The sequence below is a fragment of the Rhea pennata genome, chromosome 8, assembly GCF_028389875.1.
Source record: "Rhea pennata isolate bPtePen1 chromosome 8, bPtePen1.pri, whole genome shotgun sequence".
Classification (NCBI taxonomy): Eukaryota; Metazoa; Chordata; class Aves; order Rheiformes; family Rheidae; genus Rhea; species Rhea pennata.
The window spans coordinates 21,222,386-21,353,458 of record NC_084670.1 but is presented as its reverse complement, the minus strand read 5'-3'; the positions used below and the strand labels follow the sequence as shown (position 1 = coordinate 21,353,458).

Below are 131,073 nucleotides of genomic sequence, written 5' to 3'. Positions count from 1 at the left end.
CTCCTGCTGCTATAAAGCTCTGTCTTCTAATGCCCTTTCTTTGGTTCCTAGATGTAGGCCACAGCTTTAAAGTAGCATATTACTGTGACTCTTGTCTTCCCTGTTGTCTTTTATGCTGCAATGTTTGGTAAAGAATCATAATTTTGCATGTTTTGTATGAGTCATGCTAGGGTCATTCTTCTAAGTTTGTGGCTTTAAACACCACCTGCAAACACATCTGTATATAGTCTTTTGCAAACATCTGCTGTGCTTTCTGGCTATGAGTCTGTTTTAGCTTGGAAACCACTTTGGAAGCCAGATTTAGGACCAGGCTAAGAGTGGTTTCATGGCTTTTGGAGAAGCTGGCTCATGGATGGCTTGTGTGGAAAATGGAAAAGGGAGTTTATGTACAACATAACAGATATACTTTTCATATGATTCAGATAATGGTATATCCTAAGTTACTTGCATATGTCTGGTTTCAGGATCTTTGTTACAGGCATGAAGGCATGAAAGTGTTAGAATTTGAATCAATACCATTTAAAGTAACTTTGTGTGGAAACCAATAGGCCACAAATCCCAATATTTATGAGGTGATCCTCTACTATAGAGATTTTTGCATGTATTTGGACAAGTTAGTTACATGATGTTTAATTAGCTGGTTGTATTTGGTGCATTAGCTGGGGCAGAGGCTGAGCACAGAAATTGAAAGGATGCAGTTAACAGTAGTACCCATTGGCCTAAGTCAAAATGCAGAAATTCCATCACGAATCGCATTTGCCTGCAGTCTCTATTAAATACCATGTCGGAAAAGTGCTGATGTACATCTGACATTTTGAGGAGTACTGCTACTATGGTTTGTCTTGATTCAGTCCTTTCTGACCGCTGCACATGTGAAATTAATCCTGCCATTTCCAAGACTTTCATGTCATTCTTTCAAGCTTGAATAACCTTCCTTTCAAAAATATTTTTCTTAAAGTAGTGTGTATAAACACAGTGTTATTCAGTACATTTTAATGAAAAAGTGTGTGCTTCAAATTCAGTGAACAAGACAAACTTTATACATGGCTTTGAAAGGGAAACTTAGCAACTGAATGGTAAAAATATAAGATGGTAATTTATTCACAGGAATTAACAGAAAAAGTGTCTAAAATACTGAAATATGTATTTTCAGGGTGTTCTTAAATATTATGAATTCACAGGAGGGAAAATCTCTTTATTTTTGCTAATATTGAATTCCAGCAATAACTTTTCCATGAGAACATTCATTATTTTTGGAAGTGTGGAATTACAGTGCTGTTGTTTGTTGGGGCACAAATCAGGTGGCCTCAAGACTGAAGGAAAACTCTTACTCTCCACCATTAAATACTGATTTTCAGTGTTAGTTATTAAACGCATGTCAGTAGAACTTACCATATATGTGTATATATACATATAAATGTATATGTATATATGAACTTATGAGGTCTATAAGGCTTAGATACAAAGCAAGAGTGGAATGACAGCATGTCATCTAGAAATGACTGCAATTCCACAATAGCACTCAGAACATATTAATATTAACAAATTATACTTTTTAGCACCAGAGAACTCTATCACCAGAGAGCTAACAGAAAAGGGAAAAATAATCAACTGGTTTTATTTTATCATTAGTTGTTATTATTTTCCATTGGACATATTTTGATTATTATTATTTGTTTTTTATGAAATGGCTGTATATTACTCTTTTCCCCTGGACATATTTTACATGAAAAAAATTCTACATTAGCAGGCAGCAGAAAAACTCATGAACAATATATGTTATGCAGGAATAGCTACAAAATGAAAATATAACTCACTGCCACTGCATGTAAACCAGTCTATCATTTATTAGACTAAAAGTAAAACAATCAATCATTGAATAAGTTGAGTTGAAATAGCTTAGTTGTAAAAACTAGTTGAATATTCCCCAAGGGAACATCCCTTCTAAAGCAAATACATGGGCAAAGGTATAAAATACTATATACATTAATTTTGTATCTTGGTTATGTAATGTGAGGCTGAAGAGCAGTCAGTTGGATTTCAATCCTTTTTTAATTGTGCTTTGAATGCTATTAAAATCAGTTGTTGCTAAATTAAATGTGGTAAAGTTTATTACCAGAGGGAATGTAGGCACAAGCAGTCAACAGTTGTTCACCATAAAAAAGGAACGGTTATTAAGTAATTATTCATTACTGTCATCCTCCTGAAGTCAACTTTAAGTGAGAGGCTTTAGAGACTCGTACACTTGGCATGCTTTCTATCCATGTTAAGCAGAGAAGTCTAGTATTTCACATTCAGTGTCAAGGTTTTTATGACTATTCATCTAAAATACTGATTTAGCTTATCATGGTAAATGATCATGTCATAATTTAATGTATTTATCCTAAAAATATTCCTATTTTGTAGCTGAGAAACTGAAATATAAAAGTCAAAGACCTTAACAAGACTTTAGCTTTGCTCGAATGAATCTTTTGGTTAGAAGTACCTGTTATAATTCTGCCAGAAAGAGCATAGTATTGATTAGTTATATTGACAGAAAAAATATTTTTATGGATTCTCATTTGGAAAATAGGAATACATTATTCTAGTGATGAGACTTTTTTCCAGTATAAATCACAACTGCCTTAAGGCTCCTGAAGTACAAAATGCTTCTCTTTCCTCATCATAGTTACAGAAGCAAACTTTGTAATCTGTGCTGTGGCAATTTGCCTTGAGTGGAACTGAGAGCTGAACTAGAATCTTCTGAGTCTTGCCAGCGCATTAAACCACTGCACCAAACTTCCGTTTCTTCCTGTGCCAAAAGCTAGGGCAAAGAATAATAAAACACAGTGAATGAATTAGCTTAATAACTGAAGGAAAATTCTCATAAGTGATGGTGTCTAATAATGGGAATATATCCGTCATGTAATAACAGGATGATTTGTCTTGGTACAGTTCTTCATTTCCCCCAAGTGGAATATTTTAAACACGTTCAAGCCATTACAACTTTTGACTGAATTTTAGGGATTGTAATTGTTAGGTGTAACTTGCACAAAAAATTGAGATGTGTGCTTATCACTTGAGTAATGTAGCCATACTCTGCTTCCAGGTGTGCCTCTACTATATGTACTTGAGAGTTAAATAGGTGCCATTTTGTATGATTGTGCTCATTCAATAACTTGTTTTTAAACAACTATTGAATTACTAACAATTAGTTCCTTTACAGTAAATAGACTGCTTTAGTAAACAAGTATTTCTACACATACTTGGGAGCATGTGTATATTAGACTATATAATTTACAAGCTGTCAACTCTGTGTTTGGATTCAATCTGTATCTTCTAGTACATACCTACAAAAGTCTGCTCTTACTGCTGATTTTTCAGATAGCATTTGGGAGTAGGCAGTTATTGCTGATGATCCTGGATTCATCCCCCACACGTAACTGTGCTGCTGCTGGTTATGTTTGCAGAATATGTAGAAAATACAAGCTGGTTTTGTGATAGCACAAGTAGAAGTGGAGGCTGTGTGTTTGGTTGATCTGTTTGTGGCTCACTGCGCAGTGTAGCAGTGAGTTCTTGCTTGTATGGCTACTCCAGTAATCTCCAATGGACAGTATAAAAAGAAAGGGGGAAGAGCAGGGAATTAGATGTATCTAGTGATTTAACGAATGATTCTAGCATCATGATCTTCCATTTAGCACCTAGCTTTCCCTAACCGGTTGTTTCTTAATTTACATTACATTCCTAGATACAGTCTAGGAAGGAAGTGGGCACATATAACTTATGGGGAAGTCAGGGCTAAATGTGTTACCTAACATAAGCTGAAGTAGCCTGAAGTACCTCTGCTTTGTTGCCTGCAACAATTCTCTGTGGAAGGATTCAGCAATGCTGAATAGTTCAACTCATCATCATTTCATTAAGTTATAAATCTTGCCAGAGTGAAGGCAGATTCTGTTGAAAATAGCCATAGCTTCTGCAGGCCTATGCCTGCCCTGCTCTCTCTCTGTGTTGTGGGCTGGCTGGTGGAGAGTTCTCCTGCTGACCTTGTATCTGCAGAATGTCCCTTAGCATGCTGACATTTCTCCAAAGAGACATCTTTGTGGCTTATGTATAACCAAATAACTGTAAGAAAGCCCAAAATGGGCAACGAAGGCTATACTCATGTAACTTGAGAGGAGTTCGTCTTTAGTCTCCATTTTGTAGATGTATATGCAGAATTCAACACCTGCATTGATCACACAGGACCGGCATCATTTCATTGAGTTGTAAATTTTCCCTAAGTGGAAGAATTGAAGGCAGATTCTGTTGATGATATGATCTATTCTTTCTGGAAAAGCAATAAACTGAGTTGTCTATATAGAAAGCCAGCACTGTATAAATGTAGACATAGATGCAGATATACATTGCCAAAAGAATATGTGTTACACAGAGCACGCAAAAAAACTCACAGGCCTAAGCCATTGCTTTTCACATCACATATTTGAGTTGTGAGAGAATAAACCTTGTACAGAAATAGAATAAACCCAGTATAGAAATAAAAGCATTATGAGGCATCTGCTGACTCCATGTGCCTCCATACAATGTGGTACATGCGAAACTGTAAATCATTGTACAGAGGTTTCTTATCCAAACTCAAGTTCATTTGTTTATTGTTTGTGCAGTTAAATTTCTGTATGTTTGTTTCAGCCTATAGCCTGACTATATGCCTTTGAGTGATTTTTTTTTGTTTGTTTGTTTAATTAAGACAAATATCTCTGAATACAAAGGTGAAAATAGGAATCCTACTCCACAGGCATAAAAAACTAGACATTTTTTTTCCCAGGCAAACTCAAGTGTCTCAATAGTTTTAATAAATCAATTTTGGTTACTTTAATTATCCTGTAAATAATTCCATTCACTTTACTTTACTAATTTAGTAATATGAATTGATGTGTTATTTTCCTCATTTTTTCTAAGATCCAGCGAGCTGTGTGTAGATTATAGTCCTACTAATTCATGTTTTCTCCATAAATTCTTCAATGATTTACTCATTTAAATAGGCTTGAAATTTACACCCAACTTGTTCCACAGCTAAAGATTAGCAGCTTAGATATTTTAATGCCCCAGCAACTCTGAATAAATCAACTTTCCCAAGTTCTCTATGGTCTAATGATTAAAGAATAGCTTAGTGTTACATTAAATCACATTGACTTAGTGTTTCTTAACCTGGTAGAATATCTCAAAATGTCATTACTACCTCAAGATCTTAGAAGAAGATATTTTCTGACTTGTACATGTGAAGAGTGGCCCAGCAGAGACTCTCCACAACATCTGAATTATTTTGGGTGGATAGGAGGGATGGGTAATCTGTTTAGCTCTAAAAATTCAGCAGCCATGCTGAGAGAGTTCCAGCCTGAGGCTAGGCTTTATGAATTAGGTTTTAAGATCTACAAGAGAAAATAAGCTCCTTTTACGCAATATGGAAGAAAATAAGGAAACATCTTCCGTAGACAGACAGACAGACCTTTTTATTGAATAAGTCCATTGTCAGCTTATTGTGGAGCAAGGAACTGTGCAGTGCCGGAAGCAACAGATCACTGTAGGTGAAGAGAGCCCATAGTGATTTGCTTTGATGAAAAACTCATATTGAGCTTAAAGATTATTTCATCCAAACAATTGTAAAGCCACAATAAGCAACTCATTCCTTATTTGAAATATTACTTTAGATTCCCTCCATACCCCCCAAGCATTTTACATACTACGATCTCAAATTAGTTTGCATCTAATTAGACATCAGAAATTGTTTAAAATCACTATTCCCTTCTGTGAACAAATGGATATCATCTTTCCCCAATTTTTAGCAGAATTGCACTGAAATATAATTATTTATATCCTTAATCTAACTCAAATTAAAAAGCAAATTGTTAGATTTTTGAAAGAAGCAAAAGCCTTCACAAATACTTTCTTAATTCTAAATCAATCCAGTCCATATATACAATAGTGTAGTTTTCTGAGTGGTTTTCCTCCTTCATCTCTCCCAAGAGCCAATTTATGTTGATTGAGGGATTTGTTTGTTTAGAATTTAAAAGGCTTTGATATCAAAACATCTATATCAGCACTTACTTGGTAGGAAGGAATTTTCTTGAATTTTTTATTACTATTTGTCTTCCTACTCTGGCAAAAAGCTTTCCAGATACAAATTCCTATGACAGATAAATAGAGAACTGTGACCAATAACAAATTACATGCCTAAAAAGAGGGAAAATATATTAAGGAGGTTAATATTTTCATTATTGCTTAATACTGTTCTTTGAGCTCATCTCTCTAATAACAGTAATTTATTTCTATTTTTTTTTCTGCTTCTTATACAGCTCTTTGGCTACAGAAAAGATTGCCATTTTTTATACAAAATTCTACATTTAATTGATAATACTCAAGTAAGAGCCTGGGAGTGTTTCGCTTCATTCCCATTGGGGTTAAGTCCAAATAGTCAGTGTTAGAAGATAATAAGGGATGCAAATTTCACTGGAGAAGTAGTAGTAGGGCAAGTAAACAGTAAAACTTTCGTATTTATATGCATGCCACTTGATGAATGTGCAGATGATGTTATCATTTGGATACCAGATGGAAATTGTTTATGACTCGTTGACATGATCAGCTAGTTTATTTATGGTGCAAAAGCAAAATTAAAAGCAATGATTGCACCTGTCATCATAACTAAACAGGTTAAAACATTATATTTTTAATCACAGTGGTGTCAAGATTATGACCAGTGTTAAGTGAATAGAAGGTAATACCTTCCTAGAGATTAAAGCATTTCCATTAATTTATTAATGAGCTGGTGGGTGAGCCAGTGAATATTGTTTTGTCTTGGAACACGGATATAAGGTTTGGAAATTTGAGGAAGATACTTAAAAATGATGTGATGCCCCATAAGCAGGTATCATGATAATATGGGCCCTTTGCTTGCTACCTTTCTGTATGTTCTTTTATTTTATACTCCCCATATATTTCTACATCTCTCTTCCATATCATTTTCTCATTTTCTTTGCCATTTCACTGTCCCAGTTCTATCACTCCCTTTTTCTACATACCTTGTTCACCTTTCTACACATCTTGTTCACTTCCTGCTACATAGTTTCTTACTTTTCTTGCGCATTCCCTCATCCTCACCTCCTTATACTTTTCTCTCATTCGGCTTTCTTACAATCTTCCCTTTAATCTTCTCGCCCTCTTTTATTTACCTTCTCCAAGTCTATCTCCAAACTCCCTCTCCTTTTCTCCATAGTGCTTCTCTTCTTTGCTTTTGTCTGACATACTGTCTTTTCCCTGTTATGCTGTCTTTTGAGTGATGCTAGTCAACCAGGCTTGCTTAGGGCAATTAGTTAATTCAAACAGCAAGTGGAAACCAGATGACTAAGCTCTGAAGTGAAGAGCAATACTATACCCGTCTCTTTATTTGTGTCTCTGCCCTGTACTCATTTTACCCCTTTAAATATTAACTACACCACAGTTGCTGCCTGCTAACGTGACACGGTTTTCCATTTTTGCAGGAGGAAGTAGAGCTGAGGAGCTGTCCAAGGTAAGGCTGGCTGCCTGGTCTTGTCCTGTCCTGTCCTGTCTCACCCCTACAGTATCTTTGCTCTGAGCTTTTCAAGAAACTGTCTGTGGACATAGCCAGGAAGCTTCTCATTTCCCTTGTTCTAGTAACTCCACTGCAATCTATGGGGAGGGTGCCTGTTGATCTGCGACTAGTTGGTAGAATGCAGAATAACAATCTTGAAGGCATTAGAGTCTGTAGGTTTTTGCAGTGCAGAAAGGTCAGACATCACTTTAGGTGGAGAAGATGAGCACAGTAGAAAGCAGGATCTCTTGTTGCAAAGTTTGGCAGAAGGAACATGCAGTTTCTACAAGGAGATGGAATTACAGATAGTTTGCAAGGATCCTGCTTCCCTAACCACTTGCCTAGCTAGAGTTCTCAGATATGCAAATATATTTTTTTCTATATCTAATTCATCCCATCCAGTTTGATTGTTTACAGTGTTTGGAAAAAATCATTTAATATGTGCTTCTGTTCATTGCTATTAATATTACGAGCTAACTAACCTAAGCACTCTCTACCAGTCTGTTGATGTAGGTTTTCATTTAGAATATATGTTATGCATATCTGGTGTAGAGCAACGAAGTTGATGTGAGGGGCATTGACAGGTACAAAGAATCAACCTCTACCTGCCCTTACTCCAAATAATACTGTGTTTTTTATGGACATTCTCAACTAAGTAATCATATTTCTTGCCTAGAATATTTTAATTTTCTGTTTTAGGAAGTAACATCTCTGCATGGAGGATTAGAGAAAGTTTTTCTATTTTTTTAGTTTGCATAGTATCTGAAAATTCTTTGTGTGTAGTCTGTTTATTTCTTTAGTGACTCAGTTTTCCCAGTTGTTTGTGCGACTTTTTCTGAGGTCAGTTAAGGATTGTTCTTGAAACCAGAAAAATGTGATTATAAAAATCAGCAAAATATCCTCCAAAAACCAGAAGGATGGCATTGACACGGTGCATAAAATTGCCCTTGTTTCTTCCACTAACTTTGTCCCATGACAGTTTTTTGGATATCTCATCAGCTTTCTGTGCTGCAGTTCACACTTTTGTAAAATGGGAATAACATCCTTTTCAGTCTCAAGAGATGGTACAAGGTTATGTAAACCATAATTAAATTCAGTACTGAGAGATCATTAGCAGAAAGGCTCTCGTTGTAATTCTGATCTTTGAAGATGTTGAGTGTGTACAATTTCTAACAATGTTAGTGGGAGTTGGAAATTTTAAGGAACTTCAAAAGAGGCTTGAGATGAATTCATGTAAAAAAACACCAATGATCCTTGCTTCTCTGTACAGCTTGATTACAGACTGAGTCATCTTCCCAGAGGAGCTACTGGGGACCCTGCACTGTCTCTAAAATTTTTAGAATCAGGCATGATAACAGAGGTTCATGCCCCTTCTTCCAGTCGCTTTGTCACAAAAGGCAGCACAATAATTGTTAGCCACTTCTGCCTCTACAGAAAAATATCCATATCATATGGGAAGTTCCTCAGGAAATAGAGAACCTAAGGTTGTACCTTCAGTTTTCCATAACTAGTAATTCTCCTAACATGATGATGCTTTTTTAATGACACAAAGGGAAGTTTTTCATATATAGGCATTTCACAGCAAGCAATAAATATGTGTTATTACCAATGCTGTATCACAAATTTTCCTTTTAAATATAGTGCATGAATTCTATGTAAATGCAATAACTTTATCATCTTTGACTATTCTTAAATTCTAGACCACGTTCCCCAATCTTTTTTGGGTCCCCAAGTAATTTTATGTAATGTAACATGGGAAAAAGAAGAGATTAGGGTTGGTAAATTGCTGACATTATTTTTTAAATGTGGTAGCTCTTCTTCCAATTTGTTCCCATTATGCAAATGTGGTGAAAGCACACACAGCAGTTTCACAAGAAACTTTAGCTATATAATGGCCAGATGTCATGGAAATCAGTTATGAGTAAGATCAGATTTTGTATGAAAAGAAAATCCTCTTTCCTGATGCAGGTGGCATCAGACATGGCAACCAATCCGTATGCAAAGCTAAGCAATGACCACATGGCTGGACAAGGAAGTATGCTGCAGTTCCCATCCTCCTCACCCCAATTTGTACCATTCAACCAATCTGATTTTACATTTTTCTTGAGAGCTGCTGAAAATGCAGTGTGTAGGTACTGGAAAAGTCCCATGCTCTGTGAAAGATTTACATATGGTTTTACACTGGATGAAGCAAATAGCTCAAGTGCCAAATACAGTACCCAGCTAGGGTACATACTTTTCAAGTGGTACAGTGACTACTGAGCCATCTCATGGAGAATTTCTCAGTTTTCTACCTGTAAAACTTCTTTTCATATTCTCCCCCCTTTAAATAGTAGACACCATATAGCACCCACTACACATTTTCCTAGCTGTCTCATGTCCTCAAGGTGGATTCCTTAGGTGGTTGTGTAGATGCTCTACAGTTCTGCATATGGGTTAGGCACTCTTTCCACAGTTGGTCTCTACTTAGGACTAGGACCACTTGAGTCCTATAACCAGGAAATGAGAATAGGACTAGACTTGTCACTGCTTGCTCTTAAAAAGCTGTCTGTATTATATACCCTCTACTTGCCATTTATGTTATACAGACTGGAATTCACAGTCTGACTGGTGTTGCTAACGTAAGAATCATACAGCCTTGAATCATTTTGGTATTACTAGAAATCCCTGCTTGCAGCTATCCAACCAAATGTGCTTAAAAGAACGAGTGCATTGTAGATGGGAATGTGGTTAAACCAGCAATTGCAAAGTTGCTTAGCTTTGCTGCAATGCTTATTTCCCGTATTTTGTTCTTTCATCCAAAAATGATATGTTGCTTTTTAGCCATGGAGTATTGTATATGAGTTTGATGTGTTTGGGTTATTTTACTTATAAGGCAGTAAGCACTGTGTGGAATACAGCCATAACTTTTATGTTATGGGAAATGAAAGCATAAGTGGATTTAATCTGCTAGACTGTATATCATGTTATATTTCTCATTTTTATTTAGTACAGCTATGCTCAGACTACAAATTCAGACCTTTGCTTGTGAACATGTACATAAATTAGTAAGTCAAGCTATTTGGTTACTTTGGACATAACCAGAGGCAGAAGGCTCAAACGCGGTTCATATCCTCTTGTTTAAAGAGAAAAATGCAAAGTTAAGGAAAATATTCCTCTGTGGGTTTTTTCTTCAGAAGCTCTGTGGGCTCTGGGGATGAAAGACAGGAAAATCTCCATGTGATGGCCCTTTTCTTTCCACCCTCTTCATACCTGGAATATGTCCGCTGTCTAGTACAGGTCTGATGATCTCATATTTTGTGTTCCTTTTCCCTCATGCTGAGTGAGCCATGCTCCCACAACACAACACAAGATTAAGGAAATAGCAGAGAGCACACTAATCCTTTAAACACTCAAGCCCTCCGTGACTACCTTCACTTACACAAAGATCTGGATTCGTACATACATTGGGAAAGGCAATTTTGAACCAAAAACTCCAGAAAAAATTGTTTATAATTTATAATTTAATTTCTTTCTCTAAAAAAATCTCTTGTCAGAATCAGAATCGGTAAGGTTGGAAGGGACCTCTGGAGATCATCTAGTCCAACCCCCCTGCTCAAGCAGGATCACCTAGAGCACGTTAGACAGGGTTGTATCCAGGCAGGCTTTGAATATTTGCAGAGAAGGAGACTCCACAACCTCTCTGGGTAACCTGTTCCAGTGCTCCGTCACTCTCACAGTGAAGAAATTCCTCCTCACCTTCAGGCAGAACTTCCTGTGGTTTATTTTTTGCCATTGCCTCTTGACCTGTCACACGGGATAACTGAAAAGAGTTTAGCCCCATCCCCTTGACATCCTCCCTTCAGATACTTATGGTCATATGAAGAAATCAGAAATGGGTATTTTGGTAGAGGACTTTCTGTGATAGAGTAGGAGAATACTCACAACATGGTGAGGATGGACAGCTGATTAAAATTCTGACAAGTTTCAGTTAGTACTTTTTGTTCTTAAAAGACATTCAGAAATAAAAAAGGCCTTAATATGAAGACGGGTACATATTTTTAGAGGAGAGATCCCTACTTGTTTTAGTATAGAATGTCCTTTGGAAATGAAGAAGAATAAAAGAAGATATTCATGGAATCTATTTCTTTCTCTTCCGGCTTAGGAGTCCCACACTGACGAACAGAATTTGAAGTGAAAGGATGCTTTGGGATGTTAACTACTGGGAAACTGATCTTATTTAATAGTAGTATTGCTGAGAAAATCCTTCCAAATCCTTATTCCTCTGGACTTTGTGTGCTCTGGACCTTGAAATATCTGAGTTGGCTCAGTCAAAACTAAAGATCTCTAATTCCTTGTAGTTGCTACTCTGCAGAAAGTGTGATACATGCTTACATGCAATTCAGGATTTGGAAAAAAAAGCAAGGGGGGACAGTAACAACATGCTCAAGGGCTCTGCAAAACTAAACAGAGGGTTCTGGTGGAATTCTCCTCCAAGCAGTAGTAATTACTAGGGACGTGAGCGAATCCCTGGCATATGTATGTGCCTAGGGTTAAGGTAAGAAAAAGGGTCTTAGAAAAAGGCAAAGGCAGGAGATAGAGTAAGACTGCTCAAATGAGGTTGACAAAGGAGACTGAAAATAGTGTCTGTAATTCACTTCCCGTTGTGATTCAAAAGGGGCTGTGAAGGCGAAATGAAGCCAAGCATTGCTTAAACTGAAAGTGTGGCAGGAATCCCAGGGGAGATCTCAGCCTGGTGTTAGGGTAATGACAAGGTATATATTTCGAAGAACAGGGCAAAGACAGAGCCCAGCTAGGATAACAACTCTAAATGAGCTGCTGAAGTAAACTAGGTGCTGCTATTGAAATTATCCTCCCAGAATATGTTGAAGCCCTTTAGGCTAGAGGTCAGATTCATGAAAAAAACAAATGCAAGAGGCAGCACCAGTGTTGTGAAGGGACTGCAAAGGGGAAATTAGGCTGTTGGAATTGTATGCCAAGTGTCACTTTCTTTGGGTCCTTAGAGGGGTTTAGGGTTAAAGGTAGATTGGGTTTTTGGAGGAAGAGATAGCAAAGAGCAAATCAGAGACAAGTATTGAAAAGAGGCTGCCAAGTGAAGGTGAGGGCTGCTGTTGGAATTGTGCTTCAGGTGTTACTTAGTCTGGTCTTGAGGATCCCTGGCCTGAGCGTTAACTCACTGAAGGATTATGGTTGCGAGCCACAGAAGGGCAAGAGCTTTGTGAAAAGCAATGTGAAATAGAGGATGCCAAAGGCCACTGCAGGGTGCTGCTGGAATTGACCTCTGTGAGAGTAGAAGAGTCCTCAGCCTGAATTTTGATTCAGAGTTAGATTCAGGTTAGAGCTATAGAACCATTAACAGTTCAATAATGTTATTCAATAATGGCTGCAAAAGAAAATTAAGGGTTGTTGTTGGGATTTGTCTTCAAGATAATACTGTCTGGAGGCTTAGAGTAGTCTGTATCTTAAATGTGTGTATGGGGTTAGGGTATGGGGTAGGAGAATTAATTTCCTAAGAAGTGAAGTGAGCAGCTACATTACAAATGGAATTGAATTTGTGGCTGCCAAAGTAGCTCGGGCTAGCTACTTCTGAATATTCTGAATCATATGTACCCTGGAGAAATATGACTCCAACGTCCTGGATTCAATCTCTCTACTCTTAGGAACACAGAATAGCAGATCATCAGACCTGTAGTAGATGGCAGACACATTCCAGGCATGAAGAGGGTGGAGAGAAAAGGGCCATCACGTGGGGATTCTTCTCTCTATACCTGGAGGTGCAGAGTTAATGAAAGGATTAAGTTTTCTTAGAAGAGAACCCATAGATGTACATAAAAAGTGGGATTCAAAAAGGGGTGCCAAAGAATTTTTTTTTCCCGATACTCCCCTCTGAGCAGGCCTTTACTGACTGGAAGACCTGAAGTCTCTCAGATCTTATACACAGGCTAGAGTTACACTTGGGATAAGGGTGATGATTTGGAGAAAGACATCATCAGGATAACAACGAGGGTAAGGGTAAGGACTGCTGCTAGAATTCACTTCCAAACAGTATTTAGTGTTGGGAACAGAATTGGTTCTGGGCTAAATTTGTAAATTCAGAAATGCATCCTGCTTTGTGGAAGGATGAGGAATAAGATGCAAAAATGATCTTTGTCCATTTGACTGGCAGTCATTGTTACTCCTTAATATTTTTTCCTTAAAAATATATTCTTATTTTTCTAGTGGAAATAAAATTCTGTTAGCTGGTGAGATGGCTTAGGAATTAATGAGGAAAGATAAAAGGCTATAAAGCAAACTCCAAAACTACTATATGAAACAAAAACAAGTCCATGTCAGGTTTCTCTGCTGCATCTATCTCCGTGATCTGGGCAGTTGCCATTCTTAAAAAAAAAAACAAAAACCAAAAACCCTTATGTCTTTTGTCTTTAGTTGCTATTCACTGAATAGGTGATTCACTGAAACCTGCTAGTGAAGTATGAAATCTAAGCTAGCCCAGCTAGCTTGGAGGGAACCAGGTGATGAACTGCTCCTGATTTTAAACAAAATCTCAATAAAAGTCACAGGATGTCCGTGGTCCCAGTAAGGTTTCTGTCAGGTGCTCCCAGCAGGCCTTCTACCCTGATGGAGAGAGGTGCTATTAGCAAGTCTGTGAGCAGATCTTTGATGTATCTGCTCTACCAGTCCTGCTTCACTTATGCTGACATCTTCAAGACACTTGAAACTTGTCTAGCCTTAGGACAAACAAAATATTCAGGCTTTTCAAGCATAAGGGTTGCTTCTGCTGCACTACATCCTTTCTCTATGCTTGCTGGCCTCCGTTACTCCTCCTGCTTCAGAATTGAAGTTCTAAGCAGGTGACAAAGGCTGCTACAAAGGACTGGCTAGGCAGAGTGCAGAGATAGGATGCTAGGGTAGCACAGGAATGCAGAATGGGCTTCAGGCGCGTCAGTGGTCTTGTTATTGCTTTGCTTCCTCTCAGAAAGAGACATAAGCCCAAATTTTTGAAGTTCTTACAGTCAAAGGGGAAAAATTCCTTCCACATCTGTGTGGCCTACTTACAATGAAAAGTTTTGATTTTCAATCAAAATACACTCCTGAAGTACATAGAATGCCCCAAATCTCAAATTATATTCTTATTTTTTTACCCCTTTGCATTATCTGTACCGGTGTACCTCCTGTGGGGGGTGAGGGTGGGGGCTGAAACCTTGTTGTAGTGAAGAGCTTTTGGTGAATCCAGAGGCAGAGAAAGGATTATTTAGCTCAGAACTGGCTGCTAGATGTCTCCAAATATAGGTGAATACCTGCCACACAGAAGCAAAGACTTAAGGTGCCATGTGGCTTGTAGATGCAAGTTGTGTAGGTTTTTTCCTTTTGGTGGCTCCTCCTACCACAAAATCTGATGCTAACAAGTTATTTTTTGTAAAAAAAAAAACAAAAAAAAACCCCAAAAAACCCCAAAACAAACAAAAACCCCCCTATTTTTGAGTTATTTATTGCTAGTTAATCTAACCCTAGAAAGAAGAGTTACAACAAGATATGGAACAGAGAACTGCAGATTTTTGTCATATCTGATATAATGTGGAATGCATTAAATTTAGTATGCTGAAGTGGGAGAAGGATGGAGAAACAAAAAGGAAGTATGCATAGTGTTTTCACCTCTGCCGTCTCCCATCTCCTTTAAATAACTGAGTCCTTTCCTCAGTGAGCCATCGCCTACAATTAAAATTCTGCAGATTGTATTAGTCACTCATTTATACCTGGCAACATCAATATCTTCAGTTTATACTGAGCTGTCCCCTATGCTGTGCTGTTTGTCTTCTGCTGGTTCGTGAGAGAGTTATTCGTGCATGCTAGACCCAAACCCTCTATACAATGTGCCAAGCAGGGCGTATGTGGAAATGCAGGTGACTGCTCAGCTGTGCTGTCTGCTGGGTCTGACTTGTCTTGGCTCCCAGCTGCTCTTGCTTAGCTGTGTTACAACTTTCTAATGGCTAAATGCACCCAGCAGGGCAAAAATGAAGCTCATGACCCCAGGTGTTTGGCCTTGCTCCTTTGACCAGTTGCATTAAACTGCCTGTATTGAGATGACAGAGATTTCAGTGAGATGCCTAAGAGAAATCCTTTCCTTTCCCATCTTCAGTGGATGACCCTACCTCCAGAATGATCCTGTTTTCAGGGCATTATGCTGTGTTTAGGGCCAGGAGACACTAATGATATTTAGCAAAAGAGCCACAACCTCTTTGAAAATGTGGTGCTGAGTGAATGATCGTGCTGATCAGAAACAGCAACAGAGTTTGGCTCCTTCATGTCTTCTCAGGAGTTGGAAAGAAGTAAAGGAAGTACAGAAACTGCTCAATACCTCAAAGAGGTGATCCACTGAGCAAAAATGTCTCTTTTAACACAATGACTTTTCAGACTAGGATTGCGTGCAAGAAGTAAAAACCCACATCCAATTGAAATAAATGAGAAGGCTCTCACTGCCTTCGGTCAAACTACAATTTAAAGTATTTCATGGCGACCTGCATTCCTTTGTCTCTCTAAGGAAATAGCTTACTGAAACGAATCTGATCCTTTCTTTTAATCTGAAAAAAAGGATACAAGAGGAAGAAAAGTCAAATTACTAATCCATTAAGCTTTGTATTCTTTTGTTATTCATACCTGTCTGAAGTTGCAGAGATTAAAAAAAAAAAAAAAAACAAGTCTTTCTGAAATTTGTATTCATCTTTCAGAACACGAAAATTTTCTGTAGTAATGTTGATGTTTCTTGTCCCCCATATGGCTTACCTTGTTTCAGTACCATACAATATAATGTCAGATCATTACTATAGTATGTATCTTGGTGATGTATCTTTGTGGGAAAGAAAAACTCAAGAGTGCTGTAGCCAGGAGTAAATTATTCTATCTCTGCACAAATGAAGGAAAATGTCGTCATAGTCCAGGCATTATGCATTACACATGCATAATGTATGTATTTTTTCCTTCCGTTTTCTCTGTCAAGTCTGATTATGAGGAAGCTGAAAAAATAATGGACAACTGGAAATTGCTAGAATGTGTTGCTATTGAATGTTTTGAATATTAGTAAATGCTATCTGATAGCATTAGTTATGCTATCAGGTGGAGAACAGCTGCGTTCTTAACCAGGAAATAGAGTATGTATAGCCTGATTCTGCCTTCACTTTTATTTTAAGCCAGTTAAACTAGTATTAAGACTGAAGTCAATAGATCTAATGAATCTTTCAAAATGTCTTCTTGGTAGGAACTACTTAAAAATAACTGACTTATATGCAGAAAACATTTTAACTAAATACTGCTCACAGGTGTTTTAGAGAAGCTCTTTTTGTTTTCATAGGATCTGGGAACACAGTTAGTTATTCTGTTTCTCCATACTAATGCATTACAGAGGTTATAAATTCAGCAAATTTGTAGAGCTCCACTGCGTGAAGAAGCTGGCTTAGTATAGTTATAATACAGCAGGTCTATTCAGAACACTTTACAGAAATAAAATATGCAGTCCCTTAAAATATATATTTTAGACGTGTTTATTGTATATATAAGTAAATGATGTATTTTGAATTAAGTTGTGTCATACTAATTTTAAAATTTGTCATAGAACCAGGGCCATATAAGGTTCTAACAAGTAATTCTTTAGCCACAACTTCTTAGATCAGATGTTATTGTTCTTAAGAATTGCATATAGTCACTTCAGTAAATTACATCTATTCCTCAAAACAATCAATTATATTAAAAAAAAAATAAAAAAGTTTTGAGCCCTTTTTCTAACTTTATGAAGATTGCTCACCAGGGTACAAAATAAACCTAATATCCTTTCTAGAAAGGAAACAATCTCAGAGTTTCAATTTGTGGTGTAAAGCTATGGTTACTTGAGCTTTCCAAACTATTTGAAGATATATAATTGGAGTGGTAACAGCAAAAAAACCAACCAAGCAAGCAAAAAAACAAAGCAGCTGAAGTAAGTAATTTTACTGGCTTGAATGCTCAGGAAAAGCTGCAGTTTCCCAGCCCTAGACCTTTATTGACTAAATTAGTCCTGACTTAGCATGGCACAGATTTCTCAGAACATTCTGCCTGCTTGCCCCAAACTTGAGATCTGGAGAAACTGAGACAAAGAGCCTGAAGATACAGCACCAAAGACCAATAAGAACTTCAAAATATGAAGAGCTTGTCCTTTTAGAGTTATCTTTACCTTCCACTATCAGAGTTTTCTGTCTCATACTTGAAAAGGCAAGGTTATCCAGAACACCAGTTCTTAGGGGAGATGTGCTATGGTGAAAGTGCATGAGGTTACATGCAGAATAACTGCATTTTGTCATTTAAATGAAATCTTTTTATGCTGGAAAGATTAAAAATTGAAGTTATGGAGTGTTCTGCAGTCAAGTGATTTTTTTTCTTTTTATCCTATCAACTCAGCAGTGCAGTGATCTGTAGTTAATCGAAATAGTTTATATAAGGAAAAAAGCATTGAAAATAAAGCTGTAGTAAGCCTTCTTCAAAGAAAAAGAGAGGAGTCATTTTGCTATCTCCCCAATGAGCTGGGTAGTATGTAAGCTGCATTGTCCTTGCGTGCTTCTTGGGATTGTGATCTGTCCGCTCTTTCAGTCTTTGTAGGATGGTATGCACAGGTCTTCTTTATAGTAGCCTATGGTATTCATAGGCTACTTCCCTTAGTCCTGTATTCTTCCAGGACACATGGAGGCAAGAGATGGTGCCCAGAGTTTGGGCAGAGATTAATTCTGTCTAAGTTTAGGTACTCAGTCCTAGTCCATGGAGAGAGACGGAGAGAGAGAGAGAGGCATGTCCAGAGTGTCATTTAAGTTTTAGGCAGACTGGATAAGGTTACTCCCTGAGGAACTGTTCATGTTCTGCTGAATCTGGGGGAGTTGGGAGCTCCTAGCTGAGGTACTTCAGTTAGATAACTAAACTTGAGTGGGATGAATCCAGGTCTTGGTATATATTTTCTCCCTCTGGTTATGTCAGGGAAAATCCAGCTTTTAGGGTATCAGATTAATCTGTAAAGAACGTATCTTACTTTTGTGGCATTAAAATAAGACCCACTGTGAGTTGCAATCTTTAATATGTATCTTCACTTAATGTCATGCCAAATTATATGGTAGTGAACATGAAACCACAACCTCATATTTCACAGAATGGAGCCTTCCTTGTTATAGCAGCTTGTGTTTGTACAAGAGTCTGTCTTCACTCCTGTTGCAGGAAAAACACCAGTAATGATTTCCATGGCTCAGCCAGTTGTCTTTGCTTCATCATGATAACTGGTAAATTTAGCTCAATACAAAGGCAGTCATCTTGGTTTTTATTTAATTTGAACTTTATGGTATTTTCAGATGTCTGAAAGGCTTTCATTCCTGCAAGTGAAAGAGAACTGAAGTAGAGTCAAAACTATTTTAAAACTAAATTCACAGGAGCAACCAGTAATACTAATATGACTTGGGTGTGTTAGTTAGGTGCTATCCTATCTATCCCACTACCTCATTCCACTATCACTATAAAATATGTGCATCATATTAGAGAGAGTCTTTCACAACCCACTTGTATCCAGTGTGCTGTCAAAGTTTGTAAAACCTATGGGAATAATGAATGCATAGAGTTCTTTCCTTGTGCTCTCTCTTCTCTAAAGCCTGGAGTTCATTCCTATGTGGAGTATTGTAGGGAAGAAGGCAACCCGAGTATTTAAAGATTAAAAGATCCTATTCTGCATGGGTCAAAATAAAGCAGAAGAAATGGCACTCATCTTACCAAAGTAATGTAGTCTGAATTTACAAGAGATGTAATGCTTGAGCCAGAGCTCCTCTGTGAAATGTGGTATTACATTTCTTGCTTGTAAAGTAAAGCTGTAATGGTCCTTTGTATAATGGCATCAGCAAAATCAAATTCATTCTGACACACGTGAGCTGCTCTAAGCTATGTTATCATCCAAGTCCCTTCTCTTCCAGGCCTCTAAAGGGTTGGAGATCAGTAGCTTGAATATCCCTATAGCAGAAAAAGGGCTCCCAGATGCTTCTTTAAGCTATTTAACCCTCACAGAAAGACAGAAAATAGTGAGATTATATGGGAGAATCTTGCTCAAATAATTTTGTTCTCCATAGACTACACTCAGATAAAGAACCTTATGATAAATCACTAGGGCTTAAGCTTCCTGCCCTTTCTCAGTAAGAGCTAGTTATTTTAATTGCAGTCTAACATTAAACTCTCAGGTACTAAATCCAGCATTCCACGATGCAGGCTTTCTGTGCAGAAGTACATTCACTCTGTAATCTAATATGCTTTCCAATATAATACTAAATTTTTTTCTCAGTAATAGGATAATGAACACCTTTAAAATGGCTAATTCAGTCCTGAAAGATATTTTGTATATAAATAAAAAAAAAAGAAAATTTTGACTCCTGTTATCACAGAAAAAAAAAAAACAAATCCAAGAGGAAAATCTGCATAATATTGCATTCTGTCTTTTTAGTACCTCTAGTCCTTAGCTCTAAAATGAGCTCTAAAAGGCACATTTTGTATTTCAAATTGCTGGTGTAATAAAAAATAGGTATTTTTATTGAAATAACATACTTTCTTCTTATAGTGCTACAGTATTTTAGGATAGGACAGTCTGAAGTCCTGGACATCCTATCTTATAAAAAGTCATTTTGACTATATTCAGTGAAAAACTCATTTGTGTGTGCATAACTCAGTATATACCCTTTTCATGACCTATTCCATATCACCCTTTTTCTTAATTAAAATCAGTCAGAGAAAGGTAGGAAAGCACATCTTAAGAATGTGTTTCAAATCTTCCTATTTTAATTTAAATAAATTTCTTGGAATGAACTTTCAGGCAGAAGAGTGGGAAATCCATGTTTATGCTAGGTTAGGAATATACAAAACTTGCTTTGTGCTGTGCCCTTAATTCGCTCCCATTCAAAGTCTGCTTTTTCCCCTTTGTGGATTTTCTTCTTTCACATCTTTTGTATTTAGCAAGAAAATATATAGCAATTGTCTTCTAACAGTAGTCCAAAAGGAAAACAAGATTCGTAGGCCAATTCGTTCAAATAAGCCCACTCCTTTGCAATTTTGCCTTGCTTCATGTGTATGAAGCCACATGCATGTTTGCACCCTTACAATTAGTCTGCTTGTTGGCCACTTCTCAATAAAAACGTGGGTGTATCAGGAGAGGGAGGGAAAAGATGAAGAGAGAATCCTTTCTACTGTACAATCAACGACTATGCAAATAATGTATCTACTGCTTACTGAGTGCATTTATAGCACTTAGCACAAAGAAGTTTTGATCTTTTTTGGAACCTCTAAATATGACTGTAATAAAAAAGAAATAGATAATAATTATTTGCCTTATCCTCTAGACACATATATTGCAAAGCACTATAGGGATGGGATGTGCACTCTGAATATTCTTGTGAAAAGGATTTAATTTAGAATAAGACTTTATCAACTTGCAGTGGCATACTTCAGGAGCAACTCCACCACAATGAAGGGATTAATCTTAGCACAAGCTCAAAATCAAGGCAATCCAGTTGCTTTTGTAGTTTTAAGTTAAGCTTGATTAAATAACTGTTTCAAATATTTATACTTTATGCTGATATTATCAAGACTGGAAAGATGGTTCTGCTCTTCCTTGCTTAAGCTCAGTCTCATTTACATTTGACTCCTTTGGTGTTTGTTCTATAACCTAGAAAGCACTAGATAAAGGAGAAGACCAAAGGCAGTGACTGACATCCAGGCATGGAGTTTAAGGAACATCTTAAATTAATGAGAGAGAGAAAAGTATTTCACTCTGCTCACTCTAGCAGAACAACTTACAATATGTCACTAATATAGAGTGCACGGACACGTGAACCCAGGCATGCTTCCTGCTCTGCTGTCTGTTTTTTTCTATGTGGTAGATATTTCACAGAAACTGAAAGCACTTGAACCGTTTTATTTCAGTCCCTGCAGCTCCTCAGTGCAATAACACAGATATTTTTTTGTACTAGGCATGATTGTGATTTCCTAACAATGGTATGAACAGAAAACATGTAGTCTATTTTTTCTGCTTTCAAGTCAGCAAATATTTTATCCTTAATTTTGAGATAGAGGTTTGTATTTCCTAGAACCAGACAGACTCTGCATTCCCTGCTTGTATTTGCATTGGCTGCAGCACCCTTCCCCACACAGGGAGTAGTGAGCACTTGCCTGTTTGCAGGGCTGGAGCCCCCTGGTGAGCAATGAATTCTTGCAAATGCAGTGCAGACATTGGTCTCTGTGTATTAGTCTGTACCTTTTTGTGGCATTTCAAACTTTCCTTCATTTTTCTTATTTTCTTTCCACGGTGTTAGAACAGGTCATCAGTATTTTTACCCAGCCTCTCCTCTACTAGTAAAATACAGAGCTCTAGCAGAATGACAATATAGGATTGTACTACAGCAAGATCTGGTCACTTTGATGCTTATTTGAACCTCACCACAGCATATTTTTAATGCCTGCTCTGTGCAAGAGGCATGGGGTCAGTGCTTCAACTCAGCAGGAGCTGCAGGGCCCCAGTGCTTCCCAGGCTTAGTTCAAATGTGGCTTTCACGGTTAAGGATGATTTAACACTTAGGAAAAAAACTTGTGCCCTACTCGCAAATTTCCTGAGCTACTGGCCTGAGTATTTTTCCTCTCCAGAAAATCAGTAGATGTTATTTGTATTGTATATTACCAGCAGACACAGGCCTGTTCTTCCTGCTTGCTGAGCTAAAAGAAGCCCTGCAAGCCCAAGAGCATCCTGCCATGCGAGCCTGGCCACAGCTCTGGTTTGGAGCCAAACCCCGGCCAAGTAAGCCATCCCCATGCATAAACACGTGTGGAAATCCTTGGGGGAGGTGCTGGTATAGATCGCGCCGGCTGGAGCGAGCCGTTGCCGTGTGGACGCGGCTCTGCCGCGCGGGGGCGCTCCCGCGGCGCCGCGCCTCCGCCCGGGCCGCTCCCGGCGCGCTCCCGGCTGCTCCCGGCTGCTCGCGGCGCGGCGCGAGGCGGCGGCGGTGGCTGTGACCGCTGTGTGTGTCCCGCCCCAGGCGGGCCGGCCCCAGGCCGTGCTCAGCCCCAGGGTGCCGTCCTCCGGTGGCCTAAAGCCGGATTAGTGGGCAGTCGGCATGTGCGGGGGCTGGAGTAATGCAGAGTTTCAGATCCGATTCTAATGGTGTAATCCAAATGACCGAGTAGAAAATGTGTTATGTGAGATAGAAATATTTTGTCTTTTAAAGGTGGTTGATCTGTAAAAAGCTATCAGCAATGACTTGCGTTGTTTCTTCCTTGGTTATGAAAGACTTTCAGTCATGTGTGCATAATACTATTTCAGCTGACACTGATAATTACTGTCTGAATTTTTCACCACTCTAACAAAATGCATTTTGAAATTCAAAGGCTAATATGTGTCAAACCTGTTCACTCAAAAACAATGCATTTTTTGTCCGTAAACCTATGTAAGGTTGAAGCCATCACAGAGTCTTTTATTTTTATCCTATTATTTCTCTTAATTCTTCCAGCAGATGTATGCAGATGACTGCAGCGAGCAATATTTTTTCTTTTCAAGAGCCCCCTTGTGGACAAATATGTTCTTCCAACTGAGGGGTTCCAGGATGTGGCTGAATAGTCACTCTGGCATTCTTCACCTGAGAGCGCTAATGACTCTTCCTTTACTTTCCTCTAAAAAAATAGTACTTACTGAAGCAAAAGTAGCAGAATCCTGTGTCATTTGACTTAAAGTTTTAGCATCGTATTTTCCTTCAACAAAAGTATTTTATTTCAATAAAAACATGCAAGTTAGTTTATTTACATGAATACCTAGTACATATGGAAACTTCATAATGTCTGGTGTTACTTTGCACCTGATTCTGTTAATGTTGAATTAACAGACTAACTAATAGCATAAAGACTAACTAATGCTGATAAGGATAGCAGTGCTTTTAAATATTTTTTAATTATCTAAATTATCTTCTGTCTGAAAGAAATGAACCAAAGAGATTGAAATATGCAATGAAATGCTTTTTAATGCATTAGGGAATAGAATATATTATAAGAACTCATATAGATGAATAAGTTGATTAATATTTATAAAGACTAGTTATAGCTAAAGATTGCTCTGCTGAGCATAGAGTGATATGCACCCTTGCAGTATCTTCAGAAATCTTTAGTGTATGGAACACAAAATAGGCTTTACCTTTAACTTTTTGAAAGCTGGCACATGTGTATTTGTATGGCTTGCAAAATGCTTTTTGTATATAATGAGTGATGGATTGCTATGTAAATAAGGAGACAAAGCATCACACAGCTGTAGCAAAACTAGATGCAACTCCATGGGAAAAATAGAATCTGATTTCTAAGAGGCGTTCATGTAACAGAATGAATCTGTGCAAAGCTTACAGGATGTAAACAGTACTGCTTTTATTGATGTTCAGGGCTTAATGAGTAGGAAAGAAAGTGTACTGCAAGGCAATATGTGGGATTTAAAAGTAAAGTATTCTGTATTTGCACTTTTTTTAATAGGCTTTTCTTCTAATACATAGTTCCAAGCTCACAAGGAATTTGTGGATGTTGACAGAAGGTATTTTCTGCAGTAGAACTGTTGCATTCAATTTATGAGGGATATGATGCTTTTACATGTTGAACTTTATATATATTTGCTGGCATGTGCTTTGCATGCCCAGCAGTACCAAGAATGTTTATGGTTTGGGGCATAAACTGATCACCTGATCATATAGGGAAGAAATTCATCCTCCAATGAAAAAGTGAATTACTGGGATTTAATAGTTTCTGAAACAGCAGTTGTTATTCAGAAGAGATATAAAGCTAAATGGATCTTCGATCTTTTCCAGAAGGGTGCTTCTGATGTTCCTAAATTGCTATAGATAGCTAAAATAGGAAGAAATGTTGCAAATACTGGTTCAGATAGAACTTGCCTCCATTTCACAAAAAGTTCCACAGAAGGCAGTTGGCAAAATCATAAAAGGAGGAGGAGTTGGTTCAGAGAATTCTTTTTTATAAAGATGAAAAATAATAAATTAAACTTCAGTAATATTTATCAGGAAAAGATAAGGCATATTTCACTCCAGAGGCATCAAAAAAAACCCTTTCACATTTTTTTTTTGTGTGAAAATAGAAAATAAAAAACAATGCCATTAAATGCACTGGTGACTTAGCGATTACCATTGCACTTCTGCTGAAGGCCGTAATTTGTACTGCTGTAGCAATTGACAGCTATAATGACGTACTTCCTAATAAAATCCTTCACTCTAAGCTAGGTACCCAGGTACCTCATACAATATGTGGGGATAGTTGGGAACCTTTGAAGGGGACCTCACAAGCCAGTTTGAAGGCAAGTAGCTTAAACTAGTTACTGAACTAATTTTGTGTGACTGAAATAATTATCAATAAAGTTACCAAAGGTAGACCATACAAGTATATTCCTTCTGGTCAGAATAGAGGAGCATTTTTATACTAGAAATAATGGGCTGTACATCCAACACGAAGATGTACCGTTACTATAGTCCTAGAGTGCACATAATCTAGCACTTCTGAGATAATGACAGCCAGTAAGGTGAGGATTTTCTCTCCCAGGTGAATGTTAAAATAACCACTTTTCTAAAATTTTTTTATAGAAATTCTCATCAGAAACCACACTAAGAGGTCTTAGAAGGAATAAGTTCCAGTAAACAAATGAATCGCATATCATTTACATTTTTCACTAAGCTATATACCACTCACACATACACTAACCATCCATGTCACATGAAATACTCATGTGTCTCCCCACTATTTATACCTCTGCCTGTCGCACTCACATGTGTAATACTGATCCTTCCAGATTCATCCACCATGATCATGCATAGAATGTTCTTCCTATAGGGTGGGGCCAAACTAGGAAATAACATAGGGGAGAGCTCACAGCTCAGAAGTCTGAGAAACAGAGGTATCTATGTGGCCATGTAAGTACAAAAAGAAAGGAAAGATACCTGGGAACATTAGGAGATGTAAATATAGATAACGGTAATGGATAAAAGTACAACAGACAGGCATTAGCTTCTTTTTCAAATTTAGAATTACATAGTAATCTATTGTATTATTACCTAGTAATCTATCATGTAACAAAATAATCTTGGAATTTTCTGTAAACTCTAGAGTTTCCTATCCATTTTCCTTAGTTTCTGGTGGAAAAGGTTTTCAATCATAAAACTGAGGGGTGCTGAATTTCTGTAAAATGTCGGTAGCTTGGAGACTGAAACAGGTTTCATTCCTTGTAGTAATGCCTACTTCAAAAATATGGCTGTAAAATTTTATAGAATTTGCTTTCTAATCCCCCCCCATAAATATTTGTACAATACTATGTATGTTATACTGGGAAAGAAACAACCTTGGCAATGATTTATTTTCTAATTGTTGTATTTGCTAAAATAGATGTTACTGGTGGTGGTCTTTTCTGTCTATCTTTGCAAGCAATTCAGAAAAGTCAAGCACGAATGAACCTTATTGTAGGAGTTACAACATTCAGTTGTTTACTTTCTGCTGTGTATCAACACTGAGGATTCTTTTATATATATTAGAAATATTGAGAAAACCTGATTATTCTTCGAAATCCTCACATAAAAATCTGGGAACCTTAGAATAATTTAAAGAAAGTGATTATAAAAAGAAGAAGTGAGATGTGTCTTTGTAGAGACTATGAGGCGGTAGTGGCATGACATGTGACAGGCTGGTGTGAGATTAGCTAAAGGCATGCTCAGCCATTTGGTTGGACCAGTGGCATCAGCTGTACTTAATCCGGTATGAATGGATTTAAGTTTCCATTCCTTTGTCTGTTTTAGTCCTATGAAGTGTTCAAAATGAGATGTTAAGTGACAGTGGACCTCCTGGCAGTTCGAAGAAGTATACCAGAAAATTTTTCCACAAAAGCAACAGGTTGGAGTGGACATAGACAATACTATAGACTATAGTTTTTCATGGTGGTACTTTTATATGTGCATTTAGGTGCTTCTGAATTCTTGTTTGAACTACTATTCCCAAAGAAACCTGAGTTTAAATCACTTTGTATCAAAAGACTCTAGCTAGTCATGGATTTTTAAAAAAGTTCTCTTGAGATAGAGTGCTCAAATTTAGCAGAGCAACTCTCTGTCTAGTCTACTATTAATATTGGCCTTTGCAGGAAATATGAGACATAAGCAAATTTTCAGTACAAAGGGGGTTAAGAGTGCTCATAAATTCGTTCACACTTGTAAGTGAAGGCAGGCTTTTTGCCAGGGTTCTGTGGGTGAAGAGTAATGGTTTAATCCATTCTGTTACATCCTTCTCTGTACTTTATAGTCTTTCTTAAGCTTATACCTACCTAAAAATTCCTTTCAGATTTACTGAATGTTAAAGATCCGCCTGATCTGTGTATTAATTTCTACTTTCTACCTATTTATCAGGTGATTCTGCAGTGTTTATATTTTGAAACTGACATAATTTACAGAATAGATATCTGCTGTTTTTTAAATTATATGACAGAATATACAATGATTTTGTGTTACACTTTTTGGAATGCTTTATAAAGGCATTCAAAGAGAGAAAGTAGTGTGACTTATATTGTTTCAGATCTCAAAAATATCTCAGTCAAATTAATATGACTTTTATCTATATAATTCTCATCCATTCTTGTTTGTCTCCTATATTGTCTTAGTCTCCAGAGAGTCTGAAAGCCTCTCAGGAGATTAATAGGCCGTATAATTAGTTTTTTTCAGAACCCATAATACCTGTTCTTTCTGCCTCATTCTTTCCTTCAAGTGAGAACTGCATATGATAGGCACTAGATAGAGGAAAGAGCCTATGCACACACATGCGGCCCTGTATTTATCCTGGAGCTGGCAGTCTCACAGACTGTACAACTAGGAGCAAGAGGTAACAAGAGTGGTGGTGGACATGCATTCTCCTGGCACTTCTTTCATAGCATTGGCCTTTATTGGATAGAAGCTCTAGTTCCTTCAGTGAAAAATTGTATCCTTGTGGTAGAAGAGTCTGTAGTGGCCCTGTCTTTATCCCCAAGACTTACAGCAGACTTTGAAAATTTAGACCTATGTGACTCAGTGTTTGGGGGAAAACAGTGGAAAGCTTTGCAATGGAGAAGAGCAGAACAGCTGATGTACTTGCTTTAGTCTACATTGACAGAGCTATGCCCTATACGGGTTAGAGCTACATAAAGCCTGAAGGTTTCATGACATAAAAGTTATACAGAGAAGTTTAAATGGATGAGAATATCTACCCTCTGCAAATTGATAGGAAGAGACCTGCGGCTAGAGCTAGGAAGTATCACAAGAGTCAATTGTTCTGTTATCCTACAAAAGCACTGTTAAATTCACTGTTTGTAGAAGTAACAAGCAGGAGTGCAGGGCACCTTAAGCTAGCACTTCACTAATTAGTAAGTCTATTGGCACCAATGTTAGCAGTTTGAAAGGCATTTTTTTAAATTATAAATTATATCTCAAGAAATTATATCACCAAGTGTTTGAAATTATGCACAAAAATATACCAATTGTGCAAATATAACGTATCCCAAAAGTAAAGTTACAGAAAATAGCAGGATGTTGAGATTTGTTATTCTGCACATTAGTTAGTGTGGAAAGTCCAATTCACTTCAACAGAAGAAGGACCAGACCTTTTTCTTTTTTTTTTTAGCTTGGAAGAAGTTAGGAATGGCAAAAATAAATCCTTATCAAGAGCCATAAAGTTCTCTCTAGAATACTTCAGATATAACTGAAGTTAAACTTCCAATGTCAGTGTGAGATTCCAGTGTCGGATATTCAGTGTCTGTTCTATTGCTGCTTACCTTGAAAAAAAAATCTATTTGCGCTATGGTCCTTTTCAAGCTATGCTGCAAAATGTTAATCTGCCTTTCCATCTCTCTCTTGTACTGTTTTTATTGCAGTAGCATCTGGGCCTCAAGAAGAGACACTGTGTTAAGGTTAGGTAAAAGAAGAAAAAACTAGGAGATGTTTGTGACTGTCTGGGACAGCAGTGTTCATCTGCACCATTTTTTACTGTGTGGTGCTTACCATTTATGCATTTTTCTCAAGTTAATCAGAAGCCATATAGGAACATAAATCATAGCTGCAGCTTAACTGTATATAGATCATGGCTTAATTCATAGTTGAAAAACTTTTGAAAAGGTCAGTTTTCAATACAGTATGTGGTAAATTATGAACTGTGTGCTTAGTTACACGAAAGTCATTTGGGGTTGCATCTGTCTTCTCCCACTTGGTTATTCTTCCAGCTTTCAGTGGTTCATTCAGATGAGTATGGGTCATTGCACATTTTCAAGTACTGCCATTGTCCCGGTGTTTTTTGTTAACTAAGCTAAGTGCTTCTAACTGGTGTCTCCAGTGAAGTATTTGTCCTTGTAAGTATGGACAATATCATCATGTAAGCCTAAAACTTTTGGGTTTTCCCTTATTCATTGATACTGATTTTAAGTTACAACCCCCCCTTATGGCAATGACTGTCTTATCTGGACAGCAGCTAACACTTCTGGAGTGCTGTTGAAATATTAATGAATATTACTAATTCAGCAACTTCATTACAAGCTTCAGCAGAGCCACATGGCACTGCAACATTCATTGTCATGGAGAAACTTGCACAGTACATAAGACATTAGCAAGATGCTTTCCAACAGGTCTCAACCAGTTGAAAAGCTTTTGACCTAAACTTGACTTGAGCTTGAAAATCTGCTGACTGTGAAAGAAGAGCATGCAATCCTTTGAAAAGGAGGAAAGAGGTGTTTTTAATAAGGTAAGATGTTCCAGTAGCAATGCTTTAACTCTCTTTTGATCTGTTTTAGATTATTTGATAGTAGTGGTAGGGTGAATGAGCCTGTTTTTGATAGAGAGTCTTCGTCTTCATATGTATAGTATATGCTTGTTACTTTCCGTAGGAAAAGATTGTATTGTGGAAATTGAACAGCAATTAAAATTATGCAAATCATCTCATAAACAAAAACTAGCACACTGTTGGTGAAAAAATATGTTACTTGTTCTAACTGTTAGAAATAGTCTTTTCTCAGCACATTTCTTACGGAAAAAGAAAAGCGTTCCAGTTTAAACAGTAGATTAGCTTTACTCTCTTCCAGAGCGTATGAACTTTATTTCTCAATTATGAACTACACATGTATTCCAGGACATCCTTTTAAGCTGCATTGTCATTTCACTCACAAAAAAAAAGGGAATAAACTGCAGAGAAATGAATTGTCCTAGAAGTCTCTGTGGATGGCCCTGTAACTTCCAGAAAGCCTTCTGACTTGTCGATCTTCTCTTGTTTTCTGTGTGTGGAGTGGAAATTAAGTCTTTCTTCTAGGTCTTTGTCTGCAGAAGAGTTGTGGAGTGAAGGTTTGCTGACCACTGTGTCCCCATCTGCCTGCTCATAGGATAAAGTATTCAAATAGTCAGTTGCCCGTACAGAGATGTCAAAATTCTTATTCCCTTGCTCGGTTACAAAGGTTTGTTTCACGTTTCAATCTCAGTCTTGAAGAACAGGCACAATGCATTACAACAAAAGGCCATTGAGTCTGTCTCTCATTTCTGACTGTGACCATAAAAGGACACTTAAGGAAGAAATAAAATAAATAGAAGGTGTATCTGAATGATCCTTTCCCTGGAATGATGTCCTGAATTTAATGACTTATAATCTGGAAGTTGCATCTGGATCATCATGTTTAAAAGCTGATCATGTCCTCTGTGAATGAGTCTCAACTCTTTGTGAGCCCTTTCATATCTTCAGCTTCCACAAGAATATAAAAATTCCAACAACCTTTCTGCAACAGTATTTCCTCTTAAGTTTCTTCTTCTTAACTCTTAGTGCTTCATTTCTTAATGCTATAGTAGCAAGATGAGGAAAGGCCAGAGTGTGCCTATGCTGAAGGTAAGCTTTCTCTGAAGAGAAAGTAACCCTGTATTTTCTAGTAAATGCCTTGAGGTAAGAGCACTTAGATGGACATTTTCTGCAAAGCAACTGATCTTGCAACAGAATTCCAACCAGACAGTGGTGTGCTCACACAGCCTCAATGCTACTCAGTAGTCCTGCTTTTACAATCTGATTTTGATTCAGCTAGAATGTTTTTCATCCACAAAAGCTCTTCTTATTTCTTTATAGTCTGTCGTGTCTTTACCGTGAAATGGCATGTCACTATATTTCCCTTTCTTGGCCAATAGGTTCTTTTCAATGCTGGTATCCTAGTCACATCTGCTATTTCAACACGCCTCTAGAGGGAAGCTTCCCTCTTCTCCTTTGTGCAAATACATTTCAGATGTTACTTACTGTCTTTTTTTTAAAGCACGATTTTCTTAGCTGTATCACTGACTCACTTGATGCTCTCTTTAATGTTATCTTTTGTGTGCGCTTTTATAAGTCCTCCATTCAGAAAGAATCCTCTGTCCATGAACAAATTGGTCAAGCAGCCTAAAATTTCCCTTCTAAGGTTAGGCCTTGAGCCATCTGCCAGTCATTTTTAATCTTGTCTTTCGTAGATGTTTCTTTTCTTGGGACCAGAAGAATTCCATTAAAGATCCACATAAACCACTGTCTTTCCCAACTGGCAGAGAAATCTGATCCTTTTATTGGTGGAATTTTGCAATGACATTTTCCACCATGAAGTTGGATTAGTAGATTCCTCCCTTCTCCATGAAGAATTTTTATAATCCAGGACAACATATATTCTTACTCTTGCTGCACTGCATATATTTCTTTCCTGAAGATTACCTCTGATAACTTTCCCAGTGGCTCTTCTTATTGAAGAATCCCTGGTCACCTGTGTCTGCTTTTTGTGTTATAAATGTGCATTTTCTGTTTTCTTTCATCTGTTATTTCTTTATCAATATTTTTCCTTTTCTGATCTCTGTCACGATTTTGTATATATTGGTTGTCCCTATAATGCAATCTCTTCTTATTTGTATATGCTTTTCTCTTTTCTTGCAGAGCTAGCTGCTATTCTGTGCCCCCATAGTCTCTTTTTGCCTTTTCTTCCCTTTGTTTCTCCACAGTGCTCTTTCAAGCAACTGTCTCTTCTTCTGCCTTGTCTTCATAGCATGAAAGGTCATGTTCCTTACCTAGATTTCTGTATTTCAGATTCTTACTGTCTTCACTTACAATTCTCAAGTTGTCCATGGTGTCTTTTATTCTTTCCTCTGTCATGTCCTTAAATCCCCTTTGAAAACTTGATTCCATGTACCCATGGCAACAGTTACTTCAGATTCTGTGACCAAAGCAAGCACTGGATTAATTCTGTGTTGCTTTTCCTGTTTATCAAATCACACAGAAATGAGGAAGCTGATTTTCCTATCAGATGACTCATAACTCTCCACAGCTTTTTCTTAGAGCTGCGTGAACAACTCCTAAGGAACAATTCATTTAGTGAATGTAACCCTTTTCTTTTTTCCAGTTATTGTCAAACAGAATCTGTCAGATTTCTACAAATTCTTTCACAAATAGGAATGGTATACCAAATGTTTCATATGAATAGATTTCAGCCTTTGAGTTGCCCATATATCCGTACATCTGGGAGTATCCTTAACTGATATTGCAGCAGTGTAACAGGCTATCAAGTGATGTGATATCTACTATTCCCAGCATCTTCTTTATAAAAGACTTATCCTTTTTGCCCTGAGATGGGCATAATTTCTGTTTTGACCTGTAACAATTATAGTTCTGAAATGGAATTTATGGATTTTACTCTGTATACTTATGAGTTCATATAAGTTAAGTAGAACTTAAAGTTAGCTGGAGTTAAATTCCATTTGAAATTCCCCAAATGGTCTTTTTTTTTTTTTTAATTATTCATCAAGTGCACTATTACCAGGTCTCATGTTCCTCCACCATAATTGTTCTTCCAGATTCATTAATTTTGATTTTAAAATTGAAATATATGCTTCTCAAAGCAGTTTCCTAAAGAGTACTTCTCTATGAGCTGCTAGCATGAAACATTGGGTAGGCTGAAGATGGCAGAGCTAGCACCATCTCTTGAATACCTACTCCCAAACTTTGTGCCTTTCCATGAAAGATTCATAGTGGTATGAAAGTCCTGGCCAATGCAATAGTGCCAGCCATTAGAGTGCACGCTTGGGTTACTCTTGGCAGAGAAGGAAGGTTGTACCAGAGAAGGATTTCTACGGATTCTGGAATAAGAATGGGATTTCTATCTAGGAGTAAAATTGAAGGATATACCATCACACTGAGAAAGTAAGGAGTCCACTGGAAAGTAAATATCGAACAATTGGTTAGGATGTATTCAGCTTTGAGATAGTCTTCCCAGAAACTTTTAGAAGAGGAAGCCAGCAAAGGGCAACACTTATCTGGGACCGTGAGGAAGGAAGTAGGATAAACTAACTTTGTTAGCTGCCATCTGTTACTCCCACAGATACTGCTGCCTTGTGCATGTGTGGGGTGATTGAAAGCATGTAAAACAACGCAGTAGGTTCAGTCTGAGGGGATGGCTTTGCAAACCCTTGGCAAAGGCTGCAAGCATCCCTCAGTCAGTAAGAACAGCTTGCTCCAGTTGGGGTTTGTAGAAGTGCAGCTGTGAGAGCTAGGTAGTAAGAGCTATTGACAAGCTAGTCGCAACTTATGACTGAATGCTAAATAGATTCAGAACATCAACTAGCATGTTTGGGAAACCACATAGATGTTACATATGTAGCATGCATTTTATGAACTGTAAAATTAGGAGCGAATGCACAAATTGCTATGATGAATGGAAGAGTGCTTAACATTTAAACAAGGAAGTAGGTGTGTACAAGGTTGGTTGATCTTGTGAAATAAGATGCTGATATGGTTTCTCACATTAGTAATACTAGAAAGGAGCTGCTTATCTGATTATCTAGAGAGCAGAGAAGACCAGTGCTTTTAGCAGAAGACTCTCCTACGAATAAGATCCATCTGGCAACAGATGGTCAAGATGCAAGTATTCTACTTCTGAATCACAGTCTGAGATGCCATATTTAGAAAATGAATCTTTCAAAGATAGCTCCATGGTACAAAACTGTGTGTCATGATCCTTACATATGCATACTGAGGTATTTTCTGTTTACTTTGGCCTTTCGTTATAGTGTGGCTATATACTCCTGTATACATATTTTCGTTTAGTAGATAGCAAATCCTGCAGTTCACACCATCCTTTCAGATGTACCCCAGTTGCTTGATTAAGAAGTACATAATTTTATCACTGGAAAATGCAAACACAGCATAGAGATCCTATTTCATTTTTATTCATGAAATCTGTGGATTTATTTGAGGAGTCTGTGGGATTTAGCATATGTACTTAGGAGGCTAGTGGGGGTGGTGTTTTGGTATCAAGCAGGGCCAAGACATAGAGCTAGTCAACTCAACTCATACACCTTCATATATGGGTCTATGCTTAAATTTTCCATGTGAAGAAAAATCACCTTTTTTCTTTTGTTTACGATATTTACTGTGATATTTTTAGTCAAAAGAGATTAAGAAGAGGAAAGTTAGGTAACTGAGATCTTTACAATTATGTGATCAAAGTTCAAGTCAGTTAACTCCAACATTTCCCTGTTTTAATGAAGTATGAGGATGATTATCTAGTTTATATTCTTTGAAGTTTAATTGTGGCTTTTTATACATATTATTTTGCATAAATTAGGAATTATGCAAAAGCTAGAAATCGTCAGTGAATTTTATCTCTTCAGAAATAATACCAAGCTTTTGTGTTACATGAGGTGAAAGGGACAGCGTTGATTTTGCCAGAAGGAAGTAGAACAAATAGGCATAATCTAAAGAAATAGTGTGTAGAGGTTTACACACACTGTCCCTGTCAAAAATTGTCTTAATGAGTAACGTTTGAAAATCAAATTGTTGCAGCTGCATAGAGACTCTCACACTGGTGACAGGGTGTACCTCTTAGATTTGCTGAAAGAAGAATCATACCACTCTCAAATATAATTGTATCACATCATTTTTGGCAATACAGAATTTGCTTAGATGATCACATTAGGGAAGTACTTAGTATATTTTAAGATACAGTTTAAATATTAATCAAAGGCTGGGAAGAAAACCAGTACTATATGAGCACCCAGCTTCCCATAAATCACCCTCAAGAATTCTGCAGATCAGCAGTTCAAAACAACTTGAAATGCAGCCATTATTAAAAACAAATATTTTTGATATACCTTTGACCACAATGACTTCTGCTGCTTGTTTGTATACACTTCTGGTGACCATTAGAACAATTGAGTTTTTTTGGCAAAAATATTCAGAAATAGAAAATTTCAGTCTGGCATGTGAAGTAAATTAATTCAAGCTGGAATTGTTTGAGGCTTGTCAAACCTTGTAACTGAAACAATAATGAATGATTTTTACATCTATTCAAAACTAATCAACATAACTCAAATTTTGGACATTTGTTCATAATGAGAATAAAAAAATCAGGATGAAAATGTCAATACTGAATATATTTGGGGAAATCATAGTGTGGCGTCACTTATCCTGTTACTATATTATTCTAGTAAGACTAATACTGAGACCTCATTGATATACAGAAAGCACATTCATCAACTGAGAAGTTTTATCAGCAGGTTTTTCACATCTGGTCCCAAATGAGGTTATGTGACAGATAGATAAATGTCCAGCACTTGAAGTGGGCTGACTGCCTGTCCATCGTTCGTAATGACTGTGATTGGCCAGTCACGTAGTTAGAATAAACTATGCGTAAATGCCCCTGCAGATTCTGTGTGGCGAACTGAAAAGTGCATAGAAAAACTATGGCTGGCCATAAAGGACTTGAAGGACACTAAAGATATACTTGACTGAGCACTGGATGAGGCAATGAGTGGTGTGACATAGGGCACTTATCATATGTAGGTTTGTACGGTCATGCATGCATCAAGCCAGTTTGACTCACCCACTACCTCTGTAGCACTACCAGCCTCAACTGTGAGGGATTCTCAGCAGCAGTAATTGTAATTTCATCAATCTACAGCTATTAAAAAAAAATTAAATTCACAGAGTTATATTTTATTTGTGAATTATTTGTTCAGAACTTCCCTTTAGGAAGTTTTGTTTATACTGGCTTTGAAACAGACCCAATGTTGCTACGCTGTTGCATGACCTGTCTCATTCATTTTTCAGTGGGCAAGTAATATACAGAGAGCTGCAGCCCAGTTTGTCTTGCACGGTAAATCTGTGACTGCAGAGCAAGCTGCAGACTAAGACACAGTATGCTTAAGAAGTTCCGCATTTTTGAATACTTTTATTCTAAAACAGAGAGAAAGACAAAGACAATAAGCTGTTCCAAGAGTTACCCTGGACAGTTATGCTGTAGTAACTATTTCTGTGAGTGTCACTCTGCAGATTCCCGCAATCAGCTGCCTGACTGATGTGTCTCTGTATGTATCTTCTAAGTGGCAAGTACTGCCTGTTATTACTGTAGAAGGTCATCGTCACATCTGTATCTGATGGGATTTCATTGCAGTACTAGGACTTTGCTCCTTCACCCCAGTGGGGTATTTTTTTTTAATAGAATTAAGATCTGCCTTGATTTCACAAAAGAAGACATTCTATGAAATTCTTTTACTGGTTAATCCCATATTAATTTGCCTCCTTGCAAAGCAAGTGCATTCTCCCCTCATCATCTTAACATAAAAAATGACCTTGTTATTTCTGATAATGCCGTTTGTTGGGCAAGACCTAATCCTGTCACTACAAGTGTAATCCACTAAATCCCCTTCTGGCTGATAACACTTTTTACTACTTGAACTCTTGTGGAAGATTTTGTTTCAGTTATTGACAGGCTTCCAGGTCATCCTAACGTTAATCTTTAGATAATGAATAATATAAGAAAGCAAGGGCTGTAGTTTCTCTGGTTCCTCACTTTTGTCTTTCATGGTAGTAAGATTGGCTCTCAATACTGTTTCAGCTCTTTGTTTTGCATTTTTAAGAAACTCATTCTATTTAAATTCAAGACAGGAGAGCACCATTTAGCTGTCAGCATCATTACAAATGTACACTTAGCAGAAGCCAGCAAATGATGAGTAGACAAGAGACATTTATACAACGTGGGGAAACCACTGGGAAAGATGGTATGATGGTTTAAGTTTTACTGTCACCAACCTGCTGATAACATTCTCCTCTACATCTTGGTTATTCTTGACCTAGATGCTGCTGTCCCTAGGAAATCACTGAGGGCCTGGCAGATGCTGCAAGAACCTTCTAGGCTATGGATCAATGCAGATGAGATAGATGTGAGGTGGAAAAATGTTTGGAGGAAGTGGCAAAGTGAGCAACTGCCCTGGGCTTCAGGGGGAAAGAGCATCCAAAGTTCATTACTAAAATTCACCAGTTAGGAGCACCCCTGAATTGGCAGGTTGCAAAAACTATCAAGAATGTTTTTTTCTGCTCTCATGAAGGAGTTTGGTAATGGTTCACTCATGTGGACCTCAGCAGCTGATGGCAACCTGCTCTTGCACTGTTCAGGTTTCATTGGCTTCACATTTTGTTTTTGGATATACTTGAAAATATTGACTTTGATTAATATGGTGTGTGTTCAAATTATCTCAAAAAGTAATTTCTTCATTGAGCATCTTGACCATCAGTATGAGCTATGTTACTTATGTTACTTTTTTGTGTTACATAGATGAGATTGATGGAAAAACATTCCTACTGGTAGACATTTGGCTCTCATGTATTTATTTTTTTACTTTGGCAGAGCTTGAGCCTGAAAAGACAATTGCTCATATTTTTTCATTTTACAGTGTTTTCATAGGGAAAACTGATTTGGAAAAAAGTCACATATTTGTCCAAGTGCAAGCTCTCCAGCATTTTATTATTGAAAAAGGTATAGCCATTACTATATAAAATTCTCCTTTTCTATCACTTACATCTGAAGATCAGTTATTTGATATTCTGCAGTTTGATATTCAGTTTGCATTAGAAGCTAGGTCCATCTCTATTCTGTTAGTTATTCAGTGTGCTCAGTGTGCTGTTCATATGTAGAGCTGGAGTTAGCTTCCTATTACTTTGTATGTCCTTTACCCTTACATCCTAGTATCAGCACTAACATCAGCTTCAAGGAAAAGAGGCATTTAATTACCATACCACCAAAGCTTAAAATGTAATAGAAACCATTTTGGAGGAAGAGGATGAATAGTCTGAAAATCTGGAAAACTTGAATTACTCTACTGAGTTCTACAGATTGTTCTGACTGCACACTTCAGTATTTGCACCATAAATGAGTCTCTAAACAGGAGATGCTTGAAATGTAGTACAGATTACTAGAAGATATTTCTCTGATGCAAATTTAGATCTTATAAGACTTCTTTTTGATATAAGAACAAAGACTTGCCCTATTTGTGAAAGCCTGAGCAGTTTTTGAAAGCAGCTATATGTATATGTATATGTTTGTGTGCAACAGAGAGTATGTATATGTTTGTGTGCAACGGAGAGGTAGAACTACAGGTAAAAAGAAAAAAGTAAAAATCTTCACTAACTATTTTTCTGTGAGTAGAGTATCAGCTACTGTAAAAATAAGTGTTTTGTTCACCCCAATGAACTCCAACAGTGACAGGAGCTATGGAACTTAAGTTATGAAATTCAAGTTTGTCCTGTAATTGTAGCTGTGTAGATGAATATCATGGTTGAGCCTTTTTTGCCTATATAGTTAAGTCCACTGGCTGGTCCAGGAAGTCTTAGTTTGGTCACTTACAGAGACAAAGTAATGAACAATTTGAAACAATGAACTAACTGGAGAAAAGGTGGTTAACTGAACTCTTGGCCACCTTCACAATTAATTATTTGGCTAACTAGTCTAGGAGCTGTCTGGCTGGGGATTTTGGACTGTCTTGAAGATTTCTCCCAGAAGCTCCTGCTGTGCTTAGACCAATTTGTATGTCTCAATATGTTGATTAACATCACAGGTGACAAATTAGGCAGTTCCCCCTGGAAAATTGCTCCAACTGTACATAGATAAGATTCTCTTAAGTTGTCAGTAGAAACTGTTCCTGCAGATGCAGAAGTGGTCACATAGGGCAGTCTTTTGTACATAGCTAAGAGTTAGGAGATGTTTTATAGGCAGTTTAAGATAATCAGCTGTGATGGATCATGCATGTGCTGAAGTGGTCAGGTAGGACCATGGCCTAGCCGGGTTATAAGTATTCAACAGTAGTTTGGAAGTCTCACCCAATCCAGCTGAAGACATCTTTGCAAAGAACCCTGCAAAGGTGACTCTAATCACCATCCAAACAGTGATCAACTGTCCTGTTTGATTCCCTGCACAAGCATTACCCTATGGCAAGATCCCAGTAAGTAAGTGGTTTTTTTAACACTTTATCCATGAGAGTCTGTACAACTCAACTGAGCAAGGACATTGGGTAAGCTTGTTCCTTTTTTAGCATTTGTGCTATCATTTGTCTGTGAAGAGCAATGAGAAAGATTAAAGTTGCCAATTTATCAACTCCTGTGGCAGAAAATCTAAATTGATGTTTGCCTGTAAATTGATAATCGCCTGTGGGAATCAGAAAAAAGTCAGTGCTCTTCAGGTTTAATCAGCATTATCATAGTCCTGGAAATTGAAAAGGTGCTCCAAGAAATGGCCTCTTATGGTCAGAAGACTTGCCATGTCTTTCTTGTCCTCCTGGTTTCTCTAGCTACATCCATAACTTTGTGTTAGATCAGAATTCAGCCCAACACTTTCAGCCCAAAATTCATGATCATCTTTATTACCTTCAGTCTAAGTGATTTTCTGAGTCCAGTCTGGAGCAAGCCAGCAGGCACTAGTCAAGCCATTGAATCTCTTCACTTCAGCTCTGCCACTGTAGGCAATAGGGGCACAATGGGATAAATGATTTGTCTTTAAGGATTCAGGCTCCTCTGCCAAGGACAGTAAGGATGGTAGACATGTGCGTGTTAGACATGAGCTGCTGATCCACTTGTTTCCTATGCAGTGTCCTTGGCTGTGCTACCTTCTAAGCATTGCTCAGTGTGCCCCAAAATTCTGTACTTGAAAATTTTCTCTTAGACTATAACAGTAAAAGGAGACTACAAAGCTTTCTCTAAAAAATATTGCTGAATATTACTGTGATAAAAGAGACAAGGCGTTAACGATAGTGTTTGGTTCAGTAACATCAGTAACCACTAATCCCCATTGCTCTTCTATAAAGACCTAAGCTTCCTCAGTTTTAGCTTGTTATTCCATAGTAGTCCCTAGGTGACTAGTTTTCTTTCCTGCCTGCTCTCTGTTTTCCTGCCCTTACACTCATATCTCTCTGTATGTCAAAATGTGGTGAGGTTTCCTACTCATAAACATTTAAAAAGCGTGTACAAATTGCCTTTTATCAAAAGAAATAGGAGACAGCAGATTTACACTGCCAAGTACTATTTATGAAACTGAAAAATAGATAAAGTAGCACAAATCAAACATGACACTGAACACTGTGAAGCATTTTCATTTCAGTTTTTCAGTTATTGTCTCCAAATGTAATAAAAAGCTTTCTTTTCTATTTTAAACACTTCTGCAGCAAGAGCTCTGGGCGGTTAGAAAAAGCAGCATGCCTTCTTTCAGATGAGACAGTCTCAGTGTGTGGAATACCCCCTGCTTTTGAGTTATCATTCCGAATGTTGCTACCAGTTATTTTCCTGATAGCTGATCATGGTATCTTTTAGAACTGGCTTCTAAAATACCAGTTAGAAGGTCAGGAATATAGATATAACCTTTGTGAAACAAAACAACTAGTGAGGGGGCAGAAGGGGAAGAGAAGACAGCTACAGTCCTTCTCTGGTAAATTTAAGTGACAGTGGATGTTGAACAGTGTTTTTTATCACACTGGCCAGATTGCAGAGGAAAAAGAAAACACATGCTGTAGATTTCATTTGACCCCCATACTAAAACAAACTTGAAGCCTAAATATATCTAAGATGAATTCTAATAGAAATGTAAATGGACATAGATGTTCCTATAATCTGATCTGGCAGCTATGGTGCATGGCTTCCCAGCTGCTCAGAGTTCAGCTCAGCAGCTTGAGAAGCGTCTCCGTGCTCTGTTTGTGGGTCGCACAAACCGTGTAACTTGTTTTAGTTTGATTGCTGTCCACCTATTCACTGGGACTCTATTTCTGCCTGAAATTGTGGTATAAAGTGAGGTAATTAAAGCTTGTTGGAATGATGTTCACGTATGCTATAAAAGGCCAATAAAAGGCTTTATTTAGCTTTTATAGTATATTTATAGACACATGCACAAACACAGACATACAGAGACATATACATATATACAAAATGAGAAAGTGCTTGCTTTGGACTTGGAAGCAAAAATACAGGGTGACCAGGAATTGCTAAAGAACTCCTACAATAGAACTCCTGCAATAGAACTCCTGCAATAGGAAAGCCTATAGAAACTGGTGTAGCTTGGGTTGCCACCAGCAGGGTGAGGTTAGAAGGGGTTCCTGGAACTTGTGCTTATTCTCATCTTATAGTACTGCCTTTTCTTCCCACTAGTGGAGGATTTTTCTTGTTTCTCTGCATAAAATCGAGGTAGGTTTCAGACCTGCAGACTTCAAGCACTCATGCTTTATGTTCACAGAGCACATAGAGCACATTTTCCCTCTTTACTAAGAGGTGTTTGTCAGTATCTTAGAGAAAAGTATCTTCGCTCTTTTTCTTCATTAGTAAGTCATCATCTTCCCCATTCTCTATTGCCTCTGTAAAGACCTCCTAGATTTGGCACTTAAAGGGTTTCTGTGATGAGGATTTGTTTTCTTCATAACACAGTGACCTTGTTTTTTGTTTTCTTGATAAATTTAACATTCCCCAGACACATTCTCTGTTTACCTTCTGGCAAGGTGCTACATTTTTACCACACTGGGGAGTATAAATACTATACATGACTCCAGCGAGTTGTGTTTGTGTTTTAGTAAATTTTATTAGTTCAGAGCTTATCTTTATCTCTCCTGAATTATTGATAAGTATTTTGTCTTTGGCGTAGGTGAACCTCATCCATAAGTGGAAAGACAAAATCGAATGTGTCGTTTGTATTTCTAACTCAATTCCAAACTATAGGGAAACCTATGATGGAATAAAAATGTTGTAATTATGGTGTTTTAGATCTGTTTGGCTCTTGTATAACAAGCTTTGTAAGATAGGTAGCAGCAGGCTAACAAATTACTTCAAACTGGCTTTTATTGGAAAAGGGACATGCCAGAAGACAGTCATACAAATGGCAACTGTGGAGAATATGGTTGGGAACATAGTGGGGAGATTAGGGGACTCTCTTTCGACTGAGAATATCTCTGTTCTCAACATTTTGTGGCTGTGCCAGAAATACTGTGATATTAAGTAAAGCACTTGAAATCATATTCAAGCTGTGAGCCTAAGTATTTCCTCTTCTGTTTCTAAGTAACACTGGAAGTGTCTTTGTGCTAGGCATCTTTTTTATATTAAAATTTTTTTAGAGTTGCCTGCAGCTCGTTGCTGATGTCACATCCGAAGAGGAGACATTCCTGTGAACCTGAAGGACTGGAAGCAATAAGCATGTCTATTAATCACCTACAAGACTGGTTTCCAGGTAAAAAGCAGGGCAGTGACTGCTTTTTGTTAGAAAATTGTGTTGTTTTGGCTGTGGTCTTGCTTCTATGCCCTCTGTATAATAGTTCAAAGTAAAAAAAAAAAAAAATCATCCTAGAAACACGATTGCAACTCTCTCATGCTGAGGAGAGATACTGAGGCTCCTTACAAGCTGAATGGAGTGTGCTGTGCACCTCCAAATGGGATTAGAAACAGTGAGCATGGTGGTGAGAACTACATAAATTGATGATGTTCAGCCAACAGCTGCCAAGAGTGAGATTCAGCTTGTAACAAGCCTTTTCTCAGAGGTGCGGTGAGGTGCTTCCACTCAAATTCCATTGTCCAGAGCTGCTCATGGAATTGTGTGCCGGCAGTCTTTCTCTCAAAAACAGAGCACAAATATGAAAGTGACTCCCAAGTATAGTTGTGAGGCAGATTGATGGTGACATATAGCTGAGGTGGACTTGTGTGGAGACTGATCCTGTAGGCTTCTGTTAGACATACTCCCAGTACAGTAGCTGGAGATGGGCAGACTGGCTAATGCATACTATGGGGTATTGCCAGAATAACTTTCATAGGCTACCTAGTAACTAGTTACAGGAGAAGACTTTATATTACTGAAACAGAACCAGTTCTTTATGTAGAGCTTTTTCTAGGGACATCTGTAGCATTTTAGTTATGCCCTTCTGGATGCTTCATTCAGGATCACTCATCTTCCTCCAAACTCATAGCAACAACCTCTGGAGAGGCTATTACAGATATAGTGTTTGTTCATCCTATAGTATGGGTTCATAAGGGATGTCCTAGGCTTCAGCCAGTGTTTGTCTCCATGCTATGAAAAAGGAAGTTCTGGAACACACCTCAGGCTCTGCGGTTCATCCCCATTTTAGTGCATGAAGAGAGCTTCAGGCGTTGGCACACACCCAGCTGCAGTACTTAGGAGGCCCTAACAACAACATCTCTCTCCTTTGATGCTGTGCTGGAGAAAAGGAATCGTAGGCCCTTCTCATTCCCAGGGTAATTTCTGAAGAGCAGCCATGTATTAGTGCTTAATGCACAGAGCTTGTTTTCTTTTCCTCAATGTACTGTAAGCCTTAATAAATAATAAATAATAGCTATGTTGGTGTCTTTTTAATGAGCTGAGCCTATAGTCCCAATGTGCAGTAGCTGTGCCTGCATATCTCCATATGCAATATTAACGGTTATATTATATAACTATGTAACAGTTTCAGAGGAGTCAAAGGGATTTTTGCCTGAGTGAGAATTTGATTCCATTGGAATGTGAACAGCAGAGGTTGGCCCTGGATACGTACAAGTAAATCGATCAATCATGGAGCTATCATTTTCTTATCAAAATAATCATATGCTCTTCATACGCTCAGCCTTTAACAGTTAGAGAGATGTTTCAAGAACATATGCCATGCTCTTGGCCCGAAGAAGCATTTTCGTGTTTCGCTGCTTTGAATAAATGCAAACTGATTGCATATAGCCATGGCTGTGTTTGATAGTTCCAAAGGCTGTTCAAAAAAAGCCCAGAATGACAAGATCCCAATCAAAAAGATGATAGCTTCCAGGGAGGCCTAGCTGGAACATGCAGAAGTCTCACTGAACGTCTAGGCACCACACTTCTATAACTCACTCAGAAGGGGAGGGAGGCGCAGTGTCAGATTCCCCCAGCCACCTTTCTGAGGGGACAAGGGCCGTCCAGGATGCTGTCTGCGTTGCTGGTAGCCGGGCTGCATACACACATAGCAGGATTTGTTTTTCTGATGTTGCTTGGAAGCATATGGGAAGATACGAGAAAAGAAGAAACTGGAAAACAGGAAGACAGGGACAAGAGAGAGTAAAAAGAAATGAGTGATTAGATAGAAAGGAAGAACAGGAAGGGACACAGTTGAGAAAAACAGAGGAGGGCTAAGGGACTGTTTTACCAGGCTTTAGGAAAAGGCTAGAGAGAAAGCTAGAAGTACCTGGGAATAAGAATTGGCACAGAATTCCTTAAAGACAAAGCTGTTGGAGTAGCCCCCTCCAAAGCTATTACTACTGCCAAGCAGTTGTTTATGACCATGCTCACATGGCTCAAACTCTAGTAGTGAGCAAGTAAATAAATATTGTTATAAAGCATGGTTGTGTATATATATGTAAAGCAATGAAAAAGCTGATGTGGAATATAAGGCTTAGTGAATGAAGAGGCCTCGTTTTAAGGCTTGAATATCACTTCAGTAGGTGGGAAGAGCATTTTTGCATAACAGTGAATTAAAATTAGCTAGCGGGGTAGGTGAATGCGAAAATATTTATTAACTACTGTCTAGGAGTAAGAATTGAAGCAGGCCGTGACTTTGCAACACTAATTTTTCCAAATGTTTAGGGGGTAGATAAGCACATGTTGTTCAAATTTTTCAATTTAATTAAGGAGTAAGAAATCATTAAGGAGCAGAAGACTTCCGAATCTGAAAAAACCCTGAAGAAGGGTTATTGGTGTTAAAATGGGGTCTATCCCCATTTCTCTGAGGTAGTCCTACCGTTAGCCTGACTATTAGTGCTTGAGCCTATACACTCTCTAATACTATTCCTCTTAAGCTAGGGAAATCAGGAATGGTCTGCCAACTTATTGGCTGAATGGTAGAGGGTTAAAAAAAATTGAAGATAATATAAATGCTAGACAGAGGTAGAGTGGATTCTGTTAATCTCTGTAGGTGTAGGTTTTTAAATAGTGTTTTATATTTTATTTGCTCTTACGTTAACCTCATTTAAGGTAATTACAAGTTAACAGGCCAACAGGGTTGCCCTATTCCTGTGGGTAAGGCAGTCCTCAAAGTCCTAAGAGTGGCTTGCCATTCAATATATTGCTCCAGGATCTCCAAGAGGCATACTCCAGAGTGTGTCTGAAAAGAGCTAATAGAAAAGAGTGTTCCAGTGGCTTCTGTTACCGAGAAAGCTTATGCAGAGAGCATACTTGAACTTCATGGGTCCTGTGAGAACTTATGGTGAGATTAAAACAAAGATGAAAAATGGGAGATGAGTTTTAAGAAAAATAAATGTTTTAAAATATGTATTTTTTTACGGAAGAAGAGAGGAGGCAGGCTTTTCTCCTGCTCACATGAGCATAAACCTGTGGCCATTCCACTAATGACCAAAATATACATCTGGATTCACAGGCTTATAACTGATAGCATATTCTGCCCAGCATTTGGAAACAATTTTTTTTAATTCTTGAGGATGCTTACTCCCCTGGAGAATGTAGTTGATTTGCTATTGCTGTCATGGGCTGATTCCTAGGATCATCACATTGGTGATGCATTGGTTTCTCCTGGTCTCTTTCTGTAGCACAAATTAGTAGTGTGGACTTTTCTTTCAGGGGATTGCAGCTTTTTTGTTTTTTTAAGAACAGAGCTTAATTTTCTTACAGGGTGCCTTTCTTACAAGGTGCCTTTTGGTTTTGCAGCTACAGTGTTGAGAACAAATATTCTGTGAGTTCTTCAGAATAAGATATTACAGTATGATGATTACAAGAGACTTGACTTCACAGCTTGGTAGTTCTTTCTACCCATTGCACTCAGTGTACCCATGCTTCTGTAGAAGATACTAACATCTGGTAGGTTCAGTTTTTATTTCTACAAAACTTTTGTGCCTCTGCTAATGCCTCTTTAGGAGAGTCCTTAAGTATAAATTTTAAGTACATGCTTAAGATTCTTTGAAGTCAGTGGCTCTGCTGGAAAGAGCTAAAGGATTCGTTTTGAATCCAAACACGTCAAAATATACAGGAATATTATTAAAACAATTTTAAGTGCAAATCTTTATATAGGTACTGTATTTGGAACAATAATGGCTGGAATCAATTTAACAAAACAATCAAATATAAATTAACTTGAGTTATATAAATAACTCAAGCCTTTTATAGTCTACTCTGGGCACTTTATTTTCAATAATGCCAACTCCTTACAGATGGACATAAAGTACTTTTTTTTTTCTTCACAGGTGAATATGATTTCAAACAGCAGGCATCAGTCTCAGACAAACTATTTGACGTTGTTACGTTTCATATTAGTTGAGGTAAGAAAACACTGTAGATGCATTGCTAAGTTACTTGGGTGTTTTTTAAGAAAATGCTCTCAGCATTTACAGATTTATATTTACCAATATACTTGTATTTATCCTAATATGAAGTGTTATCTGCTATAAGGCAATCACCTTTTGTGACTGTGAATAAAATTTCAGTCCTTGTAACTATAATTTTTTATTTTAGTCTTTGCATGAGATGGAGTGAAGGTGGGTACTTAAACCTGAACTTTCATTTTAAGTGCATTAAATGTTCTGAAGTGCCAGAATCCAAGAGTAAAATACTTCTGAGCTGGACACATATAGATACTGGTGGTTAAATCTTGCTAATAATGCTCCATAAAAATTTAGAATTCTTTTCGTTTGTTAGTCCTAAAGCAGTTTACAGTTGAGGGTATCATCCTTTTCATTTTAAAGATCTGGAACAGTGGAGCAGAAAACTTCTTTAATTGTTCAAGGTGAGTCAGTGTTAGGAACAGGAAACATTTTGAAATGGTCAATATTGAGAAACGTTAGCTCCATATAAGTAGATTATTTTGCTTTTGATTTACTTCTGAGACTAGTCGCACTGTAATTACCGAGGTCTATGAAGAGTTCCTTTTATTCGTTCTGATACTTGTAGATCACCTTCGTAGCTTAAATGACACCAGTTCAGTCTGCCCTGCAGTGGAGCTGTAGCAGCCATTCAGCATAGATCTGTTCAGCTCTATTTGAGCTGGCTTTAAAGTAGATGTTTTCAGCCTCACCATGAGCTCAGCAGAACTGGCTGCTTGGGAGGGTTTGGAGTGCCTGGTGGCCTTGCTGTAACCCCACTGTTAAGTTGAACTAACATTATTAAAGCTAGCTTATAGATCCAGAGGTGCAGGATGAAGCACAACCGTAACGGTGTGTATGGCTGGGAGTATGCTTAATGTGCCTGGGTGTGTGAGGGAGGCAATTACAGCGCCTTAGTTGCTGCGGTAATCCTGTGCTAGCTTTTAGATTTAAGTGCACTACATTGCTGTCGCAGCAAGGTCTATAATGTGGAAATGTCCCATTTTCTGCTACCATAACAGGTGCAGGCTGACTTCTGGGGTATGGACAAAACTGTATTATAACAAATATATTATTAATATATATTATTAATATATAAAAAGCATGTTATTATATAACAATACATTTCTTGTGGAACATTGGATTCTGTGGAGTGCAGTTCAAAGTAGAAATTCTTTGGATAAACACTACTTAAGCTGTGGGAGAATGAGGGATTTACATTCAGTTTCTTGCTCCATGACAGATTTCCTGTGCTGTGTTGAAAACACCTAGGGAAAGAATTAGGCATTCTAATGCCTGGATTTTAGCTAACCTGTTTGGTTGCATCTAATTGGGTCTTGGTGGTCTCAGTGGTGTTTAATAGTGAACTGTAGAAGTAAAAGTTGAGGAACATTAAGATTCTTTTGTGGATCTAGCTCCTAAAATCTCTGTGTCTTCGTTCCCATCTCCTTACCCTGCAATGGCATTGGGAATTGAATGCTCTGGTTGCTGTGGGACCCTCAGATTTTCTATGATGCATCTAGAGACGTCTGAAAAATGAAGAGAGGATATCATAAATTGAGGGAAGACATAGTGACATGCCAAGAGAAAGTCGGCCATGGTATAAACATTAGGACTTAAGTGACCCTTCATGAATAAGTTTTTTTCCTTCACAGAGTCTTTCTTCTTTGTCTTTGAAATTGCTATGCTCTTATCAGCACGTTTTAGAAGTTGCTTCCAAGTGGATAGAAAATTGCTTCATTATCTGGTATTATTTCTGTCACATCATTTCAAGTAGTTTTGTAACTTGACAATTTATGTTCACTCTTTTCAAGTAGTGTTTATGATCTGCTGTGACACAAATCACTGCAGAACTGCTGGCTTTTCTTGCTTGTGCTATGTCATCCTGTGACAGCATCAAGATGCACGATCTCCGTAATGTCAGTTCTAATGGCAATTGAGGATCCAAAAATCTGATGATGTCCTCATACTACTGTATAGGTTTATGTCATGGAATTCGCTAGGGAGAGAGTATGTGAGGTTGTGGTGGTGATTGTCAGTTGATGGTGACTGTCTGTCTGTGGATACCTGGCATCTCAGCAAAATTTGTATAACTGAACTATCCGCCAGAGAGAGAGTTTATCTGCAAAAGTCGAGTAATAACTAACTAGCAGTGTGCAGCTTCATCAGCCTGTATTTCAAGAGTTTGCTTTGCATGGAACACAGTTAGAAAAAAGTCCCCTTTCCTGTCAGCCTTTGTTTATTTGGGTATTAGAGCATCTGAGCAGACAAATGCAATAACAGGAAATGAAATAGGACTGTACATAAGTCCTAGCTTGCTTCTCAGAGAAATGTGTCAGAGATCCTGTTGTACTTCATACCAATGATGTCCTGGGAGCACTTCCTCCTGAATTCAGCAGCAGCTGGGATGTCAAAGCTCAGCAGGAGCCAGTCAGGCATTCCGTGCTGGGAGCTACGCTGGTGCAGCAAAGCGTATGTCTGCACATCTGAAGCTATATAAAGGTCAGTACCTCAGCCCTTGAAGAAGTGAGGGTGCTGGCTGGAGACTAGGACTGCAGGGAATAGCTACGTACATGTTAGTCGGGTTCTATTTCATTCTTTTCAGAAAAATATGACTTTCTCATGAGTAGCCTTTAGATTAGGAGCAAAAGAAAAGGAGATCAGTGATTTATATTAGGGGAATGCTAGGAGTAGGTCATCTCTTCCAACAAGGCAGAACAGAGGTGTGGTATTTTATGTTATTTTTTTGACTTCTTACAGGTTGCCTCCAAGCATAGGCTCAACTTTGCTTTGCAATGGTGTGGCATCAGGAGATAATTTGGTTACTAAATATGATCCTGGATGACACTTAGCAATACCTTGGTTATGCACTCTACAGAGCTCTTTATGCAATTTATTTTCCATTGAATTGTGAATGTTCTCATAGCTGAGCATCAAGATGACTCAGACAATTTACAGCTGATTCAACAGTAGGAGGTCAATCTTAGCTTTTCTTTTATGCTTTGGGTTCTCAGAAATTATTTTCTGCCCAAGAAGGGCATTATTTATAAACTCTCTCTTGTATATTTTTAACAGCCTATAATTCTCCTGCTTTCCTGCTTTCCTGCTTTCCTGCTTTTAGTACCTAAGTAGCTTGTTGATGATCCTAAAAACTGGCCAGTAAGGAATTCAACATAGAATGCAGAAACCAGTTACAAGTGAATGAATCAGCTGCAATTTTATGAAATTATGATATGATATGATATCAAATATGATATTGGAATGCCAACAAGGAAGTAGCAAAAAATGTTTCACACCCTGAGAAATCTCCCATCAAAAACCAGCCTTCAAAGTCACCACTTGTCAAGCAATTTATATTTTACTTGGGTATTTATTGCCACTTGAAGACTTGTAATACCCTTTAGGTGTTGACTTAGATGCCTGATAACTTTTTTCTTCAGTGCCAAGTAAAACAGCACATGAAAGGGAAGTGCAATATTAAAATAGTGTACAGATTTGTTTCTAATAATATTTTTATGTAATGTCTCTTCTCCAAGACTTAGCTCTTATATTCTGCATAGCCACTTGAAATAAGGTGTTGGAGCCTGCAAAACAGAATTGTGTGTGAGAAGTACATTGTGGTAGGAATTACAGACAATGCAAAGATTATGATAGTAGTTCTACCCATTAATAATAATAACAAAAAATATTCAGTGGGTTTTTGATGATGTAAAGAAATGCAAACTGTTTTAAAGCGCTGCAGGGCTTTAAATAGCATACATTAATGCAGAATATCAGGGCAGAATCCAGTATGCACAGTATTTGATGCAATCGAGGTTATGTAGAGACTTCATGGGAATAATAAAATTGTAGGTGAAAACCCCACTTAGAAAGTATCCCCCATGGCTTTTAGTGACTTTGGCTGTCCTTGGCTTGTTCTCTGGGTGGAAAGCTGTTTCTTCAGTTATAGGTAGCTCTTTTACTCATTTTGATTTATGAAGAGTATGTTTTTGATCTTTGTGTGGATTTCTTGGAGCATCTGAATTGGAAGAAGTGATTGTTTTTTCACGTCTGGCATCCCATTAACTACTTCTAGTTTATGAGTTCAGATATAGACATAGTCCCAACAGGTGACACAGTGAAGTGGCTTTTGGGCAATACATAAGTTTTGAAGGACAAAATGAATTGCTCAGGCACGTATTCTCATTAAATTTTTCCGGAGTGTTATAGAGATTCATTACAAAACAGGTGTCAGGATTGACTGTCCTCTGATCAACCAAAAAAATAAAAAAAAGTGTCCTTTTAAAATTTTGCTGAATTTGATATATGGATTATTTGACAAAGTGTACCTAGGGAATTACATCTCTGAAATCTGTGTGTTGCTCTCCTGTTCCAATAGATCCTTCTTTTCCTTTGTGAAAATGGAAGAGTTTGTCTGCTCTGAACTTGAATCTTATATATGTTAGTGCCAAAATTGATTAGCCTATATTGTCTGCTGAATTGTTCATTTAATCTACTTCTGAAGAGAAAAACCTTAATTGAAAAGTATTCTTTCACAATCCTTTTCTATTACTAATTTGTTTATTTTAGTAACATTTTACAATGAAAAATGTATGTATGTGCAGCAATACATATTTGGTCCATCATTGTTAACAGGAATAACCCACTGTTGGAGGCAGTCTGCAGGGAGGCTGTGGCTGGAGGCTGTGGCTATCTATGTGGTATTTTAATTTCAAGAACAGCAGCACATTTTATTTGACAATGACCTGAAAAAATAAACTTGCAAGCACATCTAAGAGGTTGAAAAATGTTCAGGGAGAGTTGCACTGAGAGCAGTGCAACTGTGAAAGAACTGATGCTGATGAAAAGCACTAATTGTGCTAATGAAACTTTTTAATATCTTCTACTGACAAGGCAAGCACTGGAAGGCTGCTCCTTCTGTGAAATGGATGAAGCACAGTCATTCAATAACTGTTCTTTATTTTATAATGTAATCTTCCCAAGCAGTTTCTCAGCTTGGCTCTCATAAACCAGAAACACCATAGTAAGCAATTTCGCTGCTACAGGTAATTGTTTAAGTTGTTAAGGACTTGCACAGCAGAGAACCAGGTGCAAATAAATGTCCTGCTTTGAAGAGCTGTGTTAGTCACCCCAGGCAGTGTAGAAATGAGCCAGCTGCTCATTTCTACAGCTGAGGTTTGTCCTCATCTGCTGGTAAAGAAAGCAACTGGCCTGGTCAATAGCATGGAGCAGGTACTATTTCTCCTCCTTCTGTTAATGCCTTTTTTTACTTACAGAAAATAGATTTGAGCAGAAGAAAACAGTAAATGGGGATGTCAAGGACAGTAAACTAAAAAACCATGAATCAATTTTTATATAATTGCATTGAAATCTCTCTCTCTCTTTTTTTTTTTTTTTTTTTTCCCCATGACAATAAGAAGTGCAGGGAACAGAAATTTCCCTGCATCCAGTGAATGCATTGCCGTTTACCTTGTCTGCTGGTTATCCTAGAAACAAGGAGAGCAACAGGAGTCCTGTACCTGTTGCATATGAACAAGGTCTTTGAACCTTTGTCTGTGGGATATTTTTAGTATATTTAGGGATATGTTTAGACAATGGAAGACAACAAAAGTCATTTTTAAGAGCCATCCCAATCGATTTATAAGCTTTATTACTCTGTATTTCTTTAAAACACTTACACACACAACATTTCTCCTTCTGAGATTTTGTCTATGTTTAGAGGAAGAGTATATGACAAAAGCTCCTCCGTGTCTCTGTTTTCATTACTCTTGTTTCTGAGCTGCTAGATGCAAAGTTGTTGCAAGACAGTTAAGATATGAAATAGGAAGTGCATGAATATAACCTCTGTGGATGATATGCATTTGTTAGAAATACCATGTACAGTGTATTATGTATGAATTGGCTTATTAGTGACTTTGGTTGTGTAACTAATGTCAAGGTCAACTGGTACAAATCTGAGATTGTCCCCATTTCTGTGGGTTTGTTTTGTTTAGTAGGTTTTTTTTGCTAAATGAAATTTCCTGATGTTCCTAATGGAATTAAATTCTGGACATTAGCATGCCTAATAAGCTAAATAATTTGCTTAAATCCAATTTGGATACTGTCCTAGTTACTATAGACACAGTATGCAGCATGTTGGATATTGGCATTACTTTATGAAGAAAAAGTTAATGTCGTAAAATTGTGTGTCCTAAGAAGGTTGTTATCTTTTTAGCAACTGCCCACTTCATTTCCCAAAGGTTAAGTTTCATGCAGGCTTAGTGAGAATCTGATTCTGTAGCCCTTATGTTCTGTACTCAGATCTCCTACTGATTTTAATTTCTCTAAAATAACAGAATTCTTTTTGGGGAGGGGGGAGGTGAAAGACCAAGCACTAATATTTTAATGTCTCTTGTATCTGAGATAGTTGTACTTCTTATTTACAGCTCTGCTACACAGCATTCAGTTCAAAGTGAAGGAGTGAAGGAATCTTAGCTACTTTTTTAAGAACAAAATTGTTTCTGGCAAGGTGGGCTGTGCAAAAGCTGCATAATGCTTTGAGGCCATCACAGCAAAGTCACTAGTTGATCATAAGAGAAAAGAGATCTTAGTTCTGACAGATAGCAATTAATCTCCTCCAGAAAGGAATTCTGAAGACATTCCTATTCCTGGATCCTTTGCAAACAATAGGGCGTCCTTTGCCCTCTGACACTTGCTGGGCCTAGAATCTCTCTTACATGGAAAGCCAGACTGACTGTGTGTACTCAAGCTCTTGCTTCTTCCATTCCCTGTGCTCTCATGCCACTGCATTGTTACCTGGCTGAGCTCTTCAACTGCTACCTTTTAATCCCTTTGCTGTGGAAGAGCTTACAGAATTCCCCACTTACTGCATTTTCCCACAAGAAACCTGTAACTTTTGATGTTTTTGCCTACTTTCTAATCTACTTTCTAAATCTACTTTTGGACAAATCTCTCTCCTCACTTCTCTTCTTTCAATGATTTTTGCTGAATGATCTCTTGCCACTTCTCTCTTTAATACAGTCTATCTGGAGTTAAACTGATTAGCTAGATGAAGAAGGCATCTAATGAGGATTTCTGAAGCAGGGACCAAAGCAGAGTGTGTGTATTTTATTACATAATAATTTGACGGTGTGCCCTATTATAGCAGTGATTCTCATCATCTGCTCTAATAAATTCATTACCCATTAGCCTAAAGATTTATTAAACACAGATTATTTTTAAATGAAAAGCAATCTCAAATAAGTTAATTTAGTTAAGAGCTTGAAAGCTTTGGATATTTATAATTCATGATACCAAATGATAGCAAGTTACCCCAAAATATCTTCAAAAGCTTGTTCATTCATCGTTCTGTTATTACCCTGGCTCTTTAACTTTCCATTTGGTTCTTGCAGTTCAGGATTAACTTTTCAGCAAAGTCTGTTATTCTGTCTTTCAGAAGTGACTTTTCTATTCTTAAAAGGTTATTTTCTTCCATGCTGCCGTCCTGAGCTTCTACTAAAGCTTGACAGTGTGTTTTTTCGTGAAAGTTGATTATGGTGAGAAATGATGTTCAAGTCAAAGAGATATTCTGTTTTGTTTAAGACCAATCTTGTGATAAACTTTATATAACAGCTTAATGGAGTGTATAAATGTGTGTGTGTACATACATACATACATACATACATACATATATATATATAAATATGTATATGGGGGAGGGGGTTGTGTTTCTATGGGCATATAGATAAGTATAGGACTGTCCCTTTATAAAGGGGAAAACCAAGCAATGTCTTTATTGCTACCTGTGTAGGTAGGTAAGCATATGACTACTTTCTACCAATTCACTGATTCTGAGGAAAAATGGCTTTCTGATGTTAGTTGCGATAATTAAATGAATTATAATAATTGCAGTGAGTCACTATTAGAATGGATTATGGGAATTAAGCTAAAGGCTGTGTATCACAGTAAATCAGAACTAATTCACAAAATAGTACAAATATTTAGATTTGAAGGTATTCCAAGGACAGAGATACTGTGATAGGAGGAAAGTGCCTCGATAATGATGGATGGAAATGGATGCCTCCTGCAAAAGACTGTTCTGTAGGCATCCAGTAATTCAGAGAAATGCACTTCAGTCTGAGCAGGCTTAATGCCTCAAACAAAGGTTGTCTGTTTAGTCCTTTTCTGGGCTTAGCATTATAAACCACAAACAATATTTTAGAGGTGGCATTCTAAGAAAGGTGAGCTTCTCAAGTTGCAGAGGCTTCTGTCTTGCAATGGGAACAAAAAGTCTGGGTTTCTGAAGCAAACTAGTGTAGGGGATTCCTGTGAGGTGTGCCTTCACTGGCCTGGTGATGGCGTCATGCACAGCGTTAGCTCAGGGTTGTAGAAATGCTTTGTAGCTTTCTGGCAGTCTTTGTAGCTGCCATTAGACTTCAGCTTTTCCTCCTCTTTGAGTCTGGTGTTTTATCTGAATGCTCATGAACAAGCTACAAAAGAAAGGGCATTTTCCAGAGTGTGTGTGTGTATGTGTGACAACAGGAATGTAATGAAGTAGTCTTGATGTTGAATGAAAACACACCATATCCATGTTTCTTCTGGTTCTGTGGATGGTGCATCCTGAGGGCTAAACCAGGGTACAGAACAGCTTTGTTCTGGCTGATGAGTATCATGAATTAGATGTCAAGGATTTTTAATAATCAGAATTTTCAAAGTAATCTAAAGAAAATCATTAGCTTTATTTCTAGCTTTATTAAACAATTACATGATAGCAATGAATGCTTTCTGCAATTCTGTTCTATTGACTAGTAAATGTGGAGTTGGGGGAGATGTTTGGTTTTTTTAGGGGGAAAGAGGGTCTCCATTGAAACACTGGCTAAAGATATCCTGAACTTGCTCTTTCTATGCTTCTCCTATCTTAATTTTATGAAGTAAATGAAAAACCTGAGAATGGGATTTCAGATAAAATGTTAATGAGAAAAGTCTGGTATAATTTGTAAGAACATAAGGAGTTCTACCACACAACTGTGTTTCAACTTACCCAGCAGAAGCTGTTATAAAGAATGTATTGGACTCTTGCCAGAATGAGCTGCATACATCTAATGATAACTAGAGCTGGAAATATGCAGCGATGATAGTGCATAATTTGATATTAGCCTATTTGTCTTTTTCTTTTGAGGGAAAGTTAGTAAGTAAGTGGGCTAATTTAATCTTATGCACATACTTGTATTTGAAAGTGTCTTTGGAGTCTTGTGTACCTTACTTGTTCACGATAAAATTCTTATGGGCCAAGTTCTGTTACAGTGAGAGATAACTACACAAGTTTTAAATTTGTGTTTGCCCTGAATTGATGAATTCTCAGTGTCAAAAAGCAGATCTCTCAGACTCCCATGCTAACATGGCAGTCTAACCTCTTTTAAATGGTTCTAGATGGTTTTACATTTCCCCTCCTCAGTATTTCAGAATATATCATTCCCCAGTCATGGAATTAGCAAAAGATGAGGATGGCAAGTGTGCAAAGCTAAAAATAAAAATTACATTTCACTTTAAATATAGAATTTTAAAAGTCCAAACGATTGGTTCAGAGAATGGCTTCCACACAAGTTTTACTGCAAATGAACAAGGTCTTATTTAGTCAAAGCAAGTTTATCTCTCTGGTAAATGCATGGGCTGCTCACAGATCTTTGAGCAATGTGCTTACAGTGTGTATAAAGCTACAGGGGAGAATTCAGTAATATGTAAAGGCAGTTTTTTGAATTGGGTCTGTGAAACTTTCAGGCATTATACAAATGTTTGAACCAATTTTGGGTTATGTATAAAATCTAGCTGTACAGATACATACAGTACTGCATAGGCAGGTCAGGATGATTTTTCCACTTGAATACTGCACCATGAGTAAGCTAATGCTTGTGTCAGCTGCTGACTCAATATTCTGCTGCATCAGTATTCCAAGGTATTACTGACTACCTCTGAGATTTTTTTTTAATTCATCAAAAAAAATGATAAGAAAGATTATGTTCTGGGTGCATACCAGAAGTTTGCAACCAGGAAGTTTGTTCTTAATTCCTGAGGTTACTCATACAATTTTTATCAAACCAATTATACCAAAGATTGTCAAATTTGCAGTCAATTTATATTATACTGTAGTTATTGAAAATATGTCTACCAGTGATGATACTTTATAACTGCAGTAATAATTTTCTAATTGGTAGGCTTTTTTTTTCTAAGTTTATCTTAGGTCAGATTAAATAATCATTACTTGTGCTTTCAAATATCAGTGTTTGTTTTACATTGACAGAATTGTGTTCTGTATTTTTTATTTTGAAATGACAGTGGTAGATATGATAATACAGGCTTTAGTGCTAAAAATGTACAACCATTAGATATGTAGTGTCCTTCTGGTATCCCAAATTTGTTTTTCTCACCTATGAAGAACTTGAATGCAATAATTCTTTTCATTTCTTGAATTTGAAGATAGCAAACAGTTTATGAAAATTAATTATTGATGTGAACACTGACAAGGCAACTAATGTGCTGTGACTGCGGCTCATTGTATCAAACTCAATCATTTCATTGTTGCCTTGTCCTCCTCCTCATTTGTTTCATCTCCATCTGCTTGTTTTCTCATATACTTGGACTGCATTATATGAGGTGCCCAAGCTTATTGGGGCAAAATGTTGTCTTCTATGGATGTAGTGTCTATCCATGCAGATTCTTTACGTAAGACTACAATACAGATACTATATTGGTGCTAATATTGCTACTAACTTGCCTTTTTTCTCTCTGTGTGACTCATGAAAGGTACAATTCCTATTTTGGAACTAGTTCAGTGATGTGCGAGTAAAAGTTAAGAGTAAAAATGATCACATCTCACTACAGTCCTTTAAAAGACGGGTGGTAGCCTAAACTAGTCATCAAAGCTTGTTTCATTGTTGAAAAGAGGTTTCATCAGAGCTTGATATGTCTCTGAGTGGCATGAATGACACTCAAGAATATGATTCATCCTGCCCTAATGTAATACAGCTTAGTCACCTACTGGAGTTATCTCTCTATGTGAACTACATAATAAGCCTATATGAAAAGCTTAGATTAGTTGCCTAACTTGTCTGAATCCTACTGCAGATATTTTGGGCAAGACCCTGTTTCTGATTCTCTGTTGGGCTCCACATACTAAAAAAATATTTTTTTTGCATTGTGGTGATCATATAAGCATAAGTTTTAGCACCAGACTTTAGAATTTAAATTACTGCTGGATGAAATATATCTTTGAATAGTTAAAAATGTCCTTTTAGTTATCTCTTAACAATACGTGTTATCAAATACAGAGGTTACCACCGTATATTGGCAGAGTAAAGTTTTCATCAGAGAACAAGGTATTATATATAACTATCTTTTTGTAATTAACAGAAAATAATTTGAATATCCTGTTCTAGTCCTTGACAGAAACTTCCTCACATCAAAGAAACTTCTTGTAGTTTAGCAAAAATTGATGTCACTGATGGTTTGAGCTGATTAGAGAATGAAGTCTGGAATAACAAGATCACTGAAGTTTCACATAGCTGAACCAATGGGGCTGTGTGGTTGGAAACATGCAGGATGTCTGCCTGAGGTCTACCTGATGAGAGTCAGCTTAATCTCCTCTTGCACTCCCCTCAAGCTGCTGTTAAGGATCAGATAATTGTAACTTACATGGGGCATAAGCTCTGTTTCTGACAAATTTTTCTTTCAGTGCAGATGCCACCTTGCTTCCCCAATTAGTCTGTTGTCAATGTTCTTCTAAAGTTGATATACCAAGTCCTCTTTCCTGCTGTTTGCCAGACTAGGGGATTCTTCCTGTTTTGCTTCCTGGCTAGAGTCAGGAGGTGTCTAATGATTTTATTTCATTACATCTGTCCCCTGCTACTATGCTATCAACACAGATGCAATATTCCCTTCAGAATAGGCTGGTTTAACATAACCTGGAGATGTAACAGGGAAACAGCCATGGGGTTGGCAGATGCTATCACTCTGATAAAGTGTGAAAGAAGTAAAAAGGTAAAAACAGTGAGATGTTTTGATACCAATGTTTGCTGTTCCTCCCATATCCAAGGAGAAACTGTCTACATTAAATTGGAAGTCTTTGAAACTGGAGTCACTGGGATTATTTCAAATTGTACCAGCATAGCTAAGAAAGGAATTCGGACCAGAACAATGCAAAAGTATGCCTGCATTCTGCTTACAACCATAGTGGACTAGCTGCAGCTACAATAACAGATTAGCCATAGAAAGATAGAGCTGGAGAGAATTTTAAGAAATCATCTTGGCCATCTTCCTTTCCCAAATGAGGCTCAAATACCTCTTTGTCCTTGTAGATGTATCCCTATACTGCTGTTAGTTCTCCAATTTCTCCATCACTCCATTGTGCTATTTAATCATCCCTACAATTAAGTTTGGATTAGACACTGGGAAAAGCTTTTTCCATGCATTTGAAACTAACTGCTATTACACTTATCCCACATAAACACTAAGAACAGAGTACTGCTTTCCTCGTTACAGCAACCTTTAATGTACAGTATTTGAAAGCTATTGTGTTCCTCCTCAGTCTTCTTTCTACAGACTAGACTAGCAACATACATTCTTTTAACTTCTTCTTTAGAATTCTGACTATTCTTGCCTTTTTGGATTGCTAGATTGTACTTCTATAAATAAAAATTTGTTTCTTTAGTGCCTTTGCCATAGCAATCTTTTGTAAATAGAAAATACACATCACACAAAAGTGATGGTGTAAAGCACATGAAAGGTCAATGGATTTGTTTTAGAATTGGAAACACGTCCCTGCTATGAAGGTCATGATTTCAAAGTATTGCAAGACAATGCAGCTAAAGTTTCTATGTCTTTGTCTAGAACTTTGCTCTATACTATGTCTCTTGAGCTGATAATTCACTTAAGATTAGGTAGCAAATGAAAAGAACAAGAAAAATCTTTGAGGACTATCAGGGGAACTCCTGCTCTGAGATCAATGGAACTGTTCCCAAGAAAGGTGCTTTAAAACAAGTCTGTCTGTCATCTAAGTTTCAGCTGATGGTTTTACCAATAGCCTTCTGAAACAAAAATTGCCTGTTCTCGGCTTTCTCTGCCATTCTGCTGTCATTGCGTATCACTAATATAAATCAGCAGGGAATACTATCATTGCAGAATACACTTAGCTGACTGCATAAGTCACTGGGGATTGTATTCTTATGCTTCTATTTGTTTTTTTAAAATAAATTTAATAAATATTTGCATATTTAACTGTGCAGCCAATAAATATCACATCCATTATAATCAGAAGTATAACTCTAGTTTTTCTGCTTCAGCCAACTGCATATTCATGAGATGAAGCCATTGGTGTACAGACAATGCTTATAAAGTATGTCTGCAAAAATGGGAATTAACTTGTGAGTAGAAAAGAAAACAAGTATTTGTCATTATTGCTTTTTTACTTTTCATTAATTCCCTAAGCATCCTGGGGAGCTCAGACCTGCCTTCACAGTGCTTTCCTACGCATTTTTAAACTTCATTGCTATAACGAAGTTTCCTATGCAGTAGAGCAGTCAACAGTTGTGAAGAGAACAGTAGTAAGCAGCAAGTACGTGTATGTTTTTCAACAAGTCAGACAGAGGCTAGTCCAGATTTTGACTTAACTTTATCTGTAGATAGAATCCAAGTCTTTTGTAGTACTTTAAACCAATCATTTTTCAATATGCAAATAAACCAGCATGTCATTAAAAATAACAATGATAACAAAAGAACCAGAAATCTTCCTCAGTGTTTTTTATGCATTATTAGTGTCTTTGGGAATGTGGTAGTGGCTGTGCAATACTGCCAGAAATAACAAACTGCATCTAGCAACGTATATAGATACAGAAGAAATGAATGTTAATGCCTCTTTCTAGTTGCTAATCACATGGACGGAGCAGTTTGTACCATCCCGAGATATCTTCAGCGCAGAACCACTCTGTCCCCCATGTACCCTATTCTATATGCCTTGCACCAAACAAATCTCTATTTTGTGTTAACAAATCACAAACAAAATCTACATTGGATTGCGTCATCCAGACTATGCATGAGTATGAGCAGGTGCAGAAGTCTGATACTATCCCTTATAAAAGGAAATACTCTATTGCGCATCTTGCACTTTAGGAGAGGATGCAGGTAATAACAAAGGCAGACCATAGTTGAGAAGTAGGCATCAAGTAACTTCAAACAGGTTTCACCAATCCTGACAAAGACCGTCTGCAGAACTTTCAAATGCTTCTCCTAGTCAAATATGCCAACAGGTGAATGTTGGGGAGAGAAAGGAATTGTATTCAGTATGTACAAATTCATAATTAGTAAAATTCATAATTTTACTAATGTTGGCAAGATTTGTCCTAAGGGGAAAAACCCTCCAAAATGGGAGGAGGAAGGGACAGAGAGAGCATGACTGTGTACGAGCAGGCCGTACCTGTGTAAGACTAAATACAGAGTTCATCATTATTTTCAAACAGTCATAACCATACAGATTTTTAAATGAAAAAAAATGTTGAATTTTTCATATACTTTGTTCTTAAAAGTTTTTGGGGATCTGGTCTTCTACTCTATAGTTGAGCCCCTTCATGTTCATTACGGTTACCTGACTACTTTCTTGTCTAATGATCTTTGTTCTAAAAGTTGGAGTTTGGAAAAGAGAATGAGCCTCATTGGACATGAAAGTCCTCCTAGTATGAAGCTCCTGGATTAAAAATATATATACATCTGTCTTTTGATAAAATAAGCACAGTTGCCTACTTAATTCTTCTGCAAAGCATCAAGTTGACAATCAATAAATATGCCTACATAACACCGTGATTTTTGAATGAAAAACAGAGCATGACATTTTCATGTTTTAGTTTCTTTCATCAGTGATCTGAGTCTTCTGTCAATGAAGTTGACTTTAAAACTCCTCTTTGACTTAAAGCCTGTATTTTCTGGTCCACTGTGGTATTTGTAGCATGGGGCACTAGATTCAGCCAAATAACAGAAGTGAATATTACATCTAAAAATTTTACTCCAGTCTGGTGCACACCATGTATTTAAATGTCTGAAAGCTACATATTAGTGCCTGTGTAGTGTCACTCTTGTAAAGTAAAAGAAAAGCATGAAGAAAGCCTCTGTTCATTGTAATGTCTCTTAGTAATTCCTTCAGTAGTCTTATGTTTCATTTAATGGCAGTTAGATACACTTGCTATCCTTTGTATATCAGTCAAAAGGACAGAGCATTCTTGGGTATGTACTGCCAGAAATGTTAGTGATTTTGTTCAATCTTAAGACGCAAAGGCCAAGGAGTGTATCTTATTGTTGTTTGCCCCTATCTCATGGGATGGTGTAGAGAAGAGGGAGACAGATTGTTCTCTTCAGGTGCCCAGTGTTACTAAAAGAGGATGAGAACCCAAGCTGAAATGCAGGAAATTCTGAACAATAATGATAAGGTTAAAGAAGGGTTATGGAATCTCCATCCTTCGAAATATTTAAAACTTGACTGGACATGGTCCTGAGCAACCTGATCTGACTGTACCTGCTTTGAGCAGGAGGTTGTACTACATGACCTTTGGAGATCCTTTCCAAAATATATGATTCTTTGATTTTGACGGGACCTTAAAAAAAGTTTTCTAAAACAGGACATTTTCTGTCCTGTAATTCCTATATGCAGTAGCTTTTTTGGTATAAGTGGAAGTTGACTTGTAACAGATACCAGAATGCAGGAGTATTTTATTAGCTAAATATTGAGAAAAGGTTTGCGCTTGCTCCAATACAAATTTTTGAAAGAAGTATACCAGATTTATTGTGATATTTGTAACCTCAATGTGGGACATTCTGAATTAGTAGAAATATAAGAGCAGAAATATAATAGCACAACAGTGTACCAAAGGTACTTATATTAATCCTTAGGTACTACCAGTATTTCTCTTGGGCATCTACTCAAATACATCTGAAGAACCTAGTCTGGTGCTCATCACAGTCCGACTATTGACTTTGGTGTCTGGATCCAGCCTTAAATCCCTAACAGTGTGGGTATTTGTAGACAATACACAGGATGAAATGAAATGAGACTTTATGTAGACATTAACAGATATTAGAGCCTGCACTGAAGAAAAGGGAAAACTTTATGCTAGGCAGAATTCACCACAAGGTGTCTCATGTGTCTCTACATATTCTTCACAAGGCACGGAGCTGTCAGTTAAATCTGCTGGATGCAATGCAATTGCCATATTTTTGATTCTTCTGGAGAGTAGCTTAAGAACACATAAAAATGGACTAGATTTGGAATCCAGACATGAAGAATGTGTTCTTTCAAGGGCTGATTAAGTGCATATAGACTAACATCACTGAATATGAACAAAACTCTCCAGAAAGAGGAGGAAAACAGACAAGAGGAATGATTGCATGTTGTTAAGACAGGGCTATCAAATCTAGTTTGCAATTTCAAGAAGTCATTATTAGCAATGTAAGTGGAATCTTTAAGACCAATGTGTCCCACTAAAGACTGTTTGCCAGGTATATCACATGTTGGTGTTGGGGAGACTACTTTTAGGTAACTTATCTATTTGTCTGTTGGCTTTTGGAGCATAGACGACAGCCTATACAGAGATAAATCTGTACAATATTTGGCACATTTGTTTTATGTTTAAGTTCCTATATTTTATTATATGAAACTTGTTTGGATTCATGTACGTATGACTTCTCCCAGCACTGGAGCAAACACTCCTCTTATTTTTGGGATGCTGCTTGGAAGATGATAGCTTCATGTCTAGCTATGCATTTTGTTTATAGTTGTTAAATGAAAGATTTCCACACTAATTGCTTTATTAGGTATGCATATATCACAGAGAATATATTTCCATTTTAAGGCCTCTAGCACTATGGCAAATCGTGTTGATCCGTTTGCCTGCCCTGACCAGTCTGTGTCGGGGGGCCCGAGGGCTTGGGGACAGGCACCGCCGGCAGTGAGCGGCCGGGGCGCGCCACTGAGCCCCGCGCCGGGGCAGCACTGTGCCGCTGCGGGAGCTCGCTGCGCGCCGGCGGGGATGGCGGGACACGCACCCAAGGCGCCCGCCGCATCCTGCGGAGCGAGGGGAAGGAGGGGGGAAGCGCTCGCTTGGTAATCACGGACCGGGGCCGCGCCGGGGGCGGGCCCCCGCCGCCGCCTCCCCGCTCCGGGCAACTTTAGGATTCGCTTTCGCAGCCGCCGCTGAACCCTCCGCCGCCCCGCTGCTCCCGGCCCGGCCCGGCCCGGCCCGGCCCGGCCCGGCCGGGCTCGGAGTCCCGCTCGGTTGCGGCTCCCCGGGCGGGGCGAGGCGAGGCGGGGCGAGGCGGGGCGAAGCCGCCCTCGCTCGCCGCCGCCGCCGCGCTCCGCCCGCCCGCTGCACGAGCCGGCGGCCGCGCTGGGACCGGTGCCGGAGCGGCGGGCCGGGCCCCCGCTGCCCTACCCTGCCCTGCCCTGCGCCCCCGGCTCGCCTGAGCCGCCTGCCCGCGCTCTCGGCCGCCGCCGCCTCGCGCGGTGGATGCCGCCGGGGAGCGGGCGGAGCGCGCCGCTGGGGACGGGGGCTGCCACGGCCGCCACAGCCCGCGTACATGCGAGTGCCCTCGCCGCTCACCAGCATGCTTTACTTCCAGATGGTGATCATGGCAGGGACCGTGATGCTGGCTTATTATTTCGAGTACACGGACACCTTCACGGTCAACGTGCAGGGCTTCTTCTGCTACGAGGGCGCCTACCGCAAGCCCTACCCGGGCCCAGAGGACAGCAGCGCCGTGCCCCCGGTGCTCCTCTACTCGCTGACAGCAGGCGTGCCTGTGCTGGTGGTAAGCTGGAGCCGCCCGCGCCGCCGGCCCGCTGCCGCTCTGGCAACTTGTTGGGCTGAGCCGGGCCGGGCCGAGCCGGGCCGCGACTCGCCGCGGGCCCCGACCGAGCGGCGCCGCCGGCAGGGAGGCTTGGGGGGGCCCGGCCAACGGGGACCCTCCGTGCCGCCGGCGCTGCGGGGCAGTGGGCGGTTCGGCCCCGGCGGAGCTGCAGGCCGGCCCGCGGGCCCGCGGCGGGCAGCGCTCTCGGCCCCGGCCCACCTCGCGTATCTGAAGTTTATTTTTAGCACCCATTTATGTAACTGCCTGTTTCTAAATTGCCAGCCCAGTTCGACTCTGCATGGTGAAAATATCTTTTTATATTTTGAGATGTGCGTTGGCTGCAGGTGGATGGGCTACCTGAGGGAAACCTAGCTGTTAAGAACTACATACTAATATTTCACTAGTACTAATTAGAGAAAACCCCTGTCACTTTTTTTTTTTTTTTTTTTTTTTTTTTTTTGAAAGTAAACTGATTCAAATGAAAGGAATAAGGAGCAATTGTGCTTGGCTTTGTCGTCTCCATATGTCACAGTTATTGATGTGTGTGCAAACTAAACCTGTGTGTCTGTAATTACTATGATCTTCTATCAATCAGGTTAAAATAGATGCATCTAAAATGAGATTTATTTCATTGGTTTTCCTTGTTTTGGGGAAAAAAAAATATGAAGGAAAAGCAATGAAGCATCTGCCACTCAAGTCACTGAATGCATTACTTGTAATATCAGATAACAAGGTCATTAGCATCATTTAATAATCCCTGACCATATTGTGCAGGAAAGACTAAGAGGACATGAGACAGGAGTATTTAACCATTAGGGATGGATTATATATAGGCACACTAGGCACACACATAGTTATACATACAGAATCTATTTATAAAGAATTTTCTGTTAATCAGCTGTCAGCATTAAAATAAAAAAGGTCTTTAAGAAGAAATGTCTTAAGATAGTAATTATTAATTCCACAGATTCATTCCTCTTCAGGAAATTATAAAAAGTATGAGCATAGAGAGATTCATCAAGCTGATACTGTGTTAATCCAAGACATAATTCCCGTGTGCATTGTAGTACCATGAGGTTCAGATGGTATTCAGCACAAAACCTTATGGTCAGACTTAGTGTTAGTATTTAAGACACTGTGCTATATTGAGATAATTATAGTAGATTTGATCTGTTTTTCTGGGGATTGAACTACATCCTTTGTCAAAACATGTTGTATAGGCTTTTGGTTTGTTTTTCTTTTTTGTTTTAATATCAGTTAGTTGACTTATCTAGATTTATCTGTTTATTTGCTCATTTGAACCCTCAAAAGCCTTTGAAATTTTGAAGTTTTTTTTTTTGTGGTTTTCCATTCTTTGTGTCGTGTTTGTTTTGCTTTTAATTATGTATTTTTTGTTTGCTTAGGAAGTTATAAAGGTGAAGATGCAGTCTGCATAAAAATCAGCATCTCTTTTCCTAATGTATGTCAGCAGAATGGTTTGGTAGTTTCTGTTCGTTTCCTGGCTGCTGGATATTTATATCAGAGACATCACCAACACATTTTGTCTTGGCAGTCTTGTAATTAGCCTAGGCAAAAAGCTAATGATGGAATTTGATGACTATTTAACTGTCCTTCCTCTCCCAATCACCAGTGTCTGAGGAAAATGAGGTGCATTGGTTGGTTAGAGCATTGCAGTTTTTTTGGTTTAAATGGAAGGCTTCAGCCTCTGGGAATGTCAATCGAGTGATTTCAACAGCACTGTATTCATCTGATCATTAGCATTATTAAATAAAGGCAACGTTTTTCAGGCTTTAGACAAAATTCTGTTCTGATTCTTCTTGGACAAACCTCAGGTACCCCATGCTAAGTTCAGGAGGAATCTCTTGCCCGGTTATGCATGATATGGAAGTTGACTTCACTTGATTCTTTTCAGTGAAAGTAATAAAGGTAATATTTTCTTAATTAAATCTACTTGTATGCCTTCAACAGTAGTGTAACTCCATTCCCAAGACTTCACAGGGATGAATTTAAGTTTATTGTACTCTTTCTATTGTCTTATTTTGTCTACGAAATTTTGAATATAGATACTCTTTGTAATCTTTGTATTTTGTATAAATGAAGTATAAAGATGATTTGTGTAACAGCTCTATCTGTATAAATGTACAAATGTAGGCCTGTGCAGAAAATGGATTTCTATGAATGAATATGTTCATCTTTTTCAAAATTTCTGTTGTCATGGAAAATAATTTATTACATACTATGATTTTAAGAGTTTTTTTCCCAATTTACCTCTCTCTTTTTTTGCTGTAGTATTATGTTAGTCCAAAGTTTCCAAATAGCTGCAGTTTTGTATAATACTGTTTGATTTTTGCTTTCTTTTAGCTTGGCAAGCGAGGTTGATGTTCTTTATGGATTTTTGAGATGGAACATTAGATAATCTTTCTTAGTGTTCAGGCTAACCTCTTTGGACACGTGAGCCTTGTTGTATTCTCCATACCTGTTTCAAGATAACCCAGGTTCTCTTAATATGACTGAGAGAGCAGCTCCATTGCATTCAATTTTGTTGAAGTTGCCCTAAAATCAGAGAATAAATGGGTTTTCTCAGTGACTTTTCTCTTCCCACATGCCTGCTATTCCAAAGCTGAAAAAGTAAAGCACCTGTAGCTGGATCCATCTTGATGAGCGTGTAATCCGTGATGAGTGTTTTGCTGGTGTGCGGCTGTCACACAGCTATCCCATCCAAAACTCTTGTGTCACATTAGAACTCTAGTAACAGGCTTGGGTGTTAAGCCATGCGATAGAGCTGAGGGCCTGGTCACAGGGTAGAAACACACATGTGCTGAGAGTTAAACGATGAACTGGGTCATTTGACAGGGAGGTATCTATGTGTAGAACCTGTGGCACTATACTGATTAACCCAAAAGTTTCCTTGGAAATGGTACTTTCTAATAATACATCCAGCAGCTGTAGTGCAACATTGCTGCTACTTTCCCATTTTTGAGTCCTTCCCTTTCTGCTTCACATCTGCCTCCAGGACAGATACAGCTGACTTGTCAGATTATAGGTCCTCAGGGGTTGGATCTAGGAAATGGAGTCCCAGGGCAGGAGCAGAGTTTGGTTACTGTACTATAAATGCTTGACTAGCAGGTGCTTTGGTAGGCAAGGTGCAACTGGAGCTGAAGGAAGAAGTTTCATACTCTGCACTGGAACTTGGTGGGTTTGTATATCTGCAGTCTTTTATCAAGTATTTCAGATATCTTATAGGTCATATAGCAGCTAGTAAGAACTTAAGTTTGTGCCCTGTTCACTTTAATGGTGAGCAATTTATTGTCCATAGATAGACATGTCTGTTTGAAGTCTCTAACTTCATAGGTGAAACAACTGTAGAAAACAGCGTGTAGAGGAATTCAACTGTTTCTGTAGGGTGAAGAAAAGAGCTTATTCCTTTCCTTCTCACCAGCTGTTTTCCTATTTTTATGCAAGTTTACAGCACCGGTTTTCAATCTATGTTCTGTGCATTACCTCTAAAGGGAATATGCAATATTCCTGATCTGTTAAACCCACTGGAGGATTTGTAGAGGTCCTGCACGTGTTTTTTATTTTTTTTTAAACCCTTCAGCTCAATCAGCTCAACCCAATGTTACATTGTTACATGTTACATTATTATTTGTGGGAGGTCTCTGAAGTCATGCCTGTAGGCATGGATAAAGTAATGTCTTGAGTGAGTAGATGTATTTGCATCAGGAGTGTTAGGCAGACTAACAGTGAAGTGTTTTGCAAAATGCAGATGAGATTGAAATTGCAGTTAGAAGAATGTAAAGGGCTTAAGTATGCAGTTACGAGATGAAAGAATGAGACTCCCACAGATGGAGTATTCTCCATGTGCTTGGTTCTTCGCCTTCCTGACTCAGGGCTGAAAGAGTAGTGCTAGCTGTGCAATCCCTTGCTTTTACTGTTGAAGCAATAATATCCAGAATCCCCTTGTATATTGAAGAACTCATGATACCTTTCTTTAATCTTTAAGTCAGATGTGAAGGTAACAAGAAATATGCTCTTGATTTGAGTCTATTCAAATGTATGAAAAGAAGCATAAAAGTGATATTTTAGAGCTCAGTGCTATTTAAGCCATTTTTCAAAATGCCAGTTTTTGCTCAGTGGGCTGATTGCTTTTTTAGACTTGTTATGACAGATGTAGCTCGGGAAATATACGTCAGTCTAATCGTTTAGCTTCCAGTAGAAATGATTTGTAGAACTGTGAGGCTAGTTTCTCATGTTTTCAGAATCTATAAAATGACCTGTTCTGCATTATTTCTTTTTGGTAGATCTTAATAATTTTGTCCTCTGTAAAATACTATTAACTGAGCTAAAGGATTCTTTTAATGAGTCCGCACACTCATATAGATTGTTTAAAGTGACAGAACTGTTTTAAGCAAATAATCTATGTAAAACTCAGTGATTATTGGACCTATGATGTACACTGACTTCTTTATAAAAGCTAGGAGGAGATAATGACATATTTTCATTAAGAAGTATAAACAGTTTTATTATGCTAATGTTGTTTGTTTTTTTTTATTTCCAAGTAGCAAGCAGATGATTACAGTACTTATTCATAGAACATACGCTGTTCTATTTGCCTAGGCAAATTCCTAGCATATTCGTATTTCTCTGTAAACCAATTAAAGACTAATTTGTGTTTTAGCATAATCTTCTTAATATCATAATTGAAAAAAAAATGTCGTTCAGACATTACGGATTGTATTTTATTGTTTTTAGTAGTCTGGATGGGTCTTTTTGCTGGCTTGTCCCAAACAAGGAATGGGTGTAAAAAATAAGGCATTTTGCCTCCAACTTAGCTATACTCAATAATTTTTTTCCTTACGGATCTTTTGAGGAAGAAATTCTGGAATCTGGCAAAAAATTGTTAAGTGGCAAACAACATTTTTTTGTGAATTTACTGCTTCGTAAACCTCATGTTTTACGAAGAACTGAGATCAGTGAATAACAAGAAAGGAAAGCTACCTTTTGATGAATTAGCACAGATTTCATAAGTCTGTCCATCTTCAGTGATTTTGCTTCTCTCTAAGTAGTTCCAGGTCTGAGCACTGTAGAGTAATTGTAGAATGTGCAAAGACCTGAAGTAAATGCACTGCTTGTTTCTAGCACATAGGTATAGCTGATATGTTTGGGCATGTTCCTATCTCATTATTTTCCTTTTTGGAGCTAGCAGTCCCTATTTTTCTTCTGCCACCTGTGAGTCCATGTTTTGTTGCATCAGGACTGACCTGACTACAGATCAGGCTAGTTTTTAAAATGTTCTCATCAGAGTAGCTTTAGTTTGTCTGTAGTTCACTTAGAAACCATTTTACTGTGGTATAACTTAGTGTTGTACATGAGGTGCTGGAGTGCCATCCGTTTGTGATGCATGAAAATATTCCCTGTCAGCTATTTGTTAGAATTTAAGAACACAGTTTAGAATTCAAATTCTGAAAATAAACTATTTTTGGAACTGTCCTCTGTGAAAGTACTGTGCCAGAAATCAGCTCTTTTATTATTTTTTTAGCTGCAGTATTTGAACATCTCCAATGCTGTATCTTTATTATTGGAAATAATAAGGATAATGCAACAAAAGATTAGAATTATACATTCAGCCCTATATGAATGGGGCAGACCAAGTCTGTCCCCCTGAAATCAAATGGAAATGATTTTACTTGCCTAAGGAACAGCTTTTTCCTTCTTGATGTATGACCTCATTCAGTGGTCCTGGAATGTCTTTGATTAGCGAAAGCTAATTATAAATGTCCTTTTTTTGTTGGCGTGTTTGACAGTTGTTAAGACTTTGCATGAAGAAGCAATTGCTACAACACTTTATCTATTCTGTGATCATATTGTTTCTGAAGGGTCCTTTCATTCTCAGTCTTCATAGTTTTGTTTCAGCCTGCATGCACTGTTTTCTCTATCAGTTTTCTTCCATTCTTATATTCGTGGAGATGGGGAGAGCACGTTAAAAAAATGATGTGTAAAACAAGCTTTTTTTTTTTTTTTTTTTTTTTTTTTTTTTTTTAGCACAAATGTTGGGGGCTTCATAAAGTCACTTTTTTTTAGGTGGGGGGATGTTGACAGTAGCTGATAAGCTAAGGGGTGGTTTATATCATGTTTTTCCTTTGTGAAGGGATAATTGCATTGCATTGCAATTTGACTTAAGAATAAAACATAAATCTCACTGCTAAAGTCTGCAGTAGCTTTATGTACCAGATGTCAGTATTGGCCTGTTAGGACACATACCAAGACAAATACATGGTTTGATAGTCTGATGCTGTTTTTATCCCAGCATAAAACCACTAATCCAACAGAGCTGTAACCAGGAGAAATAATAAAGATTCAGAATCATTGTAGTGCGTTTTTTTTTGAAATCCTTCTTTGGTGTCTGTCCTCTCTCCTGCTGTGCTATGATAGTTTACATTAACAAAAAAATGCTTTCAAAGCTGTATTTTTACTACCAATAGAATTTATAGTTTTGACTGTGCTTGCTATGCATGCTACTTACAAGTACAAAAAAATCTCGGGACCATATGTTTCATCACTTGATGGGCTATCTGGATGTAAAGTGGCAAGCAGATGTGAACAAGGTGGACAGGATTTTGTTTGCAGCAGCTGAATATCTGTTTGTCCTATAAATGATGCACTTACGTTCAAGTGAGAGATTGTTAATCCAACTGATCCTGTACCATATGATTAGGGAATTTGAATGCATTGTTTGTAATCTAAAATAGTAAGCTTGAAGTAGTAATCTGTTTCTACATGAAGCAATTCTTGGTCACTGTGCATCGTACAGGATTGAGAAGATGGGTGTTCATATGATGCATAATAAATAACAGCAAAAATAGAATTGTAAGAAGTTTTAGCTATGTTTTCATCCTTAAAAGCAGTATGATGTTTAAAAACCTTTGCAATGCTCTTACAGCTTCTCTCAGATGCATTGAAGTGGGTGACATCCCAGCTTTCGTCATAAATGATTCTTATTTAGCTAAGGTGTAATACCTCATAGGTTACAAATAAAAAGTCTAGCTGAGATGGATATACCCCACACATCTCCGTTATTCAGAAAACTCCAGTACTCAGAATATCCCCTGTGAATATGAAAATGACCCCCTGGTCATTTTTATTCACATGTAACATAGTGAATGTGGCATTGGAGAGGGACTAAGAAGACTGAAGTTATAACACTTGCTATCTCTAATCTCCAGTGTGGCTTTGTTCAGGTCACTTCACCTCATCTGCAGGTGGGATTATATTTTCTATGTAAAACACTAGGAAAGCTGCAATAGAAAAATTACCTGCTATATTAAGATTTTCTAAAATCTGCTATCTACTAATCTAATAACTTGTTCAACACTATTTCAAAATTAAGTCTTGATCCTGGATGCTATTTTGTGGGTAGGATACACCATATATCTATAAAACTATGCTTATACTGGACACAAAATCAGTTGGCTGTGAATTCCATTTCTACTTACTGTTCTGGACAACACCCCCTGTAATTTTGTATGTATTGTGTTAATACAGCATAATTATGCATTTTATAATTATTATGTGTTATAGCTAGTCATTTTAATTAATGCACATATATATAATAATTACTGTACAATTATTTATAAATGCAATATAATTCTCTGTTTTAAGGATTTTCTTCTTTATGAATAGTATTTTTTCTTTTATTGGATTCTGTGGATATTATTTCTTGCCTCTCACCCATATAGGGTTAAGGAGTATGAATGAAAATATTAATTCCTAAACTAATTAGTTTTGTAAAAAGCTGGCAAGAACAAAAGTCAGCCCAACAGTGTCCTGCTGTTCTGACTCTTTTTTTTTTTTTTCCTCTACATAACATTCTGAAACACTCTTTAAGTTGTTTTAGGCTGGTAGGTTTTGTGCTGTCTCTAAAAGGCATCTGAGTCATACATTCTGTCACTCAAACTCTGAATAACATTATGAGTGGGTTTTTTTGTCAGTTTGTAGTTTGTCTCCTTTTAAATCAAGAATTAAATATCAGAATCAGTAACTGGAACTCAGCTTCCAAATATAGTTATTTTGGATAGTAATAGGGTGACCTGTCCATAGTAATTTAGGGCATTCAGACATGACTGAATTAGTTCTGCTTAAAGAATTGTTAATCACAGGCCAGCTGAGCTGCAGTAACTGACCACATGCCAACGTGGAGCATGTAGAGAACACAAGGTAAACTATTTTAGCTTAACCTCCTTTAATGAAGACTTAGACTAATATATGCTACTTTTCTAAGTTTTATGGAGGGGCTACATAAGCTGTCCGTTATATCGGCTTTGCTGACAAATGGGAATTCAGTCAAATTGCTACCAGCTAATGTCTGAAGTCTGACCTCCTAGTTCACAGAAGACCGTATCTCTGCACTTAAGTTCATCTTTCTGTAGAGCAACATTTGGACATGCCCAAGTTTCAGCGAATACATAGTAGTTTGATCATAGGTAAATAAAGCTTAGTGTGTAGAGCATCTCCTGTTTCTGCCTCTCCCACTGCTGTTGTGGATGCCCTTGGACCCATCAGGGTGTATCTGTATTCTGCTGTGAGGCTGGGATCAAGGCTGCGGCCACTGTGCATTTAAATTGCACGGATGTGAGTCTGGGTGGCCGAGAGGCCCTGAGGGGAGCTTGTGATGTGTCACCATGTAGGCCACATGTGATGTGATGAGGACAGCCTGTCTGTTCTTGTGGTCCTATTTGCCCCTGTGGCTGAAGTCAGCGGTTCAGTCAGTCATAGGGATACTTTTTACAGCATTTAGCAAAGGCAGATGTAGACAGACTGACCTTGGGCTATGTGGGTAGTACAGGGACACCTGCAGCTGACAGAAGGAGTGTACGGAGCTAGGGTGCGAGCTGTATCAGCCTTTGTCTTGATAAAGGGATCTGGCCCTCAAAGCCGGAGGGAGATCTAGCCTCTACTTCCTAGCTGTCAATTGCTAATAAGGAAACTAGACTTCTTTGTAAAGCACTCTGGAATCTATGCATGAAAAGAATTGTCCAAGAGCTAGGTATGTATGTATTAATTCTCTTGATATTGATGAGATTTGATCACATGCTTTAGTGCTATCTGTAGTAGCAGAACTTTCTTGAGGAGCAATATATGTGAATGAATGTGTTGCTGATGGTATCATTTTGTGGAACCACATTCATTTTTAGACTCAATATTGCAGTTGTATTCAGTATTTCTTTTGTTTATGACTTGACCATTTGTTGCATGATAAGATCCACTGTAGAAGAAATGATAAAGCAGAGACTATTTCTTTTAAAAAGATATTTACATCTGTGAGTATGTATGCACAACATGCAGCCAGAAAATAGTCACTTTTAGATGATTGATTTGTGTCCATAGTTTAGTTCACATGGATGTTTAACCTTGAATGAAGATAGACAAAAAAGTAATGCCTGAAAGAATTAGTTTACGACACCAAACTACCTGAAAAAGTTATGATATCATTCAATGTATGAAAGCACCTTTCAACACAGCATACTTTGAACTTCTCTTTCTAGCAAGAACTTAAGTTGCTCAAATAATGAGAGAATAGGTACAATACAGATTAAAACCACAGTACATGTACATAAATTTACATAACAATTATATATTTTATCTAATACCCCTTTATTGTCTTCACAGAGAAGACCAAATGCAAGCTCATATAAAGTTTGCCTTGAAGATAGTCAATGTCAAAACTTAAAAAAATCTAACATTCTTAAATAGATTCATTCATGTCTTCATTAAAACACTTTTCTCACCAGTTGAGCTTTTCTGAAGATGTTTGATGAAGCCAGCAACATCTGCTTACTATTACCTTACAGTTGTATACGAAGGAGGTAATCCATGTTAAGGTAAACCAGTGTGCTCTACTGTATAAGAAGGTATGGGCACATATCGAGGAAAAGTAGTTATGCTTGTTTAGGCCTATAGACTTTACAATTAGTTTTCAGAGTACTGTTGCATGCCTAAAAGAGCTGTTTTTGTGCTCTGCTGTCTTCACGGCAAAGTATACAATCTCCCCTCTGTCTCATAGGCATTTCCTGTACTAGGAATTTTTTGCTAAAATTTCCCACTCTTTCTGCTCCCATCTCAGCTCATTGGCTGCTGTGCTAATGAGGGCACTTGGGACTTCCTCTTTATTCAAGCACTACATTGTGTGAATTCCTAAACAGGGTCAGACAACATAGTGTTGCCAGCTGCACATCTGCAGCCATCTGGATTTGTGGCAGGAGCACTAAAATAGACATTGTGTAGCAGAATTGAAAGAGTGGCAAGAGTGCTGCAAATCATATTTGTAAAAAAAAAAATCTCCATATTTTTTATACAGTATATAGAATCATGAAGTGTTTTTTGCATACATATATAGCAAATAAAGACAAATGTGATATGCTAGTACTATGTACTGTTCTGTAGAAAAGCTCACTGCTAATTCACTACCATTAACTTATAACAAGCGAAAAGTAATCATTAAAACCTCTGATACTCATTTCATAAACAATTCTCAGCTCCCATTTCTCTGCCTTCATTAAAATTCTGTTTCTAATAAACATCACTTCAGTGTATTCATTTATTATATTAATGTTCTCAAGTTAAAACTTGAAAGACTGAGGAAAGAAGTGTAGGTGAATAGTCATGCATCATTCTGTGTCTGTGCTTATTAGTTGTTGCTTTGGGGATGCCTGAATGAGAGACGTCTGATTTCTTTTTCTCCATGATTCTTTCTCAGTGGTCAGCATCTCTTGTGACTGTTTTTGGAGTAATGGCATGGCATGGCTCTACCTGAAGTCAGTGAAGCTGCAGAAATTATCTTTGCTAGAACCACAATTTCGTTTGTTTTGACTGTGTGTCACCAAAGTGTCAGTAAGAGTTCCAGTCCCTGTTTTTCCTTCAAAGCTTCCTCATACATTACAAATGTGTATTAATACTGTTGGGGTTTTTTGCTTACTAGTTTTTCTGTAATGGTTTACTGCAGTAGTCGTAGTAGTTTTATCCTGAACATAGGTAATGTGCAGAAGAGTAAATATGCACAAGTAAATAGGATGTGAGACAGCTCAGAATAAAGTCATGGTTCTTGAGCAAATACTTCCCATACAGTGGCTTTTAAAGTGTGTCTTTAAGTCATTTTTAATGACATATGGATTCTTTGCATTAATTTCTGACAATGTAAAGCGTATAAAGTATTACTTAAGAAGAACAACTTTAAGGTAATATACTCAAAAGTGGCCTTTATAATTTTGGACTGTTCTTTCTAGTTTATTTAACCTGTTAAACTTCCTTTCAAAACATCTCATACTAGTCCCCTGTAAAATTGGCATAGCTTCCTACCTTTATTTTATCATCTTTTTGGGAGAGCATTCATAGCTAACGTCCATCTCCTCACCTTGTCTAAAGTATTGCTCTTGATCTAGAATGTTGTGGTTTTACACAACCAATCCAGCCCTCTTTACCTTTGATTTCAACTGGAAAAAAGATAATGATCTTAATGTACTTGATTGGCTAGCAACTACACTGTAGCCTTAAGATACTTGTGAAGGAACAGACATATATATAGAGGCCATTATAGTTAGAGTGAGGCTAGTTATGTACTTTCAAGGAAAACTTTTACTGTAAAGGTTAAAAAAAAATTAATAAAGTGTAGGGGTTTGTTTTATTGAGCTACATGTTCAAACATTTTATCTTTGTAGGCCAAACAGTAATTGACAGTAACAAACTGTCAGTGTACTTATAATGATAAAATATTTGGTCCTTCAGTTTCAATTGTTTGGTGACTGTGGTTTTTCAGTAGAAGTGGGTTTCCTTGAACTAATCCAAGGAATAACATGTCTGCAAAATATAGCTGACCTTGAGTAGAAATGAAGTATAAGCAAGACTGTGTGAAAACCAGGAAATTCAGATATTCTGCTTCCTCTGAGTGTCTAAGAACAGTTGGCTTTGGACATGTACTGACTGTAGTACTACTAGTTTGTGATCAGGTTCTTTGAGATGTCTATTGTGTGACCACTTTTTGTCCAAACAGTGATGAATGATAGCCTACTTTGAATTTTGCAATTAAACCTTCATCCTGAGTAGGAAAGTGTAGTTGTACAGCTCACTTAGGGTTTAAAGTATACAGCAGTAAAGTAAATAATAGCCATTTAAAATAATTCTTGGTATGGGTATCTTAAACACTGGTGTTGAGCTTATCAAGGAATAATGTTTTTGATAGGCATAGAAGGCTTAAGAAACTAATCTTCGTCAATATACAGAACAAAATACTGTGTTTTCTAGATCAGTTAAAAAAATGTGCAAAGGTGCTTACCAAGGCCAGAACATAAGGAATCACAATCTTAATTACATGTATTACTTGTGTCAAATGTAAGACTTAATTGATACAGCCAGGTGTAGGGTTTAATATCATCACATTGCAATGATACTGTATTAAATTCATCTTCTAACAAAGAATATAAATGGTAGGGCTTTGAACATACTTGGTTCTCCTTCTCAAATTTGTGAATATTTTAAAGTTCTATGCTATACACCTGAAAAAAGGAAAACTTTTATGTAAAGTTGTTTTTCAAAATTCTTAGTGAAGTAATTACATATAACAACAGCTCTAGCTTTTTCAAGTATCGTTCAAAGGTCTACAGACTAAAATTAATTGATTCATGATCGTAATAGAACCCTTCTTCCTTCCTGGGTCTGTTTGTGGAAGGAAGTGTGGGGCTTAGAAACTTTGCATGATACGTTTTTTTAATTGGAAAATACCATTTTGTCATCCTAAACTTTCACATGTAAATTTCAGTGGCAGCCTCATTCTTGCAAAAAGAAAATGAAGAATTAAAAACCTTTATGAATGTCCTATTTAGATAATCCTCGAAGATTTTCGGTTTGAAGTAACTTTACCTTTTGAAATGCAGATTGTTTTCTTCTTTTACTTACTTTTGTAAATCAATTCTGAATTGATTCTTTTTTTCTCCATCTTAATATTTTCAGTTCAAAATTATTAGTTTTTTTTGGATTTTGATGATTTTCTATGAATTAGCCTGTTTTCTTTCTTTGGGGGGGGGTATTTTTTTAATTAGAAAAGCTTTGTTACATGGGAAGACCCATTTTCACCTAAGTCTGTTATTTTTTTACCTCTTGGAATATGTCCATGAATAAAATTTGTCGCAGTAATATGAAACTTGGTGAGGAGTTAGGTAATTTTGGAGACAGGTGCCAGACACCTGTTTGGCCCCCAGGCTGCCACATGAGCATACCTGAACTAGCCCTCCTAGTGTCCTGGCCATTTCTAATCCTCTAGAGAGCTGCACTACAGAGCTGCAGGACACTTCATCTCACAGTGATCTGAAAGGTTTAGCAGACACAAGGATGGAATATAATGCCAGCCACGCTGGGTAAAGGGGGCTGAAGGCAGAGCAAGTGTTCCTGTCAAAAAGAACCTTTCCAGGGCTGGCTAGTCCCCTCTGCTTCTGTAACTGAGCATGACCACGTATGCTGGAAGCTAGGAGTTGCCTTCTGGCCCTTTGCAGTGCGGGCACAAGGCAGTTGCTTTTATTACGCTCAGAAGAACAGAGTTCTGGTAACTGCATCTTAAAATGATCTTCCATGGAACTGAACTTTGCTTATCTGTTGTATGGTTCCAGTATTGGTAGCAGTGTGCTATGCAGAGACTTTATCTGTTAGATTGTGCAAGCATTCTGTAGAGGAGAAGCTATTTACATGCCTGATCAATAGCCCAGCCTAAAAATAAAAAGGTTTTTAGACACTTTATTTAAAAATATTTCACTTTTGTCTGTCATATGATAAAGTAATGAATGAAAATAATTCGGTGACTGAGAGTGAGTGACAAAGTTGGTCAGTTCTATTCTGTTGTGTACTAACAAGGTTCCCTGAAAGCTCTCTGGTTGTAAATGCTTGGTTAATATGCACTTCTCACTTCCAAGTAGCAGTCAAATTTCTATAAAATGAGCAACTTTTGCTGTTATTATATGGTGACTATGTGTACAATGTGTCATAAAGAGCAGTAAAGAATATTTGTCCCAATCAGAAGTAACATCAATGTTTAATGCAGATAATATTTGACTATTAGATATAAAATTTTGTACCAGTATTTTTCTTTTAGAAGTGGTCATGACCAAATAAATATCAAGAACCATATTAAAATTTTGATATTAATTTTCTCAAAAAAATAAGAGAAAGAGTATATATTTTCAAAAACAACATTTTCTGAAAAAGAAGAACCCAAAACCCTACTGAGTTCCCCCCCCAACACACACACATCTTTTCACTTTCACAAGCTACTGTGCAGTATGGTGCTATTTCTTCATGCTGAATGAATGGGCTGTTTTGTATTTAATCAATAGCAGACAGATTTATCTAAGGTTTTGGGTTTTTTTCCCCTCAAAACTTCTGGTCATTTTTTACTACAGAAGAAGTGCTTGGAAATAAAGCAGGGCATTTGCTGTCAGTTTAAGCAAGCAAGAAGCAATGAGTACAAGAAAAACACAAAGAAAATGGCCTCAAGGGAAAGTTCTGCATAATGAACTTGAAATTGCTACTGCTGGATATACTGTTACTGCTTTTCCTGCCTGAGCTGTCACCTCACACAGCAATTTTAGTTTAAAGGAGACAGTGGAGCTTGTCTACAGCATCACTAAGGACCAAAGTTTATGCTGCTAGATTTTCTAACCTCTGTGATCACTCTGCTTCTAACCTCTAATATCGCTATGCTCTATGGTATATTGATGAGATTTTTAAAGAGGAAATAGGCCAGAAATAGTCCATAGTCTTGCCTTCTGTTAAAAAGATAAAGAACTGAAACAACAAAGCATGTGGAAGCCATGTTTTTGGTAGAAATGTACCTCACATTGTAAAGTGGGAAACTTACAATGGAAACCAGTGTGTGTGTGTGGGGGGGGGGGGGAATGCAGCACAAGACTTATAACTGCTTATCATCTATATGCCTATTACAGAAGTCTTTGCTAAGATTTTTTGGCTTAGGTTGGCAGCTTCCTTTTCTGTCTCATAAGGAAGTATGAGCAAGTTCATTCCGAAGAAAAAAAAACAAGAGCTGTGGACTGAGAGAGACATTCATTCTCTAAATGGAGGATCCCTTGTCATGTAATTTCTTGGAGGTGGTCTCACTGAAGTCTTGGTTAGGATTTGGATTAGAGAGAAATGCAGTGAATGACAAAGAGAAATGAGAAATTTCAATGTACAGTATAAAGAGTTTAACATGAAAATTTAGCAGTCTTTCTAATGCACTGACTGCTTTTTGATATTACTCATCTATCTGAGCAGTTGCTGTAGCTACAGCATAACCTTGAGAAACGGCAGAGTGGTAATCATGTATCCTACCATGTGTCCTGGCCTCTATGAAATACTCCATGAAAGTTTATACAATCTAATGTAAAGTTAACAGGAAAGAACTATGAATGTGTACATAGAAATATCTTACCTAATCCAAAGTAGAGATTATCAACCTTAAGTTTCAGGACTTTATTGCTTTGTATTTAAATATATTAATACACCCCTAGAAATCTTGTCATTTAAATGAATGTTTAATCCCAACTTGAGTCGTGGGGTTTTTAAGGAAGTTATGTCATCTATTAGAGGTAGTCCATAAAATAAATCTTATTAGTATTTCAGAGGTGCTGATCTAAGGTCATTCATTTAAATAGGTGCTGGCTGCTGTAAACCATGTGTGACACTAGAGGAAGTTTATTGAGTCAGTATACTGGAAAATCAACAAGGTCAGAGCTGCTCTAGCTCCAATATTTTGAATGAGTCAGGTTTGACATTTCAAGTTGAAAAAGAGCTCAGAATTTAGAACCATGTTAAGAATATCCTGGATGAATGATTTTGGGAAGGATAAGTTAGCTGAGATTTCTAGATTGACATGCAGTGCTGAAACTAGGAATGGTTTACCTGGATTTAAAAAGACTAAAGATTGCTTCAGTAGATGACTAATGTAGCAAAAATCTGATATAATTTGGGGGGAGAGAATCAGCGTAGGGAATGTGTATTGTAAGTATTCTGGGCAATAAATAAAAAAGGAGACTTGCACTCTGTCTTTAGTAAATATATTACTAATACAAAACCCACATGAGAATAAATCAACTAATAAGTTATACAGGAGCTAAGAGGTGAAACAGGAAGAAAGAATAATTTTAGATCTCACCCCTCCCAAACTGGATACCTGTCTGTTGTATGGACTGTCACATCACAGAACGGATATGATTGCCATGGAGATAGTTACGTGAACTTTTCCTGTGATTTTTATTTTGCTGTTACTTTTCTACTTGATTCTTATTTTCCATACTTCCATAAAAAGAAAAGATAGTCTGAATGCTATTTATGAAGCATGTAATATTACATATAGTATCTGTGTCAAGGGCAATTTGTATTGTTTTGATTAAGAGACTAAGGGCCTTCTTTGCAGCTTCAAAGAAAAGCTGTAACATGAACATTGCCTGTCAGATCTTAGGCTGATGCTTGTAGGACAGTCATTCTTCTCTTGCTCCTTATTGTAATGGTTATATACATTGCATTTTCATCTAAGGACTGTGAAAATTATTATATTTGTGTTCTTTGGTACACTTAAAAGCCTGCACTCTGTACGTTACTGCTCAGGTGAAAATCGTTTGTTCTTTTCCTTGTACTTCCCATGCTCTAATTCCATGCTGAAAGGTTTTCTTAGCCTTTGGGGAGGATGGTCTCTGTGTTTAACAACTGTTAAAATATCTATGAGCTGGGAATTTTAATACATATTATTCTCCAGGAGATCTATGTAGTGATCTAAAGTAGGATTGATCTATTAGGCAGAATAAGCTAACACTTAATAGCCTCACTTATTTTTCATAGTGAAGTACATTTCTGTACAGGAGCTTCTGTTCATGTACTTTGACCAAAAAGTTATGTTCTCAGAGCTTTCAGGTTCTGCATTGGAATCCTTCACTCTTAATTTTGAAGTATTAATTTTTTTTTCCTGAGATAATCCAAGAAATCCACAAATAAATCTATTGCTTTAAATGTCATTTGATGACTGGTTGCAGCTCACATATGCTCTGCAAGGTGCAATGACAGTCCTTGTGGTATAAGGAATACAGAAATTGTTACCTCTGGGCACGCAAATCATAGCAAAGGGCAGGAGGGAGGTTGCCATTCCTTTCCATTTGCTGCCATTCACTGTAGAGCAGAAGATTGCTGGAAAGGTGCTGGAAAGAAGAAGGAGAAGTAATTGCTTGCTTAGGGAAACAGAATCTCTCCTGAGACCTACTGAGATAGAAAAGGAATATTTTTTCTTCCTCTTTTGAAACATCAATAGGATGATTTGTGAGATGATACGTGCTTGTGCAGAAAGATAGAGGAAGGGAGAACAGCTTATCTTAGCTATACTGAGCAGTACAGAAAAATACAGAATCTGTATGTATTGCCAAATTGCAGCAGTATTCTGTTAAGGAAAGCAACAGAAGCATAGAAATGAGTGCCTGTTGCGCGCAATGGCTGTCCCGCTCACATTGCTTCCAAGGGTAGAGTACTAGGCCTAGTGTTTCAAATGTTTAGCTGAGTTCTGCATCGTTTTGACCCTTGCTTATAAATACCTGCTATCGGAGTGTTTTAGGTCTGTTAAGAGCTTGAATACTGCTCCTTGCTAGTCTGGAAGCAGTGAGTTTTCTTCATCCAGGTCATCACTGGAGATGGGAAATGTAGGAAGGAAAAATTGTTGCCAGGAGCCAGGGTCCACATACCGCTGGTGAAGACCAGGTGGTTAAAGAGAAGATCTTCTGTACTATATTGAGATTTGGGATAATTAAACATTTCTCCCATTTGCTAACCTAGCTCCCTGCAAACCAAAAGGAAGAACCTATATTCATGCGATCAACATATTCAGATACTCTGCTCAAAGCTGGAGAGTTCAGCTTGCAGGGACGTTTTCTGTTTGTGTTCTTGCAAGGAGTTAGGCAGTGTATCTCACAGATGCTTTCCTGGGGCTGGATTCTGCTCTGTCCTGTAGTTTGGAAATCTACAATAATTCTGCTGAAATCTATTGGATTTGGCAACAAAGCAGTTAAAAGCAGAATCTGACTATGTTCAAATTGCTTAGTCCTAGACATTTCATTATTCCAAAGGAAAGAAGGGAGTTACTATGACTCACAGTAAAGATTTTAGTGTTTCAATTCTCACCTTTATGAATCATACTAGATTTTTTTTTCTTTTATGAGAGCTGTAGGAGTTATTGCTTTGAGTTCTCCTTATCATTTTCATAATTTTGATGAACTTGGATTCAAGGTTGAATTACATTTTATATACGTACTGGTCATTTGTTAATTATAAATGAAGGAATTGTACTTCTGGATGCTGGAAATTTGCCTTACAACAAAGTAGAAAGAGAAGATACTTGTTAGCTCAGGTACTGAAATTTCAGTTTCATCTAGAAAAGCCACAAGGGTCTGAAGCCAGGTTAAAGTAATGGATGATTGTTTCTGTGACAAACTGAATTTTGCTTGTTACACACTTGCCACCTCCGAGTTATTTTTGTTATTTGTCTCACAATACTTATGAAAGCCCTTGCCTCTGTGTGTGTCACAGAGTCATCTGTGTAGATCTAAGAATAACTAAGTAAAGTCATTAATTGCATTCTTCCTGATGACAAAGAAACTGTGTTTATGAGTCGTTGCCACAAAGTTTTGTTTAATCAGATTTTTTGCAAACAGTGCTGTGTGTAAAATTGTTCAGATCTATTGTGATATATGAAAAGGCTTATTCTGTTATGTCAAAAATTTAGAAAAACTTAGGCAATGAATCAGACTTGACAGCTTTGTTTATTGTATTAGGAGGTAGTATTAAGACTTTAGTTTGCTCGTCGTCTTTACTGTTTATGAAAGTGTGGTGTACCTGTGAATAAGTGTTATTGCTCTTCAAACAGAAGAGAGGAAGCACCTTGCCGTCAGTCCCACAGTGAATCAAAATTTGACCCTTCTACTCTACTCTTTTTGATCATAGTTATTACACCTGCAGTACTGAGGGAGCTGGTGGATGTTGTTGCCAGGCTGCTCTCCATCATCTTTGAAAAGTAATGGAGAACTGGAGAGGTGCCTGAGGATTGGAAGAAAGCCAGTGTCACTCCAGCCTTCAAAAAGGGCAAGAAGGAGGACCTAGGCAACTATAGGCTGGTCAGCCTCACCTCCATCCCTGGAAAGGGAATAGAACAGCTCATTCTGAATGTCTTCTCCAGGCATATGGAGGAAAAGAAGGTGATCAAGAGTAGCCAGCACGGATTCACCAAGGGGAGATCCTGCTTAACCAATCTGATAGCCTTCTTTGACAGCAAGACTGGCTGGGTAGATGAGGGGAGAGCAGTGGACATTGTGTACCTTGACTTCAGCAAGGCTTCTGACACTGTCTCCCATAACATCCTCCTAGACAAGCTGAGGAAGTGTGGGTTAGATGAGTGGACAGTGAGGTGGATTGAGAACTGGCTGAAAGGCAGAGCTCAGAGGGTCGTCATCAGTGGCGTGGAGTCCAGTTGGAAGCCTGTGGCTACTGGTGTCCCCAGGGCTCAGTACTGGGTCCCATCCTGTTCAACTTTTTCATCAATGACCTGGATGAGGGGACTGGCAAACCAATCCTTTGATATGAATAGGAGCTGTGCTGCAAATATTTCCTCTGTGGCCCAAAATTTAGAACACATCCCTGTGAGTTGTTGAGTATCAGTGAAAGCCAGTAAAAGACTGTTCAGCACCTTACAGGTTGGGGCCTTTAGTTTTGGTGCTTTGGTCCACATCCTGTGTGCTATGTAATTCATTGTTCTTGAGTTAACAGAATGCTCACTTTTTTCCTTCATGCTGAAAACTGTTATGTTCTATTGATCCCAAGTCCTGGCTGTCGAAATTTGTTCTGTTTTAATTCAAATAAAGTAAAAAAGCCATATGACACATTTCCCTCATGAGAAGATTAAAATACAGAACTTGGTTCACTTATATTGGCTTTTGTGTTGATTTGATTTTACTTCCTTAAGACAAGGTAACCATCTCTATATTATTGGTATATTTTACTTACAGTAATCTGATAAACCTTTTCTCTCCCCTCCTTTTTTTTTTTTTTATCTCCCTAAGATTATCGTTGGAGAAACTGCAGTGTTTTGTCTACAGTTGGCTACAAAGGACTTTGAAAACCAAGAAAAAACAATATTAACTGGAGACTGTTGTTATATAAATCCACTAGTTCGCAGAACCATCAGATTCCTTGGTATGAGTAAAGTTAATGCTTCCATTTTTTGAACAATATGAACAATTAATTCTGTGTTAAGTTTGACCCGAGGAAAATATTCAGATACCCATATGGCATTTCTTGTGTAATCCTAACTCAGATGCCGTGATTTCTCTCCTTTTGGGTAGCAGATTAAGCTTCTGGGAAGTTGCAGATTGCAGATCTAATTAGTTGCGGAAACAGCAGTAAAAATAGGAATAACTGGGACCACAATGGGGGAACAAGGTCAGCAGGGCTGGAGTAGGATGAAATGGAGAAATATCCTTATGCCATGTCAATAGTCAATATATTTTGTTAATTATGCACTCAGCTAATAGCCAAAGTTGAACACATTGGGACTTAAATGCGTATTTTAAGCCAAGTCCCATTTAAGCATTTTCCTAACCTAGAGCTTGTGTTATGATCTGTAATAGGTAACTGTGTATCTTTGCTTTACTGAAGTCAACTGTGAACTCCCCACTGACTTTAGTAGATCTCAGATGTCATCCTTTCTGCGTAGCTCATTATAAATACATTTTGGAGGGAGAAATACCCCAAGGTCTATTGATTTATTCTCAAGTGCTTCTTTTTAATAGGGTTGCCAGAGAAGGGCTAAAATTTATCCACTGTTTGCTTCTCAGTCTTGGTTGTATCTAAGAGAAACAGCTGGAGGAATGAAGCCTTGGGGCAGCTAATCTTGTTGAGTGCTCCTGGAGCAGGGAAAGGGAGAGAGCATACACCTGTATCTGTATTTACAGCCTGAGTATTTGTGAGACAATTGTGTTTGCCTTCTGAGAGTGCGATTGTAACCGGTTAGTGAATTTATGGCTGCTGTTACATGGGAGTGCTGAAAGTCACAAAGAGCGAGACTGTGTCTTGCAGGGATCTCGCGGAGGTGAGGGACGATGCTGAGAAGCTCCTACTGCTCTGATTAGTCCGTGCAGGGCCTGTTTATAATCACTCCCTGCATTTACTTCCCACTTAGTGAACCCTCCATGCTCACAGAAGGAAATACAAATTGGGAAGGAGGGAAGGGCTGAACCAGTCCTACACTGGTTGACCAGATGAGGCATCACTATGCATTATGCTCACAGAAGCTGATGTGACCATGTATTTTAGGGCAGTGCACAGCCCCAGGGTTTGCTGAAAGGGTGCTCCTGTGCAGTGACTTGGCTTGGCACAATCCATTGCTCACTAGTGTCTAGCAGTTCAAGATGAATTAACATTAGGGTGACTCTGCTGACTGGTTAGAATCCCAGAAATCACTCTGGGTCACCTAGCTTTGCTGAGGAAAAAAACTGACCTTTAGAAACACACATGGTTCTGTGGCAGTCTTCTCTGCTGTGGTGTGTGTCCTTTAATATAGGCATCCTCATGGTGCCCATAGAATTGGAAGCTGTCAGAACCTGCACTATATTCGCAGTGAATTGAAGTATGGGAAGACTAAAATGATTTCTCTGTGGAAATGCAAAGAATCTGCAGCTCACCTGGAATTTGAACACACATCTGCTGGCTTAGCCTCCCAGTCAGGGGGCTAAGTATTTGCCCCCGAAGTGTTTGCATTTCCTTCTAGTGCTGGCTTTCCACTCCCAAAAGGATAAACAGATACCTCAGAATAGTAGACTTACGTATTTTCCTTTCAGTAATCAGATACATGTATTTCCATGGTAATGAATGAGTACACATGCCTAATGCTTTTCTGATATGCCTGATAAAAAAAAAAAAAAAAAAAAAAAAAGAAAGAAACCTTTTAACATAAGCAGTTCTCAAATATATACATCTTTACCTCACTGTGTTGATATTGTGGTTAACATACCATGCATAGAGATGTGCCCAGTGATAGGCAAGTGAAGACAATTCGTGCATGGCTTTATTAAATTATTCATCACTTCAGCCTCCTTACAGCTGAGAGGAAAAAGAAAACATTTGTCCAGTATGTGTAATAGCTTTCCAAGTTACTTATCTGTCAAGGCCTGACTTCTCTGGTACTTAAGCAGATTTGTGCGGTGAAGAAGCTGCCTCTGTCATTTCTCTGTTTAGCAAACATGGGCAAAGGTTTGGTGCCAGTTTGGCTAGCTACCCTAAAAAGTTGGGTAGATACATGGCTGGATGTATGGTACAGAGCTAGATCCAAGGGGACCTAGGAGAATGGGCTACTTGCACAGGACATGAGCATGCTCCTCCTAATGACGGAGAAAGATCAGCTCTGTGGGCATGTTGCAGTATTGCTAGTGGGATTGTGTAGGAGTGTACCATCTCCAACATGAGCTAGAATCTTCAGGGTCCCATCTTGCCCTCATGGTTATGTTCTTAAATGGATGGAGCTGTTTTATTACTGTGGTAAATACTGAAATACATCATTATACAGTGAAATTGTCAGGATTTTTAACTCTTTTTTTTCCCTCTTCTTTAGGAATTTATGCATTTGGACTGTTTGCTACAGACATCTTTGTAAATGCTGGACAAGTAGTAACAGGGAATCTCGCACCGCATTTTCTTGCACTTTGTAAACCCAACTATACAGCACTTGGATGTAAACAGTATACACAGTTCATCAGTAGCATACATGCCTGTACTGGAAACCCAGATCTTATCTTGAAAGCAAGAAAGACATTCCCATCCAAAGAAGCAGCACTAAGCGTATATGCAGCTATGTATCTGGCTGTAAGTATGTTGTACTATTTAACATCACACTTTTTTTGAGTGCACATTGCTTAGAATATGGGGGGGAGGAAGGAACGTGGGGAAGGTAAGACAACTGTTAATTGGTTATATCCGTGTGAATCTTTTATGGATTATTGTGAGGCCTTTGAGAATTTGATTCATTGCACTAAATTATTCTGCCAAATACAAATGTAATGGTCTTCTGAATCTTGAAAGCTAAGGAGGCTTTTAGGGCAATATTGAGAGAGGACAGTTTTTCCAAAGAGGCTTACAAATTTAGTATAACCAGGTTCTTGATTTATTTCTTGATTTTCAGAGAATGAAAGAGGAGTGTGTGTTGGGTAGTAGGGAGTAAGGATGGGGATTGTCCGTGATGGCGAGTCATCCCTTTCAGTGTTTTAGTGTAGTACAAATTAGTAGAATTGCAAATGGCTCTGTTTGGTGGGGTGAAGCAGAAGAGAAGGTGTATGTAATTGTTTCATCTCCACATGTTTCCTGAGCATCTGTGCATATCGATAAATACCAGAGTTGCTATCTATAGGCTACCTCAGTCCTCATGCAAAATCAGCTTGGCTCTCCTTTTGCAAGGAAGTGGGCAACATGACAGCACAACCCTTCTTCCTTCTCTCCTCTCTGATACGAGGAGATGAGAAGGGCTGAGATAAAAACTGCTGTTTACTAGCCTGCATCGAATCTGTTTCTGAGGCTATTCAGAAGTACTGGAAGGCAAGTGACAGGAGAGTAGTCACTTAAGTAACTCAGTGTAATATTCCCTGGCTTAGTTTGGAGCACACATTTTTCCATTCTTAAGCAGCAGCACATTTTGTTCTAGTAAAGTTGTCCCCAGGGACACCCCTGTGGGGAACCTCCTATATTAGTTCTGTTTGTGATTTGGATTCTGTGTAGACCACTGAATGAGGCCAAGGTTTCCCTCATAGTATCTGTGGGAAACAAGGCAAATGTGTACCTCTGTGACCATTACTGGTGTCATCCCTTAGATCTCCTCAGTATTTGAGTACTATTTGAGTACTATTTGAGTAGTAGCTTTAATATATAGATACATACATATATACACATGTATTTATGTATGTATATGTGTGCTTGTGTATGTGTATATGCTTTGAGCGTATGTATTTAATAAGCTGACTTTTAATTCTTTTAATTAAAGAATTAAAGAATTCTTAATTCTCTGCTGGCAAAGATCCCAAGCCCATCCACCAATGTGTCACTTCCAGTGTGCCAGCTCCATGCCTCTAGATAAGATTTTAGCACCAGTTGCTTAAAATCAGCAGCACTGACAGTAACATTTACCAAAAGCTCCTTTGAGCAATGTCTGCTTAAGACATGTGGATCATCAAATAGTACAGAAAAGTGTTATCTGCAAATAAGAGATGAGCAATAAAATTCTATACTAACTTCAGGCAAGTGTAAGATTCTTGATAGTACTGTCTTTTGGGGGGGGAAATATCTAAGGCTTTGCTTCACTGAAACATACCTCTAAATTTGGCCCAAGCTATTTTAGAAAATATTCAGCTTTCTTCATTTTAATTGCTCCTATTTTTCTCATCCATCTGTAAAGTTGTATTTCCACTGTTAGCATGAGTCACAGTAACTGAAGGAAACAAGCTGTTCAGCCACTGCAGAGCAGATTGGAAAACAGTACTAATATACTTTTAAAACAAAAGAGTAAATACTATGAAGTTCTAATATCTAATATTAGTGGCTTTTGATATGGTTAAGAGTGCTTTAAGCAAATCATCTGTGGTCATTATACAGTTAGCAACATCAAAGATGAAAACCAATGTGATGTATTTCATGACTTTATAATTTTTAACTGTATCATTATGTGAGAACAGTATCATTGTTTACCTAAAGCACTGTAGACTGCCGACAGGATTTCTGACCTTTTGTTGTAGGCTGCATGATATGAAAATGAATTGCTATGATGTATCAATTTAGATTCTAGCCTGCAAATTTACACCCTTGGCACAATATTGTCCGAGTCCTTTTTGAAAATCCTGTTGCATTGTTGAAGCTAAAAATGCCGTTTACTACACACTGAGGAAAGAAATGCAGTGTTCCAATATTTGGGGTCATGTCCTTACATTGTCATGATGTTTGTCAGGAAAGTTGGCCCCAAGTAACAATTTTCTCATGGCAGTTCACTGGAGTAGAAGATTTAAACAGTAGCCTAGTCTTGTGTGAGCCATAATACAAAAGTTATTGAGAGCATGGACATAATGAGCTGCATATATTACCCAGCTAGTATGAGCATATCGTGTTTGAACAGTGGCCTTCAGTGGCTGAGTTCATGAGCATATCATCTCTGATGCAAAGTGTGCTTTCTTTTTGTTAAACAGAAATATTTGGGACAGAGGGAAGGATTGTTACAGAATCTTCCCTGAACATTTCAGCCAGCTGTGCACCAAATGCTTTTTTTTTTAAAAAAAAAAAAAAAAAAAAAAAAAGGAAAGGAAAGATAAAAAAGCTTAAAGATATAAACAAGCGACAAGCTGATTCAGAATCCTTGGTCTGTGAGTGGGCGAAGTAAACAAAGTCAGACTTGTGTGATTTCACCAATCAGCCCACTTCAAAACAGAACCATCCTTTAGCAAATGGTTCCCCTGTGCTTGCTGTTTCAGTGCAGCCATGCACCAATCACCTAACATTGGCACATATTGTCTTGTTAACAATAGCATCTTTTTTTTCTATCTAAATTCTTTAGTAGTCTTTCTTCACTTTTTTTCTCCCTTCTCTTGAGAGTGGGTGGCTGCTATGGTAACTCTGAATTTCCCTCCTGCTGAAAGCACAGTCTTTTTCAAACAATTGTATTGCTAATATTCGGACCTCTCTGTAGTTACTTGCCTCCACTGCTTCCTCTCAATATCTATCAAGAAAAACTTTGCAACTGAAATGTTGAATGGCAGCACTACGGTTACCCTGCTCCAAACATGGACTGTTGCAAGGATTGCAACAGTTGCATCTTTCTAAGGCTTTTAGGTTTATTTGTCTCTAGTGTAAATAGAATCTTCAAAATGAACCACCATAAATCTATTTCAAAATCTCTGCTGCTACCTGGATTTCACCTTAGCAGTCTGATCAACTCCTCTTATATCTTTCTTTGCTAGAGTTGGGATAATGAGTTGACTGCATCAGTATTCACTTATTATCAGCCTTGCAATTCACTTAACCCTTTCTCAGCTGGAGCAATATCTGTTAAGATAGACAGGTTTTTAAGGCAAACACTCCAAATTTATTAAATGAAATATAATTGCATCAGCAGCATTTTGATATGCATAAACTAACACTACGTGTACAGTTAGAGGTATATTTTGAAGTAGTCAGCTGTGCACATACATTTCCCCACGCACACACAACTGAGACACAGGAATGAAAAGTCAAAAGTCTATTTTTGGTAGGATTTCAAAGTGATATATGACGCTTTACTCAGTCTGTTTTCCATGAGCTTACACAGGAGCTTTGTGACTAACAGTTGTCCTTTGGTGCTGCAAAACTAGAGAATTGATCATTACTAGATGAAGGTTAAGGACAAATTTTATTTCTTTTTATAAAATTTTGCTTTCTTTTTGTTTTATTCTTACTGCATCAGGCAAAAGCAGTGGACACCTTATCATGGTATAGGATAGTGTTTGAACTTGGTGTTATCAGATACTTTTCAAACTTGCTTTGAATTTGTAATGACAGAGGAGCAGGTCTAAATCTTGATGACTGAGGAAGTGCTTGGGTCAGTAGACTGACTGCTGTTGTTACCTTTTGCTGTGGACTCTTAGCCACACCTGTGGCCTCAGGCTGTCCTAGCAGATAAAGCTGACCATTCTTTCCTCTCTGCAGAGCTCATTATGTCCATTGAGCTCTTGATCTGCTGTTCCACAAGGATCCTTCTTACAACATTCTGTTATGTCATCCTGGCTGCTTAATGTGTTCATTGGTCACTGGGAAGGACAGTAAGGCGGTCTGGGTCACAGTGCTGTCAGCATGATAATGGTACTCTGCTCAGTGTTACTCCTTGATCTGGTTTTTAGGTGTAGGTCTCATCTCGCCTGTGAAGATCTGCGTTTTCCTGAAGTGCTTGTTTATTTGACGGACTATAGAGCATGTTCAAGAGAAGCAGTGGTAGTAGGATCGCTTTACTTCGTTGTTGTCTGGGGTTTTTTTGTTAATAACTTGAACAATGAAAGGATTCCTTTAGCTGCTTTTAGGGGCAGTGTTAACAAAGCGGGATTTCTTTTCAGCATCTGGCACAGCAAGCAAAAGTCTCCTTTGATGCTGATCTTACAGTATGCATCATATTCTTACTTCATATATTAGGTTTATTAGTTACTTTCAGGCTGGATAGTAGACTAACATTTCAATTTGATCCAGGGATTTATCTAAAGACCTCTGGAGATTTTGTGTCGGTCGGTTCTTCATTACAACTCAATTGCTGAAGAGAATGACCTCTGTAGTCAGAATCAGCTTTAATTAATATTTTGATGTATCTTGTGGTCCTGGTACGTTGGAGGATATGTCTTTCCTTCTCCAGCTGTTTAGAGTTGCAACTGCCAGGAGCTCACAGCAGGTCACTTACTAGAAAGATCACACATTTCTAGAGCTTTTTCTTCCTTTGGCCAACCTAGGCCCCTATTTTGAAAGACAATTTTTGCCTAGGATCATCAATAATTATTGCAAATCTTATGGAGAAACGTGGAGAAGGCTTCAGAAGAACTAAAAGTGAATGGCTTTGTTTGCAGTGACGCCCAGAAGATTGAAGAATACAGCTGTAGGTTTGCTCTAATAATAATTTAACCCCAAAATTTTTAACCAAGCAAATCGAAGAGCTTTTAAGTTATGTCAGAACAAAATGGGATTCTGACTAAACACTGAACCTGGCTACAGAATATAGTGCATTACTGTATTTCTTTAGGTCTTTGATCTTTCAGTGTCTCTTTTCTTGTAGTTATGATGAATAGAGCAAGTTGTGCATTCCTGAGGTGTAACATATATAGCTACCTTTACTTGCATAGTAACAAAACAAAACATGAGATAATTTATACTTGGAGCACTGGCGGAGTGCCTGCACACTGCTTCCCTACCGTTTTCACTTGTCACTCCATAAACTAGTATTTTCTACCCACTAAAGAACTTATTCTGTCCCTTTGTCAGTCCTTTCTGACCATCTGCCTGGGGAGGGACTGAAACAGTCAAGCATAAAGGCCATCTTCCTCCCAGCATCCCTGAGCCCCAGACTGAAGAAATCAGCTGGGAAAGGTAACCTTACTCCTGCTTGATGTGCCCAGCCCTCAACTAACTCCACTCTAACCAAAATGGTACTCTGGGACCTGTTATATGTTTGTTTGATTGTGCATGTAGGTGTTTGTATGGGTGGGTCTAAAGGCAGCTGGAAGAAAAAGATGAGGAAGAGTTTGCAGTGTAACCTGGGAAGTCATTTTGTCCTGCACTTGGCATATGACTCTTATTCTTCTCTTACATGTTTTGGAATCATTTTGTTTGTACTAGACTTAGGACATATTTCACATGAGTCAGACTTGCAGCATCACTTTTTTTTTCTGGAAGCTTTTCAATTATAATCTTAGTGCCAGCATTATGACTATTCTTTATATTATGATCTGAGACAGTCATGTCAGAAACCTCACAGGTTGCTTTGTCTGTGATGAAGATGATGGCGATGGCAGTGATTCTGACTCCTAATGGTAGTAGCATTGAATTGTGGTATCATTACATAATTCGTGAAATGTAGGTTCTGGCTTTTTTAAAAGCATTTTTAGGCATAATTTGAGCACAGAAAGGTTGTAAAAATTTACAAGGGGTAGGTTTCCTATGACTTTGAATTTTTCACCACTGCTGTGCCCATAAGAGAGAATGAATGAATATAATTACTCAGGGCAAAATAGTGTCCAGGGCAGAAAGTTGATTAAAAGCTTCTATTCTTTGATGCCATATACTTTTTTTTTAAAAAAGGACACTTCAGATAATTATAATTTAGCCACAGAAGTCTCTTTAAAAGTCCATCAAAAACAAGTGGCAGTATGTATTTTGGGCTTTTGATTTTGTTTCCTGCAGAGAGGCTTCCAGTGTATTATTGCAGTGATAGGCTCTAAAATTGGTCTAAAAAGTGACAAAATTTAGTTAGTTGAAGTATAATATTTCAGTCAGAAACTTTCAAGCAGCCTTAATGCCAAGATTTAAATAGCCACTGGAGAGTGGAAATTCAAAGCCTTCAGCTTTGGAATTCATTTCTCCAGTCAACCCTTTAGAGCTTGGAAAGTGGTGGCATTAGCCCTGTAATCACTAGTGAACCTATCCTTTGGGCAGAAGAGCTGCTCTGTTACCAGATAGTGCTTTGAATTCAGTACTATTCAACATGAACAGTTCGACTGAAAGCTGGGCAGAGATGGAGATCTTGGTTTCTTGGAATTGACAGCATAGAAGTTTCTATGCTTCTAGACTGGTCTGTGTGCTGTGGAGGATAGGTACGAAATGCTGTCAGCATCTATGAAATAGAGATGTGTTGGTCCAGCACTAGCTGAAACTATTCAATTTTATTTGTAAAAGTATATGCTGACATTTCTTTCAGTTCTCACTATTTTTTGACAATGTCTGCTTACAATTAGCTTGTTCAATGTGTGAAGAAGAAAGGCATTTGCTGATGAAAACAAGCTCTTCATCTAGTCCCTGCCAAGTCAACATCTTTTTCTGTTATTGCCAACACTAGGCAGTGAAAATTTAGTCTCTTTCTTTACCTCTTTCTGTAAACAAATACATACATTGAGAATAATACAATAGGATTGTCTAATTTTTCTTTGGGGGAGGTAGGGGTTTGGGTTCATGTAAGATTTGAAGTTGCTATATGATCTATGTACCTAGAGTTTCTATATTTAGGTAAAGGGTGTGAAGACTTCATCTAGGGTTCAGCATTCTGGTTTCTTCATCCCAAAAAAACAAATAGGCACAGTCTGTTCAAACCCAAATTACAGAGATTTTATTCAGCAATTAGTGAGAGATATTATTGATCAGTCTTATACTTTCCTCTTTTCTAATTTTCAGATGTATATCACCAAGACAGTAAAAGCCAGAGGAACAAGACTTGCAAAACCTGTTCTGTGTCTGAGCTTAATGTGCTTGGCTTTCCTTACTGGAATCAACAGAGTAGCAGAATACCGAAATCACTGGTCAGATGTAATAGCAGGATTTCTAATTGGAATATCTATAGCTGTGTTTTTGGTAAGTGTATATTTGTTTCACTATTTCTTGAAAAATATCACTATATAATTTTGTCTCTCGTAACAAGTACTGGTAGACTAGAGTTTTCAGGCAATTAAATGTGAAAGAGGTGTTTCTATTCTTTAATATCAGTTTCCTTAGCTATATTTTCATAGACTCAGAAATGTCAAATCAAGAAATGACTGATATTTATCTTTTTTGACTTATAACCCTGACTGTAGAATTTCACTCAATAATTTTTGCTAATTTGAGCAGGTGTATATCTTTCAGAATAACATCTAGTCTAGATTTTGTTTATAAGGTATTAAGTTTGGTATAATGGTGCCTATACTGATCAGAGAGTAAGTAGCATCTCTCTTCTAGCTTTCAAGAAGGCCTATTGAATTTCTTTAAATGTTCATTTATATTTAATTTGAATTTTTTTTTACTCTGAAGTAAAAGATTCTCATTTGGCCTTTTCTTTTTTGGAACTGTGTTCTGATATTAGATCTTTAGTCAAAGTTCACAGTGAGCAGTGTCTGTGTCAGCAAGCTACCACCTATATCTATTAATCACCTTTGCTGATAACTTCGGTACAAGACTGTAACATAGAGAAGTCACAACTGTTTACTGCTTGCAAGTTTGTCTGCCTGGCACCTAGTATTAGTACTAAATGCACCTTTGAATTTTTTTTCCCCATAAAAACATTTTTGAACTTGATTCTTGGATCTCATTGAACTTTACTTGCCTGAGAACACTCACAGGAATGTCTGAGGTGGGTGTTTTCACCCTTCTGGCAAATATGTGGGCAGTTCTGGGTCTCCTTAAAATATACCTGCTGGCATTTCCAACATTCCCCTCCACACAAGGTGTCCTGTATTTGTATTTGATTGTTTGTTTTTAAGAAGTTTCCCATTCTGTTTGTGCCCCTTGAACTATAAAAGGGAATAGAACAGATGTCTGTTCCCATATTTTTTTCTTATATTTTGTGCTATATACTGCATAATCTCCTTTAACTAGCACAACATCAAATTTACTTGTTTTTTGAATAAAATAGAGTTGGCAAATTTGCTGCTCAGCTGAACATCTGAATCAGCAGAAAACACTAACAAACTGGTTATTCATTAGGTATTCCTGGGAAAACTGTGTATTTTGTGAATAGCATCATTAAATTCACAAAATGGTTGCAGAAGTATTTCCATTTGAACAGATATTTTAAGGAAGCAAGCTAAAAAATAAATCACACTGATGACAATTTTCTGTTTAAGAAAATTTGCAATAGACTAACTAGCTATTGAAAAGAAAGAATTACAAAGCACTGAAAATTAGGATTTTTTGGGTTCTTACCTGTCAGCTGCAGGAAATATTTACTTAGTTCAGGGATGTATATTTCAAACTTATCAGTTATTACCCACATAAATTTGTGCTTGGTCATGAGCCAGCAATGTGCCCTCATAGCCAAGAAGGCTGATGGTATCCTGGGATGCATTAGGAACAGTGTTGGCAGCAGGTCGAGGAGGGCGCTCCTCCCCTTCTACTCAGCCATCGTGAGGTGGCATCTGGAGTACTGTGTCCAATTCTGGGCTCCCCAGTACAAGAGAGACATGGAGCTACTGGAAAGAGCCCAGCGTAAGGCTACGGAGATGATCAGAGGGCTCGGGCATCTCCCCTATAAGGAAAGGCTGCGAGAGCTGGGCATGTTTAGCCTGGAGAAGAGAAGTCTGACAGGGGATCTTATCAATGTGTACAAATACTTTAAGAGAGGGTGTTAAGGGAGGGGCCAGACTCTTCTCAGTGGTGCCCAGCAACGGGACAAGAAGCACTGGGCACGAACTGAAACACAGGAAGTTCTATCTGAATATAAGGAAGAACTTCTTCACTGTGAGAGTGACAGAGCACTGGAACAAGTTACCAGAGAGGTTGTGGCATCTCCTTCTCTGGAGATATTCAAAACCTGCCTGGATGTGATCCTGTGCAACATGATCTAGCTGACCCTGCTTGAGCACGGGGGTTGGACTAGATGATCTCCAGTGGTCCCTTCCAGCCTCAACTGTTCTGTGATTCTGTGTGCTTTGCATGAACCATTAAAATTTCTGCTCAAGGTCCAGTATATGCAAAAAACCTGATTAATTAGAAGTGATTGTCTGATACTGATATCCTGTACCCTCACAATCTCATTAATAGCCATTATCACTTGGTTGTGATGCTGTCAGATGGCACTGGGTGATAATCATTTAAACTGTGCTATTTAGATAGATAAGTGTTCTCTACCTTACCCAGGACATGTTTTGGCATGTATCGCCTTCCTAAACTCTTGTGCGAGAGTCACTGCTATACTTGCTGCTGTCCTGAGCAGGCTTGGAGTTTAGGTTCTGCCCTGGGGTAGGCACCATGCCTCAGCTTAACTGTAGTATCATAATGTCCTGTCCTGCTGCCAGGCTTTACCTGTGCAGATCTATGGCCAGACAGGCAGCACTGGCTGTGCTGACTGTGATTGCCTTCAGGGCTGCCTTGATAGACCGCTCATGCTGCTCCTCCTGGCTGTGCCATATGCTTCCCAGGGCCTCCCCTGATGGGAACTTTCAGTGCTATGCCATCTCCATGCCGGATGATAGCCCTGCTTCTGGCAGTTCTCTAGCACTGTATTTCCCTGTGTGGGGACCATCCTTACCTTCTTTTAATCTCTTTTGCACTCTCCTTTTGAGAAGTTCTTTATTAGTCTCAGTTTAGATTGTACTGGTCCTTTGTAGGTATTTAAGATTATTGTCGAATTTTTCTGCATGTGCTCTGGACATCTGCTCATTATATTTGGTATTTTATTACAATTGGTATTGTATTACTTAGCTTCAGTACTAGATCTGCTTTTAGATAAGAGGATTTTTTGTACTAGGATGATGCATGTAACAATAAATTGCTTGAAATTCTTTTGTCTTGTAATTAGAGCTTTTCTGTAAAATGTGAACTTCATGTATCTGTTTCTACTGTAAGTTGCGATCAAAGGAGGTATCAGTTCTGCTTAGTTAAGAATGTTAGGATCCAAACTCCAAAAATAGAGTTGTTCTTCAGCTATTCTGTTTATCTTCTAAACCCTTTTAGGTTGTTTGTGTGGTAAATAACTTCAGAGGACGTCAGCCAGAGCATGAACATTCTCATATGGATAATCTGGCCCAGATGCCAATGATCAGCATCCCCCGAGTAGAAAGCCCTTTAGAAAAGGTAATGTCTAATGTTTTTTTCAAATGTTGAAATACAATGTAGCTTTGCTGGAAAGGTGATTCCAAACTACCTTGACAAGAGTGCCAAGGTCATAAGATGTAAAGAAAGGAGATGTAGCAGTGAAGAAGAAAGAAAGGAAGAATTAATTCAGAGAGACTCCTGCTGGGAAACTCTTTGTGTTTCTTCCGAAACAAGCTCTACCAATCAGTCTAGTTTACTGGTTTGGCTGCTCCTTAAAACAGTCACTGCTAAGTCCATGGAACTGGGCTGAGTAGATCTGAGGCCCTCTTTCCTTGAGTTCCATCAGTGATTTTGACATATTGGCTTAGAGTCCACAGAGCCTGGAGTGCTTAGAAAAATGAAATCTAACTCTGAGCCCACAGCCATGTGTGGGATTATGCAGTGGATTTATCCTATTTGTGTTATTTACCCTGTTTTTGGGGTAGGTCCTGACAGTAGTGTTCAGGATGGAATGCAGTCGCCTATGGATCAGTTATGGGCCTTTTATCATCAGGCACCTTTACAGCCCCAGTACCAGGCAACTCCCCACATAGAAAGGCTGGAGATCGTGTATTTTCACTAGCAATGTTGCTATAGTGGGGCCTGCACCATCAGGCCAAACAATTGAACGAATGTGATAATAATAAATAATAAAATGGGCCTTACATTAACTGCACAAAAGCTGTGATGTTTGCCAAAGCAAATGTGATTTTGGATTAGAACATACTAGGAATAGTCTCCTAAGTATGTCAAGACATTTTGCGTAAGTATTGCAATATGTTTAAAATTTTAGTTTTCTGTGATGAAAAGTTCTGATTTTGCAAAGATGTTGTTGTACTCTGTCAGCATTAGGTAAGGTTATGTCAGAACAATTCTGTGAGCAAATAAGCACTGAAATAAATAGCATAACAAAATAAAGAGAGTGTTTGAAATGTTTTCACCTTGAGGAAAGTTCGAGCTATCAGGCAAATTTTAAAATTCTAATTTTTCTAATGAGCTTATCTGTCATTATTTGTTAAAATCTCTTCAATTATGCCCATATTTGAAGATTGTAAACAATTCTACATTGTGTAGGTACCAAAATGATGTTTTACAGCATCCTTTTTAATCCAAATTACTGCTACTACTTCATTTTTGTATTAAATGTAAGAAGAAATGTTTTTAGCCACTTCCCAGTGTATGTTCGTCACTCAAAATTGATAGAAGTTGTCCTTTATTAAGAATTGCTACTAGTACTAGATTTGCTATTCATTTCTTTGGAAGGGAAAGGAGAATTATTTTCAAAATGATCTAACAAGCCTTTTTGAACCAAATGTGTCTAAGTTACTTCTGATATTTTGTATTGAGGAGGTCACAATCTCAATTGCTTGAACAGGCAGTTAGATGATAAATTTGCATCTTTAAAACAACCCATTCAGTAAGCTCTGTGAAACCTCAAAACAAAGCAAGATATTGGTTGGCCTAGAACATGCCATGTTATTAAGAACACCTCTTATTTATGTGGTAGGCTGTCCTAGGATAAAAGGCATTTGTGCCGTCATCATAGGTCATAAATGTAGATTTTCTGCAAATTCTGCTTGCCCGAATTGCAGTTTGGCTGCTGAAATTTTTCATTTCTTCAGAGAATAAAGACTTCATCTTATCTTGGTGGATCTATCCAATTTGAGCCCCTATTGTTCATGAGGAATGATACTATCTTTCTGAGATTTGATCTAGGCAAGACTGAGATGTCCTCTACCATTTGTGAATTACCCAGAACTCCTATATGAAAGACCTTTCCTTCTGAACTCACATTCACACTGCAATGGAGAGTAGCTCTTTGCTGTTATGAGACATCTCCCAGTTAAGTAGAGAACTACCAGCAAGGTGTTACACTTGATATGATCTCAGCTTATGGATCCTTCTTTCTCTCTGTTGCAAAGCCTTTCTTCTTTCCAAACAGAGAGGATGAAATGGGAGGATGACTATGGAGAGAATTAGTTATTTTGGGGAACACTTTCTTCCATTTCCATCTCCTAGAAAATTTGAATTTGGATTAGCAAATAATTAATTTTTTCTGAGTGCTTTAGATGGTGAGCTTTTGTAATTTTTAAATGTTTAGTCTAATGCTTTTGTATAGGAGGCAGATTCTTCTAAATAAAGGGCACTAGGAATAATACTTATGCAGAAGTAGGGTTTAAATATGTCTGAGTTTACTAACACCACAAGAATGATTTGCTTCTTAACTCTCTTCTTACTTTACATCCTCTGTTCTTCTCTGGAAAAGGAGACATGCTAGGTAATTGGTGTGCAGCTTGCCTTTTGCCTACTTTAGCTATGTGCAAATTACTTTTCACTGTATTCCAGATAGGGCTTTGCTAGTTTTGCATTCTGAATTCTCATATATTCATATTTGGCTTATTTCAAATCTGTTTTGCTTTATTCTCAAGCTGCAAGCTCCTGTGCAATTAAAGACTATTTACTGACAGAAATTAGTCACTAAGAGTAACACAGATCCTGACTGACTGAAGTTATCATGGGCTAAGGCAGCACTAGGATGAAACAATACAACTCCATTATTTATATTTAAAAATAATAATCACATGGATATCTCAGAGCAAGCAATTCAAAGATGCTGTCATAAGGAATGATTTCATTAGAAAATCCCATCAGGTAGGAGCTCACTCATTTTGCATCACAGTTTTATTATAAACTTCATCCATATATAAACAAGCATGTGATGCATCACACAGACCTGGGAACACCTCATTCTTCTTTTTCCGGCTCTGATACCTCTGATACCAGTGCTTTTGCCTGCTGGAAGAATAATGCTTTTGCCATGCTTGGCATGCTCTCTGTGCTGCTACATATGAAGTGCACTTAAAGAGGAATATACGTACTTGGAATATTCTGAACTGAGCCTCTGCTGGTTAATGACAAGGGCAGGTCACTTCTGTTTAATTAATTGTGATGCATGCAGATAATGAAGCTGTTCTGCACAGGTACCCAGTTTTTGTACACTTCAATAAGCTATAGTTGCAGAGTGTCTCCTTGAAGAATCCTTGCCAGAGCTGGCTCAGCAATGCAGACTTACTGCTTTCAGCTTAACTGCATTTATCCTCAGAATTAATGAAAAGAATGAAAGCCAAAAAAACTCATCACTCACCCACCTACTTCTTTCTTTCTCCTTTGTCTGACCTTCTTCATCTCTTACAAGACAATTCCTGTTTCAGTTGGGTGACCCTCTCCTACAGAGGAGTGGAGTGCCTTTTTCCCACTACCGTTGAGACTAAAGACTTTTGTTCTTCTCTTGCAAGAGTTCTTGAAAAATACGAATGTTACAGTTGGCCCTTGGAATAGAATTTAAAGTTCAGCTTCATCCATTGCAGTCACAAACCATTCTTCCTGTTTGCTGTTTTGGGAGAGACTGGCCATTTATTTCATCACAAAGTCACCTGAAATCAGGCAGGGCTTACAGAGGGCTAGTAAAAGTCTTATAGTAGCTATTGATTCTATTAGCCTTTTCTTATCGGTATTCTAGCTTTGAAAAATGGAATGCAAAGGAAATATGGAACATTTTAGGAAAAATAACATAAAGCTAATTCAGGTGGTAGATAAAATGCTGAGGTAAGAAATGTTGGGTTAAGATAGGCACTGTGATTTGTCTCCTAGGGGATGAGATGATTACTGCACTATCGCTGATCGTCAGTGCCTTCTGCATCTCCTCAATATTATTTATTTGCACAGTGATTTCTCTGAAGTACTCTGACCGCTGAGTTGAATCTGTCCCCATAATCTCTGCTTGGAAACCCTTCATGGCGTTACTTCTGTCGACAATGCCCGTGTACCCAAACACAGTCACTGTCCTCTGTTTCATTGAGCCTTCTTATACTCTACCTGACTCTCCAGCATGACTGAGCTAGAAACAGATAGTTTAGGGTCTTTGCCTTCATAGATTGCCCAGCCATGTTTTCTTTTGAAACAGTCATTCCTAAGTGTTAATGGTAATAAGGATTTGGCATTCTTCTCAGAGTATATGACATTCTTGTTTCCTAGCATACCGATTACTGGTTAGTACCAGGGTTAATTGTCCCTGCCTCAGAAATCTTGTCAAGTTTGACGATAGTTCCTGTCCTAATGCATATATGCCAAAGGTGATAGTGGAGACAAAACCTTAGAAAGAACTGTGATATTCTGATAATGCTCAGTATATGTAATAGCATAGATCCCTCTTATATTTCTGATAGGATTTTAAGAATGGAGAAGCTTTTCCTCTTCTGTTGTTCAAGTGTGCTACTCCGTCTTGGTTATTCACAAGACACATAGGATAGCTTCTTGAAAGTGTCGAAAAGAGTATTTTTATTTTCAATTCTTGGAGTTACTGCTTTTTCCTTGATTTGAGCTTTTTAGTATTGGGGAATCTTTCATTGGTGTGTGCTCTTGTGTACACATACAGCAGCATAGGGAGTCCTGTTTGGTCCCTTGACCTCTCTGGTGAGAGTGATCACTTGTCACTGAGCTTGCAGGCTAAAGGCAAAAATGTTTTAGCTCATCATGCTATGTGCAAATGGATGAGTGGGGCTGTGTCTTTATTTCTGTTGCTTAGAACTATTTTAACTGAGAGAAGTGCAAATAACTGTTGTGTTTGAAGTCCGGAAGAGTACTTGGATAACCTCATAGGCAATGTTTTAGTACATGAATACGTATCTCCGTGAGGGCTTGACTAGATTGCATGTACTCACATTAGCTTATGATCCGTTTTTCAGATTCCTGTTGTCATAGTGGTGTTCTCTTGATAACATAGCATGTTACAAGGCCTATAATACAGCACTCTTTCACACACAGAAACGCATACCCAGGTGAGGCAGCTCATGAAAGACCATAAGCAGTCTTGTTCCAAAGTCAAGCATTTGAATTTGCGCTTGTGTCCTGCTCTTCTGCTTAAATCTGCTTCAAGGGGATGGTTCAGGAAGTATTTTTATTTGAATGCCAGCTGTGATCACATCTAATTTTCAAATAAAATGATATGTAAAGTGGAAATGGAACAATAAATTCAGTGTGACCTCCCCAAATATACATGCTATAGGTGTCACAGGATCAAGGTACTAGTAATAATCAAGACAAACCTTTACAACGAAACTCCTTCAAAGCACGCATCATTGGGTTCTTCTCCTGGATAACAGGAATGAACCATTTTGAACATCCTCACATAAGGCAATAAACGTATCTGCGCAACAGCGCACTTATGTGTTTGTGTATAGAGTTAAAGCAAAGGCAGATGTAGTGTGCTAGCAGCGTTCTGTGCAGGTCTGCAAATTTTTAAAATGGGTGAATTTCACCTGAACTTAATCTTTTCTCTAAAAATGTGATTCATCCAGAAAATCATAAAATATACTTACTTGTTGGCCAGAAAGATGTTATGGTAACTAAAACATAGTTATTTTTTTTTCTCGCTTGCTGTAGTGATATTTTTCCTTTTCTTTTAACAAACTCCGCTGTCTGAAGGAGTACAGACAATTGTAAGATTTGTGTTCTCAAGAATGGAAAAAACTTTATAGGTTTATGATTATTTCTGAGTATTTGTAGCTTTATTAATGAGAGTAGAACAAAAAATTTCTGGTTTAAACTATTAAATTTGTATAATGAAAACTACAAACCACAAAAAGCTGACATGGACTTCTTCAATGCTTTCACATTATGTAACAGCTTATAAACATGAATTAGTTACAATCTTAAATTGAGATATAAAGATATGGATAATTTTGCCCCAGAAACCTGCACTCAAGGCTTAGCCGTTAGCCATTTGCTTTCTGTTAGTGGTGTGAGAGCATGGTTATGAAGCATGCTTTGTTTACATTGTGCTGACACCAACTTCATACTGTTAGTTTGGAATGAATAATACAGAACCTGAGGTCCGTATCTGTAAAACTGATAAAGCTGAGCAGATCCTCAGCATATTCTAATTCTTCTGACTGCTGTAGGTGAAATCATTTTCCGCAAAGTTTTAGGAGCTGGGGGTCTTGTGCATGTTTTTTGCTTGTCTCCTACGTCTGCGTGAATCTTTGCTGTTTGTGGTTAATATTTCACACTGAAATTTGTCACAGTAAATCTAAGCAGAAGTAAAAGAGCATATTAAAGGAGTTTGAAATGCAGTTATACCAGAAGGATGCTTTTTTTTCTGTAAAAGGAGTCTCAACAAGGCTTATTGGTAATTTTGCCTTAGAAGATGACCTATGAAAAAACCCTGCATGAATCGATATTAGTAGTTCTTACCATTAGCAAGTAGTTGTAAATACTAAATATAAATATATAACATATATAAATAGCAAATGATTATAAAGAAGTACTGTGGGGAAAATTTCACAATAGCAGCTCCAGATTCAGTGAGATAATTCAGTGTATCCTCTATCCCCTACTGAAGGTAGATGACCAACCAATTAAAGTGTCTTGAAATGTTTATGTTTTGTTTTCTAATTAGAAAATTGAATTTTACTTTTCTTCTGTGGAATCAAAACTTAGAATCACCGACATTTGCTAATGTTTTTAAACTGTAAACTTTTTTGCAGAAACTTGCACACTTTTTTTTATCCTTTTGAATAGTTATTTGCTATGGTTTAATCACTGTCATTTATTTAAAATATGTTAATTCTGTTTTGGAGAAAAATATTCGTACATGCTTATGGAAATTTCAGGTTTTCAAAACTGTCAGAAGATACAGCAGGAACATTGCTAGACCTAAAATGCATACTTTGGTGGAAAAAAAAGAAAAGAAAAAAAAGAAAAAACTTTTCCTCCTGGGCACAGTAGAGATATGACACAGTGAGAAAAGGAGCAAGGCTACCAGCATTGTTTGGAGAGGGGGAATAAGAGGTGGTTCTCGCTTGCACCGATTCAGGGTGCCCTAATCCCTTCCTATAATGTAGAAATCAAAGATTCTAGTCTGCCTTCTCCTCCTTTCCCTGCAGACTGATGCACAAGTGTCCAAACAGTTTAAGAACTAAGAAAGCTAAAGTTGTGCAGTAGTTTTCATTGTTTTCCTACATAGAGTTAAAAAAAAAAAAAAAGAAAAAAGCAAAAGAAAACTAAGCAGAATGTAGTAAAAATTGCCTGCCCCTCTGTGAAGTTTTAATTTCCAGAATTTGAATCATAAAGCAGTCCTCCACCCTGAAGGCTGCTAGGAGCAGGGTCAACAGCGGAGGGAGAGCATTGAAAAATGCCTGGTGAACACTGCTCTAAGCAGCAGTAGAAGTCAGGCCAGCTCTTTCTGCGGAGCATAAGGGAATTTTGAAGACTGAGAACAACCTTCCTTGAAGCAAAAAGTTGGAATCTGTCCTACTTGCCATGAGTTGCCTAAATTCTCTCCTCCTCTTCAACTTATACCTGCTTGCTCTCTTCTCATGACTTTGATCTGCTTCCAGAGAGAAAGTGAAGTGATGAGAAATACGAAGTGCTTTATATGATACTATTTCTCTCTATACATTTTTGTGCTGAGGGAGAAACATGTGGCTTTACATCACGACTCCTTTTATTCATTTTACGAATTGTATGTTTTTAAAAAAATGATAGCAGTAAAGGATACTGTGCACATAAAGGAGACATACAGTTGCTTGCAGAATCCAGTCCGCTGGATTCTGCAGATATCTGTACAACTAAGTTTCCTCTGGCATAATGTTTGCAGAGGCAGTTGCTTAGGCTAGAGCATGGAAAAGTAGGAAGACTTTGACATATTGCACTTCTACTGTATAGAGGCACAAGTAGAATTAGTCATACCCTGAGACACATCTTCACATTTGTTAGAATCCTCATGTTGAAGGAACTGGGAAAATAACACTGGACATAAAGAGGACATTGCAATGCTTCTGAGGAAGAAGTTTTGAATATGGCTTCTTCTCAACTGTGAATGCCATTTTGTTGTAGCATTTCACTTCTTGATTCTATGCATCTAGCACATGGGGAACAATTAATCTTTAAAAAATGCAGCATCAAAATTGTATTAACACTGAAATAGCATAGTAGAATCTGTCAGAAACTGTATTTTTCATTTTTAAGAGTTTTGCATTAAATTATAAATAAGATGCAACTAATTTGATTATTCCCCTTAAATGTATTTTTATTAAATAACAAAGTTAAAATATTGTAGAACCATCTACCTAATTGCTTTGTTCAGTGTATTTACATATATAGTCTTTCAGCATTTATCAAAGATTTGCTGTGGGAGTGAGTGGAGAGCACTGCAATGAAGAACAATTTTATTTAATGCAAAACTCTCCAGGTGAAAAGCTGTTCCTAAAGCAGAAGATGCAACAGTTTTCACAATGGCGATTGATATCTAACTGGTTTCTGGGGTTTTATTTGTTTATTTTTCCTTTAACTTGTAGAACCACATCACGGCCTTTGCAGAAGTCACATGATGTTGATGCTGATGTTTATTCACTCCATTGGACTTCATCTCTTTTCACAGCCCACTCATGATAATTGCAGTTTATCAAAAATAAGAAATTTTTAAAAGTCCTATTTCTGACTTGATTTTTACATGGTTAAAATGATACCAACATTTTTAAGAATTCTTAAATATTAAAATGGCACTTTGCTTTCCGACAAAAATATTAAACTGTTTACGTTTTGGAGGAATGGGATGAACTGAGCACTAATTACATTTATCCTAAAATACCCTTTATTTTGGCTTCTCATTGGTTTTAATGGTTCATGTACCTATTCCAGCAGTACTTCATACTTTGATTTGAATTTGATTTTTAAAATCTACATTTTTAATTCAGCATGAACATGTTTCCATTTGAGGCAGTTTCAGTGTATAAAAACTAGAAAAAGATTTATGTTCTGTATGAAAATGCTGTTTGCACATTGTATTACACTGTATTCCATGTAAGATATCATTCAAACTGTATGTTATATGTAAGACTGGTGCTTCTGCTTTTGAAGAGGAAAAATGCCAATTTTTACTGTAATAAGTATTGTATCATAATTAAAGGTTTATTTATTTGAATATTTTCCTGACATAATTGTAGTTGAATTGTTGTTTGGTAGTTCTTGAATGTCTTTGATGATATATATGTATCTAGGTTAAAAGAGATGAAAATAATATAGAAATTTTGATCATTGATATTCTTTATTACTGATGATATCCCATGGTAGGTTAAGGGCTCCATTCTCAACCCAGCATATCTGACGGGAAGTAGTGCTAATCATAAAACATCTAAATCATTCGAGGAAGCCCGCATCATCTTCTCACATGTTTATTGTACAGCCCAATAAGATGCTGGGAGAATGGGTGCTAAGATCTGAGAATATACGAGTTATTTCTCACTGGCTCAGTGAGAAGAGTACATATGTGTTTCCACTCTTCATTTTCACCTCGGAGCACTCATGCAAAAAACAAAATGTCTGCATAAAGCAACCAAAAGAGGTGGAATTAATCTCTAGGAAGCTTTCTATCTCTGTATTTCAGGGCCATATTCTTGCAGAAAGAATATTCTCTGTCAGTCTGTGCAGTGTTGACAGGAATTGATTTTTTTCAGCATGAGGCATTGGTATCATGTCTCATTTATCACTGTGAATAATCAAATCGAGTCTCCCCTTCCAAAGACAGCCTTGCTGTCTATTCATAGCGAAGTTGTCCTATAAAAATTGAGAGCCAAATGGATTTGAATATTGTAGATACTGAAGATACTTGTAGCATCTGCCAGAAAGTTTTCCTTTGGCAGCAGTGGGTGCAACACTACCACTATAAACACATCAGAAGTAGTAATGTTCAGTGATATGTTGAAACATCCATAATATTTTAGGCCTTAAGTTTTTCCTAATATACTGTATTCCCTTTGCATTAATCATTGGTAGAAGTTGTTTGAAACACATGACTGTAGAATCAGGTATATATTTTATATGTTGAATTTTAATGCATTCCCACATAGTCATCCAGGGAATATATACTTTTTGTTTTAATCTCTGCTTTCACTAAAATTCTTGCTTACCACTACCTAACTACTGCCTGGGAAGCAAAAAGTGAGGCCAAGTCTTCTTTGAGTGCAGTAGAGCATATCTTACAAATGCATTGTACTAAGCTGAGAATTAGAGAATAAAGAAATACATCAGTTTGGAAGAAAGTCTTAGAATAGAGCCCTTAGCTAAAAGAAGGTTACTTAGATGATTGAAAATCCACCTTTATTAGACTATCAGCTGTGTTTACAAAATTGTAGTAGGCCTAAAATTTGTTTCATTGTGTTAGGCACACTTACTCTTCCTTTAGTCTAGTTCTTTAGTGTCCAAGATACTAATGATTCCTCTGTGTGCAGATTTAAATGAAATCTTCACTCATTTTTGCATGGTAGCAAACCTGCGTTTTTTATATCTGATTTATAAGATTACCAACAGATTCTTTTATGTTAAAAGAGATTACTCTTTTTCAGTGTACTGTATATAATCAGCTTGTAACTGGTCTCTTTCTCTCTCAGGATCTTTCCCAGTCAAATATTTGGGTTAAATTTATCATGTTATCTCTGTGAACCAGCAGTGAGAAAACAAAAAGAGATATACTCTGCTGTATAATGTATTTTTAAATAAAATAATTTTTCATTCATATGTACTGTACTTTTTTAGATATCTGCTCTAGTTGCATATTGGTTGATAGTCTACATATAGTGAAATGATGATTTTAGAATTCAATTGCATTTGATGATGACTTTTCACAGTCAGGAATCCCCACAGTTAACCACTTTCCCCTAGAGGTGATTCTGGTGCAACTGAAAAGGAAGAGAGGAAGAGCTGTATTGCAGAAGAATCCACGGTTTGTTGGTGATTGACTCCCTGCCAGGATGTGGGCCAGTTGTGCCCCAGATTGTGCATTACTTGATTTGGAGAAGAGGCTAGAAATCAACTCTCGCTGCCCTGGAGTGTGGGCATTCGCAGTTCCATTCTGAACCTGAAAAAGCTTTCAGTAGGAAAAATTTGCCAAAACAAAAATAAGTTGGCATTTTCTCACTAAAATGGCTTTGGTGGTTGCTGTTCAGAAAAAAAACCCAAAGAGGGTTCTCTGACAAGCCAAGCATCATCACTCATCTGGAAAATATTCTGGCTCAGAGTGCTTCCCAGTAGAATCACAGTAGTTGAAGGTAGTGGTTTTGAATGCAGCTGTTCTTATGATCTACTCATGGATCTTTTCTGTATGTACTTCAGTGAAACAACTCCACTCTATATAAATGAGATGCTTAAGAAGCATCACTAATGCTATATGCTGCTGTGTTCCTAAAAGTGGAATTCATAAGGCATATGGGGACACCAGCTGGGCTCATATCCTTACCATTTTAGATTTACTTATATGTATTCTGCTGTTCATAATCATGAACTGCATAAGACATACGGCGATAGCATCTGGGCTCACATCTCTTCAGCTTTTAAAAATTTTCATTTTAACAGTATGTATTAAAAGAGAATAATGCTGCTGTTTTTCAGCCGCAATTTTCTTTGCTATTTGCTGTTGCCTTCTAGTCTTGTTGCTGTCCAAGATCACAGTGAGTGTGACAGTCCATTTGCACATTATGTTAGCAGAGAGCTTTTTATACTTTTCCCAAGTCTAATTTTGGTATTTTTGAGCCTTACCATGCAGAAGGCAGAGTGTATTACATTTTAAGAACAGAGAAGCTGAGTCTGCTTTGACTTGACAAAATCTATCCGTGATCCTCCGCATTACCTGGGCCTTGGGGATGCTCAGGAGCATCTTGCAGGCAGAAGGGCAAAGGATTGAGGGGAGGGGAACAGAGCTTCAGCCCGCTGAGCCCCTTCAGTGCCCTGCAGTACCTTCCTTCAGGCAGCCTGGATGAACCACAAGCAGGAGTATTTTCGGCAGGTGTGCCTCTGACAGCGGACTTGAGGCTAATGCACCTGACTTTTCTGCTGTACCCCAGCATCTTTCATCACCCTCCAGCTGCCTTTCAGACACTGGGCAGATTACGCAAGATACCACCCCCTCACCCTGAGGTGCATTATGAACATGTCTGCAGTTGGAGCCAGAGTCTGCCTGGTCCTCTGTTAGACAAGTGGAAAGTCGAATGAAGGGGGATCTATCATGACTTCAATCATGGCTTTCAGAGACTTTCACAAAGGAAAACTTTACAGCTCTCTGCCTACTCTGTGATCTCCAGTGCATGCCTTGGGTTGTGATGGGATCTACTCTTGTTATCGGCCACCAGGAATTTTCCAGTGGAACTACTAAAATGCACTGTTCCTTGCCTCTTTGTCATTCTACGCCGTTGTGAGGATGGCTGGGAAAACTCTGTAGGATTTCCAGCCTTGATCTGATGGTCTGGGAGAGGGAACTGTGAGCACCTTGGAAATATATATGGCCCTGTCAGGGCAGAAACTGGTGTGAGGGAAGGTGGCAGCCATAACGTGACTTGTGCCTTAAGCCTCATTGTTGCTCAGCACTCTGAGTCTCAGACTTGCCATGGCAACATATAACTGCAACAGGTTTGTTTTTGACACTCAACTCCATATATTTACCTCATCTTGAAGCTTGAGTCCACTGCCAGCACAGAGATTTTGTACTTAGGTCCCTGCTCAATACTGCAGCTTGCTCTGGGCATCTGAAGGAAAGTCCTTAAAGAATTCTAGTAAGTCCAATGTGTCATTTATGAAACCTGTCACCAGTGCTTGAGGAACACTGTCCCAGACAACTCAGCGATAAGACAGCTAGTTGTTAAGGCTGGCTTCAAAGGTGATTTGCTCCCAGTTGCCTGAAAGGGTATCATGATCTCAGCAGGTGTGAGGATCACTCTGGCTGTAAATGATACAATTGGCTAGTGCCTAGGCTCCAACTATTTTTTTCTTTTCTTTTCTTTTTTTTTTTTTTTTTTTTGAAGAGGACAGTGGCATCCAGTCCTTTGCTTATCGTAGTCTTGAACTGAGTTTCTTCTATTCCAGTTTTCAGCTATTCATACTACATTTTACTGTGAAGTATGAAATTCATGATGCATATGGGGAGAGTGGCTGTGTTCATAGCCAGGCCATTTTAGATATCCTTCCATGTCTTCTGCTCTTGGTCTGTTATTGTGAGCTGTATAAAACTTTTACATTTGGAAGTAAACTACTTTAATTCAACTAGGACAATGTAATTCTGAGTAAAAGTATACAGTCTGAGGTTTTATGAGATTCTAAGTAATCCACAAAAAATCTCCAGTTAATTCACACAAACTGTCCTGAATTGTTCCCTATGTGGACAAGCCTTAAACCCTTTTTTCCCAGAAGAGCTGTACTATTATCCTCCCCTAGTGAGAACAGCCAGAGCAGTGTGCTGTAGCCAGTCTCCTCTAGTGATCACATCAACAGAATAATCATACCTGAGTTATACAGATGCTAATGGTTTCATGAGTGGGCTGGATTCAAGAGAACTGTTCTTGTGTTCTGAAAGCAAATAAGAGTAGGCATGATGGCAAACTCCAACTGTGAGATTCCTTAATCCTCTGAGTTAGAGGCTCCAGGAGAGAGCCCAGTAAGGACTTTTAGTCCCAAAACCAAATTATGTACAGCAATGTTCTCATCTGACAACATTCAGACCTTAAAAAAAAAAAATAAAAATAAAAACCCAAACTGTTCTTCTGACAAATCTCTCCCTAAATAACAATGTTGTACCTAAATACATACTCCTTCCAACCACAGAGAATTTGTGGCATTGCTTACAATTTTTAATGTGGTTCTAAATGTAAGGATCTTGGGTAGAGGATTCCTAGGATGGCTCTGAGGTAGAGAAATACTCTTAAAAAACAGAGTAAAGATTCCTGTAATTGTAAAAGAAAAACAGAGGAGCTATAAAATCATTACAAAATGAGAAAGGAGTGTGAATTTCAGAGACAGGGAAAATGCCTGCTATATTCAGTAACATATGTGTTAATTTCAAGTAGATTTGCTGAGTTTTCTATCTTAAAATACCAGCATTGTAGTAGATGGCATTTCTGCACTCTCAAATTACTGCGCTAGATGAGAGCTGTTGCTATTAGTCTGCTGTTTCATCCTCTTTTGCTACTGTTGCTTAAAGAAGCAGCTACTGTACCTTCCTAGGCAACCTCTATTTACACGATGGTAACTGACAGCTTGAAGATATTCTATTCAAAATTCTGAAAGTAAGTCTAATGCGATGAGAGTGAAGTGCCCATTACGGAAAACAGGAACAGTCGTTTTGGCTCTTGTTTGAGACAGAAGGCATGAAACTAAACCTGGTAGGAAACATCAGGAATAAAACAAGATCCTTATCAATACTTTAGTACTTAGTCAATACTTTGTATTGCTGGCAAGACTAAGTAATAGATCTTTTTTGAGATTAATATCCTATTTTTCTGAGCAATTGGAGAAAACATTATAAGCATGTGGTTTTGGAGCATATAGTCTTCCAGAGAGAAAGAGAGGATATCATTGTTTGTGATATATTTGTTCTAGAAAGACACACTCAAAGACAGTAACCCAAGTGCAGGAGAGGGGGAATAGAAAGACTCTAAACAAACTGTATATTGTCGATGGAGGGTGAGGGCTTTCCTGTTTTAGGAAATAAGAGCATTCCTACTTTAGGAGTCTTTAAGAAAGAAACAAAATGAGTAGGGAGTTAATATTAGCTGATTATGTGACAGAATTCTATCATCTTAGGTAAATATTATCCTATGGGAAAGTTGCCTTCTTATAGTGTATATGTTTCACACAGTCGCTTGACATTTTGCTTGGAAGAACACATAATTACAAGATGTTTGATCTGCAGTTCTTTGTCAGTTTAAGAGGTGCACCTCTCACGCTGGACACTATCTATTAGCACTTTTAATTTACTGCCTGGTGACCTGTCTTCCCTGCATACTTAAAGTAAAAGGCTGTATTTTGCATTTTTAAATTATTAAAATGGAATTGTTCTTCGGGAAACCAGTAGTCTCTGTGTAAGGGTTTAAAAAAAAATCTCTTTAATGGCTGTAATTTATTTTGAAAGAGAGGATTACAAAACTTGCTTCTATCCATATATTGCTATAACCCTGAAACTAAACACTTCTAATAGTTGGGGGAAAGTGTCATCTCCACAGGCCCAGAGGAAGAGCTAGCTCCTACAAATCTCGCTAGTCTAGCATGGTGGTAGTAGATCCCACAGGGTTTGGCTCTGTGTGGCATGCTTAATCTCAAGTGAGTGGTTTGATTTCTGAACAGCTACTCACTTCGCTAGGGTTGTGATTTCAGTGAAATGAAAACTTCTGAGTCACATGCATGTCAACACAAAAGAAAATAGTACTAAAACTTCCCTCTCCATCCTCACTGGCCTTCAGTATATCTGCTTTATGTCTTTGTTATGTCTTCACATCTTTCTGCTTGTGACATCTATCTTTCTCATCAGATGTTACATGTTGCTGTGTCATACTGTTTAATAAACAGCAAGTGCAGTAGGACTTTGGACTTTATCAACATCAAAATGCCTTTTAGAAGTATATCTCAGTTTCTGAATATGATAATGTAGAGATGTGGTGAAGTGTCATTTATTTCAGTGGGAGTAAAGCAGCAGCAGAAAGTGGTATTGTTCAAGGTAAAAAAAATCCAAAGCTAAAGTTTTGTAATAAACTTGAGTGAGATAACCTAAGCTAAAGGCTGAATCTGAATACAAAGGAAATTTCAGAGGACGTTACATCGGTGACTTTGTAGACCGTGGATGAGAATTTCATACACAGCTGGTAAAGCAAACAGATCATGTGAGATTAATTCATGACACTGTATACCCTATAGGTAGTGTTTCAGCAGTCATGTTACAGTATCATGGATGAGTGAGCAAATTGTCACATACAGGCACAAATACGGCCTGGATTTGTGGTGAATCACAAACTAATGGGAAGGCCAAGTTGTGCAGTGCTGTGTATGTTAGGCCTTCTGCAATATAGCAAAAAGGAAAATTGGTCAAGAAAAGACTAATTTATGCAACTTCTGGGGGCAGTCAGGGAACTTGCTCCAGATTTAAACAGGAGACTCAGAGGGGAGGGTGTTGGTTTTATATCTTTTTCATTTCTGACAAATTTGACTTTATCTTTTTTAATTCTTTCAAATACATGCAATGTTTGGGAGCAGCACCCCAGATATAACAAATGGCCATATCGGAAGCAAGATCCTTGTGTGGAATTGTTTGCAGAAAATCACCAGACCACCAAAGATATGTAGGAGATAACGGACAAACCCCAGAACATCGTTAGTCTCCTTGAGCTTCGTTGTGTCCTCCTGCTTTGAGATACCATCCTTTTGAAACCCATACTCCACGCTGACCAAGCTTTGAATTAGGCTTCAAATATAGGCCAGCAGATACAAATGCAGCACCTCCTCTCCTATTCTCTCGCCCCCACTTCAGCCTGCACTCAAGGACCATTAGCAAGGCTGCAAACACGTTTTCTGCATTAGCTGAGCGGACTCAGGAGAGCTGAAACTCCCTGTTCTGCAGTCCAGAACTGAGGTACACAGCCATTCTCCCTCTTACTGGGGGAGAAAATGATGCCAAATATTTTCAGAATGACAGATTATTGTAGGACACCAGGCTACGGTTTCAGTCACGTTTGTACTGCTATGCTAGTTTTGCTTTTCCTGATAGACCTCATTGTGACAGGAGGCTGCAGGCTCACATGGTGCAATGATCAGTGGTTAGCCCTGGAACAGGGAAATGCTCTTTCACCTACCAGATGGAGGCTAGAACTATCATGTGATTTTATCAACTTTGTCTGCAGAAGCTTTAAGACATTCTGACGTAGCCTGTTTCCAGGACAGTGTGTTATCAGTAGAGGCTTTCAGTCTGTCATTTCTTATTCCTTGAATATGAGATAAATGTGATTTTCATTCATTCTCTGTACCAGATGCTGTCTTTTCTTTATATGCCAGTTTCTTTTTCTTGATTACTTTTTGAACTTATTCACTCTTCCATATTGATCTTTTATTGCTCTTATATACCAGATGGCATAAAGAGCTTTTCAGTGTACATTAATCTAGCTTTAAAAATTTTCTGTTTTCCTTCAGTACCATTCCTCTCCACTGAGTTTTACACTTCAGCAGTGTTTAAATGTGTTGTCTTCCTCATTTTTTGGTCTTGGTTTTCAGATTACCATTTGTCTTAGAATATATCATAGACAAATAGTTAGGTTTACCTTGGCACTATTCTGCTTTTTCCGTCCAGGCTCTCATCTCCCTGTGGCAGCAGCAGAACTGAGAAGTTCTGCTTGGTTTGTGCATTGTTGGATGTAACTGCTGGTTTTAGAGCAGGAGTACAGGCAAGGAGAACTGTGAGACTTAGCAGAAGCAGGGAAAGACCTACCTATCCACGTAGTGGTCTTGCATAGTTTTTCTGGCACAGTCATCTGTGAGACTGAGAAAGCTGTCATGTGGGAGGGGTGGTCCTTGTTGGAGCCCTATACTCATGTTCAGTACTACTGTCACAATAAGCTGTAGTCTGCCATATTGTCTGAACACTCATGATTCTGTTACCAACAGGACTCGAAGTAAATTAAGTAATGCCGGACATGCAGGCACCTGTCACCCCTTTCCCTCCACCCCAGCATCTTTTCATTTCAGCTATCTACCTCTTCATGCAAGCAGGAAACATTCCAATATAATGAGTGCAATTATTGCCTTATCTATTTTCACAACTATCCCTCAAATATGACCGTATTTCTAGCAAAGAGGTAACAAAATAAGACTCTCTTCCGTCTTTTTACTCCCTTCCTCTAGACTCTTTGTCTTTGGTTCTATTTTAATAAAAATCAGTATACAAGAGAAGTAGTACAGTTATGACTATATTTGTTTGACTTCTTACTGCATATCTGGCTAGAAGTGCCGATGTGATTGTATATGTTAGACTGTAGATTCTTTGCGTTATGAACTGTCTGTATATGAGTCTGCAAGGCACTTCATCAGATAGAGCTTTCATCCTGAATGGGATCCTTAAATGTTAACCATAGCTTTCTGTGGGCACTTTTATCTGTGTAATCAACATTCAGGATCTCACTGCTGTGCCCAGTATCTGCAGACCTGGAGACTATACTATAAAGCCATAGCACTGAGATGCTCCAGCCAGCCTGTGAACGTGAAACAAGGGCAGGGTGTGTGAGCATCTTTTCATGCTGATAAATTGTGCTACCGATGGCTTAAAATGGACATTACTCTTGAGAGACAGAAGGCATGAAAACAAAAAAGGAAAAGATAGGAAATATAGCAGAAGTATTAAGAGCTATTCAGATATTAAGGCAAGATTATGAAGGGGGGAAGTTGTTAAGCAAAACACATGAAAAACTACAAAATTATTCACCCCAAAAGTAGCTTTCCAAATACTTTGTTAAAGACCATGTAAATATCAAGAAGTGCAAATGGATTTCTGCCATTTTCCTGAGACTAAGCCTTTTGCTATGCCATCCTACACAGAATTTTGCAGCCTATGATCTGTGTACAAAAGTATAAATTGTCAGACTGTATTTACATAACAGGAATTTGTTTTCTGACCTGCTGTTCCCTGACTGGAGCTCATTATGATCACTAAGTGTAATCAAGTTGAATTTCAGTGGATAAGGCTGTGAAGCAGGGAGCTCTGACATCAGCTAGATAAAAAGTAGCTTAGGAGCTGGAGGTGATGACTAGTGAATCCATCATTCACTGATTCCTCTATTACGCAAACATGCTGCAGCAAAGAGAGATTATTACCAAAGAGCTCAATTTGCTATCTTAGCAATAGAAACCGCCACTGTTGGTAATTTTATTGGAGTTTCTGATTATAGCAATTGAGAGGCTTTTAGATAAACTGACAGGCAATTTAAATGCAGTTTGACTGTCAGTATCTGGTCTGGATGTTTCTCACTGCACTTTTCTTTCCAGAGGGTCTAGGAGAAGGATGTTACAGGCACAGGCTGAAGGGACATTAGGAAAGTAGCACTACACCTTTGCTAATGCTGGCACTGCATTTCAAGTAACAATATATGACCCCATTTATCACGTAAGGTGCTTTGCTTTACAGGCTCTTAAGTATGAGAACGTCTTATAGGAGGGTTCATACTGCTGATGTATTAAAGCCATTAGTCACTGTGGTATCTAAAAAGGAAAATCAATGGGAAAAGATCTTTTTCCATCTTGGTATAGTCATGCACTCCTTGGTGCCCCCCCCCCCCAGCCCACAGATACTTCTGAAGCAGAAAGACTTGTAAGGGAAAGTTCTGCTGGAGAGAACTGAGGAACTTTTCTTTTTATTTTTCTTCTGTAATAGTTGCAGTAATACATCTTTTAGTATTTCACCTAAGAGTAAGCCTAATGAACCAAAGCTTGGGGGCTGGAGGTGCAAGACCCTGCCCACAAAAGATGCTGGCTTAAGCTGGCAGATAGATAAACCCTCAAGAAATAAGAGATGGAAGGCAACAGCCAGCCTGTGGCTGGCCTGAGGCCTGTGTGCTTGGAGAGCTGAAAAATCAACAGACCTTTGAATGATACATTCCCATCCCCTGCATCTTACCTCTGTTGTGACCAGAGATATTGTGACTCACAATATCACAGTGGTGTACCAGTGAGGGATAAGATTATTCATATGCCACAGCCAGATAACATGGAATTAGGTCCATACTCTTGCTGCAGCCCTGTTTCCACAGGCAGCTCACCATACCTCCTAGTGAGAACTGTTTATCTAGTATAACCAGTCACACAGGTTGACTGATGTACCTACAAGTGTTTATATTGATTGCCCACCTGCATTTCCAAATCAAACTTTGCAGCCTGCTCCCCATCACTGTAAAGTCTTATGCCTGTAAACTGCTTGCAGTCCCTGTAATCACTGGGCTAAGATCCATGTCTCAGTGTACTGATTCCTGTAACACACAGGAATCACAGTACACAATCAGTGTGCTGATTGCGAGCTATTGAACATGTAGAAGAGCAAACACACAAGGCCGTAACTTGGTGTACCCTTCGGAGACAGGAGACAAGTACTAGAGTCCCACTGATGTTTCTTGGAACTTTAAAATATGTTTCTCCTTTCTGTTCATTCACTAGGCTCTCCTGTGGCAAAAGACTAAATGTAGAGTAAACATTTAAAAATACATTTGCTTGAAACAAAAATATCCCTTAATAGCTATTGTTAGGATTGCCTGAGGTAAAAAGAAATCAAAATGCAGGAAGAAAAGCAATAAAGAAAAAAATATTTGCTTGTCTGTAAGATACTTTAAGAGATTTATGGAAACAGCAGGTGATCTTGGCTTGTTGGATATTGACCAATGAAGTCACCCAAGTAATTAGAACATATTGCAGTTTGGCTTGCTTTTCAGCCCAAACAACCAACTTGATTCCTGTTCATTAGTTTTGATAGAAAAGGCCTGGTCAGTTGCCAGTCTTCCCTTGATTCTAATTAAATACTGATCGTTGCCCTAGGGACTCCACTTCTCAGGAAACTTGCTCTTTTCAGCAGTAAAGAAGCTATTGTTAGAAGTGAGTATTGTTTTAATCTGTTTCTCTATTCTTTTGGTCTTCATGTCTCAGTTACTGAAAAACAGCATGTTTCAGGCAAACGCAAAAATAAGAGCTGTGCTTGTTGTTCTCTTCCCTGTTCTTCAAAACTGGTGCTGTAAAGATTGCCTTTGGTGCAGATAAGAAGGTTATGGCAAGGTCTTTTTTCCTTTTCTAAATGGAGTTTAGTCTGAGTGTAGTCCAAGGTCTTAGCCACTTTTGATGAGAAAATCTCATATGGTATATTTTGTATCCTGGCTACGCTCTGGATATGTTCTGCCTGGCTTAATTTATCCAGTGGTGCTAGCAGACTGATACAGTCTTTCCTGTTCCCCTGAAGCAACCAATACAAGGCAGTTGCTGGGCTAAAATGATAATGAGTAAGTATTTACATGACTGTATTGGTGCCAGATACTTAGTCCTGACTGATGTAATGCTGAATGATCTGATCTAGCTAGATTGGATGATTATGTTACTAAACTCCTTGGACAACTTTTGCAAGAGTGATAGATGCAGAAACTATGTCCACGCTCTTTTCTTTTCTTTTCTTTTCTTCCCTCCCCCTCCCCCCGTGTGAAATTTGACCTGTTTGGGAATACTTTTCTGGAAAACTTTACTGAACCATGAGGAAAGTTATTAACAGTGAAGTCTCTTCTGTGGCCAAGAAGAGCCATAAATTAATATGAAAAGGCAGCTAGTAATTTACTGTTTCTTATCTGCATATTCTGCAGACTGCTTAGTGTTGCCTTTCAGGGTTCAGCTATAGTCTGCAGCAGAGTAGCTCTACTAGTAGTAATAATCATAGTGGCAAGATTTCCCACATCTTGATATCTAATTGTAGAGAAGTAGAATTAACTGAAGTATAGTGAAATAAATATGTAAAAGGAAACTTATAATATTGTAAAGTGTGTGGAGGGAGGGAGGGAGTACAGAGCAGGGATCTCTGGAAAGTGTCCCTGCTCAGGTAGAAGGGATAGCCTGGGAAGAGCACTCTGTTTTTGCTCCACAGGCTTTTCTGCAAGCAGTGTCCCCCTCCCCCCCCTTTTTTAAGGGCTCCTCTATTGTGAGGAAGGCATGCAGAGGATCCTATGCGTTCATTTGCAAGCTGGTGAATTTAAGCGTCCTTTGGAATAAGTTCACAACTTCTAGCACAGAAGCTTTGAATCATAAAGGGGGAGAAGAAAGAACACTTAAGAAAGAAAAAAGATAGATCTAGGAGGATAAATTTTCTTCTAAAGTGTTATTCTGTTCTGAAACATGACCATGTATAAATGATATTTTCTTACTCATTAGAATAACTTTTTTTTTTTTTTTTTTTTTCTGTTTAGTAAGACCCATGCTTAGTTTAGGAGTAAAATCCATTTTTACTGCTCCTTATTCCTGAAACATCTGCATCAGCTAATGGAGAGAAAGCAGAGCTGTATTTAAAGTTGTACTGTCTGCATTTACTGATTTGCTTGCCAGGGCTGACTGATATAGATATTAATGAGGATGCAATTTCTCCTGCAAAAGTTTATTACCGATCATAATTACTGCAATGATTTCTGCAAGAAAGACAGACCTCCTTTGATTCCCAGATGACTTGATTTGGTGGAACTGGCATTTAGAGAGTATCTCTCTTTTAAGTAGGACATTTGGTCTGGAAAGTGCTGAGTGAGATCAGCATCTCATGCTTTGAAAGTCATTCTTCATAGGAAAATCATGTCTTACTCTTATTTTGTGTGGAGTTGTGCTTCATTATTTAGAGAATCTCTCTGAATTTACAATATGCTTATTAAAAATCATGTTGTTTCTAGAAGTTCTTCATTTTATTTGATTAAGTATTTTTATACCTGGATTTTTTTGATTACAGTAGTCTTGTATTTATGCCTGAAAGATCCTAGCAGAGTTATCTTAGTAGACCTAGTACGGATGTCCCATTCTTTTTCTAAACTAAACTGCTACCAATTTTACCTTCTTTCTGCATTCTTAGGCCAAAGTTTTCAAATATGTTTTAGCTTTCAAATGTTAATATTTTCTCAAAGGTATTAACTGCCCGCATCTACATGAATATGCCTATATCTGGATGAAGCAGTCTAATGCTAGGTTGTACGCTTGGATTCAGGCTTTATTTACTGGAAGCTACGAACTGCTGTTGGAATGATCTTACAAGCATCAGCTTGAAAGACAAGTTTTCCTTAGGCTTAATTTTTAAGCTCTAATTAGAGAATTATGATTGCATCAAATGCTGACTATAAATCCATTACTATGGGACAGGCACAATGAAGGGCTTGAGACCTGCTGAGCAGCTCAACTTTGGGAGATCTTGGATTCATCTTAAACTCTTGATGAGCTCCTTCAACAGACCCAGTGTGGGCCAAAAGCAGCATGTGCTTTGACACTGACTTAGAGGCAGCAGAGGTGGTCCAAACAGTCCACACTGCACAGATTATCCTAGGAAGGTTCCCAAAAATGAGTATAAAAGCAGAGATTATACCTTATTCCAGCATCGTTGTAGGAAAGATAAGCACTTGGATTCTCCTTTCTAGCATGCATGCTGGGCACAGACCTGGCAAGAAGTGTTCTCCGCCGTGGAATGGCCTTGGTTCATCCTGCTTGGATGCTAAGTGCTGTCTGCAATGCTGTTGCAGCACAAGCCAGCTCTTACTAAGCCATAAAATAAAGTTTATGGGAGGCAATTTCTTTGGGCTACAAAAAGGTGCTTATAACATAGCTAGGATTTGCTGAAGAGTCTCTAGAAATCAAATGCCAAAACTGCATTGGCTTGTAGTAGGATCTAGGCAGATTAACTTTTGGGTGGCTTTGAAAAGCACAGTTTAAGTGGCAGATTCCTGGATTCTGAAGACCCTTTTCTTAAAATGATAGTTTCTGGGGTTTTTCTTTGATCTATTAAGTCCATTTAAATTGCTTTGGAAATTGGAATATTGCTTCTGAAGCAAAAAGTTTCTTGCCTCTACTGTGCATTGAGAGATTTTCCTTTCTTACAGGGCAGGAAAGGGCTTTTGGAAATTCAGGCCAGGAACCCTGGTACCACAGTGTGTGAACATGTGTTTAGTACATATTACTGGATAATATTTCTGCTCTTTGTATTTGAATAAACCAGAATGAGAATGGATAGCACAAGGCTTAGTTTGGCATATCTCTGTTGTCTTGAAACTTCCAGTTTAGATGCACCAACAATTCTTGGAAGGAGGAGAGAAGAGAGAAGAAAAGGTTTAGAGAACTGAGTGGTTCTTGTGCGCATAAGATGAGGGCTGGAGCTTTGTTTTATTTGCGTGCGTGCACACACACACATGTACATATACTATATATAGTACATGATGTGGGTTATATAGTATAATATGTATTAGTGTATGTATAATATATAAGTATATCATGTGGGTTATCTATGAAAACCTGGGTAAGTCAGTGGGGAGGTGAAAGCCAGTGACTGATCTCATGGCTAGTAAGCGGGCCATCTAAAAGGAGTTACCAGGGGATGATGACCCTTCAGAAGACAGATGCCCCTCTGTGCTTTAATTGCTCACAAGCATATTGCAGCATGGATTATCACTCAAGTTTTCCCAGCGCCCTTAGATTTTCTTAGTGGTGGAATAAAGCAGTGGCCCCTACATGTAGCGGTAATGATTTTCATGGCCAAATTCGTAATTCTCATGATGCTTCTGAAAAGGTGATATTTAACTTGCTGTAGAGCCTGAACTGGGATTAGTTCGTTTTACCAGTTTTACATACATTCTGACAGGTCATCACATACTTTTTTTTTTTTTTTTTTTTTTACTATTTATTCAGTCAATAAAAATAAGTTGGTTTTTTTTCCTGCTATTCTTAAAATATATGCTTGCATGTAATTTGATTAAGTGAAGTCCTTGAGAGCCTTTTTTCACTCCAGAGGAAGTTTGTCAAGTTACAAACTTACCAAAAGACAAACTTAAAATGCTATCAGACATTAACTGTGAAAGCACAGTGGTTCTGCTGTAAAAGCTTTATCTTTGTGCCTGCAAGAATTCTTCTAATGGAAAAAATAGAAAACTTTATTTATGGAAGGTGTATTATAGCATTTCCACTATCATTAGAAGAATATTCCCATGCTATAGAAAAATCTGTTTATGCTCACATATAAGCATGAGAATGTTTCTTTGTTTTAAAATAAAACTCCTAAACACTAAAGTTTTACATATTTACCACCATTCATTCATGGATCCTGGCAGGCTCTTATTAAAATACTCTAAATTTGTTGTAATTCATAGTTATAATATTGTAGGCTTATAAAAATTAACTAAAAAGTTTGACTGTCTGGACAAAAGAAGCATAAAGAACAAAATTTCAGGATAAACTGAGCATCTTCTGTAATGCAATAGGATAGGATAACTAAATTCCTTCTGAAATCAGAAGTGGATCGTGTATTTAATTTCTGTCACTTTTTTCAGGTAACAAATTAACCTCTATAAATTTTGATTAAAGTATTTTCCCTGCAGAGTCAACTAGTTATCCTTTTCTGGTTTCTATGCATCCTACCTGCTGTACTGTAATTTAATACCAATAATACAAGGTAATTATTGGTAATGTGTATACGCTTAAAATAACACGGGGCAGTGTCCCAGCACTCTCAGATGATTCAGTGCAGTGCTCCAAAGTGTGCTTGCAATTCAGTTCTCTTAATATCATCTGCAGCTGTTACAACAGTGCATTGTATGCTTGCAAGCTGAGATCATTTGGAAATAAAGACTTAAAATAATTATAAACAGTAAATAAGCAAAGAACACTGTTCTTCCATGCTCTCTGCTGCAGGTGCTTTTCTTACAGTTATTTTCCAGGACACCTCAGGGCCTACCTAGTTTATAAATAATAATACCCAACTAAACTATATAATTTTCCTCCCTACACTTCTTCCCTGAAACAGTCTAGTGGGTGAGGAACCATACAGAGCATCTGGAGACTCTGTTTTTATTGACCCTCACAGTGCTTATTAGCATTTCTTTTGGGAAGAACTAAAATAGTGTATTTTAGAAAGCAGAGTTTGTCAGGAGAGGAACAGTTCAGAAAAGTTTGTTATAGAATGGCGTGCTTTCTGCTTCTGAACTTGGTGCTGGGTTCTTTGTAGCTGTCACGTCCCTTTGTGTACGTTTCAGGACAAATGTCTTTCTGGGGCTGTTCTCACAAGGGCTTTGTTTTGATGTTTAGCATATTGCAAGCCTCTTGGCATGTTGCTTGTTTTCCAAGAGCTTCATTTCCTTTAGACAGATTGTATAGTACAGTTGAAATATATTTTTTTTTTCCTCATAAGGAGTACATCTTTTCCATCCCTGCGTTCTGACAGATGAGCAATGAAGTATGGCAGACACTTTAGGCCTGTGGCTGGGAGCAGAGCACTGAGTGACTCTGGAACTTTGCCTAGGTGAAAACGGAAAGCGTAGTCCCGTGTTGAGGCCTGGTTCCAGCCATCTGACAACCCAAGTGCCAAAGGAAGGCGTTTAACAGCACTGTGCTCTGTTTCGCAGCTGCAACGTGACTGTGATACTACTGTCTTTCAATGAGTGTGCCTTTCCCAACAAATGAGGCAATGGAGGAAAAAGTCATCTTAATGAAGATGTTTGAATTTTGCTTCAAGGAAAGAAGCAAAATGTTCTTAAACTGATCATACCTTTAGCAAAGAAAAGGCAAATTGAGAGAAACATATAATGTGTAGTGTAAGCAGCAAAACCTCACAGAAATCCTGACTATTAATATCGTATCTCAACATGAAGTGTTTATTTAGTGAAATGAAACCATATCATCAACTTGTATTCTCCAGCATAACGCAATGCAGAGTAGTATCACAGAAATGACTCTATGATTTGAAGTGTATAATTTAATCGGTAAGATCAGCCTTCTCATTTATCGGCGGAATTCTCCTGAATGTATCCATTATTCAGTTAATAATTTCTGCAAAATAGAAGCACAGGCACGTTTTCTTCCAAAGGTAAGCCTGAAACTTCTTTGGAGTAGCAATGAATAAGAGGCCATGGTAAAAGCAGGCAAGTGAGGAAAGGATAATCCTAGCTCCTATGGAGTTGTTCTAATAAGAATCAGAAGTACAGATGATGGAAGTGTTTATCATTATTCTGGATAGGATTTCAAGATATTTACCATATAATTAAAACAGGCTGAGAAACCAACCATAATCACGAAGAGAAGATTTCTCCTAGAGGATTGTTATTTCATATTTGTTCTTATTTAACTCTTATGAAAAATCCAATATTAATACTCACCAGTATCATACTGAACTAAGTGAAGATCAGGTTTAATCTGTATTTACAAATCCTGGGTCAGTATTTATTGCTATGAACTGGCTACAGATGGTTTAATAGAAGTATTTAGTATTTACAGTTTGAACTTTTCAGATTGGAAGTGAGCAAGTCAGTGCTATGGCACCATTTCAGCTTTCTGACTAATTAAGTATACAAACACTTCATACAGATATACATAGCAGAGCTGTACACAAACTGCATGTGCTTTTCAAAGCTGGTCTACTCATACTTTTGAATGTTGTTTTTAAATGTCCTTTCAACAAAAAACAATAAAACAATTTCTAAGAATGTTTACAGACTGCCTATGTAAAAAGAAGGGAAGCAAAGGTAAACATTTATTTTAAAAATTTTAACAAGAACTTGCTGGGGCCTGGAAAAATAGAAGGAATTGAGATGTGCGTTTTCAGGAAAGACATGTTGATTGTGGCATTTTCTAAACATCTTTAACTTTGAAGGAATAAAAGAGGAAAAATTAGGCCTGAGAAATCTGTCTACTCCAAAGGAATTGTGTTCTTGGAATGGGAGGTATTCTGAGCTACGCTGTTCATCTGAAAGGCTGCTGAAAAATACTTCGGGCTTAGTAAGGAAAATAAAGACGCGATATTATTGTTAAGATAGACTCTTGGCTTTCATTGTTTTGTAGTGGTTTTTTGTTAGTAATATAAGGTGACATTTCATTGTAATAAGGCAATAAATGTTGCAGCAAGTTTGACAAACGTGATTTGTGTAGCTAACATATAATGTGTAGAACTTAATATGTAAGGAAAATGATATAAGTCAGGGCATAATGTAAGGAGAGGATGTTGGAGTCTACCTGTTGGTGCTTCAGTACCCTTCCCCTTGGCATTTACTAAGCAGTTACAGTAAATAAGAGACACAATTGCTCTGCTTTTAGCAACAAGGCATTCATATGCCACCTTTTGATTTCTTTTTGAGCAATAGTTGAAAAATTGATATAACAAGTAATCATAAGAAAGTACTAATTTAAATATGATAGGTCAGGAGGGAACATGGAAAGTCTGATATGGGCATCATCTGATCTTTCTCTAGTATGGTGTACAACTTTAGTCTATTAAGCCTCTGCATATGTTGCAAAGCCCATCTTTTTTTCTGTTTGCTAGGGTAAGCAAGTGTGGGAGGGGGCTTGTTAGCTCAACATTGACTTCAGTTACTTTGAACTTTTTTGTTTACCACTATTTCTTATTTCTTTTAAACCAGCCAGAATTTCATCCGCTATTAAAGACTATGGAAGTCTTTCTTTTTGAATTAGAAGCGTCAACAATATTGAATGTTTAAAAAAAAAAAAAATGATGTAGATAGACAATGAACTATAGAATTTAGCCAAATTTATAGATTACAACAATGTCAGTCACTAGAAAGAAAAATGTATCAAGACTGTGGTGCAGTTCATGAAAGTGTAGTTTCAGAGCTACAGGTATTTAGCAACTACTTGAAAGCAGCTGTAATCTTGATGTTGTTTGCACTACGTGAGGCTAGGTTGTATAACACTTGTACTTGCACCAAAGGAAAGAAATGTGCTGTAGAAAGACGATCAGTTTTCATATTGATCTGTCATCTGCACTGGGGTTGTGAGTGCACACGGCTCTGATGTTTTATCCAATAATTTATAAATGAAAAGTAATAAACTGCAGTAAATCTGGTTAATCCTAAACTTAGTTCTAGGATGATCAGAAGTTTTTCAGTAAAATAAATACATCGTAATCTCTTCCATGGTGGACTCTCATTTGGAAAGACATGAGTGTGTGAACAGACTGTGTGTGACCAGAGCAGATCTGACTCTAACATTTTAGGCTTATTGTATAATGAGTAGTTTGCCACAAGACCCAATGGGATGATGTTTTGGGGTGAACTATTAAACTCCTGTGGGTTATTGTTTTGATGTGGTTAATTACATGTGCAGTTGTAAGCTTAAGGAATTCTGTTCCTTTTGGCAAAGATTTGTCAATGCATGAAACTTTACAGAACAGCTTGGATTTTCATATGAGAGATTTCCTTAGTTACTGCATTTCAATAATAATAATAATAAAAAAAAGCTTCCTTATATTACCTTTGTAGTTGTCTGTATGAAGCGTGTCTTCAAAGACAGTCATTTAATCTTGATAACGCTGGAGCTATAGTATCATTATTTCCTTGCAATCTTGTCTGTATGTTTTTCTTAGGTTTCAGATGAAGAATGTTCTCATAACAAATGCCACAATCTGCACAATCCCGGATGCTAAGATGTTCCTCTGGATCAGATTTAGGCAGCCAGCAAATTAGAAATGCTGATTCTCAGATACTGAGCTGAAACTTAATTAGTCACTAGCAATAACTGTAAAAGTCATATCCAAATACCTGTCACTTACAGATAAATATTATATGCCATCCCTGTGTCTTCTGCAGCAATTCCCTTCTGTTCTCTGCAACAATATTCTCTGTTCTCTTAGCAGCCAAAATGTGGTACAATGGCAGGAAGCAGTAAACTATGGGCCATGAAACATTATGCCAATTGTTTAAGAATGAAGGAAATAAAATAATACATAGAGAACAATAGCTGCAGCTTACCTGAGCTAGTCTGCTTAATATGAGGTTTTTCCCTAATACTTTATACTGTTTTGTAATGGATAATTCAGTCTATATGGCTTTTCAAAAGCTCTACTCACCTGTAGAATGTGTCTAAATGGGAAACACTGGGTAATATCTATGTATTTTTCAGCTGCTTTTGCAACTATCTCCTTGCTAACAGATCTGTGGGTGGTATCTGAGGGTCTGCAGCAGGGAGCTGCAGCTCAAGGCTTCCCTGGCATCTGCCCAGGCTGTAGCATGAGGTGTTCCCATAGTGAGAGTTGAGGCAGGTCCCCAGGAAGAGACTTCAAAGTGCCAAAGTCCCAGCCCCTCTCCACCCCAGCCCTCTGCAGGGCATTTCTGGGTTTTCAGTCGGGCTGCGGTAGTGCCGGGAGCCTTTCAAAGCTTTGCAGAATCCATCAAACCTCTGTAGCCCTCTTGGTGTGTATCCGCCAAGGCGTGAGGGGCAGTAATGCTGGGGCCAGATTGTCTGTGCACAACTATTGCCCTGCTCTACCCTATGGCACTGTAGTTTGGGAATGCTGTTGGCTAAGTTACCTTTGATCTAATAGGAACCCCTGTAAGTATAAAGGAGCTGTTAATTACAGCAATTCTGTAATTATTCTCTATTTACTTTCTTAGTGCATCCCTGCTATTTGTGTTCTGCAACTGAGCTTTAACTATGGTAACGACATGAAAAATCTATGGTTTTCTGAACAAAATCTAATTTCATAAGGTGTCTCTCTAATTTTAACCTTCATCTACTTGATTTACTGTTTAATTATTAGAAAATTCATCATGTAGTCAAACAGGCAGTGCCGTAAATTTGGAGATTGGAGGAAAAAGAGAAAGGAAACTACAACATCAATATAAATAATGAAGTTGAACCACTGCTTTAAATTCAAAGCTTAGTTCAGCCATAACTGTAGAGCTGCAGCTGGCATCTCATAATATAATCACTTAAGTGGCCTGTTGAAACTATCCTTACTGTCCACAAATGAAGCTGTAAACTTTCTTTAAAGCTTCATTTCTATTTAAGTGCCTGCCCATATCTGTAGATTTCACAGTAGCCTTGTGTTTTACTGGCTATGTGGAACGTACCATAGCAAGCCTGCAAACATCCAGTGTATTTAGTCCTCTGCAGCTGTGCAAACAGCACAATACATTTACAATATTCTACTTTAAACATGCACATGGATAATTGAACTTCAAAGCAACAGCTCTGCTAATTCTTTTATGAGGATGCAAATTACTAGTGTGACTTCTCACCAGATTGGGAGCTTAATGGGACAATCAGTCTGATCTAAATCTGTCCAGAGGCAGGAGCACAGTTGGGGGTGTTTCTGCTAGTCTAATCCATACTTTACTCATTGGCACAGTGCAAAACTAATAGTAGCCTGAAGCTAGCAAAGTTCTCACATTTAAATCCCAATATTTGAGTTACCACTCATTATAACCTACATTATTTCAAGAACAAGAGCCCCAGTTCTGGTATTATTTGCAAAGATGTCCATCAAGCATGAAGATAACTTTAACTGGGGGGGGGGAAGAAATTCAATGTCTTAACAAATATCACATCTTTATATACCATATATTTTGAGAAATTCAGCATTTTCCCTTCAGTGAAACTGTTTCATATTTTTTTTTTCTCTTGTATACATATTTTCTGTTGTTTTTTAAAACTGGCTTAAATTTGGTAAATACTTGCAGTTTTCTGCTTTGTTAGCACTGTACAACCAGTTTTTAAATGAAAGTCTGAAAAATAGATTAGGTGGCATGGTGCCAGCCAAAGCAGTTTACTCTGTTTCTATAAACTGGAAAGCTGATGGTAAAGTTTAACACCTAGCTATTGGGATGTCTAATTTATTCAGTGTAGAAAATTAAAGACCAACAGGACTAACTAGCTTCCCATTTTTTTCTTGTCCTCACATATGCCCCTAAAATAGCCAACATAACAAGAAAAAAGTAATAACTTAAGATTTGCACTTACATTTCAAAGTTAGCATTTAAAAAATAACTTGAATTTCCATATGAGACCACATTTTTTTTAAAAAAAATTATGGCTTAATTTTCCAAGTAGCTGGTGATTGAGATACGTGAAGGTGCTCTTTTCACCAGGTGCTAAGGATCTGTGGGCTGAAATTCTGTACCTTTTAAGTCTCTCCATATGACGTGTGTGTGGAAGGAATTGTCTAACTGTTCTCCAGTCCTTACCTCCACGTTTTGGCTGTTTGTTTTTTACTTTTTTTTTTCTTTTATCTTTTTTCCAACTTACCAACTTCTCAAAAGGAATACAAAGGATGAAGTGTGGAACAAGAATACATTTTCATGAGACAGATGTAGCAGTAGAGGAACATCTAGCAGCTCGGTGCTTTGTACCTCGCTTGCACCAGCGCTGGGGCAATAACAATTCTACCTGTGTAAAACCATTTTTTTCCCCTGCTTGAAACTTGCTCAGATTTTACCAGGGGAAAAGATCTCTCCTCATGTTCAGTGCATCAGTGCCAGAACACTCTTCACTTTTGAGCTGGCACAGAAATGGGAGTTGGTCATGGAATATGCAACACTTTATCTCTTTTCCCTTTTCCTCTCAACTCTTTGATCAGAAAGATCATTTGATCATTACTCCTTTTGCTCCACTTCCCAATTTTTTTTCTCTATTGTGTTATTTTCTCTGGGTTGTTTTTCCTGTTCATTTTATTTTCACAGCATTTTTGAAACAAAAATATATCAGAGTTATTGCAAGCTTGAGCTGAACTTTAAAACCCACAGGCTTGGAGGAAGTTCAGGGCTGAGGTGAATTCACTTCCTTCCTTCTGTGAGGGGCATGGAGCAGGCCCAGTGATGCTGCTCCCTTGTTGCTTGTATCCAGCTAATCAGGCAGAACTGGCAGAACTGGCCAGCAAAACAATGCAAAGGTACTGTCCAAAACCACCACAGCCTCACCTAGGACCAAAGCAAAACCGAGCGGTCTAGCAGGAACTGAACATCCAAGCGAGTAAAGACATCCCAAGCTTTAACTACCATCTAAGCACTACTGCCACCATTGCTTTGATTCGTTGGTGGAAGCACAAAGTAATACTTCGAAGATGATCTTAAATTTCTGCAAAGCCTGAATATTTAGTAAGTGAACAAGAGAAGTACTGTGACTAATTTAAAAAGCCCAGAGTAATACAGGGGTGTTCTTACCGTCTCACTGGCAAGCAGCATGGGAGATGAGCAATGCTTTAAAAGCTGCATGGAAACAACAGTGTAACTCCCCTGTTAGGGGAATACAATCAAAAGCTGTGTATGTAAGCCAGCAAGAGTGAAGGCAACTCCTTGTGTTCTTACCAGGACCTGGACCATGGGTAGGAGAATCATTTAGCACCCCACTGCAAACAAAAATCCTCCTGCTTTCTTCTAGGACTTTACCATCTCACTAGGTTATCCTAATAGAAAACAAATGCTAAAAGCTAGTGCAGCCATGTGCAAGAACCCCTGCAAGACATGGTCTGTTGGCACTTCTTTAAATCTGGCATTTAAAGTTGTTCAGACAGATGGGAAAAAAGTATGTAATAAAATGTGACATTTCATTTTTATCATCTATATTTAAGTGAATTCTTCTGATCCTTCCTGCTGTCAGCAGTGCTGAATGGGAATCAGATTCTGTCAACTTGCAGTTTATAAAAATTGACTCCAGGGGTCAGACAGAAAAAGTGTAGGTAATAATTACAGGATACACATTTATCCATGGAATCTTGCTACAGAGGATGACAGCTTAGCTTAATAGGAAAACAAATGACAGTATTAAAAGTTATAACTTCTAGGGTCATTTACTGACTACTCAGTACCTATTGCCTACTTAATAATCTTCCTTATGCATATATTTCTATATATTTTTAGAAATTAAAGTTAAAAATCAAGATAAAAAAATAGATGTGTGTTTTCTCTGTTATCCAAGTAACTCCCAGTTGTTTGCTTTGGTACGTAACAGCAACTGGTTTTCTGTCCTCTTCAAAGCACAACTCCAGTCCATGCTGTCCCTCCATCTCCATGTTTCACTCTTTGCATACCTTGGACACACTCCCAGAGCATAGGTACAGCAGGTAGTTCTCACAGGCTGCAACAGATAGCTTCTCTTGAATAAAAAAAATTGAAAGTTAAATCAGTTTGACTAAGTCTGAAGGTCAGCACTTCTTACTTAGCATTCCTAATGAAAGGAGGAGGTGGAAAATTGGCCTCAGCATAGAGCAAGCCCTGACACTTCAGAAAAATTGCCCTCACCCTTCCTTTTCCGATTCAGTCAGGCTTCAGCAGCAATTA

The 131,073-nt window shown here is 38.1% G+C and overlaps 1 protein-coding gene across 2 annotated transcripts; it reads left to right on the top strand.

The window, feature by feature from the left end:
- The first annotated feature begins 42,120 nt into the window (after positions 1 to 42,120).
- Positions 42,121 to 108,037, top strand: PLPPR5 (phospholipid phosphatase related 5). Of its 2 annotated transcripts, XM_062581247.1 has the most exons (8): positions 42,121 to 42,152; positions 46,130 to 46,204; positions 63,875 to 64,063; positions 84,229 to 84,361; positions 86,775 to 87,025; positions 94,091 to 94,267; positions 97,343 to 97,462; positions 105,820 to 108,037. In XM_062581247.1, the coding sequence occupies exons 2-8, from the start codon at positions 46,136 to 46,138 to the stop codon at positions 105,850 to 105,852; spliced, it is 972 nt and encodes a 323-aa protein (XP_062437231.1). In that variant the 5' UTR covers positions 42,121 to 42,152; positions 46,130 to 46,135; the 3' UTR covers positions 105,853 to 108,037. The 2 variants fall into 2 exon arrangements, with proteins under 2 accessions (XP_062437231.1, XP_062437232.1); XM_062581248.1 differs by lacking the exons at positions 42,121 to 42,152; positions 46,130 to 46,204 and having other exon boundaries at positions 63,807 to 64,063.
- Positions 108,038 to 131,073: the final 23,036 nt, after the last annotated feature.

Excerpts from the sequence above, each read along its gene's own strand:
- PLPPR5 (XM_062581247.1), top strand. The coding sequence starts at position 46,136 with ATGATTTCAAACAGCAGGCATCAGTCTCAGACAAACTATTTGACGTTG. Across the intron at positions 84,362-86,774 it reads CAGAACCATCAGATTCCTTG|GAATTTATGCATTTGGACTG; the intron begins GTATGAGTAAAG and ends CCTCTTCTTTAG. Across the intron at positions 94,268-97,342 it reads TATCTATAGCTGTGTTTTTG|GTTGTTTGTGTGGTAAATAA; the intron begins GTAAGTGTATAT and ends AAACCCTTTTAG.